General features: G+C 39.3%; 3 protein-coding genes and 1 long non-coding RNA gene across 7 annotated transcripts; 2 read left to right on the top strand and 2 right to left on the bottom strand.

Moving 5' to 3' along the window:
- The first annotated feature begins 24249 nt into the window (after positions 1-24249).
- Positions 24250-89226, top strand: LOC149829309 (serine/threonine-protein kinase EDR1-like). 4 transcript variants are annotated; one of them, XM_090018031.1, is made up of 16 exons: positions 24251-24681; positions 53414-53848; positions 55482-55585; positions 68520-68803; positions 68891-69370; positions 69479-69808; positions 70513-70553; positions 73684-73752; positions 73868-73968; positions 76219-76297; positions 76382-76480; positions 76877-76945; positions 77056-77105; positions 78065-78241; positions 79948-80059; positions 86184-89226. In XM_090018031.1, exons 1-16 carry the CDS (start codon positions 24256-24258, stop codon positions 86319-86321), a joined length of 2994 nt encoding a protein of 997 aa, XP_089874157.1. In that variant the 5' UTR covers positions 24251-24255; the 3' UTR covers positions 86322-89226. The 4 variants fall into 4 exon arrangements, 3 of the variants coding, with proteins under 3 accessions (XP_089874158.1, XP_089874157.1, XP_089874159.1); XM_090018032.1 differs by lacking the exon at positions 86184-89226 and having other exon boundaries at positions 24250-24681; positions 79948-80313; XR_016434438.1 differs by lacking the exon at positions 86184-89226 and having other exon boundaries at positions 77060-77105; positions 79948-80313.
- LOC149829308 (uncharacterized) lies at positions 81228-90976 on the bottom strand. Its single transcript, XM_090018034.1, has 5 exons — positions 90875-90976; positions 84483-84527; positions 82355-82463; positions 82005-82269; positions 81228-81557 (listed from the first exon to the last, which is right to left on the bottom strand). The coding sequence occupies exons 3-5, from the start codon at positions 82375-82377 to the stop codon at positions 81375-81377; spliced, it is 471 nt and encodes a 156-aa protein (XP_089874160.1). The 5' UTR covers positions 82378-82463; positions 84483-84527; positions 90875-90976; the 3' UTR covers positions 81228-81374.
- Positions 90977-116256: 25280 nt separating this feature from the next.
- On the top strand, positions 116257-119944 carry LOC149829307 (uncharacterized). Its single transcript, XR_016434436.1, has 3 exons — positions 116257-116767; positions 117316-119487; positions 119598-119944. It is a non-coding gene; the product is annotated as an uncharacterized LOC149829307 (long non-coding RNA).
- A 19310-nt stretch (positions 119945-139254) lies between these two features.
- Positions 139255-139647, bottom strand: LOC149829306 (uncharacterized). Its single transcript, XM_090017248.1, has one exon. It carries the CDS (start codon positions 139645-139647, stop codon positions 139255-139257), a length of 393 nt encoding a protein of 130 aa, XP_089873374.1.
- Between the last annotated feature and the right edge of the window lie 4532 nt (positions 139648-144179).

Raw genomic sequence — 144179 nt, 5'->3', positions numbered from 1 at the left:
ATAACCATGTTACATGACAGGAAGCATGCTTACGTATGACAACAGCACAAGTACGCATGCATAAGTGCATGTACATGGCCAGTACAAGACAGACAAAGCTTGGTGATGTGTGACTGTCATGCATCACAACATCACCATAAGCTCCTTATTTGATTGGTAGAGTAGCATGGCATAGAGCACCATGCATTTTATTCATTGCTAAGGCATGAGGCCATGCATCACCTCAGCTGCAATACTCAGGCCCAGAACCACAATAGCCAAAGCGACTGCAGCATGGGAGGCCAATGGAGCTGCAGTTCACCTTGTTCCCGCCCAGAGGGCCGCAGCAGGGCCCGGACGTGCAAGGGCCTTGAGCATCCGCGCCCTGCGGCATCACTGCGATCATCACCAGCACTATCATGGCAATCACCACCAGCACTGCTCTTGCCTTCTTTCCCTCCATGGCTAATAATTAATGGCTTGCTTTAGTTTTCTAGCTTTCTCTCTCTCTCGCTTGTGGTACTCCTCCCGATGGTTCACCCATATTTATAGGCATAAGTCAATGTTGCATCACGGGAGACTCATGTGGCTTGCCTTAGTTTGCATGTGGATCCAATCACAATGTCCATTATGACCAGTTGGATCAGGAACCGGATCCCTAATCGGCTTCCTCATGCAAGTTCTACTTTCCTTTTCTTTAAAAAAATATAAATAAATAAAACTAGTTGTTTTGGATAACGGGTGCATCGGAACCCACTAGGCCCAGCTTGTTTGGGTACTGAAATTACCACTTTTCATGGCCTTCATTGCCACCTTTCTTCCCATAACGATGACATAAGCACCTTTGATAAGCGATCCCCATGTTTGCACAACGAATGGTGTTGATAAAGATCACATGATTTCAATTAAAACACATGATAAGTGTGCATTTTGGCGTTGATTCGACCCCCTTAGCACGGATTTTGGTTCAGATGATATTGAAAATCACCATTGATGATGATTTTCAATTGTTTTGCACACCAAATCTGTATAAGGATCAGGTGCAGTGTAACCAAAGTGTGGGACTGCACCTGGCTGCCCTCCATCTCATTGTTGGGCCCCATAGCTCACAGTATGTATGGCAGTCAGGTGGAGTGGTTCTGGTGTGCAATGAGATTGCACCTGATCTGACCTCACACCAAATCGAATTTGGATCAGTCGGTGCACCCACATTGGTGCAATGGGACCCCCGACAGCTGAGGAAGCAGATCAGGTCATGCTGAACATGAGCGTTTTTGCTCATGCCGACATCATGGCCGTCTGTTTGCATTTTGGATGAATGCCACGTGGTTTTGTTGACTTTTGAGGTTTTTAAAATGCAAATCGGATGGCCACGGTGTCAGCATGAGCAAAAACGCTCATGTTCAGCATGACCTGATCCGCTTCCGACAGCTGATGGGTTGTGCTCAGGTGCAACATGTAATTGGTGCAATGTGATTGCAGCCTCCCTCACCCTAATTTTTCTTTTTTGAACGAGGGGTTTGGCATCTTGCCCTTGATCGATCAGGATGGGGGGTTACGTAGACCAGGTGGCCAGCCGGAGGCAGATGTCGACTGGTACTCCATCCTCAAATCCGGTGAGACTTGGGGAGAAATGGCGGATCTGATTGCCAGGTTTCTCGAGGTCAACGGTCCATGATTCACGGGTTCGTTCCACATATTAATGCAAATGAACCCCATAAACTTTGGATTTCCTGTTAGTTCCTTTGACCACTCATATTGGAACCTGACTATCTGAATCCATGAAAAAAAGTGATGATGTATAAGAGCTTCCAGATCTTTGGTTCATACCGAGTCCATGACTGGTACACTGCATAGGTCGAGTACAACAAAAACAGATAACCCTTGGCTTTTTACTGCTTTGTCCAGTAACAGTTATCAGATCGGTTGGATATCCTCCGGCAGTGGGGGATCCATTAACATTAAATGATCAGTATGGTACGACCCAAAACTTTACCTACTGGAGTGTTCACCACATGGTATCTATTTTGTTTTGTGTTCAGCCTAACCTGGACCTGGATCTGGATCAACTTGAATCCATTCTGCCTCATGTAGAACTTCGCCAATTTCTAACTGCTAACCTGACCTAGCTAGAACCCTCTAACAACCCAGTTGGGAAAAAAAGTAAAAAAGAAAAAAAAAACAAGTTGGCACTACTCTGATATCATGCACCTAGGAATTTGTTTATTAATTTCCCTGATAAAAACTGATCTGTCCCACTAGAACCCAAGTGTGTCATTGTAAGTGTCATTTTCCTTCCTTTGATTTTATGATGTGCTCAGCTTTCATTTATGCAGTCCTATATTCCAATGCTAAGTTATGTCACAAAGACATGAGTATAACCTCACACCTGACTTGTAAAACACACACAAAAAAATATATATATTTAGATTCGGGTCGGATCCGGACCCGGACCCGACCCAAACCCTTTGGACAACGAGGCAAAGGACGTGAGGTTCTTGAGACCGACTCCCTCTCCTCTGTGTTGTCGAGCACCACCACCGACGACCCCCCTCCTTTCATCGAGCTCCCCTCCGGCAAGCTCCTTCCGACAACCCCAGGTATGCATCCACCACCCCACTTTTTCTCCTTTTCCCCTCTCGCTTCTCTTTCTCACTCACTTCTCCGTTGGGCAAGGAGAGGGCCGAGCCGCCTCCCTGCTGCCCTAGATCGCAGGGGAGGGGCAAAGCCCCCTCCTTACGACTCCTTTTAGCGAGGGAGGGGCTGAGCCCCTCCCTGTGCTGTGTTTGGTAAGGGAGGGGCTGAGCCCCTCCCGGTGCCCTCTGGTTGCAAGGGAGGGGTCCAGCCCATCCCTGCACCCAGGTCGAGCCCCTCCCTGCTTTCTGTTACGGCAGGGGAGGGGCTGAGACCCCTCCATGGTCCCTGTTACGACAGGAGAGGGGGTCGAGCCCCCTCCCTGCTTCTTGTTACAGCAGAGGAGGGGCTGAGCCCCCTCTCTGCTCCTTGTTACGACAGGGGAGGGGATCAATACCCCTCCCTGCTTCTTGTTACGACAGGGAAGGGGTCGATCTCCCCTCCCTGCTCCATGCACCACCTTTAGCCGGGGAGGGGCCCAACCCCTCCATGTTTCTTTTTCGGTAAAGGAGGGGGTCAAGCTCTCCTCCGTGCCCCTTGCTCTCTGTTACGGCAGGGGAGGGGGTCTAGCCCCTCCCTGCACCCCTTTTTCGACGGGGAGGGGTCGAGCCCCCTTCCTGTGCTTCTTCTCTCTTTAGGCAAGGGCATCACCCCTGCCTCTGTTGTTTTTCGGCAGGCAGGGGCAAGCCCCCTGCCACTCTTCTACTTTGACAGACAGGGGCACAGCCCTGCTTGCCCTCGCTTTCTGAGGGCAGGAGTGCAACCTCCTGCCTCCTCGTAAATTTTTGATAGCAGGTCAGCAGGGGCTCGCAATCCTTGCTTCTTGCACTGATAGCAGGTGCGCAAGGGCTCGATGCCCCTGCCTCTGCTTCCTTCACGTCAGGACGACAGCAATGTTCCTAACATTCTATTTTTGGTGTTAGCCTGCTAAGACGTCACTTTTTCAGCTCGTACGACGGATCCCGCTCGTGCTCTGTGGCCCGAGCCATCAATTGTTTACACTCACTGGTACCAACAAGCTTGCAACTCCCCAAGGTAGGGGAAGATTGCACGAAGGACTTGGACAATTGAATCAAGTTCAATTAACTAAAAAGGATAATTAATTAAATATATATACAAATATATATTTATAGGAGTATGCATTTAACTCAAGGACGCGGTTTCGCGATCCTTGTCTTTTACTTTTGTCATATCTTTCCTTTGTCGTCGCGCTTTGTGCTCAGGCTCTTGCTTTTGCAAATATGTTGTTACTGCCTTGCCATTGCAGATGATGCTGAGGTTTTCGCTCTTTACATGTGCTATAAAGGCATCCTCGTGGAGGATGCAAAGAGAATTTACCACTCTCCCTCTTGCGACAAGAGTTGAGTCGGGAGCTAGTGATATATCCTTATCTAAGGAGAGAGATACCTCGCAAGGATCCTGGCTCTTCGAGTACGCAATTACTGCATAGTAGACTTGAGATTTAGAGAGCTACGCAAAAGCATCAAACTGCCCCAAATTGAAGTATTTGAAAGGATGTGATTGGCTGGTTCTGTTCGTATATTTGACATATCTCAGGTAACCCCGAATTGGGCCTCGAGCGAACTTCTTAGTGGGGGTTCTGTTGAGAAACCCGTATCTCGTCTATCGAGGTCGATATCGTGTCATGCGAGGCATGTAAATACCCTGATAGCAGATGAGATTCTAGAAAATCGCATGTCGAATGTTGGCACAAGCTGCTGGCTGTTTCAAAAGATAAAGAATGTTAAAAGTAAAGTTTAAGAAACATTACATCTTTGTAAAACACTTCTGTTGAGGCTTCTATTGAGGTGTTATACCACTTTCATTCTAGAGTACTTGTAGTCGTGCACTACATGCTAGTACTGCGATGTTCGGATGAGATGGTCGTGCGGCCTCGAATAGTTCTAAATGTACAATGTTGTAATCACATAATATGGTGATTGATCGCCTTCACAGGCTAGATGCTCGAGTGGTTGAAAGACCACAACATAGAATGGGTCGTTATTTAAGCAACACCTAACGCACTCATTCGCTTCTTGTTGCCTGTTAAGGAAGAGGACGAAACGGTACAAAACTTCAATGGAGTTAGGAGAAGGGACTGCCAGACATTATCCTAAGTGGTAGATCCCATGGACTTATGCAGAAGTTGGATGCATCCGTTGCCACTTACCTGCCTTTGGAGAATCCTCTCTCGACAAAAGCCGTCCCGTTAGGAGCGGACTCAGTTAGCCATTCGGGTTATTAAAAATACATAGAATAACAAACATTCGAACTAGTCGCAGTTGTTTCTACGTTTTGTCTGCGCGTACCTGTAGACCAGTAATATCAAAACATAAAGTCTATTCACACTGGTTGATGGGTCATGAGACTTGCTTATCACGTAGTAGTTCACAACTTACGATCAAATGAATCGTCATGTTGTGTTTGACAGTTGTACTACTTACTTGCTTGACGGCTTACCTGTGTTGCACTACTTACTTGCTTGAACTACTTACCTGTTTTGCACGGCTACATGTTTAACTGCATATCTGCTTTAAACTACTTAGCATACTAAATTAAATGCTCTTAATTCAGTTTCATGTATTATCTCTTGTGCACCTACTAGTTTTTTGCGAAACTAACTCATTCTATGGGTACTGGTGATGATTAGGTACACCACGGGTGATGGTGTGATTGCAAGATGACTTCAAGATTTTCTCTTCCTACTCTTAGCTCGCGTCCCAGACATTTTGAGTTTTCTAACGGATTTTCTTTGGGATATCCAAATTTTGTACTATTTGAGGAACTTCTTAAATGAAAGTGGTTTTTTCAAGTATTTTGCAAGTAGCATGGATTATGCGTTTTGGTTCCTTTAGCTAATGTGCCCAAGGTTGTCAGCTTACCTTTTTGAATTTAATAAAAGAATAGTCTTTCGTTGATTTCATAAACAAACTCTGAAGGAAAAAGATTTTTCTAGTCTCTAGCCTATTTTTTGAAAGGTTCGACAGTTTGAAATTTTGGGGCGTTACATGACTCGAGTTCGACACGCATGTTTGATTTTTTTTTTTTGAAAATAAAATATGGCAACACATATTGTTTGAATATTTTAATCAATAAAAACTATTTTTTGATGCTTTAAGATATAAAAATATATTTTTTACTGAAATCTTATTAAAAATAATCAAATAATCATTTAAAATATTAAATTAATATTTGTACGTGTCAAGATTGTGTCAGTGTGTCCTATTGTATCAGAATCATGTCACCCATGACATGACCCTAGATGGCGTGTGATTGTGACAGATGCTAGAGACCCCCCCCAAGTCCATCATAATCTTTTATTCTTTTTGCAAGGAATGGTCTCCCTTATGACTTAAACGTGTTCCCTTGAGCAATGCACTTTTTTCTTTACAAATTTACAAAGAAAAAACCCCCTCAGATCAGAGACCTACCTAGCCGCGTTGGCTCTGCTTCTTATTATAATTGATAATGGGTTAGAATTGATTATGAATTCTGATGAGACCGACGAAGTGTTTATTTGCTCTATTTGAATTTCTGAATGGGGAGTTGGAGTTATCACCTGTTATGTCATAATCTTTTCTTGTGCTTACAAAGATTTCTTGTTTGTCCATATTTGAAGAGGATGAACTATTTGGAAGTCTTGATCGTGTAAATTGTAATGCACTTTTCCACACGAAGTCTATTTCCCATGAATCTAAACATGAGAACTCATGGGAATCTGCTCTCGTTTATTATTACACATGAAAAATTAGAGATGCAGGCATTTTCAATCCGATTTAGATGTCAGTATTAACATATCTGAACTAACCAATAATATTGAATCTGCACATGGAGATCCTTACAAGATCTGGGATTTAACTTACTATTTTTTAACCTCCTGTCATGCAAACCATTTTTAAATAATTTTTATGGTTCTTCTAATGTTAGACCTTTTTATTTTAATGTTAGCGGCACTCAACTAATTGAAACGATGAAAGTACTCTTGAAAGAACAATATGTTTTAAAATAACAATTATTTTGTAGATAAGTGAGTGGTTGTTTTCTTTAAAGAGAAACTAAATGTTGAGTATATTCTCAAAAGTGACAAGGCGCATCTTAGCAATTTCAATTTGAAAAATGAAAGTGATTTTTTTGTCCAAAAAATAATAATTTTTTATTGACCTTCTTTTAAAGGTGCTTTAGTCATTTCAACCAATGGAAAGGTTCAATGTAAGATAAATCTCTTACATGTACTTGAACATTAGGTGTTTGGTGGGTTTTTCTTTTCTTCAGATGCTTTTTTCGTTAGGCATGGTTGATTTACGAGGAATCCACACATGGATCATGTATTTTCAATGAAAAAATGCTATTTAGAGCCTTTAAAATTTACAAAAAAAATGGACCATTGTTTTTTCGAACCTTATAAAAACCCATTCACCTCTGTCAGACAATAGCTTCAGAATTTAAAAAAAAAAAAAAAAAAATCCTGAAAAACTCATTAAGCACTTATCACAAGCACCTACGCTCTACTATATATATATATATATATATATATATATATATATATATATATACGAGGTAACCGATGCATGAACGACACCAAGAGTGATGTGTTTGTCTTCAATACTAATCCAGTGCTCACGGCTGCCGCCTCCCACCTCTTTGGGTACCAGGTGGGAAAACTATTAGTTTCATACTTTGACCTACCGTTGGATGACAAAATGGTTTTCGGTCCACTGTGGTCGCTGGTCTTGGATTGTATGCAGGCCTGACTGCAGTTTTTGTGAGGTAAGTGTTTGTCCCGAGCGGGTTGGCTCACTCTGATCAAATCAGTTGTGTTGCCATCCCTTCTCAAATCAGTTGTGTTGTCATCCTTTCCCAATTCATGACAAGATAGTGTGACTCTCGCAACCATTCCATAGTGGCTCATCAGTATCTTTAAGTAAGTTATAAAATCTACTAGTTGCATTGTTTGATATTTTTTTCTCTACCTCAGTTGATATATCACTAGGTCCCATAACAGAACCCATTTCTAGTCCTGCAACATCAAATATCAAATTCACATATGGATTATCATGCATCACATCCACCCGTGCATCAAAATTATTCTAAAATTCTTCACCATGAAGTGTGCAATTTTGATAACCACTAATAAACCCCTTCTTGTATAGGGGATGTATAACGTCATGAGGTTCTATAAATTGATTGTTTTTACACATCGTACAAGGGCATCTGATCCGACTGGTGGGATCCACTGTACTGACACTTGTCGTTGCGAATTCAATAAAATTATTAACACCATCCATATATTCATGTGACACCTCATTATCAACTATCCTACATTACATTCATTCATGGTTTGCAGCCATTTTATCCTATAACGTTACAAATATTATTATCACCAGTTAAAAGAGAATCATAATAATGCAATTCCATGAACTATTATGCATGCATTGATAATTCAATATTTTCGTGTGTAACACCATCACATCATATTTATACACATCACGATGATATTTAGAAATATGAAATCGCATTTCATAAAATGATACATTCATTTGAAACATGTTTTCATGATACAATTTCACATGGAAGGAATAATCAAATAGAAAATTACTTCATGCAATCATGGATACAGATACATGCCTAGCATGAAATCCAAACTCCAAAAATAAGAACACTTCTATTTTTATACATTAAAATCATGCAAAGCATGATCTACAAACTCTATTAAAGTAGTCCAAGATATCCACAACTAAGTGAGTGTGTGAACAAGAAAGTTTTGCATCAAATAAATTAAATAACATGTGATGCGCTTGCATCACTTACTCACCACGAGTATTTACCTGATTTGCATTGCTTTTGCCTTTGCATTTTTTTCTTATTTCTTTTTGCATTACATTTTTAGCCGCATGCGATGCTTAGCACTAAGCATCGCGTAATTAACTCAGCAATGTACTTGTAAAGCACAAATATACAAAACAAAACAGGAATAAGGCTCGACCCCTCCATGGCGAAAAAAGAAACAGTGAGGGGTCGGAGTCCTTCCCTCGCATCCCGTAAGACAGAGAGGGGGCTCGGCCCCTCCCGGGCGAAAAAAAAAATAGGGAGGGGGCTAGGCCCCTCCCTCTCATTCCATAAGACAGGGAGACAGAGAGGGAGTTCGGCCCCTCTCTAACGAAAAAAAAACAGGGAGGGGCCGAGCCCCCTCCCTGGTGAAAAAAATAGGGGAGGAGGCTGAGCCCCTCCCTCGCATCCAATAAGATAGGGAGATAGGGAGGGGGCTCGACCCCTCCCTGACGAAAAAAAAAACAAGGAAGGGGGTCGAGCTCCCGTGCATCCCGTAAGATAGGGAGACAGGGAGGGGGCTCGGCCCCTCCCTGGCGAAAAAGCATAGGGAGGGGGTGGAGCCCCTCCCTCGCATCCCGTAAGACAGGGAGACAGGGAGGCTCGACCCCTCCCTGGCGAAAAAGGAAATGGTCGACGAAAAAGGAAAGAGAGAGGGGGGAGTCGGGGGTTACCTGAGCCGAAGGGGGAGGTCGGCAGGCGTCAGGCGGCAGGTGGTGGGCGGTGAGCGATGGGCGACAGAGACAAAACAGAAAGAGAAAGAAAGGGACTCGAATTAGAGATTTATGGAGAAATTAGTGATGGATTAGCGACGAAAAAATTCTGTCGCTACTCTGTCACCAAGTAGCGACGAAAAATTTCTGCCACTGATCTGTCGTTAAGTTGCGACGAATCGTGAGATGAAATAAATTTCATCGCTAATATGTTGTTAATTAGCGACGGATTATTGACAAAAAAATTTTTGTTGTTAATTTCGCAAATAAGTAAAATTTTAGCGACAAATAGCTTTCTCTCGCTAATCTGTTGTAAATTTTCGACAGAAAAAATTTATCACAAATTTTCGTTTCTAATTAGCATTTTTCTTGTATTATAATTGCCCATAAAAAAATTGAGCTCCTCATGCTAAATTTCTTGTGATCCGGGGACAATGAATGATCTAACATTGCTTTGGTTGTGAGGTAAGTGTTTACTGTTTCCTTAAAAAAAAACGGATGAGGGTAACGTTGGGGACGTGCCTAGCACGTCCATAATTACTTTTTTCAGTGTATTAGACCTTTAGCGACGGGGTGAAAAAAAAGATGTTTCTACCATTGATCTTGCAGGAGCAGTGGTGAAAAAATGTCTGAGTGTTTGATGATACATTTGTGTGTGTGTGTATATATATATATATATATATATAGAGAGAGAGAGAGAGAGAGAGAGAGGTGTAACATCAAAGACCAGTTGTGACAGGCTAAAGGTCTTTCTTCCGCGCCTTTGATTTTTTGTTTGATGAAAGGGGGTTCAATGATACTCCCTTCTGTGTGTGTGTACACACCGACACACAATCCTAAACTGCATCAACTTAGTTTAAATAATTAGATCTCAAATGGCCTTATGAGATCCAAGTATGCTCCCAAATGTGAATCTGAACGGGATCCAATGAAGTAGAACTAAACTTGTATCCGAGCTTTACATGCTAATATTGTATCCTGCAAAAAAAAAGTTTAAAACATTGTATTTTCCTTCCAATATGATCAATCAGATTGGATTTAATAAAATTCAAAGAAAATAACAATATTTAATATGAGATTATATCTGAAAAGAGCATAATCATAGTATTCCAAATCTGAAAATTGGCCCCCACATTTGGGTTGCCATTGTGTGACCTGTGAAAATACACAAGGTATCATGCATTTCCATGTCCAGCAAACACACAATTAAAGAGTTTTTGAATTATTTTTTAGCATATCCTGAGATGATATCTAGTTTTTGTGCCTCAAAAGACGGAAGCAGATCAGGTCATGCTGAACATGAGTGTTTTTGCTCATGCCGACATCGTGGCCGTCCGATTTGTATTTTAAAAGGCTAAAATGTCAACAAAACCACGTGGCATTCATCCAAAATGCAAACAGACGGCCACGATGTCGGCATGAGCCAAAACGCTCATGTTCAGCATGACCTGATCTGCTTCCGCAAAAGACCGACCTGCTTTGGTGCAGTAGAGAAGCTACAAAAGTGTTCCTTTGGTCACCTTTCACCTCAAATAAAGTTGGTGCATGATTTGGCCCATGTTATGAACAATTGCTTACTTTTATTGACTAGTAAATCAATAATCTCCTGTTTGTTTCTCCTCAAATTTTCACGGCTGATTTATGTTGGAAACTTCCAAGAATTTGTGTTTAGTGTTGCATGAAATGGGTGGAATCGAATGATATAACTAGATGATTAGGTCGCACAATCATAATTGAGGGGTATCAGATTCTTCCCCCTATGCCCCTGACTTACCATCCATTCATGTGTAGTGATAGATCGAGACCAATGTCACAAATATCGTTCTAAAAAAAATCTCGTGATATTTTGATTTTTTTTTAAATATTGAGAAAATATAGGCATTTATAAAAATATGAAAAAGTATAAAAGTATAAATAAAACATATAAGCACCAACTGGGGCTCCGGTAGGAGCAGTTAGTGCACATCACCTTGTGTTGGGACTTTGCAAGTTCAAATCCCAAGGATAAGGTTGTATGACCGGTGGGGGTCTGCCTAACCCCAGCTTGCCTATCTAAAAATAATAATAAATAGAACATCATGCAATTTTAGTGATGTTTTCAAATTTTGCAATATTTTGAAAATATTGTATTTTTTGGAATGATATTGAACTTTGGAAACGTGGACATTTTCAAAATATCAGCAATGTTTGAGACATAAATCTGGACTTGAAGAATGAAACCAAAAATTGTTACATCGGTTTGTAACATGTTTAGTTGGTGTCGTTGGAAGTTCATCGCATAGAATTAGAAAGTTTAAATTATTTTTTTTATAAAAAGAAGTATGTTTTCAACATTTTAAATTATTGGTACTCTCTCTCTCTCTCTCTCTCTATATATATATATATATATATATATATATATAGAGAGAGAGAGAGAGAGAGAGAGAGAGACGAACTATAACCATCAACATTACGAAACGAAAACAGGTTCAACCAACATTGAACCTACCGGGAAACCAAACACGGGCCCAAGACATGCCAAGGAGCCCCAAAAAAGGGAAAAAAAAAGAAAAGGAGAGATGCAAGGAGAAAAGGAAGAAAGAAACAAGAAGCCAATACAGTTAGGCGACGAGCATCACCCAGGATCATGAATGGTCCCTGGAGGCAGATGGTGTTGCAGATCAGGGATGTTGATGCGGAGAATGGCGTATACGTCCGCCAAAATAAGGTTCACCATTTTGTTGAACACTGCCGGAATATGCCGAAAAATAGCGTTGTTGCGAGTCATCCATACGGCCCGCCATGACGAGAGAAGTCAAGTTCGCCAAATAATACGCCATTTATTGCAATAACGAACTGGTTGAGGACCCCACAACAAATCATTGGCGAACGATTCCTGACGCACGCTGACCCCCGGCTTATTCCAAGTCACCTTAAAGATGTTTTGAAAAACAAAGCACTCCCAAAAAAGGTGAAAGGCAGATTCTTCAGTCGCCTCACACAACACACATTTACTCGGCAGATGAAAACCGATGGATTTGAGGAAGTTGTCAGTCTGCACCCGATTGTGTAAGATTAGCCAAGCCAGGAAACATGATCTCAGAGTGGGACCCTTGCCTCATATCAGGTTCGTCGGAAACCGGTCCACCCTCGATGGAAGGAGAGCGAGGTAGCCTTCTTTAGAGCGGAAAGATCCGTTCGGAGCAAGGTTACGACCAAAGAACAGAGACTGCGATTCAACATTGCCATTATGAGATAGAACTGCAGACCATGCTTGGATCCATGATCGACGAAGCTTTGACATAGATCGCTGACGCACGCTTGTGGCCCCCACCAATGATTCTACACCACCGTATTTAGCTAGAAGCACGCTTGCACACGGAGACCCAGGTTGGTGTGCAAGCTAGCTCTGCTTCACGACAAGAATCATACTCCTCAGCCGGGGGTCTTTGATTCCCAAACCCCCCCTATTTTGGGGTAGTCGAAGAGTGTCCCACCCTATTAGGTGGCGCTTGTTTTCGTGACCACGCCCAGACCACAAGAAGTGTGTCATTACCTGAGCTATCTTCTTACTAACCCCCATGGGCATCAGGAACATAGACATAAAAAATTCTGGCATAGCAGAAAGAACGTGCTTGATGAGAGTTAGTCTACCTGCGATAGAAAGGTAGGACGCTTGCCAGCCCAAAATTTTTTTCTGAACCCTTTGGATAGTGGTGCTCCAGGCTGCTGTTGATACACGACTGATTTGGAGCGGCAGACCCAGATAAGAGAAAGAGTTAACCGAAACCGAGCATCCGAATATCCGTTGGCCCAAGTCCAACATAGAAGCTGGGGCGTTGACCATGGAAAGACAACACTTCTCGTAGTTCAAGGATAGACCTGACATCGATTGAAAAAAAAGAAGGACAAGCTTGAATCTTAACATTTGTTGGATGGAGGCCCTTCCGAAGATAATTATGTCATCAGCGTATGTCAGGATCTGACTACGACACTCTTGAATACCGAGAGATTCAATTAGATCACCCTCCACTGCCCTCTTAACCAAGACCACCAGGCCTTCAAAGACGACGTTAAAGAGTAACGGAGACAAAGGACATCCTTGTCGAAGACCACGACCAAGTTTGAATTGTTTTCCCTTGACCCCATTGATCTGAATCTGTGATTGGGCATTGGTTACCAGCTCATGCACCCAGCTAGAGAAACGCCTACCGAAACCCAAGTTTGCCAACATGTTGAAGAGGAACGGCCAATGAACCGAGTCGTAGGCTTTATGAAAGTCAAGCTTCAGAGTGAAAAAGGCCCCCCCGCTGATCTTGAGAGAGTGCAACACTTCTGTGGCCAAAATGAAGGAATGTTGAAGTCTTCTGTTAGGAATGAAGGCGAACTGAGCCTCTGAGAAAATCCTAGGAGCAATTGAACGCATCCTGTTAGCTAAGACCTTGGCGATAATGCGATATAAACTCCCTAACACTGATATAGGTCTAAACCGCGAGATATCCGATGCGGCTTCCTCCTTAGGAATAAGCGACACAATTGCTAGGTGAGAATGAACCGGCAATCGGCCATTTCGATGAAACTCGGCGAAGACACTAAGAATGTCACTCTTAACGCATTGCCAGAATATGCGAAAGAAATCCACAGGATAGCCATCAAATCCTGGAGCTTTCCACCCAGACGACTCCCGCACCGCCGAGACGATTTCTTCTTCGGTGAACAACCCCTGAATCGAGTTGGCTAGGGCTCGATTCATGGAAAAAAATAAAGTTGAACCCATATTGCCACCTACAGCTTGGTTGCAGGAATACAGGTTAGAAAAATAGTTGGAGACAACATTGAGTACCTGATCGCCCGAAAAGGAGACACCATTGATATACAGAGTGTGAATCACATGTCTTCGATGCCTGTGAGATGCTAACGAATGAAAGAACCTTGTATTCCCGTCACCCGCTTTAAGCCAATTCACCCTTGACCGCTGCTTCCAACAAATTTCATCCTTTAGACGCCACGATTGCACTAGAAGAGTCAGCTTGGCCGATCTAGCATTGAGACATTCAATATCTGATGCATTCATATAGGACGTATCCAAGAGAGACTGATTGATAGAAGCCAGCTCTCGCTCCCAATCCCCCAGATTTTGGAATTTACTTATTCTATTGGAGATAAGCCAAGATTTGATATCGCGAGATAGACGAAAAAGCTTAACCATGCATCTTGTAGCCACCCGGACTGCAAAGCAAGGTCTACTCCAAGATTGATGGACTAACGACTCGAAGCCCGCCTCCTTAAGCCACCATTGCTCAAATCTAAAGGATCTATCTCCGGTGAAGCCTTGACCCCATCGGATAACAATCTGACTATGGTCTGAGACAGATGGTGGCAGAAGACAACAAGAGATGTCATTAATAGAACTCAGCAGCTCTGACGAAACAAGCACCCTGTCTAGCAGACGGAAGCATGGAGTAGATTGTCGATTGGACCACGAGAAAGTTTCACCAACATGGGGAACGTGGTACAACCGGTTCATCTGAATAAAATTTTAGAAGCCCCTCATTGAAGCCGAGAAATTAACCGGAAAGCTAGAATCGATAGGAGACATAAGGCAGTTGAAATCTCCCATGATAATATGTTGATCCCCGAATGAAGCAATTACCCTATTTAAGTCCAACCAAAACTCCTCCCGACGGCTTTGACGGTGGGGACCATACACCATAGTGACCACAGCTGAAATAGTCTGAGTAGGTAAGGGAAGAGTGATGGATATGGAAAATGTACCTTCGTCCACCTGTTGTAAGGCTAGAGAATGCTTCCCAAGGATGAGGATGCCTCCCGCATATTGAGTCGCAGGCTTGAAGAAGGAATCTGCACCACGCCAGATTTCGGAGACGACCGAGCTCGAGATATCTGCCATCTTCGTTTCACAAAGAGCAATAAGATCGGGCTTTTCTTGACGGATCCAACTCGCCAGGAAAAGACGTTTGGTGGGGCAATTCAGTCCCTGAATATTCCAACACAAGATCTTCATAACTGAAAGTCCGAAAATACCCGAGGAGTGCGGATCCTCACAGACCGCCTAGGAGAGACCCCAGACTCGCCGGATGGAGATAGCGAAGGTCGACGACGTCTCCTAATAGGGAGACCATCCCACCCAGGAGGAGATAACCCCTCGACCGAAGGAGAAGTGGTGTTGATGAACGAGATACGCCCAGCATCCGCGACCAAGGTCGGTAAACGATCTGCGATCGCGGCCAAGGACTCACGCATAACAGAATCAACGTTGAGGAGCTGGGCTTGGGAAAGTGCAAGCTTGAGCCGCCGAGCTGCATCGTCCACAGACAGACCCAAAAAGGATGAGAGTTGACCACTCAAAGATGACGAACCCGCAATTGACGGATAGACCAAGTTTGGGGAGCCCTCCAGGTCTGCGAAGTCGCCCTCCCGGATGAAAGAGGAGGAGTTCAATGCCAACGGAGCCCTGCAAAACACGGCTAACAGATGGGCACTTACCAAGCTGATGGAGACCAGGCGAATCGGACATACGATGCACTTTGTTGAGAAAGACGAAACCAAGACTGAAAGGCCATCAACCAGCTTGAAGAAGAAACACTGTCGGATCGGGACTCCGATAATAGGCGACCTGTGGGCCCGAGCAAGGAGAGAGTCCTCCGAGAGATGAGACCTGTTACGCGAGAAAGACCCAAACTCATATGCCCCATAGGTCGAAGCAAACGAAATATAGGATGATGCAGCTGCCGAGTGGCAGAGAGAATCCTTAGACGCCAAGGCGACACCTGACGGTACCCGATCCCCATCAAGCTCGAAGAAAGGATCCACCAAAATGATCCACAACAACATAGCCCAAGACTCAGACCACCCGGGAAGCCACGACAGCCAACATCTTCCTGACCGAGGCCAAGATGCCTCGTCACACCCGCCATACCACCTGAAAGCCCGCCCCGCTTCGAACAACGAGCACAGAAAGGAAGATACTACAGATGATGATGATGATGATGCGAGCAGATTCGCACCCCGAGGCTGCAAAACGCCCCCTGCCGACACAGAGACACAAACACCGCCAGGGAGCCACGGTAGCCCGAACCCCAATGCCCCCGAAGGAGAGCAAGATGACGACAGCGGACAAAGAGAATCCCTGCTCACCCAAGAAGACCTCGCCACATCGCTAACGGGACCCACGGTATCCACCGATCTCCATACGGCTTGAAAACCGAGTGGCCAACACGACCACCAAGACAAGGAGAGGCGAGATCTCGATAATTGAATCGGGGAGAGCCTGCTTGCCTTACCTCTGGCCATAACAACTCCTCGCACATCAAAAGGAGCGAAAGAAGAGAAAAAGTACCTTCGTCGACCAGAAAAAGGAGAATAAATCGAAGGCACCCCCGAGCACGCGACCTGCATCCCCGATCTACGCCGAGGAGAAAAGGACGGATAAAACGCAGGCATCCCCGAGCAAGCCACCTGCACCCCCGAGCATGTCGCAAGCACTCCCTGGCTGCAGAAGTCACCAGACGCGGAACCCTCAGAGACAGAGGCAGCACAAAGGACAGGCGGGCCCGACACAGCAGAGCCGAAACTATCCCGACCCAAGATGGTAGGCGAGCCACAGGTACGGTCACGACAAAGATGGTTAAGATTGAAACGCTTCCCTGCGAAAGACATCGGAGCAGTCGTAGACGGTCGCATCGGCACCCAAACAGAGCCGATCTTGAATCCCAAAAATGACGACGAAGGATCTTCCAAGATACTGATCTGGACCCAAGGCGCGAAAGAGGCTTTGCAAGGGCGGTGCATACCTCGCGAAGAGGCTCGTCCGAGGGAGGGAGGAGGGACTACCGCCCACGAGTGCCTCAACACTGGGTGCCGCCGAGACCTGAACAACGAGGCGCAATGGAGGCAAGCACGACGCCTGCGAAAGTTGAGTGAAAGGCAACTCGCGCACCACCAGTCACCTGGCTTCGCCTGAGAAAGATGAGAGCGAGAAAGCTTTTTGGAGAAAGACCGCTGCCAGGTAGCTTTTACCTCCTGCCAGCCCCGACCGTCGATCGAGCTGGGCGGCCTATGAAAGAAAAATGGAGCCCGAAGAGAGGCGCCAACAGAGCATGCCTGAAGGGATTCCACCCTGACAGCTCTAAGAAATCGCCCGACATCACGAGCCGGCAGTGAACCGGCGGCGAGACAGGACGCGAAGGCCTCCGATAGAGAGAAAAACACACGAAAAGATAAGCGGAAAGGGAGAGCAACAACAGCACCTTGGCGGCGAAAGGCGAAAGCGAGTCCCCAATCATTCAAAGCCTCTAGGATAGAGCATGTTGGTTGGCTTGCAGGGAGTTGGAAGCTCCTAAGCCCCAGAAGAAGAGGGATGAGGGAGGCAAGCGTCCCACCGTAGGATTGACGATGGAGGTCGGAATCCTTGACGCCGATGGCCGAAACCCCTTACACTCGGGAGACTTGGAGCTTGGCGGAGGACTGCTTCTAGATGCCGAGGACAAAGGTGTCGGTGCCGCGGACGCCCACCGCCGTGATTCCCTACCGAACGGCCTCCAGCACGAACTCCACCTCCCATCGTGCATCGCTGAGCGAAAGAGACCAAGTAACCTCCCTCAATCGCTCCTTCACGCTGCTTTGAGACAACTGGAAACCCAATCACCGATGCAGAGGAGGAAGGGGGCTGAACCACCCAAAAAAGGTGGCAGAGGGGTCGTGAGACGCAGAGGGTCGGAGGAGGATGGACAACAAGATAGAGGTCAGTGAGAGTCACTGTTGCTGGAAACTCAAATGCTGATGCGGAGGCCGAAAGGGGATGGACCACTGAAAAAATGGTGGCAGAAGGGGATGGACAACAAGAGAGAGGTCGGTGAGATGCAAGATTTGAGAGAGGGAAAGAGGGTCGGGTAACCTCCTTCACGCTTAGAGACTGTTGTTGGAAACCCAATCGCCGATGCGGAAGCCGAAGGGGAATGGACCACCGAAAAATGGTGGCAGAGGAGTCATGAGATGTTGAGGGCCCTATCGACGGGCGCACACAACAGAGGGCATCAAAGAGCATCCGACGGAGGGCATCCGACAGTGATTGCACTGACTGGAAATGAAAAGAAGAAGGGATTTGGGGTTTTGAGGATTTGGGGTTTTGAGGATTTGGGGTTTGAGGGAGAGAGAGAGAGAGGACCGTATGCTCTGAGACGGAGGTGGCTCTGCAATGGGAGTGAGTGAGAGAGGTGAGAGTGCTGTGATGGTGGTGGCTCTGAGACAGTGGAAAATCGCCGATGGTGGTGGCTCATAGAGAGAGAGCGATTGTGAGAGAGAGGAAAGAGGAAAGGACTGCCATCTGGTGGGAAGGCGGGGCTGCCATCTGGTGGGGGCGGCAATGGTGGAGGTGGAAGAAGAAGGAAGGGTCGGTGGAGGTGGAACAGAGAGGGAGAGAGGGAGAGAGAGAGAGAGAGAGTTTAGCTCAGTCCGATCAGGTATTTCTCCAGCTTATTGGCGCTGATGGGGAGAGGCGGAGTGCCTTTCACGATAGTGGATCGTCCTTTGCAGTAGCGAGATGCAGATTTTCTGGAGCAGTGCATTCCCGGCAGCCATGTTCTTGACATGGTAACCAACAATTCGGCTTGCGTTCAAGAGAGAGAGAGAGAGAGAGAGAGAGAGAGGTGCTTAATGAAAACTCACCTACACTGAGCTTCCATCGCACATGCGATGGGTTAGCAGCAATGTGTAATATTATCACAGAAGAGAGTAATCCGAGAGAGAGAGAGAGAGAGTCACTAGAATATGAGAACTAATCCGTGAACCAAGATTTTCATGGATTTTTTTATTATTTTCTCTTGAATCTAACCATACAAATGTGATCTACATGTCTGGTTTTATAAGAACCCACTTTTGAATCATCAGATTTTGATGCATAAATGAGATGTTTTAAGGTTTTAAAATCAATGGATCATGGATCATAATCTTCACAATTATTCACGCATTCAAAAATCAATATTTTCATTGAAAATATACGATCCAACAGTTGTCTCCTAGCAAATTCACCATGCCATGCACAATCTAATTTGCAAAAAAAAAAAGTGTTGGAAATGCTCATATTTTCAGTTCTCATATTCCAGTGACTATATATATATATATATATATATATATATATATATATATATATATATATATATATATATATATATATATATATAAAAGAAGGGTATGATCCTTTTAGTAAATGGTCTGCTCACCTGTTCTCACATTTGAAAATCATATTTAAAGATGTTTTTCGACAAATCTAACTGTATGTTTGCAAAAAAAAGTGTTGAAAATGCCCATATTTCTAGTTCTCATGTTCCCATGACTATATATATACAAGGGGATGATCCTTCTAGTAAATGGTCTGCTCACCTGTTCTCACATTTGAAACTCATATTTAAAGATGTTTTTTGACAAATGTAACTGTATGAATATAATCTCCAGGGTTGAAAGCCTACAAATAGACGCTTGAGGATCTAAACCTTAAATAAATTTAAAAATTTAAAACCTTTTACGTTAAAAAATCTTACCTACATACCAAAAAGACTGGATTAAGGTGTCTGCAGGGTGTGGACTAGGAAGATCAAGCTCTAAACTTAGGTTTGTGAAAAAAAATATCTCTAAATAATAAATATGAATTTTGAAGGTGAGGACAGGTGGATACACCATTTGACGATTTAGTAGGATGACCATCTTTCTATATATATTTATAGAGAGAGAGAGATGGGCGTAATGTCGAATGACCCATCATCGGGCAAGAGGTTGGGCGAATGTCCGCCACTTATCGTAAGTGCTATCAACGGCAGAAAAAAAAGGTCTTTAACGTTGCAACTGCCGTTAAAGGTATTTTTAGCGCAAAAAAAATGTGCCGAGTGAGCAATGAAGATAGACTTTGGTCAAACTTTTTGGGTGTCCGACGATACACCTTCTCTCTCTATATATATAAGAATTGACATGCTTAGCAGCCATGACTCGTTTGGGGGCTTGGCATTCCATTTCTTCAACCTGACATGACTCGAAACCGAACTCAAACCAAAGTGATTATTATTTAGGGTCATTTGGGTACACCCTAATGGGTTGGATACCTGACCCATTCCCATGATTTTTGCAGCAAGAAAAAAATCGTGATAAATTAAAATTATTGTTTTTTAAGATTAGAAATATAAGATTATAGGACTCTAAAAAGGTGTAGGATAATATATAAAAACATAACTTCTTTTGTGACTTTCAAAAATATGTTACAATTTGAAAATTATCGTGCCTTTATCAAGTTCCCGTTGTTTTTAGTTACATCCACTTTAAAATCGACTGCCTTTTGTGACCATGCAGATCCTTTTTCCCATTGAAGAGAGTTCTCGTCGTTTGAATTTATCAATGGGGATATTTTGGTCATTTTATCATTTCTTTTTTTCCTTCAATGTCTTTAACACAGATGGTGGTGGGGTCCTCCGAGCTGTATATGGATAAAGCGTCGATCATGGATTGCCCAATCATGATCGTCAAAATTGACACGCGTGACCAATCAACGATCCAGAAATATGTGGAGCCCACAAAGTGGTGCCCGAGTTTGCTTCTCGATTTGCGCACCCTCCCGCACCAACTTTTCCTCCATCCGGAACCGATTTCAAACACTCTGCTTCCAGGAGGTTGCGATTGGGTTTCACCGTCTAAAAAAACCCTTGTGTCTCTCTATAATTACTAATTGCCACTGGCTAGATTGAACATTACAGGAGACAGGCGTTTTTACTATTTGGCCCCTTCACTGACACGGTCTTGCTTTGATCATGCAAAAAAATTTGTGGGATAATTTTTTTTTTAAAGGCCAGCTGGAGTTAGGCAGACTCCTACCAGTTACACAACCATACCATTGAGATTTGAACTTGCAACTTCCCAACACAAGGTGACGTGCACTAGCTGCTCCTACCAGACAAGTAAATGTGGGGATAATTGGATGACAAAATAATTATACTAAAAGCTACTTAGCAATTATGATACGGTAAGATCACTAGAATTCTCATGAGTTTCCTTTAAAAGCTTGGTGTGTTGAACATCCAGAATCAGAAATATCTAGGAATATCTTAGAATAAGTGGTTTTGCTCTGATAGACTTGTTTCTCCATATACATGGAGAGGTTAAATAAAAAAAAAACAATTGCACTTGCTTTCCTTGTTAGTTTCCTACCTCCATGGCTGAAATATCTAAATATCTAAGAATATCTTGAATAACTTGGTCTTTTATATCTTATTTAAGATTAAGTATGAAGTAATTCTGTTTTAACAAGCTTACCCCCAGTTCCGCTTGTCTGGCAGGAGCAGTTAGTCCACGTCACCTTGTGTTGGGACGTTGCAAGTTCGAATGGTATGGTTGTGTAACTGGTAGGGGTCTGCCTAACCCTAGCTTTCTCTGTCGAAAAAAAAAACTAGCTTGTTTGTACAAGTAAGGTGGTCAACAAAAGAAATTGTAGCATTTGCAATGATATACAACAAGGTCAAGTTAGAAATGCAGATGACACTGCTTTCCTTGTTTGTTATAGCTCCATGGCTAGCAGTGTATAGAATATCTAGAAATACCACAAAATAACTTAATCCTTTAGATCTTATTGCATAGCATTAAACTTCTTATCTTTGTTAATTAGCTCCATGGTTAGGAATGTCTAGAAGGTCTCGAAATTAAGACCTTCATAAGTTTAATTTCCTTGTTTGTTATGTTGGTCTATAGCAATATTTACGATATAAAGGAATATCAGAAAATAACTAAATCTTTTAACTCTCATTACAAAAAATTTAACATGAAATATGGTTTTGCTTTGACAAACTTGCTTTTTCGTATGGAAAGACTAATTAATACAATTACAACATTTGCCTTGATCTCAAGTAACAAGCTAAAATTTAATTATAAAGGAGTCTGCTTCCCAATCTCTGGTAATTGTATCTTTGAGGAATGATAAGATCATCTAGAAATATTACAAGGTAAATTAAAAGATTGATTTACCTATAAACATGTTATGTGATTTTGCTTTTACATGAACTTTTATTTTTTTTTAGAAAATGCTAACAAATGAAATTGTAGCAATTTTTTATTATCTAACACAACAAAATAAAATTAAAGCCTCGACGAGTCTGCCACTTTTGCTTTTTTGTAGTTTCGTTTAGTGATCTCCACTTAGGAGCTTAATAAACATAGCCAGGGAAAACCTTTTTTTTCCTGGCGGTGTAAAGTTGTGCCAGCAAATGCATTAACGATGATACCTTTCCTATGGTTTTCCTTGTAGTGGCAGTGTAATGTGCCACAATCATTTGCAAAGTGTTAGAAAGTTTAACCTTGGTGAGTCTGCTCTCCTTGTTTCATTTTCTGTACCTCTGCTTTCCATAGATGTTTCTTCTGCAAATGGAAGTCTTAAAAAATAAAGTTGTGGCATTTGCCATTGCTTTATACAGTAAAATGCAAAAAAAAAAAAAAAACACTTGATTTTTTGGCATGCAAAATAATGTTTCACTGGCGAAGAGATTTACATTGCCAAGAAAGACAAAGGTTTCTAGTTTTCTTTCAACAAGTGGTATTGAAAAAAAAAAAGAGAGAGATACCTCATAGCATTTTCCAACATTTCAACTTTCATCTATCCGGATACAAAATTTTTACCATATTACTTATGACATTAATAATTCTCATAGAAATAAATATTGGTGCTTCTATAGCTAAATACTTACTAAATGTAGATATTTTTTTTTTAGAGAAACTAAATGAACACAATCAACACAAGATTTTTTCTTCATAATGTTAAGCAATGTTAACTATAAATCATAAAATCTACCAGGCTTTTGAATTAATTAGAATTATGTCATGCCTTACATAATGGCATTACATGCCCGTACTATATTTAAACAAAATATCATTTCATAATTAAGCACACATTAAATCTGTTGCATTCAACCCCAACTTTGATATAGTTAATTTAAACTTAGATCCCATCTTGCACTCTAATCAAATCATTTTTTTCTTTGCAAAATACTGCAACCTAATCAATTTAAGCTATAATATCTTAAGTATTAAGGTAACTTTCTCAAATCCATGTAAACCTGACCTCTTCACATCCATAAAGCATCTTGTGCAGTGTAACTACCGCCCAATCTAAATCTAGTAGTAAGTGCCATAGAGTTAAGACCTATTCATGTATTTGTGTGGAATCTCTTTTTTTTTTGTATTTGGTAAGTTTTTATGTCAATAGAGTTTTATTCATACAACTAGACTAGCAAAGTAAGTAGTAAATTTCCTTTGGAATATCTTTTTTCTTTTTTTTTTTGTATTTTGTAAGTTTTTATGCCAATAGAGTTTTATTCATACAACTAGACTAGCAAAGTAAGTAGTAAATTTCGTTTGTACAATACTATTCTCTTTTATTTTTCACATTTGCTTCAATTGCTCACCATTTTAGTTCCACCAATTCAAACTTTATGCAAAAAGGTTAGGATCTTCTGGCTTATGAGTTTCAAGTCATGGATCTCTAGGCCTACATTCAGTGTTTCCCAGCAAAACTACCCAAGTTTAACAAGTGATATTTACATTAAAGTTTTTATGAGAAAAAAATGAATAACGGCATTAAATAAAGCACACAAACTATACATTATTTTTTTTATTGAGTTTTACTCGGAGAAACCGCCCCAGGCGCAAAGACCTAGCTGCGTTGGCTCAGCCTGCCGTACTATGGTTTCTATCCATGTTAGCGTAAAACTTCTAAGCCTCGACCCCAGAGCGTCGCCAAGCTTCAGCTTAAACAGAGGGATGATGCCTATGGGATTTGAACCTAGATTGCCCAACTAACAGTCTAGACCCCATTCCACTACGCCAAACCCCTTGGGTCCACAAACTATACATTAATTATAACAGTAACTCTCCAAACTTTATGCAAAGAAGCTTAGGGTCATGAAACTGTACTCTCTCTCTCTCTCTCTCTCTCTCTGGTACATCCATGCTTTCCAAAGTAAAACTCTTCAGTCTTTATTGCATTTGAAAGGGTAATTTTGTCATTCACTAGAAGATTGCAAAGAGCTATAAACAGAGGGTCGCGGTCTTCGCGGTCCCTCCCGCGATGCCGAGGATGAAGCACATTTTCAGGAAGCTGCACATCGGCGGCAGCCATGAGGCGCCCCGATCGAACGACTCCGCCGCGGCCACGTCCTCTCAATCGTGCGGCTCCGATAATCGCACGTCCCCCTCCTGGACCTCCGGTGCCGTCCCCGCGAGCCCCTCGCCTTCGTCCTCCGCCCCTTCTCCGGCCGCCGGCGCTGCCTTAGCCACCATCGGTGGCGACAGGAGGGCCGCCCCGGCGGCGGCGGACTTCTACTCGTTGGAGGAGGAATTCCAGTATCAGTTGGCCCTCGCGATCTCGGCGTCGAACAACGATCTTCGGGACGACCCCGACAAGGACCAGATCCACACGGCCACCCTCATGAGCCTCGGCCACTTGCCTGCGGCGTCGGGGCGGGCCGAGGACGCCGCGGAAGCTCAGTCCGGGCGGTACTGGGTATGGATTTCTAGGGTTCTCCGTTTCTTTTCGGCGGTTCTTGTTTGCTCAGATTTTGATCTTCTGTCTGTCTTTCTGGAGTAGAGTTTTTAATTATTTCGTGGTTCATGATGATTGATTTTATCGTATTTTCAGTGAATTATAGCGCAAACTGTGAACTTTAGTTTCGGGAAGTTAGGGTTATGCATTGTTTTGACTGGTAGTAATCGTTCCGTGTTTAGGGTTTCTAAATAGTAGGTTGTTTATTGGAAGGATTGGTTGAACGATTCGTGTTTCAGTGGTCAATAGATAGTTGGGGATCATGTTTCTGTATGTATCGCGATGCATGATAATCAGAATTTATCGTTAGGCTTCGTAATATTGGTTTAATCATTCGCTCGACTTCAGGAGAGGAATGTAAACAAAACTGTAGCATGTGAAACCCCGCAGATAAAATGAAGTGTGGTGTGGACTACCGTAGCAACACCGGATTCACTTAGAGTGCATGGAAGAAGAGTAGGGTGTTGAAAGAAATGCCGCATGATGGATCCCATTGCATTCCATGGGAGCTGTGCTGGAGAATGAACTTTTCACTTCTATGATGGAAACACGGGTTTATAGAGAAGTAGCCTACTTTATGAGAGGGAAAGGCTATGACTAGATTATGTATGCATTTAAGTTTAACTCTTTGTGTTTAAGCTTAACTCCATCTTGCCATGCAACGAGGATCAGGGAACAGAGCGTCGAACGCACTTTCCATATGAGGGCTACATGGCAACAATGCGGTTTTAGGATGCACCGTGAGAAGATACAGTTTTTTTTGTGAGAACTGGGGGCTGTGCAACGACATTTACGTTAGCATTGGGAAGTCGAGATTCAATCCATGGGAAGCTCATTATAGACGCAAAACAATTAAATAAAAGGACCTCCCCTAGTTGTAGTGCAATTCTCATGTAAGGCTTACCATTTTAAGAGATAGCAATTATATAAAGTATCTACTGTATTCACATCAGTGATGGAAGTTAGGAGGGATAAAGGGAAGTGGGACTTCATCTGATCTACCTGTCCTTGCAACAAAAGTTTGTCATGGGGCAGTTGGCCCATTGCAAACCAGGTTTTCCTAGAGGCACTTTCAAAGTGGGCTAATTTTCAGTCCTAAAACAGCCTTGTCCAAAGATCTTTGAAGACTTTAAACTGCTAGTTGAGTCATTAATCCTGTGTTGAGGAGATTGCCTGACTTTAATCAAATTCCAGTGACAGATTGGTGGAGGTTGCCGAGTCTATGCTTTATAGAGGTAATAAATATGTGGATGGAAGACTGGAAAATCTTTATTTTAAGCTTAGATTTTTCTGAGCTTTTTGGATGATGTTGGATACGGGAGCATTGAATTTTTCTGCTCTACAAAAGATATGCTCGAGATGACCATGTATATGCAATCAGGCATGTTTAGTTCCAAAAGGTAAGGCATGGGCCTGGCATTTGGCTCCATGATGGGTTTGATCCTTTGTATTTTCAGCATAGATGAGGCTGGAGAGTAAAATATTTTAGTTTTGATGGTATCATTCTTGCTTTTGCAATTTTTGGGATATGTCACGATATGTTACTAAATCATAATATCTTCGTGGTTACGAGCAAAATTTCTTGTTACTGGATGAGTGCCTTTTTGTGCAGGATTCATGAACCTCTTTGAATAAACTTTGATTTAACCGGTAAATTAAGATAACCTGTTCCCTTATATCCTTTAGGTACCTTATCATCATTATCATAGTCACCTGTTTCTCATCACCTTCTGCTTCATGGTCATCATCATCTCTAGCGAATCTGATCAGATATTAGAACCTGTCATCATAATCTTGCAACTAAAACACAATGAGAATATGAGTATGCTGTAAGTTTTTTTGCATTTAATCTGATAGTTTCATTGGTAATTGGGTTTGGAGTCTTAGAGGGTAGTCGTTCTCTGTCATGGCTCTCAAAGATAAAAAAGAGTTTGTACCGAATGTTGAGTGTCATTACTAGTTGTTTGGTCTTCCATATCATATGGTTGTGTCATATTATAGTTTGGTAAGGATCCATGTTTGGAGCAGAAGCGTCCAAACTTCTATTTGAAGATTATTTGTCACTTTATGAAAGAGTTCCTGTTTTCAGTTAATTCTTTAATTGATATCATAGTCGCAAATAACATTCCTGGGAATTTCTTGGCAAGAGAAAATCTCGGGAGATTGTAAAATTCTTTTTTTTTCTTGGGAAATTCTCGGGAAAATATTGGTTATTAAAAACACCATCAATAAATATGTAATAAAGATTGCATTAGTGATACGTAGTATGAAACTATGAATGGTAATTTACACTCTTACATGTATGCATGGTATATTAGACCTTTAATATGAGTAAGATATTACAAAAAAAAATGATAAACATTTATAAATAAATACATAATATGTGTATAGTTAAGAAATTTACATATATTCATACAGGTAATATTCATGTAATGTGTAACACTTTTAAATGTCAAAAAGGACAAACTGATAGTCCCATATCTCTCAGGAGGGTGGAAGACTGCTCTCTCGTTTCTATTTAAGGAGTTCCATGTTCTTTTCCATCCTGAAAAAAAGGGCGCTTAATGCAGTGGAGGTGCCGGATTTATGCAATGCTTGGGGACCGGCTCCAAGGAAGCCACGAGCTCGGCGTGGGTAACGAACTGGAGTTGAGGCAGAGTACAGGCCACCGGCTCGGTGGTGTAAACTGAAACCTTTGTCTTTATTTTTATTTCAATGAGAATCAACTTAACAATGAACTCAACTTAATGAAAAAGTAAAACAAACAATTTAAACCTTAACCTAACAAGGAAAACCACTGAGCTGAAATGAATAACAGGGAACGTAATAAGAAACAGGAAAAAAAAAGAAACTGCGGCTGCACTTTCTGAATGTTCTCTATATCCCCGCACGCAACCCTAAGTTGGGTTATTTAAAAAGGTTTGGCTGGATCCGGGTCTTGGGTCTGGACCCAAACTCAAAAACATGGTTGTGTGCTGTTGGGTATGGGACGTGCTCTGCATCAGCGCTTCACGTGGGATTATCATAAATTTTTAATAAAAAATTCAAAAAAATTCAAAAAAAATTAAAAAATCAAGAAAAATCAAGAAAAAATCAGAAAAAATCAGTAAAAATTCTAAAAAAACCATGACATAAAATAATGATGAGTTACACAAACTCCATACATAAAATCACGTTATGAAGCATTTATGTCTCTATTACATGCTACAAAAGTCATACTTTCATATTACATAAAAAAACATCTCATAAGAATAAGTTTTTTTAATAAAACATAAATACATGATACATCAATATTCAATAATCATAATCATCTTCGTTATCTTCTTTTTTTTCTCCTTCTTTGACATCCACATCGTTCCCAAGATAAGTGGGGTCTTCATCATCTACATCTTGTGCTCTTTCCATGTTAATCCATTCAATGTTCTCTTCATTCAAAAGAGCCTCCGCTTCTTCTTCAACCCATGCATTCAATTCATCAAAATGTTTCAAACTGATAGGATCAAATTGCTCTTTATCTATGTGACATGGGTGTAGGTGCGGGTACGGGGATGCGGCACTTTGAAAAACTTGGGTGCGCGGGTGCGAGGTTGCTGGAAGGAAAAAATATAAAAAATTGTATATATATATATATATATATCATGCTTGTCAATTAAGGAAGCGGGAGAGGGAAGCAAGGCACTTTCAAAATTTTAGGAAGCGGGAAGCGTGAGACCACTTAGGAGCGAATCGGGAATCGTCTCAGAAGCGACCTAGGAAGCGTGGGGGAAGCAAAAAAAAAAAATTAAAAATAAAAAAATAAAAAAAAAATAAAAAAATTAAATAAAATGGGGGAAGCGTGATGGGAAGCACGCTTCACATTAAAGGGAAGCATGCTTCCCATTAAAAAATGGCGCTTCCCTGCGCGTTTCGGAAGTGCAACGTTTCGTGCTTCCAAAGCGCGCTTCCCCACTTACCTAGGTGCTTCCGGTAACTCTGATATATATATATATATATATATAATTTTTGAGTTTTAATAGTTAACAACAATAACACTAATGAAATAAAAAATAATTATCATAATATCATCAAATCAATTCATCATCATGCATTCAATAAATCAAATTAACAATCTACAATTCTATTATATATCATAAAAACTAACACCACAATTAAATCAACTTAAATATATTATAGAAACAATCAAATAAGTAAAGCAAAAAAAAATTAAATTATAAGTATACTAACAAAAGAAGCAAAAGATGCATAATTACATACCAAAAGTATATCCTACACAATGTATATGACGATGAGGTAATGAATTATAATAATTTTCTGCTTCATCATCAAATGCATCATAAGAAGGAAGACTGAGCTCAGATAAATCCATGTTTGTAATGTTGAAATCATGCTCTTCCTCTAAGTCACACTCTTCTGGTTTTACATCTCAAAATTTGGATGATCCTTGTCTGCATTATTAAAAATTTAAAACAATTTAAAAATGTTAAATACAAGTATATTTAAATGAAAAAACTAAAAAATAATCAAATAACTAAGAGAATAAATTAGTACCTGTATTCATCATTGGTTCATGAAAGTAGTCAAATATTTGAATGAACATATACTAAATACTCTACACGCTTGCTGGTGAGTTTGTTTCTCTTCATGTTGTGGATTTGAGAATATGTGCTTCAATTTCTTTTACAATAAGATGAACTAGCAGGCTGAGATGACAATCTCAATGCAAGACATTGGAGAAGAGGTGTTTCTGATTCAAATGTTGACCACCATGTGATATGATCTATATTATCGTCCTCTCTCGTGAGTAATGCATGTCCATATAATCTCGAAGAAGCAAATTTTTCAATCTCTTGTTTAACTTGATTTAGAATATATGATTCTAGATAAAGTCTTATCATACACATATTTTTATGTCTTGATAACTTTGAGTCTAAATTTGGAGGAACACAACTAATACCACCTTTTGCCACTTTTTTGCATAATATTTTTTATTACGAGAATGTGCCATGCAATGCAAAGGAGTGTTGCTCTTATCCCATCTTCTGACTAAAATTGAATGAATATGATTAAAATATTATGAATCATCCTATGCAGGATTTTTTCCTTCATGAATGAAAACTACATCTCGTATTTTTTCAATCATATTATCCGACATTTCATAAACTTTGTGAAGCATGGAGTCATTCTTATAAACTTCTTTCAACATTTTCCAAATAGGTTGCGTAAATTGAAGGAAATATACGAATCTGTCCCAAAACTCATCATCAATAATGAATTTCTTAATTTCTTGAGCCTTGATATCATCATCAACATGATAGAATATCCAATTCTCATCAGTCACCATGCTAACAAAAATATTCTTCACTTCTTTAATCCTCTTCACCATCACAGTGATGAACACAAAACGTGTTTCAGCGACCTTCAACAATTTCAGGTCAGAATGCCTATTAAATATAGCATTAGCATGATGGTGGTTCACAGCAAAATTCTTAATGCTTTTGACATTTCTTTTATTTCTCAATTCATAAACATAGAGCATATGATGGTGAATTTTCTTCTTCTTTGGGATTGCAAATGCTCTTGAGGGTCAGATTTAAGCTGTGTGCTACATAGGGAGTCCAAAAAATATGAGGATACTCACTCTCCTAACTCAATGATGTATTTTTACAAACTGGAGCATTGTCTGTGATGATTTGTACTACTTTCTAATCTCCCACTTCTTTTATTACTTTTATAAATAACCCATTCAAATACTCAACATTTTTATATTCCTCAGATGCATCAACTATTTTAAGAATATTGGGTCACTAAGCGAAGAGACAATGAAATTGATTAGTGGACGCCTTTGAATATCTATTCGCCCATCAGAAACAATGGAAACTCTATTTTGCTCCTATGAGTATTTTTTAATTTCTAGTAATCTCTCAACATTTGCCCTCTCTTTTGCAAGAAGTGTGGTTCATAGTTTTTTTGAGCTTGAAGGTACATGACACTTAAATTACAATTTGCCAAATAAGTAACTAAATCCTTTCAATAAGGATTTCTAGCCCCATTAAATGGTAGTGAACTGGAATAAAAATACCTCTATACTTTTTTATCCGTCTCCTCCCTTCTATATGTATTGAATGATGCTTGTATTGTTCATATTCTTCTATATCCTACATTCACTTTTTTTTTTTGATCATCTACTTGGTGGCTTAAAAATGACACACTAATTGCACAAGAATCACTCATTGTCTTCCTCTTCTCATATTCTTCTTGTATTTTCTTGTATTGTCTTCGGATTGCCTCATCAACTTTTCTGCATCCTGAAATGCCATGTCCTGGTATCTTCAACAAATGAGCCTTAACTCTTGTGTAAGACCCAACAAAATCTCTTTCACAGAGTCTGTATTGAAATCTCTTATTTTCACCACCTCTTTCAGTTTTTGCAAGCTTATCTACATGTACTCATAGTGACCCCCATCATCAATTCCACTACAATTATCACCAACACTAGCAGCAGAACTCACATGTGGGGATGAGGATGACACAAGTTCTTTCCGTTTATCCATCATTTTTGTCCTGAAAACATAAAAAAATTATATTAAAATCAATTATGCACACATTCAAGATTGATAATATTGAGTGCAAGGTCAATGACATGCAATAAGTTCTAAAAAATATAGTAGTAGTACGTATAAATAAATACCGAAAGGTACGAGAAAAATATATAACAATAACATTAATGCAAGGTGAACACTCCTAAGCATGGGATTATAAAATATATATAAGTGTAGAGTCCACTTTGCAGACATATTTTTTCACTAAACATGCATTAAATTAGGTATCTTTAGTTTTATGCTTAAATGGGTTTCTAAAGAGATCCAATTAAAATTAACAGGCTGTATTGTAGCAAAATTTTGTGATAAAAAATCAAAGGTTTTGGTTGAATTAATTCGATATCAAAGCATATTTTCTAGCAACAAGCCATGATAAATGTATCTACAATACATGCATGTTCGGATTTAGGAAAAACACCAACAACTATGCTTTCTATTTTAATTGGTGTGTGTGCGTCTATGTCACATGGGTGCGGGTACGGGTGCAGCACAATTTCAAAATTTTTGGACATGGGAACACGACGATATATATATATATATAACAATAATAAGATTATAAATTTTAAAGCAAAAATAAAAAGTAATTCTATTGAAGTAACAACACAAACTTACCAAAATAAATGGATAAAAATAGACTTGGTCAAAGTTGTCCGAGTCCAAAATGTGGACAGACTCGGCCCCAATGCGTTGACCGAGTCCAACACTTAGTTGTCCGTGTCCACCCCGTGTTTGAAGCTGCACCCATGTCGGGTACGGGCGATGCGAGTGTGTCGACCTTTTAGCTGAGTCTGTGTGACTTAGGTGTGCGTGTCACAAATATCACCCACATTTTGAAAATATTGCGATAAATTAGTGATATTTTTAAATGAAAATTTTAAAAAAATACTATTTATTATTTTTAGAATATTATCTATTTCTTGTTAAATTAATTCAGTCCAAAGCATGTTGCATAGTGAGTAAGCAATTATAAACATATCTACAGGTTTGGATTAAGCATTAAACACATCACAAATAAGAGTTTTAAAGGAATCTGATGTATGCGTGTGTGTATATATATATATATATATATATATATATATATATATATATATATATATATATATATATATATATATATGAGAACTGCACATATTAGGCCTCATTTCTCATTTTGCTCCATTTTGCCCTATAGTTTTGAAGTGTCTTATGATAGATCTAAACCATTAGATGTGTTTAAAATGCTCGATTTAGTGAGAATCGACTCTTGGATCATGATTTTTTGATGAAAAAATATTTCTATGTGAAAAAAAACTGATATCTTTAGCCATTGATTTTGATTCTTGAATCACCAGAAAAACTTGTATACATGACAAATTCTGGTGATCCAAAATACGTACCGGAAGCTCGAGGGGATTGAAACAGTTACAAAGAGAGTGATTGAGAGACGAGGGGAGAGAGAGATTAAGAGAAAAAGAGAGATTGAAGGAGAGAATGAGAGAGACAATATGTACCGGAAGCTCGAGGTCGCCGTTGTCGTCGGGAGACGGGTCGTAGCGTCGGCTTCAGGAGGAGAGGTCGTCGTCGTCGGCGTCGGCGTCAGCTTCAGGAGGAGAAGTTGGGAGGATTAGGGCAAAAAAAATTTGCCCTAATCCTCTTCTCCTAAGCCCATTTCATTGGGTGTTTTTTTTAAAGTCCAAATGTTGGACATAAATGACCTTGGGTGCGTTGATCGCACCCAGGGTCAGGTTGACCACAGCAGGTGTCGCACCTGCACGCACACCTACGTCGCGTCGCGTCAACGCGAGTGCGGCACCGATTGGTCGAATCCCTGTGACATAGCTCTTTATGCATCTTTGTTGATAACTTTTTGATTTGCCTAAAAAGATGACATGAAAAAATTAAAATTAGTTGAGTTTTGTATGAAAATGACATAAACTTTACAATTTTATATATCTCTACCTCAGTCGTAAGTTGTAGCAAACGTAAATGAGGTCATTGAGCCTTTTGTGCTCCAATCTGTTTCTTCTTTTGGTATGAATTTGCTCAAAGACACTCTAATTTTTATCGCATCCACTTGCACTACATGTTTGGCTTAAAATGCGAATGACAAAAGCTCTCGGATTTGGAACATCACTTTCAAACTTACCCCCCTCCCCCACAAGTCTTAAATAAAACAAGAAAATGAGAAATCGATTATAAGACAATAAAAAATATACAATCATACAAAACATCATAACTAAATAACAATTTGAAATATAAAATTGAAATAAAAAATAAATTACCTAGATGCATTGTGACAGGGTTTTCATTTCCTTATGAATTTGATCTTGAATGCTATAATCAGGGCTCAGCCTTTCGATGCAATCCAAAAGCTTCTTATTGACTTATTCATTCTAAAAGTACGAGAATATCTAAATACATGATTTAAATAGTATGCTGCAACATGAAGAGGTTGATGAAGTTGCTCAATCCACCTATGATTAGTGACATTCCATATAAGTATGTAAATTTTTTTCTTCCTTTCAAATTATCTTTAATGACCTTTTTAGTCTTATCCATTGTCTCACAAAGATGACCCATAGCTGGTCTGTTTTCACTGTCAACCAATTGAAACACCTTCACCAAAGGTATAGTTATTCTTAATAACTTCATGCATGAATCCCATAATTCACTTATGAATACAGTATCTACAATTTCCATGGGCTTTCTTTTGTGTGCATGGGGATATGCATTCCACTCATAAGATGATTTTTTTAGTGCAACTTTATTCTTTACTAAATTATGCGCAATAAAAAAATTTGTAGCAAATCTAGTAACTGTAATACGAATCAACTCAGCACTACTAGGATACTTTCTCATTTGGCTCAAAACTCATGCATGATTATAAATAAATTTAGTAATTTCTTAGCAACATTCAACTGCCTAATGTACCCTATTCATGCTGCCAATGTCCTCATGCATGAGGTCTAAGCAATGGGCAGCACACGGGATCCAAAGAATGACCCAAAATTTTCTTTCAGTTCTTTACTTGCTGTCCTATAATTTGCTGTATTATCATTAATGAATTGAACAATATTTTGTGGTTCAATCTTTACAACAACTTGATAAAAAATTGTAAGCAATATATCTGATGTCTTGGGCATATCATACATATAATTGATTTCAAAAACATGGTTTCTTTGGGGTAATAGACGAGAAAATTTATTAAGGTCTTCGACTTTCTATCTATCCGCCCATCTGTGATGCTGCTACACCTAGTCTCTCTTCATGATTGCCTCATCTCATTATAATATGCAATTTTTCTCTTAAATAATGATATGAAGGCATCTTGGTCTTTTTTATTTTGGGTTTAAAAGCCCTCTTAAGGGCCGATTTTTATACATGAGTAGCGGTTAGAAGGGAACCCATGCACCCTAGGTTCCGTAAGATCAGTTTTGGGGTCGATTGGTGCGCAAGAGAGAGGGTTTTCTCAAATAAGAGTGCATTTCCACCCATTTTTCCACCCAAGGAAGTGGGTTAAGGTAAAAAATTCCTATTCTTTGCTTGTTATTGAGTGTTTTGGGGGAAGATGACATCAAAAGATCTGACATGGCAATGTTGTACTCAAATAACAAGTGAAAACTGATTGAGAATCAAATGCAACTATTGAAAAAATAGTTTTTTGGGTGGTATTTCTCAGTTGAAGCATCATTTAGTTGGGACACATTATAATGTGCAAGCATGCACGTCAAGCAAATTGTCAGATGTCGTAAAATGACAATGCCAGTAATTACTTGATGATTTGAGATAAAAAAGACAAGAAAAAGAGAGGAATGAGACATAAATAGGGTATGGGATGCCATGAGAGGATGTGTATTACGAATATGAGCTTCCTACTTATGATCTTACAACCCATTACATAGGATCAAAAGTAGGAAGTTCTGCAGCGAAGGGGAAAGGTGTGGTCGGTGCCAATAGTAGTGTCGCGGCTACCGCCGCGTGTACAACCATAAGAGAACGAAAAAGAAGAGTAGGAGGGAGTTCTTCTAGAGAAGGATCAAGAGGTAGAGCTAGAGGCTCTATTAGGAGTTTTTTCCCTCCTAGGACTGCCCTTGGGGCACACCTCGACATTCATACTTCTATGACCCCTCAACATTTAGTCGAGCAAGCAAATGTCATGATTGGGAGATGGTTTTATAATGACTGCATTCTCTTCAATACGGCAAATTCTTTTCATGTTCAGGCCATAACCAATATCAGGCTTGAATACAAGATGCCTTCATATCATTCTTTAAGAGGAAAGATTTTAGATGCTAATGTGAAAGAAGTGAAGGCATATTGTGATGGGATGAGACAATCATTGAGAGAAATTGGGTGTAGCATCATGGCAGATGGGTGGACAGATAGAAAGTCAAGGACCTTGATAAATTTCTTTGTCTATTGCTCCAAAGGAACCATGTTTTTGAAATCAATTGATCTATCCGATACACCCAAGGCATCAAATGTATTGCTTGGAGTTTTTGATCGGGTTGTTATAGATGTTGAACCTCAAAATATTGTGTAATTTATTATTGATAATACAACAAATTATAGGGCAACATGTAAAAAATTGACATAAAATTTTGGGTCATTCTTTTAAACCCCGTGTGCGGGCCCATTGCTTAGACCTCATACTTGAGGACATTGTCAACATGGATGAGGTACATCAGACAATTGAAGTTGAATGCTGTCAATAAATTACTAAATTTATTTATAATCATGCATAAGTTTTGAGCCTAATGAGAAAGTACATTATTGGTGCTAAGTTAATTTGTAGTGCAATTACTAGATTTGCTACATTTTTTTTGATTTTGCAAAGTTTAGTAAAGAATAAAGCTGTACTAAAAAAATTGTTTTCATCTTATGAGTAAAATACATATCTCTATGCATACAAAAAAAATGTTAGAAAAATTATAAATATTGTATTAAGAAGTGAATTCTGGGATTTATGCGTGAAGTTATTGAGAATAAGTATACCTTTGGTGAATGTGCTTTAATTGGTTGACAGTGAAGATAGACCAACTATGGGTTATCTCTATAAGGCCATGGATAAAGCAAAATAGGCCATTAAAGATAATTTGAAGGGAAGAAAAAATTCTACATATCTATATGGAACATCATTAATCATAGGTGAACTATGCAACTTCATCTATCTTTTCATGCTACAACATACTATTTAAATCATGCATTTAAATACTCTCCTACTTTTAAAATGAACAGAGAAGTCAAAAAGGGACTTTTGGATTGCATCAAAATTCTGAACCCGAATTATAGCATTCAAGCTTAAATTCATAAGGAAATGAAAACTTATGATAATACATTGTATGATATGGGGAGACCTGCAGCAATGCGAAACCGTGCCACAATGCGTCCAGGTAATTTATTTTGTCTATTTCAATTTGAATTTCAAATTTTTATTTAGTTATGATGTTTTGTATGATTGTATATCTGTTATTATTTTATAATTGATTTCTTGTTTTGTTATTTTTTTTTCAGACTTGTGGTGGGCCAAGTTTAAAAGTGATGTTCTAAATTTGCGGGCTTTTGTCATTCACATTCTAAGCCAAACATGTGCAAGTAGATGCAAGAGAAACTGGAGAATCTTCGAGCAAATTTATATCAAAAGAAAAAATAGATCGGAGTACAAAAGACTCAATGACCTTGTATACGTTCACTACAACTTACGACTGAGGCAAAGGTATATAAAATTGTAAAGTTTATTTGTCATTTTCATTGAAAACTCAACTAATTTTAATCTTTTCATGTCATCTTTTTAGGCAAATCGATCCTATCAATTTGAAACATTTTGATGAATTGGATGCATGGGTTAAAGGAAAAGCAAATGCGCTTTTGAACGAATAGAACATTGAATGAATTAACATGGAAGGAGCACAAGAGGTACATGATGAAGACCCCACGTATCTTGGGGACGATGTGGATATTGAAGAAAGAAAAAAAGATAATGATGATGATTATGATTATTGATGTATGTATATTTTATTAAAAAACTTGGTCTTGTGAGATGCTTTTTTTATGTAATATGAAAGTATGACTCTTGTGGTATGTAATAGACATAAATGTTTCATAATGTGATTTTATTTACGTAGTTTGTGCAATTCATCATTATTTTATGTCATATGATTTTTTAGAATTTTTACTGTTTTTTTTGGATTTTTTAGATTTTTTATTAAAAATGTATGATACGATTGTTATATATATATATATAAACCTATATTATAATGGATTGCCCCGATAGGGGCATTTTTATCTTTTTACATCTATAATAATAGTTGTTTATTAAAAACAACTATTTTGCCTCTTTTATTTTTGTCTTTTCTTTTTTTATTTTCCTGTTTATTTGCATTGGGGCCCCCACTCTATAGAATCGTTGGGGGCCCCAACGACTGTACGAAAGGGAGCTCCCAATGGTCTCCCCCTCTTCTTTTGTATATAAATAGGGGAGTAATCCCCACGTGTCTGGACATTGTTTTCCTCCTCACTTTTCAGTAATATTCACTTTTTATTAGCTATTGACACTGTCCCTTAGCGGACTTTTGTTTGTGCACTTTAGTGCTTGTCTATCTTCTTTGTAATTGTCCATTATTGGACTTGTATGTACTTTGCACTTTTGTTATTTGTAATTTCACATACTTCACTACATGGTATCAGAGCCCATTGGGTTGTCTTGATCTTGGAAGTATTTCTTGTGGTAATTGAAGATCGTGACAAAGGTGCTATCACTTTCTTCATCTTTATCTTTTCATCATGGAGCATGAATCAAGAGTGAAGTTCTCCTTCAAACTTGATGGATTCAAGTACTTGATGTGGACATCCGCCATGAAAAATCATCTAGAGGGAAGAAACTTTGGGGCTTTGTGATGAGAACTTCTCTTGAACCATCGTTAAAGCTCACCAAGATTTAAGGAGGTGTTGAGAAAGCTCTCGTTGGAGATGATCGTCTTAAAGCCATCAATGAACATCAAATAAAGGTAGAGGATTGGGAACAATGTTGTGAAAAGCGTTAAGGCGTAGTGAGGCACTCCACCAAAATCTGAGGCGAGGCGTAAGCCTCGAGGCATAAAGCGTAAGCCTCAATTTTTTTTAAAAACTTAAACAACAACAACAACAACAACTACGCCTTCATCCCAAAACAATTGGGGTCGGCGATATGAACCAAAAAAGAAAATCATTCTGAGTCTTCCACATGAATCCTTCTCCTCCAATCATTTCTATCCAATGCCATGTCCTCGGTGAGGTTCAAAGCATTCATATCCTTTCCTATCATCTCCATCCAAGTCTTCTTAGGCCTACCCCGACCTGTTTTAACTAATATATTTTCCCATTTCTCCATCCTTCTAACTGGAGCATCATTAGGCTCTGAGAGATATACTAAATCAGTTTTTTTGAAATTGGAAAGAACGATAGAGAATGAATCTGGAAATTTCAAAGTTGAATTGAACTTTGAAATTTGATTTTGAATATTGAATCGAATTTGAAATTGAATTTTGATCCTGAAAATGAATTTGGAATTTCAGAGTTGAATTGAACTCTGAAATTTGATTTGAGTTGGAAATTGAATTTTTCAATTTAGAGATGAATTCGGAATTTCAAAGTTAAATTGAACTTTGAAATTAGAATATTGAATTTTTGAATTTTGAAGTAAAAATATAATTGAGAATAGGAAGATGAATTTGAATTTATGAATAAGAATTGAAGATTGATTTGAGAAATGAAGAAGATATTTGAAGAATTGTCTCAAAATCACTTGATTTTTGAAGAAAATTTGAAATAATTTGAAAATATGATGTAATTCTATCTTAAATGATGAAATGAATTAAAAAGAATGTGAAATTGGGTTTTTGAAAAGCACATTTCATTCTTTAAATGAATTAAAATAAGATTGAAGATATAATACATTTCTGACTATGGTCAGAAATGTATTATATAATAATCATATATAAATTCAGATGAAGAATAAAACACATTTTAGTGCCTTTATAGAGTTTAAAATGAAATTAACTCTCAATATATCCTGACTATGGTCATTGATATATATTTTGAGTTAATTTTAAGTTAAACTCTGATAAAAGAAGAAAATATTTAAAAATATGATGATTTTTTTTTTAAAAGAGATCTAGTGTGGATCCAATGTTATTCCATAAAAGATAAGAATCCTTAGCATTGCCCACATTTTGATTATGACCATCAATGTGGGTCATTTGCTTAAGATTAATTACCTCTTATTAGAATGGTGCACGTGCCATTTGTGTTTCCATTCGTGAATTTTTGAAATAAAAGAGGAAAATGATATGAAACAAACGATTTGATGCTCATACATTCTAATCTAAAACTGGAAAGGAAAAATTCTCGTTGATATCTAGCTATTACAAAATTGAAATTGAAATGATAAAGTCTTAAGCTAGAAAGGAGATCAGCCTTTCTCACATATTTCCTGCAAAAATAGAGTCAGCACAAGATAATAGGCAAAATATAGAAGGAGAATTAAAAAAAATGCTATATTAAAACTAAAGACATACCTGAAAATGTGCATTCCAATGGAGAATGAATATACTAAATGCAAAGCTTAAACTAAAAAAAAATATGTATATGGTATACCCTATGCTTAATGAGGAAGTTCATATGATATAATACAATGAAATGGAAAATATATATGGGATGCTGAACTGGAGACATATGTATATATGCTATATAGGAATACATTGTGAGGGGTGAATGCAATATACAGCAACACAAATGAAGGTGCTTGCTGTGATGGGGTGCATAGGTAGTAATGATGTTGTGGTATAAGTGTTGGCAGCAAATGCATAGGTAGCAGGGTACACATACTTAATGAATGCATATGAATATACAGGTATTTGCAACAATTTCTGTATAATGCAGGAAATAAAGTAGTGTAGCGTGTGTGGAAATACAAAGAAGTAAGTGTAGGGAATGAGGTATTGTTATTGATAGGGGAAATGATGCTGGTCATGAAGATGCAGTGTTGTAGGTAGCAATGATGACAGTAAAGGCCAATGAAGATGTGGGGTTATTGCAACTGTGGTAGCAATCACAATAAGTGATGTGCTGTAGGTAAGTAGGAGGAGAGGGTGTTGGGTGTTACAACAAATGCATTGCTGTAAGTAGGTGATAGTGATAATGCTGGAAGGTGGCTATATGCCGGATGATGGATGTGTGTGTGCTGCTATAGGTGCAAGCACAAGATGGGTGCATGCTGTCTTGAGTAGCAGCTGGGAAGACAGTAAGTGATACTAAATGGTGTATAGTAGGTCGCTGGTAAGGATATGGTGATGTGAAGATAGTAGACACAGCCACTAGAGGATAATAAGGGGTGACCATATTGCTGCAGTTGCAGCAATGTTGCTGTGAGAAGGTGGGATATGAAGATAATTGGAAGGGTGCAGGGGAGCTTGGAGATCCTATGTGCTGGAATATGATTTAAGATGGGAGGCGGCTAGGAAATGGTGTGAAGGATGGGCAATTGCTGGGGTGATCACACAAACAGAGAGACTGACCCACCCTGGTCGTTCAATCCCAGCCATTTCTCAAATACCAGAGCCATGAGAAATAAGGGCATACACTAATGGGTAATGACTTGCCCAAGTAAAAGTAAAAAAAAAAAGAATGAAACCTAGAAAAGAAAATACACAATCTAAGGAAAAATTTGGCATAGATCCTTATGAACATTTTGATTTAAGCAACATCAAGCAAATGTAAAGCATGAAATGATATTTACAGAGTTACAGAAAATATCAATAGATTAAATTCAATGTGCAGAGTAAGAAATCAGAGTAAATCATACGGAGGTGGCATGAATGATATGCTGAAATCGATGCCATATGATGCTGAATGCTTGTGAGATATAATAGGGGAGTAAAGAACATCGTGAAGCATGGATGGGGATGATGCAAATTGATGCTGAGCTATTTGGTGGACTAAGTGCAAGGAGTAGACACAGGTGGTGAAACAGTGTGTTTAGCAGGTGGTGCATGGTACGAGGTGGGTGGTGAGAATAATGGATTAGTGTAACTGTGTGAGGGATTGGAAGTTGCTGTAGGTGGCACAGCAGGGGTTTTTCACAGTAAACCAGATTTTCTACTCAAACTTATTCTCACAGCAGATCAAATCTATTATTCAGACCTGTTTTTCATGACTTAAATCCATTATTCAAATTTATTTTACAGCAAACCAGATTTACTATTATAACAGATCAGATGCACTATTAAAATTAGATCTACTATGGCAATTAAATCCAATTGGGTTATCCGATCAGTATGTTGCATATGAATCAGAAAGCTAATTCAAATAAAATGCTAATGTTATGTTTACGAAGCATGAATGCAGAAAATGGATGAACAAGAATTGGTGTAATGAATATGATGAACATGGATGATATGTTAAAACACGAATGGAATAACATGAATCGATGCCTTTGAATTAGCTGAGTGTAAGTGAGGAGCGATGCGAAAATCAGACGTCAAATAAAAATAAAAATGAATGGATTACCTTATTTGCAGGTTATGTGAACTGGAATTCGAGGATCTTGGAGACTGATATAGGGGCAAATACGAAATCCAGACGAACCATTTGATTGAGCTGTTACAGATAACTTCGAAATGTAGTCAAGTTGATCAGTGATCTCTTGAAGCTCAAACAGGACAAACATTGGAATCAAGACCCTCTGATCACTGACTTGGATTCCAGCCATATGTGGCTTAAATCTGCGGATTCTAAAACCCATGCTAGTAAAATAAGCTAGCAGAAGATTTCTGAACTGCTAAGTAAACAAATTTCTCTGGGGTATGATCAATGATAGACAAACCCAATTCAACAAGCTCAATAACAACGTGACACACAAAAGATGAATATAACTGGTCCCAGAAGATTGAGACAGATGATCAACCTTTCTAAATGGGTTACTGTACATCTAATTACCAAATTTAATGCTATTTACTGATCTTCCCCTTTGAACAACAACACATAGAACTCTTGAAATTCTAGCAGAGATGTACGATGGTTGCAGTTCATTTTCACACTACTGATGGGATGCAGGGATGCTGGATACATAAAAGTGACTAATGAAAGTGATAAGAACGTGAGATGCAATGGAGCCATCAATGTATTATAAGATCAAATAATAGCTAATGATGCAGGAAACATCTGGGACTAGTGATGCTAGATAATACTTACAGGACTGACCTAACAGGTACGAGAATCTGGTTTAGATAAAGAAAGAAAAATGTGGTGAAAATACATCTGGTAGGGATGAGGGGGAACGATAAAGTTTGGAGATAGCATTTTCAATTCACGACTTGCAGCAATATGAAATCACAAAAAAAAATGGTGACATTGCCCCCATCACAGGTTGCAGAAACATAATCTCATGAGATAAAAATGGCCAGGATAAGTAACATCTTCAAATTACAAATGGTAGAAATGCAGTATTAGGCAATGCAAATCGCTAAGACCAGTCAGCAATTTCAAATTGCCATTTACAAAAGAATAAAGAGTGTAACAGGGGATTAAGACATGAACAAGTAAAGTAAAAAAATTGAAAATAAGGAATCAAACCTCACGAGAGAAAGATTCAAAATATAAGCAGGAGATCGATACTAGGAAAAGAAATTAAGCTACAAACAGGAAAAAAAAGGAAATCAAAACTAATAATAACAATAATAATAAAAAAAAGGATTAAAATAAACTCAAAAACCCAAAATCCGGGTGAATCGGTGATGGTATTGCGAAGCATCATCGACTCCCAGTATGTTAGAAAAATGTATAAAATAGAACCGAAGGTCTAATATAAAGTGGAAATCAAAATGCGCGTAGGAAATTAAAATGCAAATAAAGAAATGAAAACAGAGACAAAAAATTGAATATAAGCAACCATTCAGAATGTGCAAAAAAAAAAGAAATTCATAGAGGAACTGCAAAAGAAAGGAAAAAGGAAAAGAAAGAAAGAAAAAAAATGTAGGAATATATTTATCCCGTTGATATCACAATATGCAGGTCGATCTTGCTATATGCAGATCGACCCTGCAAATCATGCATTTAATGAGTAAAAAATGGAAATGAAAGGAAGATAATGAATAGAAAAGAAAGCTTGGAATGGCGATTTTTTAGAGGATCTGATGAGAAAAGGTGGAGCTCTTACCTTGGATCAACGGAGGTGGAAACCCAGGGAATGAATCTTCTATACGTGCTGCTGGAGGGTGGTTCCTTCAGTCGATGGGAGAAAAATGATCGAAAGGAGGAGAGAGGGGGAAGAAAATGATCGTGAAGAGCACATGGGGTGCGGGGGTGAAAAGCGGTCGATCTTCAGTTCTTAATCGCAGGAACTCTCCAGATTTGTTGTTGCAGGGGCTGAAATCTCTCTCGATTCAGCAAAAATGGAGTAAATGAGAAGAAGGGAAGGATGGGGAAAGAGAGGATGATCGTGAAGAAGCAGAGGGGTGCGGGAGTGAAGGCGATCGCTTGGAGGACTGATCGATCTTGGCTCTGACTCCAATAGAGAGGAAGAGGGCGCTTCCTTTGAATACTGAGTGGATCAGGCTCCTTCAGAAAAAAGAAAAGAAGAACAGGGGAAAGGGAGAAGAAGATCAGAAAGAAAGCGTGAAGATGGTGGGGTGAAAAGCGGTGAAGGAGAGGAGGCTTGGATGCCTCTTCTTATAGGCAGAAAGAGAAAGATCGGGAGAGCTCGAGGGAGAGAGAGAGAGGGAGCGGGAGGTTTCTGCGGCTTCTCTCGCAACGGAAGGCCGTTGGGATTTTCAACTTGGGTCCTCCAAGTTTTAAAATTTTCGACAAGAGGGTTTGTTTATAAGGTTTTCTTAAAAGAGGTTTAGTTACGAAAAATTTTCAGAAAGAAGGTCTATCTACAATTTCTAAAAAACGGTGTAGGAAGCTATATCTTCCGAAAAATTTTCTTTTTATATTCTTTTTGATAAAAATTCTAAAGATATGAGGAAAATACAGGGGTTTTTAAAAAATGGGATCCAAAACGAGGTTTTTGAAAGATTTTTATAAGATATTGGTTTTGAAATTGCAATTTTTTCTAAAATGGGGTTTTTGTGAAAATTACATGATATATTTCAGAAAATGACCCCCGAAATGGATTTTGGTACCAAGATTTTGAGAAAATATGGATTTTGGATCCCTAATTGAGATTGGATTTAGATAAAATACCCGATGAAGTACCATAAATTGATTTTTTTTTATTTTTTGAACAATAAGAGATCCAGGATCAGAATTAGATCCGGATATCCAACTTGGATGAGAAATTAGGTCAGAAAGAAAATTGAGTTTGGATTCCAGCGAATCCGAGAAATGAATGGAAATTTGATTAAAAATTGATCGATTATTCAGAAGATAGAACTAGGGTCAAAAAATATTTTTTTTGGATTTTTTGGAAAATTTGGGGTGTTCACAACCATGAGGGTGCTGAAATTTAGCACAAAACGGCGGTAGAAAGTGCTTTAACTCCATCGGATGACACAATAAAACCTAAGAACACGACACTGGACGTCATAAACTCACACTTTTTGGCATTGATGTACAACTTTTCGCTCCTTAAAATCTCTAGGACCTGACGCAGGTGACTCAAATGGTCAAACAAAGATGAGCTATAAATCAAGATATCATCAAAATACACAACGACAAACTTTCCTATACAGGGACGCAACACTTGGGTCATCATATTCATGAAAGTACTTGGGGCATTAGATAACCCAAATGACATGACTAACCACTCATACAATCCATCACGTGTCTTGAATGCCGTCTTCCACTCATCCCCCTCCCAGATACGAATCTGGTGATACCCGCTTTTAAAATCTATTTTGGAAAAAATGGAAGCACCAGACAACATATCAAACATATCGTCCAAACAGGGGATGAGAAAACGGTATTTGACAGTGATGCGATTGATCGCTCGACTATCGACACACATGCGCATGGACCCGTCTTTCTTTAGAGTGAGCAGGGCAGGCACTATACAAGAGCTCACACTCTCACGAATAAAGCCCTTTCGGAGCAACTTCTGAACCTGCCTTAACAACTTGGCATGCTCGGATGAGTTCATGCGATATGCGGGGAGATTGGGGAGACTCGACCCTGGCACAGAATCAATAGCATGCTGCACAATTCGCGTGGAAGGAAGGCCATCTGGGAGGTCTTCTGGCATAATGTCGCAAAACTCATCAATAAGGACCGCGACATCCGCGGGAACGGGCAAGGGCGTACTTGTCGACGGCTTGGCCACAAGGGCATAACAATAACTATCCTCCCGACAATGGTCCTAGAAAGACCGGTAGGATAGGCCTGCAAGTCGGGGAACTCGCTCAGGCTTGTCCACCGTGGGAAACCCGGTCTCCTTGACGGGAAGGACTATCTTATGACCCTTAAATATGAACGAGTACGTGTTCCTACGACCATCATGAATGGTCTTGTGGTCAAACTGCCAGGGACGTCCCAAAAGGATGTGGCATGCGTGCATAGGGGCTACATCACACTGCACCTCATCGTGGTAGTGTTCCTCCATGGAAAACCAGACTAAACAACGCTGGGTGATGGGGACCTTGTTTCCCTTTTTGAACCAAACCATCTTATAGGGTTGTGACAGTTTCTCGGTTTTTAGGTTCAAGGTAGACACTACACTCGGACACCATATTCTCGCATGCCCCGGTATCAATGATAACGTCACACGCATGACCCTCACAGTTGCACCGGGTTCTAAAAGTATTATTCCTCAACCATTTTGATGGGGCCGACTCCCAGGGTGCGGTCAACACATGACAGATAGACAACCAATTTTCAACGTTATTGTCGAACTCTACAACTTTCCTCTCGTCATCCTCCTCAATAAACGACTCACCCTTACTCTCACTATCGGACACCGACTCGACAATACCCTTTACGAAGTGTATATTCTTGCTCATGGTAGGGCACTTGGATGCAACATGATCTAACTCCTGACACCTAAAACAACGAATAGTAGACTCATTAGACTTGACTTTGGATCTAGTGTGGTAAGCGGGTCCAGACTGGTCGGGTTTGCTAAGGTCAACTCTAGGGGTGGACTTTGAGTCTTCCTTCCTAGGGGAGCTTGCTCTTCTGGTAGGGAAACTCGACTTGGGTCGACTGGACTGGTCACTACGGGAGACTCTGTAATCCTGCCTCCTTTTCAACTTCTCCTCGATGTTCATGGCATAGCTGCTGGCCTAATCTAAGGACTCGACTGTGATACAATTGAAGTCATCGGAAATAGCAGGACGGAGACTAGAGACATACCTCGTGACTTGCTGGTGGACGGTCTCCTCAATCTGCACTCGCAGAGAAAGACGATGGAACTTAGCAGTGTATTCCGCCACAGTTCGGGTGCCTTGACGCAAGGTGAGATACTCTTTGTAGGCTCGCTCGGCGTGGTCTGACGTCACGAACTTGGACTGCATCAACCTCTGCATCTCTTCCCACGATTGCACGCGCTCTAGTCCCTGCCGCTCTCGTGACCTCTGCAGCTCAACCCACCACGTCTGTGCTAGGCCTCTCAACCGAGTGGAGGCTAGGGAGACACGACGGTGCTCAACTACATCGTGGTAGTCAAAGAAGAACTGGACAACATTAGACCAGTCGAAGAATTGCTCCGCATCGAGCCGACCTGCGAACTCTGGAAGCTCCAGCTTCACCCCGTACGTGGAGGGGCGTTCAGGTGCTCTCTACTGTCGGTCCTCCACTAGTCCTGCAGGATGCTCGTTCCAGAAAGTGTCATCATCCCACACTACTTCATCTCCGCGGTCCTGTTCGCCTGGCTGCGGGTGTTGGCGTACTCCAACGATGGGTGGTCGACGCTCAAGTAGCGTCGGTCCTTGCTGAATCTGTCTTGGTCTGGCTTGTCCGTGGAGGGGAGCCATTTGTGGTCGGTGTTGTGGCACCGACATGACAGGAGACCCAAGGTAAGGTGGATAGGTTTGTCGGGTCTCGGGCACTAGGTGGGTAGGAATGGGGTAATATGGGTCTGGATTAGGGGTTGGATTGGGGTAGGGGTAGTGAATTGGGTTTGTTATTGGGTTTTGGATCGGGATTGGGTTAAAGGCTTGGGTCTGGTGAGGTTACCGGGTTTGGGTAGTGTAGTATTGTGATGAATCACCCGATTGGATCTGGATCGGGTCTAGTCCTAAATTACGCGTTGGACCCAGATTTGGATAGGTCGGATTGGGGACCGAGTTGTGGGGATAAAATGCCCGGTTTGAACTCGATCCACGATCCAGATGAGTATGGGTCTGGTTCTGACCCGGCTCAAATCCAAACTGGAGCTCCGTTCGGGTTGATATGGGTTTGGGTCGGTATGGAATCCATTTTGAGGTTCAAAATTAATAGGTTGGGTCAGATTCGGGGTGAACCGCGAACCAAACCCAACGGGGTAAGTCGGGTCGGGTGTGTCCGCTCCCGGGGACCCAAAGGGTGGTCCCCGAAACCCGAGCCCGGGTCCTGTTTTCACGAACTCGGGTCTGGACCCTCTCGGGTCCGGGCCCGGCCAATGGTTGGCTACCTTCTTGCTTCCATGCACAGTCATGGTAAAAAGTCTCCTTCCCGGGTCGGGCCGACACACCTGGGTCTGCAGCAAGGCCCAACGTGATGCTGGGGCCCTGCTGGCACGACCCACTCGGTGGTGCCGTCCCAGTGGCTCGCGGCCACGAGCCCGGACCCTTGGCAGGACCCAGCGTGACGCTGGGGTCCTGCAGAGCAGGTCCGGCCTGCTGTGCGGCCGCAGGGACCAACTACAATGATGGTGGTACACCCGAGTGATGGGGCGTACCTGCTGTGATTCCCTGATTTGACTGGAGTGGAGGATTCAAATCAGAATAGGGAGGGAGAACCGAAGGCAGGGCAGTGAATCGGGCAGGTTGAAGGTGCATCGACTGACCCATTTTCGCAACGATAGGGTTCCCATGGGTCGCTGCGCTGTCGACTAGATCTGCCCCCAGCGTTGGGGTTGAAGCCGCGTGTCTCTCCACCGGTGTTTCAAGGGCGACCAGTCGATCTTCAATTCCGTCTAGCCGCTTCGATATCCCGACTATCTCTCTGTTCATTCACGACATGTTTTCCTCCATTTTGGTCATCATCTCCATCATACGCAACATTGGACCCTCGCTGTCGGCATCCTCCTGCTCGTTTCCATTCGCCGGATCGCTCCTCGCCTCTTGAACCATATTGCTGACGAAGGAGGAGACGCTGGGCTCTGATACCACTTTGATGCAGTCAAGGTGCCAATTTTCTCGAGTGCTTAGATGTTGAGCAAAGGGGCACGATTCCCACACTGTGCAATGGGCAGGGAATGGAACCAGAGAAAGGCCACCGAACTCGGTGGCGTAACTTCTTTATTCTTTCTTTTATTTCAACAAGAACCAATTGAACAATAGAATCAAACTAAATGGAAATGAAACAAACGATTAACCAATGACCTAATAAAAAAAACAAAGGGGAGCGGCTGACAGGAAGGAAATTAGAAAACCAGAAAAATAAACTGCTGCAGTCTTTAATCTTTTTGCATGTACGAAACCCTAGGCACGGGTTTGTAAAGGTGTCTGATGGACTCGGGTCTCGGGTCCAATCATGGACCCTAGTCTTCCTCCTACAGGACCTCAGGTGTTCGGATTTGTGCTCGTCTGGAGTAGGTACGCGTCACATCCCTACATCGGGTCACCTTACTTGAGATCAGATCCAACTCCTGGGTCCGATCGTTCAGTATCTGACCCAATCGGGTCCTGCCCTGCATCAAGGTCACTTTTCTTAAAAATGAAAATGGGTTTGATAGCACAAAATCTAAATAAGAAATTGATTACTCATTTCTATTAGATCTATTACCAAGACATGATGAGTCTAACTCTATTGAGGTATTTAAATCTTTTGACAATGACTCTAGTATTGAATATCCGATTATTGATAAGGTTAGTGATCAACATGAAAATTTGAAAATGTATCAAATGATACACATGTGTATACAAGATGGGGTAAAGGTAATCATCCATGTGCCCTTGACAAGTTCTCTCAAAACCTACCTTTAGAAGAATCCAACCTAGGAAATCAAATCGTATATCTAGTGCTTCAAGTAGATTTGTATCATATGTCTCATTTTCTCCAAACTTTAGAGCATGTTTAAAAACTCTTCAATCTTATTATGAATCATCCCATTATAATGATACCAAACAATACCCTCGTTGGAATAAAACAATGGAATTTGAACTTAATGCTATTAAAAAAGCCAACACATGGGATATAGTTGATCCCCCTTAGGTAAGAAACCTATAAGATGTAGCTGGGTGTTTAAAGTCAAAACCAAAAGTGACAGATCAATAGAAAGATATAAAGCAATATTAGTTGTCAAAGGGTATGCTCAAGAATATGGAATATATTATGAGGAAACCTTTGCTCCAGTAGCAAAAATGACTAGTGTTCGAGCTCTCATTGCTATTGTCTTTATTAAAAAATGACCTTTTTTTCAATTAGATGTTACAAATGCATTTTTAAATGAAGAACTTGGTGAGGAAGTTTAAATGGAACCTCCTCAAGGGGTTAATTTAAATAAAATAATTTTAAAACATAAAAAAGCCTTGCATGGTCTTAAACAAGCTCCTAAGGCTTGGTATGATAAATTTAGTAATGTTTTGATTAATTTAGGATTTATCTCTTGTTATATTGACACTGCTTTATTTGTCAAGAAAACATGTACTACAATTGTGATTCTTCTATATGTTGATGATATGATCATCGCAAAAAATGACGAAGAAGGTGTTATTAAAATTAAATTAATCTTAAAAAAAACGTAATTTTTGATATGTCTGACTTAGGTTTCTTGAGATTTTTCTTAGGAATTGAGGTTGCCTACTCCCTTAGAGGATTTATTCTCTCTCAAATGAAATTAGCTGCTGACATATGTGCTAAGTCAGGAGTTTCAGATGAAAAGAAGGTGAAGACCCAATAAGTCATAAATGCTAAATTAAGACTTGAAGATAGTGTATTGCTTGAAGATCTTACTTTATATCATTAATTAATTGGATCTCTCACTTACCTCTCCATCACCCGACCTGATATCGGTAATGTTGTTCATGCAACGGGTCAGTTTCAACATGCCCCTATTAGAGTGCATATGACAACAATTATGAAGATTGTGTGATACATTAAAAATGTCATTTCGAAAAGACTTTTCTTATCCTCTTCATCGTTTTTTGATTTAACTGTTTATACTGATGTTGACCGGGGTGGTAACCCAAATGATAGAATCTCAACTATTGGTTTTTGTATTTTTTTAATGAGATTCGTTGATTTCTTGGAGGTATAAGAAACAACAAAAAGTATCTTTATCCTTAACTGAAGCCGAATGTCGTGTGGTTTAAAAGTCTTCTCAGTGATATGAGTATCATCATCTCAACACCATCGAAGATGTGCTGTGACAATAAGAGTGCAATTTATATTTGCAAGCAATCACACCTTCTATGAGCGCACCAAACATATTGAGATGAATTGCTACTATGTTCGTGATGAATATCTGTGTATTATAATAGATTGCTTGATAGAGGCATTTTTATTTTTTTACATGTGTAATAATAGTTGTTTATTAAAAACAACTATTTTGTCTTTTTTTATTTGCATTGGGGCCCCCACTCCATAGAGTCATTGGGGCCCCAACGGTCATAAATATGACCGTTGGGAGCTCCCAATGGTCTCCCCCTCTTCTTTTGTATATAAATAGGGGAGTAATCCCCACATGTTGTACATTGCTTTCCTCCTCATTTTTCAATAATATTCACTTTTTATTAGCTATTGGCATTGTCCCTTAGTGGACTTTTGTTTGTGCACTTGAGTGCTTGCCTATCTTCTTTGTAATTGTCCATTATCAGACTTGTATGTGCTTTGCACTTTTGTTATTTGTAATTCTGCATACTTCATTACAACAATATGGTGTTACTATTGGGTCGATCGATACGAGTAACGATACACTATTACAACCTTGGGTTTTTCCTTGTGCTTTCTGAAAACTATGCCTCATATCCTGGTGTCATGAACACAATTGCTAAATATTCCGCATACACACATTGGTAAGTATTTTATTACACTTAACATACTTTTTGAAAAGCTATTTAATGATAGTCATGCTCAAGATCTTGGAGACTTCTCCATTCCTTTTCATGAGATAAATCGTGACTTTATGCGCAAGATTCAAAAGAAAGAAATTGCAGAGGCTTTGAAGAAAATGAAATCAAGAAGGGCAGTTGGCCCAGATGGTATACCTATCGAGGCTTGGAAATGCTTGGGAGAGAAAGGTTTAGAATGGTTGACAAATCTTTTTAACTTGATTTGGCGAACAAATAAGATGCCTAATGAGTGGAGGAAGAGTACTTTGGTGCCTTTATATAAGAATAAGGGTGATATACAAGATTGCACAAACTATCGTGGTATAAAACTCATGAGTCATACTATGAAACTTTGGGAGAGGGTGATTGAGTCTAGGTTGAGGAAGGTTGTCATGATATCGGAGAATCAATTTGGTTTTATGCCTGGAAGATCAACTATGGAAGCTATACATCTTCTTAGACAACTTATTGAAAGATATAGAGAGAGGAACAAAGATTTGCATATGGTTTTTATTGATTTAGAGAAGGCATACGATAGAGTACCTAGGGACGTTCTCTGGTGGACAATGATGAAGAAAGGTGTTTCTCTCAAGTACATTAGTATAATTAAAGATATGTATGAAGGAGTAGTAACCAATGTCCGCACTTGTGGAGGGGTGACAACCAATTTTCCGATAACGGTTGGGTTACATCAAGGATCTGCTTTAAGCCCTTTCCTATTTGCGATAGTGATGGATGAACTTACGAGATCAATTCAAGAAAATGTACCGTGGTGTATGTTGTTTGCTGATGATATTGTTTTGATTGATGAGTCTAGAGCTGGGGTTAATGCTAAGTTAGAATTATGGAGACAGACATTGGAAGCTAGAGGTTTTAAGTTGAGTAAGAGTAAGACTGAATATATGGAATGTCGGTTTAGTAAGCAACGAAGTAGTGATGGGAGTGTAGTGAAACTTGGTGAGCAAGATATACCTGTGAATGATTATTTCAAATATTTGGGATCCATCATTCAAAAGTATGGAGAAATTGATGGAGATGTAAATCATAGGATAAAGGTTGGGTGGATGAAATGGAAAAGTGCTACTGGAGTGCTGTGCGATCGTAGAATGCCATTGCGGTTGAAGGGAAAGTTTTATAGGACGACTATTAGACCCGCTTTACTATATGGTACGGAATGTTGGGCTGCCAAGAGACATCATATTCAAAAAATGAGTGTAGCTGAGATGCGGATGCTTAGATGGATGTGTGGAAATACAATAAAAGATAAGATTCGGAACGAAGAGATACGTAAGAAGGTAGGTGTTGCACCCATTGAAAATAAGATGCGAGAGAATCGTTTACGGTGGTTTGGACATATTCGGCGAAGGCCTAATGATGCTCCAGTTAGAAGGTTGGAGAAATGGGAAAATATATTAGTTAAAAGAGGTCGGGGTAGGCCTAGGAAGACTTGGATGGAGATGATAGGAAAGGATATGAATGCTTTGAACCTCACCGAGGACATGGCGTTGGATAGAAATGATTGGAGGAAAAGGATTCATGTGGAAGACCCAAAATGAATTTCTTTTTTGGTTCATATCGCTGACCCCAATTGTTTTGGGATGAAGGCGTTGTTGTTGTTGTTGTATACTTTTTGAAAATGCCAAGTATTTCACTAGGAGTAAATAGCCTAGTGTTTGCATGTGGGTGGGTGGGTGTATGTGCATGTGCATGTGCATGTATGCATGTGCATGCGTAACGAACCATGAATATAGGCATGAGAAAGCTGCATAATCGTTTTTACCACTAAGGTGATGATCATGTTTTTCCAACTTCTCGATTAGAAGGGATGCCAGCCCCCAATATATACTACTTGGATATTATGCAGCTTGTCATACATTGATATTATTATATTCCTTTTATGTCTGCATATTTTTGGTTGGTGTTCTTAACTTGCTATGGTATGATTACCAGGACTATGATGTGCTTGATTATGAGGAGAAAGTGTTGGATGGATTCTATGACATACTTGGGATGTCGGCAGATCCTGCAGGCAAAAGGAAAATGCCTTCTCTTGTTGACCTACAAGCTACTGTTGGAAATGTAGGATTTGAAATTGTTATTGTTAATCGAGCCATTGATCCTGCTTTGGAGGAGTTGGAACAAATTTCACGGTGCATTGCCATGGACTGCCATGCTGTTGAAGGTGGAGTTGTAAAGAGCAGGTTGGTGCAACGAATTGCTGACCTTATCGTTGAACATATGGGTGGCCCAGTTAGAGATACAAATGATATAATAGCCAGGTGGATTGAGAATAGTAGTAGGCTTCAGTCTTCTCTGAAAACAAGCTTCTTGCCTATTGGATGCTTGAAAGTTGGCCTATCTCGTCACAGGGCTCTATTATTTAAGGTCAGGTTTCATCTAATTACAATCCTGCCTTTAGTTTGTTTATTTTCAAATTTGCGAAGTTGACTGTTGACCTAATAAGCATCTCATTTTGATTGTTTTGTTATGCTTACAAGGGACATTGTTATTGCAATAATTGCATGGAAAATTGTGCCTTATACAATTTGACACCAGGGGCAAAATTATCTGGACATGGTTTCTTTATCCTCGCAAAACTATGGTTATGAAATGCAAAAATTCTAAATTAAAGTACTGTCTGCCTTCTGCCTTTAAATGATTCTAAGACTAACATTGACTTAATTTTAAATAGTTTTTTGAGAAAGGACTTAAATTTTAAAGATTTGACATTACTTTATTGGGCAAGGGAGATTCATCTGCTTGTGACTGCAGCTGCAGCCAAATTTGAGTAGCTACTGCACTTTTATCGATGATGTAGCTATTACCAAAATTCTACTGCTATAGTGGATTAGCTTGCAACTTTTTATTTTATTGTTATTGTCTTATATGATAATGATCAAATCATACTGCTACCTTTCTATTCAATCATATTCTGAACCCACATGCATCTAGAAGCATATTAAGGTAGGAACTAATGTCCTAAATTTGGGTTTTCAGGTTCATGTCTTAATTTCGAATGTCCTAAATTTGGGTACTTTGAGATTAGCTTCTAGTGTCAAAATAAGGAATCGTGAGCATTTGGCTTCTCCGTTTCAACTCTCTGGATGTCTGAGAAAAAGGAAAAGGAACAGAACCTCCTAAGATTGACATAAAATGCTATTAATCGTAAATGCCAGATTCCCAACGTTTTTGGAAATCCTTTCAGGTATAAAAACAGAGTTAATGAACACTAAAGACAGGTAGGTACAATCAAGGTGGCACTGGCTACTGGTGATAAGCAAATAGCTGAACTGCTAAGCAACTCATTGGTTCAGGTAGATATGAGAAGATATAGTTCAGGTGGCTGAACTATTCAGCATTGCACCTAAAACTTTTCATATAACCTGATATTTTCTTTTTTTCAGCAAATACAAGGCCACAGATGCATCACAGCGTGATTTGTAGGTTTATGGAATCTGTTTTTCTTTGTAAGAAGGATTCTTTTGACTCAGGAGAGTATCACATGATTGACCGTTCCTTGAGGGCCTGAGGCCATTAGTTTTTCAACATTTTCTTGAGCATTATGATACCATATGATTGTCATGATCAGCGCCTTCATGTTCAGATTCAACTGAAAATATGCATGCAATGATGGAACAGGAGTGTCTTTTTGCTAGTTGATCTAGAACAAGTATACAAGAAAGGTAAAACTTTGCAGTGTTACACATTGGTTTTATTAAAAACTAAGACATTGATTGATAAGATATATTCTGGTTCTAAGGTTGAATTGACTTGTGGATAACCTTCTTCAATTTCATCAGGGACGTAGTGTTCAATCTTTTGTGATCTGAGATTGGATTCTCTTACCCAAAAGCTGTTGGTTGCAGAGGCTTATTAATATAAAAGTTTCCTCTATTTTATGTATTTGATGAATTAGATGTATATAAAATATTTTCTTTTACCTCCTTTTGGATATGAACAATCCTCCTAGTGCAGAAATAGATGTTTTTGAAAAGGTTTTTGTCTCTTATTGATGCAGGTTATAGCAGACTCTGTTGGTATACCTTGCCGATTGGTTAAAGGCAGCCATTATATTGGTGTTGATGATGGAGCAGTTAACATAATTAAAACAGAAGATGAAAGGTCTTCTTCCTTGCTCCACATTTAGTGCTTGCTTCACATTATGTTGTCAATTGCAGTTCTAGGAAAAATTTAGTTTCTTAAAGGGTCTACGTGATAGGATTTCTATTCTGTTTATTCTGTTATTTTTAGTTTTATGTGATGATTGCAACTCCATCTGCACTATTTAATAAGTTAGCTCTGCGCCTTGTTCCTTGCATGAAGTCAAGGCCTTAATGGCAAAAGCTGTCCGCTTGCATTTATCAATGACTAATAAATCTTATATCCTGTTTTTTTATCATTGAGTGCTTCACAGATAAATATGTTCACAATAACATCAAACAATGAAAGCATGGTGACCAATGGTGACAAGATTTTGCTTGCTTAAAAGCTAGAATAATAGAAACACTCTGTTAACTCGCTAATGTTATCTTGTTTGCAAGGTCTCTAGGTACATTCTTTACCAAATGTGAATGGAAGTTGAAAATAAATCACTCATAGTGGCTATCAAAGCAAAAAAAGAGGAAATAGAGTGGGAGAGCATAGAGAGGAAAGCACAAAGAAACTTCGTTAAGATACAAAATGAATGGTTACAACAGTATATGAGGGTCTATCCCTCTATGGCACTACAGGACAAACATGGTTGACTCTACAGCCTACAACTGAGGCAAAAATACAATAGTACCCTTATAAATAATGACATGTACGTAAGAAGGGGTAGTACATATTACATAAGTGTAAAAGTCATATTACACCTCAACAATAGCCATATTTTTTGAGCAAATTGTCTTCTGGACTGGCAAGATTTATATTCTGAAGTTCCATAACAAAGTAACTGAAAAAGTGTATTCTGGATAGTAAGACCCGGGTCCGGGTCCATTGTATGTACAGTCTTTATGTTTTATTTATTTTGGGTCTTTCGGGTCTGGACATTACACCAGACCCGGACCCATACTGATTCATTTACACTTATTAATAGAATGTTTAGGTCACGATTTCATTGATTGAAATCGTGACAGCCGCACCCTATGTTCTCCTTTTTCTTCTTTTCACAGGTGCCTCTCGAACTTTCATGGTATCAGAGCCGAGATCCAAGATCGAAGATCGAAGGGGCTTCAAAGAAGGGTTCAACCAGAACTAGAGGTTTGAGGTTTTATCTCTCTCGTGTTCTTCATTTCTCGTATTTTTCTCCTCTCTGTGGATTCACGCTTCACGTGAAATCCCTAATTTCATCACGGTAACGCGAACCGTGTTTCTCTCCTTTATCTCCTCTATGTGGATTCACGTTTTACGTGAAATCCCTAATTTCATCACGGTAACGTGAAATTTTGGAACATCCAAAAGGATCAGTTCCCTCATCCCTCGTTTCTCTCCCTGATTTTCTAGTGGACTCACGTTTCACGTGAGTCCCTAAAGTCGATCTGTTTTGGTCTGATCGTTTGTACTTGGAAATATCTCAAATATTCAGCTCTCCTCCTTTTTTCGTCTGATATATCCAGATCTGATCGCATCTTTACAGCATATCTGAGGCATTTTTCATTCCTAACCAGCGTCTCTATCTTTTCTATTCTCGCTGTCTCATTTGGTATTCAGAAAACAGTCGGCTATTTGTTCATTTTTTTATTACTTAAACATAAGCCTTATAAAAGGAGGAAAGAAATTTTTTTTTGATCTGATAGACTCAGATCGTCAATCTCTTGAAAAGTGACAGCCGAGCAAAAAAAAAAAGGTGACCAGTACCCTTCTTGGCAACAAATTGAGCATTTCACTTCGTGATTATTATTGCTAATTTTCTCCTCCCTCCTTTCTCTTCATGGATTCTCATTCCTCTCAATCGAGCATCTCTTCGAGTTTTCTAAATCAGCTTGTCTCCGAAAAGCTAAACACCTCAAACTTCTTGATCTGGAAGAGACAAATCATCCCTTTTATAAGGAGCCAAGGACTCTTAGGCCATCTGGATGGAACCACTCCAGTACCACTAGAGTTTGTTACGAGAGAAGAGAAAGATGACAAAGGGGTAAGTTCAATTGTGTATGTTAAAAATATGGAGTATCTCAACTGGGAAAAGAAAGATCAGTCAGTAGTTGCATATATCACTTCTACACTGTCCCAAGAGGTTCTTGTTGCCATTCCCGACAATTGTACATCCCTGCAACTCTGGGAAAGATTGGTTCAGACGTATTCACAGGTTTCACAGGCGAGGATGGTTTTTCTCAAGAGAGAATTTCAGTTGCTAAAAAAAGATTCCATGACCATCATGGAATATCTGAACAAGATGAAGACTATCACAGACCAACTTGCAGTTATAGGATGTGCCGTAAGTGACAGTGATATGGTGCAACAAACTCTAAGTGGATTGGGATTTGACTACCATATGATCGTTACTTCACTATTGTGTCTACCTGCCCTTCCTACCTTTGATGAGTTACGAGCTAAATTAATTCAGTACGAAATGGCTTTGAAGGGTTTTTCTGAAGAAACTCATGTTCATACAAATTCCCAAGAAATTCTTGCCACAGGGGTGACTTACGGTCGAGGAAGAGGACGAGGGGGCAAGGGCGAAGTGGACACGGAGGACGTGGTTTGCTCCCCACTCCGAACATGATGACTCATGCATAGGGACAGATCCATCCCCACTTGCTTTGTAACAAAAGGGGGCATATCAAGGCGAATTGTTGGCACAATCCAAAAAATAAAGGAAAGGCTTCACAGACAGAACCCAAAAGAAATTTCACCAATATCAGAGACAGTGGAGAGATTAAAGATCTGTTGATATCCGCCTTGTCAAAATTGAAATTGAAGCAGAATGATCAAGGTGCTTGGTTTGTTGACTCAGTGACAGCAACTCACGTGACTGGTGATGCAGGTAAACTCTCCAACCCTATTCCTTATTTTGGCAAAAGTAAAATTGTCACTGGCGATGGATTCCACCATCCTGTTTCTCATGTTGGAAAAACTGTCTTTCCCATGTCACATTCCACCCTTGAACTTTCTGATGTTCTTCATGCTCCCAACATCAAGAAAAATATTGTTTCTGTTTCCAAACTTATTGATGATAATCATGCTTCAGTTGAATTCACTCCCTTCTCTGTGCAGGTCAAGGACATTCGCACGAGGGAAACATTCGCTGAAGGAAAGAGATGAGGCAATATGTATGTCTTTGAAGAAGCTCCATGTCATTCCGTCTCCCCTGCTCATCTGGATTCAAAGTCTTCATTAGAGTTGTGTTCTTCCTCTTCTGCAAATGTTTTTAGTATTTCTAAATGTAATAAGCCTTTCTTATGGCATAGTCGATTAGGACATTGTGGGAGTCATTTTATTGAGAAACTTGTCTCGAATAATCTCATCCCAAAAGAAAGTCTCAATGGGGATGAGAACAGTCAGAAGTGTTCCAGTTGTCTTTTATGCAAAAGTCATGTATTGCCTTTTCATTCCATTAATAAGAGAGCTTCAAAACCTTTTGAGATAATTTGTTCTGATGTATGGGGACCTGCCCCAGTTGCCTCTAGATCTGGAAGCAGATACTACCTAATCTTTGTTGACAGCTATTCTCGATACACCTGGATATATTTCATAAAAAATAAGTCGGAAGTTTTCTTTTTGTTTCGAAATTTTCTTTCCTTAGTAAAAATTCAATTCTCTGAGTCTATCCAATTTTTCCAATGTGATGGAGGTGGGGAGTGAAATGAAATGGGGATCTTCGAAACACGAGCTTTGATTAACAAGAGCAAGTGTCAAGAATGACACTAAAGCATAACCCTTAAAAAGGGTATAACTGGAAACAAAATAAAAATAAAAATGTATTCTTTATTGATATGAAAAACCAATTGCTTAAGAAGCATTGGAGTAAAATACAAGAGGGGCTGCACCCCTTTATATACACAGCTGAAAGATGACTCAATAGAGCTGTTGGGCACAGTCCAACAGCTCTATTTAGAGCTGTTGGAATGTGTCAGTCCAACAGCTCTATTACTAGTCAAGTCTGGACAAGACTTGATTAGCAACAGTCATTCTAGTTCAAACTGAACTAGATGACATAAAGACAAAAAATAAAAATAAAGGAAAAAAAATACAGAAAAGAAGGAAATGAAAAATGTATTTATATATATATATATAATATAATATTATTATATATACATATATGTACAGTTTTACATTTTAACACTCCCCCTCAAACTTACGGTACAATGAGCGAAAGTTTGTCTAAGAGAAAGTGAAATCGGGGAGCAGCGAGAGGCTTTGTAAAGAAGTCTGCTAACTGATATTCTGAAGTGACATGGCAGATCAATTATCCCGTGTAGATATTCCTCTCTGACGTAGTGACAATCCATTTCGATATGTTTGGTGCGTTCGTGGAATGTTTTGTTACTGGCAATGTAGATCACACTTTTGTTGTCACAACACATTTGTGAAGCCTTTGTTGCTTCAACTCCCATGTCAGCAAGCAGTCGTCGGAGCCAAACTACTTCCATGGTCGTGGTTGCCATGGCTCTGTATTCAGCTTCGGTGGATGAGAGAGATACCTTCTGCTGCTTTTTACACCTCCACGAGATTAATGATTCCCCTAAAAAGACACAAAAGCCAGTGGTTGAGTGTCTGTTATTGGGATCACCTCCCCAATCAACATCAGTATATGCAATTAAATCAAGAGAAGAGGAGGAAGATAAGAAAAGTCCTCGTGAAAGAGAGGACTTGATGTATCTGATAATACGCATGACTGCTCCCATATGAACAGAAGTAGGAGCATGTTGAAATTGACTTGTTGTATGAACAACATGTGCTATATCTGGTCTGGTAATGGATAGATAGGAAAGTGCCCCGACAAGCTGTCTGTAAGGAGTAGGGTCTGCAAGAAGTTCTCCATCATCAATCTTCATTTTAACATTAACAACTTCTGGAGTGTCAACTTTCTTATCATCAGTAATACCAGACCTGAAAACAATATCAAAAGCAAATTTAGTCTGAGATAATAAATATCCTCTAGGAGAATAAGCAACTTCAATGCTTAAAAAATATCTCAACAAGCCCAAATCAGTCATTTCAAAATGAGATTTAAGAAGTGTTTTGATTGTTTCAACTCCCTGTTTATCGCTTCCGGTGATGATCATATCATCCACATAGAGAAGAAGCACAATGATCCCTACATCAGAATTCTTAATAAACAAAGCAGTGTCAGTTAAACAGAATTGAAAACCAATATCAATCATAACACGACTAAACCTATCATACCAAGCTTTTGGTGCTTGTTTAAGTCCATAAAGAGCTTTTTCTAAGCGAAGGACTTTACCCTTAGGAATACTTAGACCAGGAGGGGGTTCCATATATACTTCTTCAACTAACTTTCCATTTAAAAAAGCATTTTTGACATCCATTTGAAAAATAGACCATTTTTGATAGAAGCTAAGGCAATTAAGGTTCGGACAATAGTCATACGAGCCACCAGAGCAAAGGTTTCTTCATAATCAATCCCATATTCTTGGGCATAACCTTTGGCTACTAAACGCGCTTTATATCTTTCAAGAGTACCATCACTCTTGGTTTTAATTTTATAAACCCATCGACATCCTATAGTTTTCTTCCCTGGAGGAAGATCTTGAATATTCCATGTAGAAGCCTTTTCAACTGCATCTAATTCAGCTTTCATGGCTTCTATCCATTTGATATCATTTTTTGCTTGAAAATATGTGGATGGTTCTTGATATGAGTGAATTAATGCAATAACTGCCCTATATGTGGGTGAGAAAGACTCGTATGATACAAACTTTTCTGGAGGCCTCGAGATTTGGGATGATTGTCTAGTTGGAATGTTAGAATATTTCTCAAGTGCACATGGAGTATTAGACTCTTGTCGCCTGGAATATTGAATACTAGTATCTCTATGAATTTCTTCATTTTCAACATTAAGATCAATAATTCTTTGATCATCATCAAAGTTACAGTCAAGGTCATATTCATCAGATGTTGATGTTAGATCTAGCAAAAAGGAGTACTCAGTGACGTCTTTTAATTTTCTAAAATCAAAGAAGCTCTCCTTTTCAAGAAAGGAAACATTTCTAGACACATATAGTTTATTATTTTTGAAGTCAAAACATCTATAACCTTTCTGGTTTTCAGCATATCCTAAAAAGGCACAGTGAATCGCACGAGGGGAAAGTTTATCATTTTTGTCAGTAAATATGAAACATTTGCACCCAAATATTCTTAATCTAGAGTAGTCTGGAGAAATGTTCATAAGTTTTTCAATGGGAGTGATATTTTGTAACGAAGAAGATGGCATCCTATTAATGAGATAGGTGGCAGTTAAGGCAGCTTCTGCCCAAAAGTCTCTAGGGACTTGATTTGCTATTAATAAAGTCCTAGTGGTTTCTATAATATGACGATGTTTTCGTTCTGCCAGTCCATTTTGTTGAGGTGTATAAGGACAAGATCTTTGATGTGTGATGCCATGCAATTTAAGATAATTTTGAAAATCTGTGGATAAAAACTCTCCCCCTGAATTTGTGCAAAAAATAGTAATATCATTTTGAAACTTGTTTTTAACCATATTATGAAAAGTTTGAAAGTATGAAAATACTTCAGACTTATGTTTGAGAAAGTACATCCACGTATGTTGGGAGAAATCATCAACAAAAATAACATAGTAAACAAATCCTCCTTTAGAAATTACTGGTGCAGGACCCCAAACATCCGAGTGTATTAATTCAAGTGGTCTTGAAGAGAAAAAGGTTCTGTTCTGAAATGGTAATCTTTTCATTTTGCTGAGAATACAATCTTTACAATCAAATGATTCAGAGTTACAAAATTTCCCTAGATTTGGAAAATGTTGGATTTTGGCTATATGTGGGTGACCAAGTCTCTTATGCCACAGTTCTAACTCTATTTTTTGAATATTATAACAAAAAGCTTTCTTCGGCATTTCCAAAAAATCCATGTAATAGAGTCCTCCTTCTCTATGGCCTTCCCCAATCAGCTTGCCTGACTGGCGATCCTGTACCCAACAACCATGAGAAGAAAAAGAAATATTACACCCATAATCAGAAATTTGAGATACAGATAAAAGATTTAAATTTAATTTGGGAACATGTCTAATTTCTGGAATAATTTTTTTTTTTTTTTTATAAATTTTTTCAAAATTTCCTATTCCTTCTATTTCAAGAGAAGTCCCATCAGCAGTAAAGACCTTTGACACACTTGTTTTATTTTTAACACATTTGGATAGACTTTGATTATTTGGAGTCATATGAAAAGATGCACCAGAGTCAAGAAGCCAAGAAATTTTACCTAAATCAGAAAAAGATGAGGCTGCTGCGCCGGTTGAAGCTTCAGATGAGGAAGAGGCACCTTTGATGAGAGGCTGAAGAATCTCCATTAGTTGGGCCAGGGAAACTGGTGCATCCTGATCTTTAGGCTCCGATCCAGCAATTGCAGCTCTTTTTTCTCTCAGCTCCTTAAGTTTGGGACATTGTGGCCTGTAGTGTCCCGGTTCATGACAGTGATGACAAGTAACTTTCTTCTTATCATAGTCACCATTTTGTCGGTTAAAGTGAGGAGGCCTATATGATCGAACATGATTCCCTGGTCTAGACACGGCTAAAACGGAATCATCTTCAATTTTTAAAGAACCTTTCCGAAGACGATTTTCTTCCATTGTTAACTCTTCAATAGTTTCAACAATAGAAGGAATTTTTCCCCGGTGAAGTAGGGCCGATTTAGTGGTTTCAAATTCCGGCCTTAATCCAGTGATAAACTGGTAAAAATGTTCAGCATCGAGTTGTTTCTGACGAAGCTCGATGTCTTCGGCACAATGCCACTTTGGTTCTAAAAGGGAAAGTTCTTCCCAAAGTTTGGACAACCCATTGTAATATTCACGAATAGTTTTGTTTCCTTGTGTCATCATTCAAACTTTTTCTTGAAGGTTGCACACGTGTGCAATATCTTTAAGGGAATACATATTCTTAAGGTATTCCCATGCCTTATCGGCATGATCAAATTTGGCAAGACTTGAGCATTTTTTAATGTCAACGCTATTGATAAGCCATGACATTATCTTCGCATGAGATATTCTCCATTCTTTCCATTTCTTCTCGTATGAGGCAATAGCCTTGATTTTCTCCTCTTCCGATAGAGGGACCTCTTTATCTCCCTCCTTTTTAGTAAGAGATAGCTTAGGTTCCGAATCGGAACCATCCACAATCCCCCATAAGCCTTTTCCCCATATATGGTGCTTCATGATTGAAGCCCATGTTACATAGTTCGTATCGCTTAGTTTCATAGGCATGATGGTGACTTTATCATTGTCATCCATCGATTACAAGGAGAGAAAGAATAGGGATAGAAGAGAAACAAGAAGGAAAATGAAAAAGAAAGAAAAAAAAACAATACAATAAGATGTGAAATCTTCTCCAATGAAGTGATAAAACACTTCTCTTCAAGTGGCGAACACTTTTGCAAACGGACACGGAAACCGAGGCAGCTTTTCCTCAAGATTTAGTACTTCCGCGGCTCTGATACCATGAAATGAAATGGGGGGATCTTCGAAACACGAGCTTAGATTAACAAGGGCAAGTGTCAAGAATAACACTAAAGCATAACCCTTAAAAAGGGTATAACTGGAAACAAAATAAAAATAAAAATATATTCTTTATTGATATGAAAAACCAATTGCTTAAGAAGCATTGGAGTAAAATACAAGAGGGGCTGCACCCCTTTATATACACAGCTGAAAGAGGACTCAATAGAGCTGTTGGGCACAGTCCAACAACTCTATTTAGAGCTGTTGGAATGTGTCAGTCCAACAGCTCTATTAAGAGCTGTTGGACTGTGTCAGTCCAACAGCTCTATTACTAGTCAAGTCTGGACAAGACTTGACTAGCAACAGTCATTCTAGTTCAAACTGAACTAGATGACATAAAGACAAAAAATAAAAATAAAAAAAAAATACAGAAAAGAAGGAAATGAAAAATGTATTTATATATATATAATAATATAATATTATTATATATACATATATGTACAGTTTTACATTTTAACAGGGAGTTCACCTCTAATGACTTTATTTCCTTTCTTCAAAATAATGAGATAGGAAGACGGGTGTCCTGTCCACACACCCCTCAACAAAATGGGATTGCTGAGCGAAAACATAGACATATCGTTGAAAGTGCCATGAGTGTGCTTCATGACAATAATCTTCCCATTAATCTATGGACAAAATCTTTTCATTCTGCAATACATGTGATAAATAGACTGCCTATGGTTCTGGAAAATAAGTCCCCTTATTACTATCTTTTTGGAGCTCATCCTAATTATCATGATTTGCGTGCCTTCGGATGTGTTTGTTATGTGCACATTGATCGGTCCTTGAGAAATAAATTTCAGGACAAGGCTCAAAAGTGTAGATTTGTGGGATACGCAGACGACTACAAAGGATATAGGTGTTATGATCCAACCAACAGGCGCATCAGAATCTCGAGGAATGTCATCTTTGATGAGCAAAATTTTGATCACAGAGTCAACACAACGGACATGTCCCCTAACGCAACTGAAGTTTATTATCCTTGGCTGAATTCAGAACTTTTTACTAGCTTCAATGAAGTCTGTCTTCCAGATTGTGTGCAGCAAGAAGAAGAAGTGTTTGAAACCACCGGGACATCGAGATCACAGAATGAGAAAGAAGTATCATCATCCGTACCAGGCAGATACACGGGCATTTCCTATTCTAGACAGAGAACGAGAACATCAAGTTATCTAAATCCCGTCTCAGCAATCGACCCTACTCCCTCTCATACCCTTGAAGTTAGGAGATCAAATCACATACGACATCCTATTGATAGGTGGGTAAGCTACAACAACTTTTCCTTGGATTTTCAGCTGTTTTTAACAGCCCTCAATAAGGAAGATGAACCTATTATGTACTGTCAGGCAGCTACTTCTACCAAATGGGTCGAAGCCATGAATGATGAAATGCAATCATTACATGAATGTGGAACCTGGGAAATTGTTCTCAGACCACCTGACAAAAATGTTGTCGGATGCAAATGGGTCTACAAAATAAAGTATAAACCAGATGGAACCATTGAACGATACAAGGCAAGACTGGTAGCAAAAGGGTTCACCTAAGAAGCAGGGCAAGATTATGATGAGACCTTCAGTCCAGTGGTGAGAATGAGAACGATTCAAATCATTCTTTCCCTGACAGTTGAACATGGATGAAAGCTGAGTCAACTTGATGTAAAAAATGTGTTTTTGCATGGGGATTTGAAGGAGGAAGTCTATATGGAACAACCTCCTGGATATCAAGAACAAAACTGCAAAACCCATGTGTGCAGGCTAAAGAGAGCTATTTATGGTCTAAAACAAGCATTTCGTTCTTGGTTTGACATCTTCTCGCTTGAGATTCAAAAACATGGATTTTCACGTTCTCTACTAGACCACTCATTATTCATTTTTAGAAGTCAGAATATGACCACCCTTCTGTTAATCTATGTTGACGATATTGTCATCACAGGAAACTCTGAAGCTCACATCAAAGAAGTAAAAAACTTGCTAGGCCAGAGGTTCAAAATGAAAGATCTTGGTGTCTTGCGTTACTTTCTTGGTGTAGAAGTTGACAACCAGGCTCATGGTTTGACTCTCACTCAACACATGTATACAGTAGATGTTCTCAGTAAGGCAGGTATGAAAGACTGCAAGCCTCTAGGAACTCCAAGTGTGCTTCACCAAAAACTTAGCATTCATGATGGAGACCTGTATGAGGACCCTACCAGATATCGCAGTCTAATAGGGATGTTACAATATCTCACATTCACTCGTCCTGATATTGTTTATTCAGTCAATTAAGTGTCTCAGTTTATGCATGCACCACGTACTGGACATATGGAAGCGGTTAAGAGGATCCTTCGATATCTGAAAGGAACCATTAAGGACAGATTGATATATTCACCACATTCATCTGGCAGCAAGGATGAGCATGAACTTACTGTATATTGTGATGCAAACTGGGCAGGAGACCCTGATGAACGAAGATCTACATCAGGATATTGCATCTTCATTGGTAGAAATTTAGTCTCTTGGAGTAGTAGAAAACAAAAGGCCGTCGCTAGATCAAGCACTGAGGCTGAGTATAGATCCATGGCTGCCGCTACTGCCGAAGCCACATGGATCAAGTATCTACTAACTGAAGTGGGAGAAAAGATATCTCACTCTACCTTGCTGTGTGACAATCAAAGCGCTCTCAACATGTCATTCAATCCTGTACATCACAGTCGTGCTAAGCATATTGAGATCGACCAACATTTTGTGAGACAAAAGGTTGAAGAAAAAAAGATCGAGCTTGAGTTCGTCAATACTGAAAGACAAGTTGCAGACATATTTACAAAGGGTTTGACAAAAGATCGTTTTTGGATGCTTAAAGGCAAGTTGTTCATGGTCCAAAACCATGATCAACTTGAGGGGGGGTGAAAAAGTGTATTCTGGATAGTAAGACCCGGGTCCGGGTCCATTGTATGTACAGTCTGTATGTTTTATTTATTTTGGGTCTTTCGGGTTTGGACATTACACCAGACCTGGACCCATACTGATTCATTTACACTTATTAATAGAATGTTTAGGTCACGATTTCATTGATTGAAATCGTGACAGCCACACCCTTTGTTCTCCTTTTTCTTCTTTTCACAGGTGCCTCTCGAACTTTCAGTAACATCTTATGTATAGATTCTCTTTCGGATGGTTAAGAATTTAAACATTGCAGCTTCCTAGAAATAAATTTTGTTAAAATTTAGCTCATCTGAAGCAGTGTCATCGATATCCCTGATATTTTAAAAATACCGCGATATTATCAGCAATTTCAGGTTCACAACATTTTGTTATTTATTTGAAAATTTTCTTGTTTTTATATATTTTCAGCCTATTTTTTTGTAATTTTTGTCTTTTTTATTTTAAAACTTTTAAAACTTATTTGCTTATACTTTTACAAGGAAAATGATACAAAACATATTATTTTCTTATCTTTCTTATTTTCTATATTTTATTTTATTTTAAAACTGCCCATATTTTCCCGAGAAAACCACATATTGAAAATCTCTCTGGGAAAAGCCCTTTCCAATTCCCTTGAACGATACAGGTGACTATGATCTGAAGACAGAAGGGCCATGATGAATGTTCTGTAAAACTATCTTTCAGAAAAATGAAAACTCTGTGTGGCAATCAGTTCGGTTGCTTTGCATATTTAAAGGCAATCAGTTCTGTTGTTATCCATAGTTACAAATATTCTTTATGTTGTTTTCTGCAGTTAGAAATAGGGTGAATAGATTTGATTCAATCAGACTTTTAGCAGGATGTGGCATGTTTTTTTTTTAAATCTTATCAGATCTTGTCCAACCAGTTGATTTTGGTTGAATATGTCCAGTTTTTTGAATCATTTGGACTTAATCTTGTCAGGCCTGGTTCTGGACCTGATGCACCTTTAGTTATATGTGTATATGATGAGAATGATGGTGATGATTCTATTGCTGATGTTAATAAAAAAAGGGGTTTAAAACACATTCAATTTGGATTCAAATGTAGATGCACCTCATCTGGGTTGACCTGGATCCAATCCACTATGTTAGATCATGTTGATTTCTATCTGACGTGCTGCCCCTATTGAGAAGTAGCACATAGCTGCTGAACAACTGGGATAAAGAATGGCACTTCAGACTAGTCTTTTACACGTTTGAGTACCAGAGTTCACAATATGGAGGAAGGAAAAATCTTACCTTTCTAAATGTCAGGTCTGCATTGTTAAGCTAGAATATCAGCCATCTGTTTAATGCTTTAATATAAAAAGTTGTTCACAGTTGCTGCTATGTTATCTCAAATGCAGTTGTTGTCATTGTATGCATTTTTTCTTGTGTGAAGGCAGTTCTATCACTTTTTCCTTCTTTTTTTTTTTGTTTTCAATTTATTTCTTTTATTGCTACAGGGAGTTTTTGGTTGATCTCATGGGAGCCCCAGGAACTTTAATTCCAGCTGATATTTTCAGTACAAAAGATCCTGCTGCAGGCATGGATGATCATCAATTGCTAAAAACTCCACTTCTGAAGACCACCCAATCCTCTTGTCTTGATATAGCCAAAGTAGTGCCGTCAGGTAAGGACTACAAGGCAACTAATGGAAAATGCAACACAAAGAACAGTACGACTTCAGATTGGAACAGGGCTTCTGAAAAGTTGGTATCAGTAACTCCAGACTCCACTACAAGCAGTGGTATTATCTCTATCAGTTCTGGTTAAAAGTCTGATCACTTTTTGAATGGTTTGCCAAACCAGCCATATGAGACCTCATTGTTTTCAGCTGCAGCTTCATCTTCCAAGCAAACATGGAATGGAGAAACTTCCCTTGTTCATAATGAAATGAAAGAGAAGCTAAACATAACACCATATCCTCAAGAGCCTGTGGACTCCAAACAACTCTTTGCAGATCTAAATCCTTTTCAAATTTTTGGCACTGGTAAAATGTCTGCACAGAATAAAGTCAACGAGAACAAGGTCAATGAATTTCAGTGGCGTAGAGAAAACATTGCTGCTAGTCCTGGAAGACCACCTGTGCCAGCAGCGTGGAAACAACGTTCTAATGAGGTTCCTAGGACAAAACAGCAAGAGTTTGTTGAAGGCCTTTTCCCAAGAAAAAATTTAGCTGTCAAAGGTTTTAATGCACCTTCACCAACCCTGTCCAATTCCTCCACTGAGAACATGCTGGAGTTTCTGAACATTAATGTACCCAAGGTTTCTGGTGCTTCAAGTGTGAAGGCAAATGAAACAAATGATGTGACAGGTAACACTGTCTGATATTGATGTGTTTTTTGAGTAGACTACATCTCTTTAATTCTTATGTGGTGGTCGAATTGATGAGGTGGGTTACCCATTTTTTACTCTCCCGCAGGAATAGGGAAACTTTCTAGTCCAATTGATGGTTTTCAGGATCAACTTGGAAGAATTGAAAATCATGATAATGTGGCTTGTGGGAGGGAGGCCCCACAAAATACTGAAGTTCATGAATATAAAGGTTTTACTAAAAATGTCAGTGCAGAGAATGGTCAAAGGAGGTGCACCAATGATGGATCCCTTGGCCCCAAGATGTCTTTGAAGGAACAAGAGTCTTTAAACCGGACAGTCCATGCTAGTGCAAGTAGGTTAGATCCAATGTTGGATGATGTAGCTGAATGTGAAATTCCATGGGAGGACCTGGTTATTGGTGAACGGATTGGTTTAGGTACTACTCTTCTTTTTCTTTCCCTTCTGACATTTGAAGAATTACTATTGAATAACATTGGGATTATTTTGGCTATGCATATTGAGTTAGTAGTTGAACTCTAAAGATCTTTCAGAATCTAGTCTTCCATGTCTCAACTGTCATGTATTTCTTCTCCAGTTCCTATCAAAAGAAAAAGTGAAAATTTTATGATCTGATAATCTGGGGCTCCACACATTCATTTTGAATTTTGTAGGTTTGCCTTTTCCTGTTTCCTTTTGGAGCAGTTTACGTATGGCATGTAATCTTTGGAGTCAACCAAAAGTCAACTTTCGTACATTTGATATTATCATTTGAACCAGTGTAAAAGGATGATGAACTTTAGGATGAACTAACATATGGTATATGTTTATCTTCTGGTCAATTCAGGCTTTTTGAGCCTGCTGTTATCCAACTCAAATGTTGATATTTTGATGAGAACTATGTTGGCATCAATATTCTGTTGGATGAAATTATGTAGAAAATTCTATTCAAGTGTTGAACATTGTACATAATGCTTATCTTGGGAAGTTCAACATTTCAGCCATTTGAGTGGCCTATGACCTTTAAGGACAAAGTATTATTGGTTGAATTATCCATGGGTTTGAACCTTCTTTCTCAAGATCTTTTTCTTCTTTTCCCGTTTAGAGATTCAGAATATATGATGCATTATTTTCTCTGTGTAGGTTCATATGGAGAAGTTTATCATGCTGATTGGAATGGCACAGTAAGTTCATCATTTCTATTTGATGTTCTTTTTCCTTTTTATTCATAAGTGCAGGTTCATATGGTTCATGTGAAGAAATGAACTTCATTTGGCCTACTTCAAATCTCCATTTTTCTTTTCTTCTTTTTCGTGATTAGCCAAATCTCGTGGCATATTGTGCCCTGGATCTGATTTGTTCATTCATTATTAACACCAAACAAGTGATCACATCCACATCACAAACAAACCAATATATAAGACATAAAAGTCATCACAAGAACCAGTTGATGATCTAATGGATCCAATATAATAGATAAAGTCACGACAAGAACCGGTAGATTAGCTAATGGATCCAATTAACAAGTCATCACCTCTCTCTCTCTCTCTCGGTTTCTCACTCTCTCTCTCTGTTTGCTCTCTTCATCCCTCTCTCGGTTTTCTTCTTCTCTCCCCCTCCCCCCCTTTTGTTTTTCTTTTTTCCTTTTTATTTCTTCTTCTTCCTGCTTTTCCTTTTTTTTTCTTTTTCTTCCTGTTTTTCCTTTTTTCTATAGTTTATGTTTTTCAGTTATATATATATATATAACTGATAATCTTGTGTTTCAGTTATATATTATATATTCTGTATTTCAGTTATTATAATATGTATATTATATATATTCTGTGTTTGTGTGTTTCATATATATATCATGTATGTATATTTGACCATTTGTTCTCTGTATCTTTTCTCACACACACACAGATGCTGATGCACACATGTATATCTGTTTTCTGTGTGTGTATATATATATATATATATATATATATATTAACATACTGTAAGCATATATTATATATGACTATATGTAATTATGTATATGTATATATTGTATAGTTTTTGTGTACTGTTTCTGCTTTGTATTTCTGTTTGTCTCAATTATTATCTGTTTTCTTATCTTTCACACACACACTATATCTGTTTTCTGTCCTAATTCTTGGCTCATATAGTTTAGTTTTAGGATCTTTATAGTTTAGAGATGAAAATTATTAGCATATGAGGCGTTTAGTTATCATGAACTATCAATAGTTCAGTTATGACTTTGATTTCAATTTAATATTAAGGCTTTAATTGTGTTTAAATTATTTAGTTGTCTTTTATTTACATTGTCAGTTGCATAGTTTGTTTATTCACATTGTTAGTTGTATGGTTTGTTTATTCAATTGTTCATTTATTCTTAAGTTTTTTACCAGGTTATTTAATATAATTGCTTTATAGTGTTCGGCGACGTGTTTTGTCTATTGCATATTGTTGATTGATTTCATATTGTATACATGTTATTAATTTTAGCATTTTGTTTACATTTTTTTTTAATTGGGGTACCGACTAGTCTACCTAGTCCCACCTAGTCCCCGACTAGTCTTTTTAGGGGCTCACCACCTAGTCACTGCCTACCGCCTTTGACAACTAAGGGTACAAGTACAACCATTTTTATGAAATTTTGAATATAACTTGTATATAAAGGGATATGGAACAATAGTCAAAATAGACTAATAGAGTGACTGTGTGACATAGCTTGTTGGATAGTTATGTAGGTTGTAGTATAGCAATCTTTTATGGTTCTTTTTGCTTTTTGATCACTATCTTGCTTAGGTGTTGATTTTGTCTTTAGGAAACCGAAATCCAGAATGCCTCTCTTCTTAATTACCTCTGATAATCAGATAATATGCTATGTTATTCTTCAACAGTGATTGCCATGAGACTGGCTATGGATTGCCAGAGATTGTAAGCTTCATAGCTGAAAATATGGCTATGGATTTGCAATTATTTTTTAATATATCTTCATAGCTGAAGATATAGAGGGTGTATCATAGAAAAAAATCTATTGCTAGGGTCTTTAGTTTTTATCATTATCTTAGACAGGTGCTCCTTTCCCTATCATGAAATTAGGCCTCTACTTATTTATGTTGACCATGTGCAATGGATACTAAATTGGCTTATTGTGAAGAACAGAAAGTCTTGGACTTTCTGGGTGCTTTTCTATCAACTGGATAGGTAATTATTATGCATCTCCACCATGGAGCTTTGACCTTGATCCACATGTTGAACACCTGTTGGACAAGCAACCAAAGTAGTATCATTGAGTGAGACCTGAAGTTCAACCTCATCAAATAAAGTGGATACGTTTCACATCAACTGATTGGTGATGATGTTGGTGGTGACCCTTAGTTAATTGTGCATATCAATGTGCTGCTTTATGAGGGGCTTGAAGAAAATTGTATTGTAGAGCTATGTCACGTGGACTCTCCATTTTGGCCTCTGACATGGTTGTAGAGTTGCGATCAGGAAATGTGAGGTTTTGCTTTAGAGTAGGCTTGTGCCATATTTTGTGAGGTTATGGACTTAGCTTTTATTCATTCCTTTCAATTTATATCAGAAACAGTATTTATCATGGTAGTCTCTTTCATTTTAATTTCTTTTTTTCTTCTAGTGTTCTTTATGAGGTTTGTGGGATATGGAACTGAACATTTGGATTTTCTTTGATACCCAATGATGCCAGTAGAAGAGCAAACTTATCACTAATGCTTGAGGACTGTCAAATGCTGTCTGTCACAACTTTCTAATGTATTCTCTTGAAATTTGTGTAGAAAATTTTTCTGAAATGTATGATAGTTTTTCCAGATATCCTTGTTTGTTTCACAGTTTTCTTGTGTATTTTCATGAATTTATGTTAAAATTTTTTCCGAGACATATGATAGCTTTTCCAGAGCTCCTTAGTTTTTGGGTTTTTTTTCTTTGGAATCCAGGTATCCTTTTTTGTTTCACTTTTTGGTTAAATTTAACATGATGCCTATTAGTTAAATTCAATATGATTATGATCAGCACTTTTTTTTGTTTTTACCTCGGAGAAACTGCCCCAGGCGCAGAGTCCTAGCCGCACTGGCTCAGCCTGCCGTACTTACGGTCGCTGTCCTGTCAGCGTAAAACACTGAGGGCTTACCCCTTGACAACCAGGGAGTTACCAAGCTTTGGCTTGTGCAGGGGGTGATGCCCATGGGATTTGAACCTAGACCGCCTGTCAAACGCTCTAGGTCCCATCCCACTACGCCAAACCCCTTGGTTCTATGATCAGCACTTATTTTGAGTGTTTTATGGTGGTTTGATTTTGAATGCCAGGAAGTAGCTGTAAAAAAGTTCTTAGATCAGGAATTCTCTGGGGATGCACTGCAGGAATTCAAGACTGAAGTAAGTTCAATGTTTCCTGTTTTGTAAGCAATTTGCAGGGTTCTGACTATATTTTGCAAAAGTGCTCAAGTTTGCTTCTACTGAGAGTATAAAGGGACTGTATTTCTTATGTCAGGTCAAAATCATGCGCAGGCTGCGCCATCCAAATGTTGTTCTTTTTATGGGTGCTGTAACTCGTCCTCCTAACCTTTCTATTGTCACCGAGTTTCTTCCTAGGTAAATTCAGTGGCTTTTTATTAAATCTATTTTACCTTCCTGGGTAAATTCAATGGCATTTCTAAGCTTTTATGAAGATACCTAAATGCTCTTCCGTGAAATGTAATGTTCTTTAAGCACCAATACCATGTAAAATGCCACTCAATCATTATCAATGATACATTGCTGCTATACGCAAGTCCCTACTGATGGTGAACATTCAAATTCCAAATCAACACAATTGAACAGAAAAGAGTAAAATGGAAAATACTCCGGGTGGCCAAGTCTATTATGTCATGAAAATGCTGATTTGAGGATGATCATCAATGTGTTTGAGCTTTAATTTGATTTGCGTCAACTGTTTGAGTTATGGCAGCGTCTCATGGTTAGTGGAAACAAATTGAGCCCCCATTGAAAAGGGTGATGTTACAAAGAAACCTCATGTATGTTGCACTCCAACTTATCTCTGTCATCCTTTATTAGATGCTAAATTGATGGGGTAGATGTGCTCTTAAGAAAGGCATGACATTGCTTTGATTTGTAAAAGCATGATGCAGGCTTTTATTTCCTGCCAACGATGTAACGTGGGTGCTTCAAAGTGGGTTCTAGACCCATCTTGACAATGGTACTTCATTGGGTATGGGTGAGGGCACTTTGGGTCTAATCCACTGCCTCTTTTCATCCATTTTAAGGTGCATAAAGGGTATATATATATGCATACCCTTACCATACTTTTAGAGATTTCGGTGTCTTACCCCAGGTACCCCACATCACACCCATGCCTGTACCTATGTGACATAACCTGCTGATGAGATGAAGTAGAACATCTTATACTATAGTTACATTTTTTGGTGCTTCCAACATCCAAAAGCATCTATAGCCACTAGTCCTCGACTAGTCGAGTTACAACACCCATAAAAAGAACAAAATTTGGATATAAAAAAAGTACACAAAATATACATAAAAGTATGTTTAATTCTTTTACTAATAAGATGATTTCATTACACAAGTACAAAATTACACATGCTTTCACAAAATATATTAATATACATAGCCAGAATATACATATATATATTCAATTATTCATAACATATTCAGTATAATCAACAAAATATGCTTTCAACCTTTCGCAGAAGCACAATAACACATACATATTTAAATAACACATTACATAATTCATAATGTTAAACATGCTTTCAGGCTTTATAGAAAAATTCATCAGAAATAAAGTGACACACACATATATAAAAAACATAATCAATTAAAATTAATTGTGCATGCTTTTAATGTTTCACAGAAAAAATCCTAAAAGCAAAGTAGCACACACACACATATAAATATAATAATTAATCATGTTTTCATGATTTCATAGAACAAATCACATAAACACATGCACATACATATAATTATATATATACAAAAAAAAGACTATATATATATATGTATATATATATATATATATATATGAATGATAAATAACTAAACTGTCCTCATGCCTAGGCTGAGGCAGCTTAGTCACTGACTAGGCGCCTTAGTCGGTGCCCAGTCGGCAAAATTGGTACCTTTTAAGGTACCCACCTAGGAATTGCAAAGCCTAGGCGTTTTACTTAGCCTAGACCGACTAGGCAGACTAGTCAGGGCTTTTGACTAGTCCCACCTAGTCCTCGACTATTCGTTTTAGGGGTCTACCGACTAGGCACCCCTAGCGCTTTTGACTACATAGCCACTAATATCCATTAGTGCTTTCAAAAAGCATTTTTTTGGTGATGGATATTTTAGTTCATGAGGAAGAGGTTTACGTTTCCCAAGGGGGATCCCATCTTAAACCATATCATTCATTAAACGGAGAGTTTGGGCAAAAGTTAAAGTTGATCCCTGTAATATGGAAAGAAACTTGACATATGGTTCCTACCCTTTTGGGAAAGAAACTTGACATATGGTTCCTACCCTTTTGGGAAAGAAACTTGACATAAGATTATTGCCCTTTCCTTTTCTAGCATTATTATGGGTAATTGATTGTTCATAACTTCAGAATTGTCAAAGATCATGTTGTTGATGTGATGTTGCCATTATCCTGGACCATGCCTTGTAGTGATGCAACTTGCAAGCATGCAGGATTTGATATTAATGTTATTCCTGAGAATGATCTTTGAAAGTATTTTTCCTTCCCAGCTCTCCTACTGTTGACTTCTGAGGAAGTTGGATGACTATTTTTCATAGGATGGTATGGCATATACTTTATTGGCTTGGCATGTTTTCTTGTTTTTCCAGAGGGAGCTTGTACAAGATTCTTCATCGTCTTAATTGTCAGATAGATGAGAAAAGCCGAATCAAAATGGCTCTTGATGTGGTATTGGCCTATGACTCGCCTGTTTTGTGTGCGAAAGTTCACAAGTTCCCAGTTGCCTGATGTGAAAATTTTTCTATTCAACAGGCAAAAGGGATGAATTGCTTGCATACTAGTGTACCAACAATAGTTCACCGTGACCTGAAGTCACCAAATTTGCTCGTTGACAAGAATTGGAATGTTAAGGTACTAATGGCAACAGATTTTAATAGGTCCTATGTGAAATTATTCGTTTTCATAATTCTTTTACCACATTTTAGTTTGATGTTTTTTATTCATTTATTATGTCTGTAATACCATATGAAAAGCAGTGGAGTACACTAGTATGATTCAAACATTGGTGCTGTTTACTGATGAATATTGCCGATACAAGATCTGGCTATAAGCTACTTGCTGAATCATTCTTGTGCAGAATATCCTGTCAAGCAGATGTAGTAGGACGTTCATCTTGAGTGTAACTTGCACTCAGATCTCAACAAGTTTTTTTATTCTTGTCATATTTTATCAAAGCCTTAAATCATATCATTGCAGTGTTTCAGTATCGCTTAATTCATTGAAATGTCCATGCTTACTGTCTTGCAGGTTTGTGATTTTGGGCTTTCACGTATGAAGCATCACACATTTTTATCTTCCAAATCTACTGCTGGAACTGTAAGAACTAGAACACATAAGCCATGGATTGTTAAGTTGCCTGCCAAAATTATGAATATGCATGATGTGGGGAAGAATGTCTTATCTGATATCATTTTGTGTTGTTTCAGCCAGAGTGGATGGCGCCTGAGGTTTTGCGCAATGAACCATCCAATGAAAAGTGAGTTTGAAATTAGTAATGCCTTCCTGAACTATACATATTGATGGTATTTAGTTGATTTTAGTTTGTGTTATTTATTATGAATCTTATAAAAGATCTGAGTTTTCATTGGAATTATTCTGGTAAATAAGGAAAAAAGTATTAAATACAATTAAAGGTATCACAGGTGGACCTCCTGCACATTAAGGTCATGTTTGCAATGCCCTGTGATTGTAAATCACAATCACCATACTTCCTCATGGTTAGTGGAACATGAAAAAGTAGTAGTTTTGAGTGTGATTGCTTTTGTCCCTTTGTGCCTTGAAACTTGTGAAAGTAGATAACAAGATTGACCTTGTGATCTAGGCATGTTTGCAATGCTTGTGGTTTTGTAAGTTGTACAGGTTTCTTGTGATTTTGAATCACACTTTAGAACTTTCACAGGGGCATTGCAAACACACAAATGACAAAACTGTAACCCATGAATGTGATTCCATAAGTGAATGTTGAAGTCTCAAAACTTGTTAAAGTTTTACACAAGTCTAACCCTGTGAATAATTTTCACACGCATTAGATGCTTAACTGTGAATATGATAAAGCAGTGACATGACATTACATGACACATTCTCACATGATGGATTTTCACACAAGTCAAATTCAAAACCTAAAAGCAAACATGAGAAAGTTCATGCCTGAGAATGTGAATCACATAAATCACTTTCTCAGAGACAAAACATTAATAGATCAATAACCTGTGATCAAAACAAGCATGCCCCTACTTTATCTGCCTCTACTTTCTCAAGCTTTTACTTTCTCACCTGTGACCAAAACAAACATGCCCTAAATAATAAGTCCATGGACAATGTAGCACGGAAGGAGTGGACTCTTTTACTATATGACTCAATAGTTTTGCTGCCTCAAGAATATGACTAGGAATTGTACTGTTATTTGTGACCACTAATTTACTAGATTTTAAACAGGTGTGATGTTTATAGCTTTGGTGTCATACTGTGGGAGCTTGCAACTTTGAGAATGCCATGGAGTGGCATGAACCCGATGCAAGTGGTTGGTGCTGTTGGATTCCAGAATCGTCGTCTTGAAATTTCCAAGGAAGTGGATCCCTTGGTTGCGAGGATAATCTGGGAATGTTGGCAAACGTATGTATCTTGTCCTTGATTTAGTTCATTGAATCAAATTTGAATACCCATTGGATTGAGAAAATTGTCTTTTATGATAGTCTTGTTAGTATTAGGATGTAAATATTTCAGATTTTAGTGAGATCTTGCTGGAATAGAATCTGACCTGATCAAATAGCATTGTTGGATTCAGGATTAAACAGTCACAGGCTCAGAGGCCTCTTTAACTGATGTGGATCTGATTAGCTTCTTACTGTTACAGGGCCTACATTTACAAATCAATAATCTAGTTGGGCTTTATTGACCACAAAGCCAATGCAGACTTCTTTTAGTATTATATATTTGGAAACTTCCATTTAGGGTCCAACCTTTTGCCCCTAATCCCAAAAAAGGGCTTCACTATTTCCTGATATGGACCTCTGTCTTTCTGAAAACTGTCAAACAGAGTCCTGTACTCTTACCATTAATCATTAACTCAGGTTACATCTCAGTTAAATTGAGTCAAGTGACAGTAATATCCTCAAATGACTAAAATACCTACCTTTTCTTTTTATGAGGGTAAATAACCCCAAAGGGAAATATAAAAACTCAAAAGAATCATGTTTTCAAAGATGTTGGAGGTTCACCTGAGGTCTCTATTTGACAATGTTCAGAAAAGGTCCGGACCATTTTTGGAATTAAGGGCAAAAGGTTGGCCCCTAAATGGAATTTTCCCCATATATATATATATCTTTTAGCATAAAAAAATTGTCGTCCATCGTGCGTTGACCACGGATGGCAGGGAGAGCTGTTGGCAGCCAACCCTGGCCAACACTTCAGCGCCGTTCATCGTGGGCGATGGACGGTGCTAAAGCATCCCCGCGTGCGTTGAGTGTGCAAAATCACCCTTTAGCGGCGGGCGCTATCCACCGCTAATGGGTCCTTTTAGCACAAAAAAAATTGCGTTGTCTATCACGTGTGCGTTGATCACGGTTGGCAGCTACTCACTCCCTATAGACGCCTTATTTTCCCTTTTTTTGTCTGACTAAAAGAGGAGGCTTTGCTTCTAGGAATTCTTATATGATTAGGAACCAGATTCAGAATGTTCATATGATCGAGTCTGAACTGGAGGTACTGAATTGCTGCTTAGGTTGAATATGGGGTTTGATTGGAACATGGATCCTGCCTATGGTGTTACTTTAGCTATCTATTCAGCACAGGACTACAGCCAGTTTTAGGATGTGATGGAAATGTTTTGCTGTTTAAATACCCTGAACCCAGTAGTTACCAAAATTGCCTTACAGTACTTATTATAATTATCAAGCAGGTGCTTCTTTTACTCAAATCAACGGACTATGATCTATAGATTGCCAATGCTGAGCAGAAATTTGATATTATTTCCGGCTAAGGTTTTAAAAAATACTTGCCTTTCTGATAACAAATTTGTTGCCCCTTGTTTATAGATTTTATCTGCTTAAGTAGTTCCTTCTCCTGAATGAGAAATATAAGCTTAAAAATGGGTTCCTCTATCGTGGCCCACCAACCATGGGCCCAAGCTGCACTTGGTTGGCAGAGTCTGGTAAGCCTTGCCTTGGCCCAAACTGTCACAGACCATTCTTTGATTACAAGTTTTGCTGTCAACTATTTGAGAAGAGAATATAATGCATGGACACAATGCTCCTAGGTCTTGATGATTCTTGTATTGTATTGATTTATCATTTTGTTGATTACTTTCACTTTCAATGCAGTGATCCAAATCTGCGCCCTTCATTTGCTCAGCTCACAATGGTGCTTAAGCCCTTGCAACAACTTGTCGTGCCGAATCATCAAGACTCACAGAGCTCACATCTGCTGCAGGAGGTCTCTGTAAATTCTACTCCATAAGTCTGTGAAAGAACAAAAGATTTCGGATAATTTTTGTAGAGTCAAAGTTAATGTATTCATGTAGCTCGTGTTGGTGTGTGTGCATAAGGAATTCTTGTGGCGCATCATAGCGGCAAAGAAGGAAGCTGCTGTGGTCTTATACAGGGGATAGTGTTGTTCAGGGGGAGTATTTGTAAATTGTATATGAAATTACAAAGTAAATAATAAACATGCTCCTTTGCCCCCCCCCCCCCCCCCCAATCAATCCGTGTTCATTTCTGATTTGTAAGCTCTTCGAGATAAAACTATATATAAATCTGTTTCCAACTCTGCCCAATAGAAAAAAGGGAGAAAATTTCTAAATGCAGGTGCAGAATGCTCTAACGAAACCTTTCTGTATTAGCAAAAAGCTGCAATCTTACCCGGGGCTCCACTTGTCTGGTAGGAGCAGCTAGTGCACGTCACCTTGTGTTGGGACGTTGCAGGTTCAAAACCCTATGGTATAGTTGTATAGCTGGTAGAGGTCTGCCTAACAGGTTCAAAACCCAATGGTATAGTTGTATAGCTGGTAAGGGGTCTGCCTAACCCCAGCTTGCCTTTAAAAGAAAAGATGCAATCTGCTTGCTGCATGATACTACAACCAATTCATGCAGGAAACTGCTCAAGCAAGCATTACATAAGATCGACATTTTAACTGAAGCAAACGGTCAATCATTGCAATGGGAAACATAGCTAGTTGCATTTCCCCACTGATTTGAATTTACATTTTGATCCTCCTAAAGTGACACATGGCTACACTTTAGAGTACCGTACTCTAGCTAAAACTCATACGTGCAAGTTTTATTTCATCAATTTACCCCCAAGATATCTGTTCAGGGAATGCACTTTTGATCGAGTAGTTTCGACAAAAACTCTCAACCGTGACATTTGTACACATTGTAGTTCATTGAATTTAAAGCCTTAAAAAAATGCTTATACATGCAAACGGATGATCTAAAACTGTTTTTGACTAAACAAACCATATAAATAATATATACAAGGGTGATCCACAAAAAACTCAAGATGGTACCAAACGGGCTATTCACTAAATGGTATGGTATGCTCGAGGGTAGCCAATATTTTCCCATATATACATATACATAATCATACTTGCAGTGCACTTCTGTCTTTTAAATGCAAACTAAAGCTTTAGGAGATCATATTTTGCAGGAGAAATCTGTCAAAAAATTAGGAAACTCAACATTCCAATTTTCCCCAACAAAGCGAGCAATTTTCACACAAATTTATGGATGAATAATTTTCTATTGAATTTTTACTCTACAATTTCAGCTCTTAATGATATATTTTGAGCAAGATGATTCTTCCGGTGAAGTCTTCTGTGAGCCCGACTGTGTCTTTTAGGTGAAATGCTAACAGTTTCAGAGCCCCTCTCCTCAGAAACTGAATGCCCCAAAATGCAGTCTAGAGGGTTTGCAACAAAATCCTCCTCGGTTTTCTGGTACACAAACAATTTATATTCAGAACCACAGTAGTCCTTAGAGCTCGATGAACTAATAAGCACTGTTTTTAGATTTAAGAGCATGTTTGAAACCATGGCAGTTGGAGAAGTAGCAAAGCCATTTTCCCAGGTGAGAGTTTTCACATAAGGCTTGTGAACATGTGATTTATTTTATCATGGAAAAATGATCTGAAAGTTTCATAGATAAGAAAAATTTTCTGTGCATGTTTTCCAACTCTCCTAGGAAAAAAAATTTGAGCAAAAATTTCAGGGGCAGCGGTCTGCTTTACAGTGATGGTTGAAATCATAGTTTTCAAGTCAAATGGAAAATCCATTCAAAAGCAAGTATTTACTTTCCGTGGACAAAAAAGGCGAAAGACTTGTTGGCCGTTTTCAAATTGAAATTGTGATCATATAGCAATTAGTGTGCTCAGTTATGCTTACAGGGATCTCCTTTGGTATGTAAATGAACTTTTCGTTTAAGCTTTCTGGCTCACTGCTGCCATCATGTTTAGAGCTGGTTTTCTCATGAACTTTCTCTTGTTCGTCCTCACGAGGTTGCGGAGCAGTGTTGTCTCCATAGAAATGGCGCTGGCGCCATCTTGACAATGGTTTTTCAGGACAGGTGTCATTGAATACTTTCTCAGAATAGAAATGCTTCTTAACAAGCTGCATTCTCCATGGATCATTCTGATACTTGGTCAATATTCTGCAACAAGTTACAGTGACATGATTCAGAAAGTATAACAATCTCTCTCTCTCTCTCTCTCTCTCTCTCTCTACAGATGACATACATCTTTGCAAGCTCTCGCTGCATGCGACTTCCCTCTAGTGCAAGAATTTGATCTAGGCATGAATTATGACATCTGTCAAATCTCCACAAACCAAAAAGAAGAGCAGCACCTACAGTCAGCAGAAAATAGGAACTATGTAAATTAATATCTTTACGTTGTAATCTCTTTCTCTCTGAAATGGTAAATTCAAGCACGACTCCTAAAATCTAAACAGGACATGCAAGAAAAGATAAAAGGTAAAAAAGGCATTTAAAAAAAAAATCAAAGATGTGCCAGGGTCATCCGATGATTACAACATGTCACATGATCATGCTGCACTTGATGCCTTTTCAGCTACAAGCACAAAAACATTTTCAACCTAGAGACACTCCACTGCATCTTGACAATAATAGAAAGATCACAGACAATAGACTATATAGAAAAAGTGGGGCCAAATAGGGGTCTAAGCAAACAAATAACGGGAGGGAGGAATCATGCCTTTATGTTGCTTTGGGAGTTCCCTTTAGAACTTTAGCAGGTTTATGATTACCACGTAGAACAGAAAACTGAAGCAGCCATTTGCATTATGACTTTTCTTTTAAGATGGTGGATGTGGGGTTAATGTAACAGATAGTGCCATAAGATACAACTCAAGCTGGATCATGTCAGACTAAGACCACTCTAATTTGCAAGTAGTTCATTTGGTTAAGCATATAAACTAGTGATATGCAAATGTCTGTCCAAAGTGGATGACTATGATCAACTTTTGCTGGATCCAGAAAAATGGCTGGCTTAGCTAATTCCTTAGAATCAGTTCAACCTGTTAAACTTGGTTAATATTGGTCCTACTTTCTGATGATACTCCACCTATCTTAATCAGTATTCAATGGAGAGAATTAATCTTCATTGTAGGGGTTAGCCTGAAGAGAGCCCCTACTCTTGGGAAAAGAGAACTCTGTTCAAATTTTCAAGCTCACGCCATTTGACAGAGGGGAAGGATTAGTGTGTTTGCTCACTGAAGCAGGTCTTATGTGAACTGAAAGGATTTGCAGGCCAAATGCACCAACTTTGCCAATATCGACTTGGATGCTTATTAATATTCAGCATGATGAGTTGACTAAAAATCATGATTTTAAGAGGAATCATCTTCTTATGCATGCAGTTTTACTCGTTCATGGAGAAGAACATAGCTCTCCCATGTAACCTCCCTGTAACCACATTACAACATCCTATCAAGATTGCCTTATAAAGCTTGACACGGTGAAGATTGGAGGAAGAAGATTGATAATTGCAACCAATAACGACAAAAACCTGATGCTGCAAGCTTGGAAATGCAGGTGCACAACTCATGATAGAATTGGGAGCTGCCAGGCCACTTCGAGTTATCTTGCTTTATTATTTTCTGGCTTCACAGTTAGACATGCACACGACATAGACATCCATCCACCCGCACATGCATATACTCTTTAAAATGTAACAGAGAAGAAAAACTCTTCAGGTAGAAGGGGCCCATCAAAGATGAGAAAGAACTGCATGTTACAAAGGCTCTGTCACAAGACATGGATGAGACCACTGAAAGCAAGGATATCTACATTCTCATATAAAAATACATGTATGTCTAGCCACCAATAATGGAAAAGAATAAAATATCCCAAAGACACAATATAACTAATGTTCCCAAAAGAGGTAAAAGGAAATGAAACCTAAGTGATAAGAACATGAGAGAGAAAGGCATAATATTAGATTCTATTGCATCAAGGTGCACAATATCACCCTAAAGAACAAAATGAATACAATTTCATACTTCTGAAGACATGATCCTTAAGCAAAGATGAGAGTAATTCAATATGATGGATCTCATGCAGGCTGCACAACATGGCGCACTACCTTTTCCTTTTTCATTTTTTCACCAAATGATTCTTGTACCATGTTATCGGAATGAGCAGTTAGATATCTTGCTAGAAAGATTTTCAGTTTTCACACGTAACCCACAGTTGAAATGGCAATGATGAGGTAAGCACTATCCTTGAAAGTTTGCCATTCAAACAAACAAATTCAATAAAATTAAATCATCGACCATCACGCACAGCCAAGCAGCAGCTCGAAATAACATGATTAGAGTGAACTATGCTAAGGGATAACCAATTACCTCCAGATAAATTGATTCGATACCTATAGGCAAGCCCCTGTGTTGCTGTCAAATTGAAATTACACTTCTTTAACAAACTACAAAAAATAGTGCATTAAATCAAGGCAGACAAGCAGTCAAAGTTCATCTATCTAGAACACTATAAACTATAAACAAAAGATGTGCCAGAGCGAAGAGCAAAGCATAGTGAAAACACCAGAGCAAAAAATAGTGAAACAATATACAATGGGAACAAACTACAATGATGGAGTGCACTAAAACCAGGAAGCTATGAACTTAAAGAATCAACCCTTCTATATACAGAGGACTTGCCAGCATCAAGACCCAAACATGATGAGAACACCATACAAGGGCTAAATAGGTGGTGATGACAAGGCCAAGGCCCTTCTGAGTGCCATGAGTGTCCGGAGGGACAAGAATATGTGCATGGATAATGCATCGGTGCGTGCACACACATGCAAAAATAGATGCATGTATGCATGCACATGCACTACAGGGAAAGAATTTGGCAAGAGAGAAGTTATTGTATGTTGTGTATTACATTAGGAGACGCGTTACTTCTAGTTATGAGTATTACAAGGATGGTAATACCAATGAGAAGAAAGAAGTATGTATACCTACAATTGAAATACTAGGAATATGACCCTAGAGGTATCTTGTTACATAGACATCTTGTTACAAGAACATGTTTGGGTGTTGACCCATGGTATCAAGAGGGTACATTGAGAGGTTATGTGATGTATAAGAAACTTTAATTAAAAACAGGATACACTATATGTTGTCACGAATGGTGACATGAGCTCGCAGGTGTTTGTGGCTTGAGCGGGCTTGCCAGATGTGAACATGCATATACCAACATCGTAGGAGAATTTTTGCGACAGTTGAGTGAGCTCATGTCATTTGGATCTAAGGGATTTGTCCTCCTCCACGGGGCTTAGCGGACTCCGATACTCGAGGCGAAGGTGGAGCAGTTGCAGTATGCCTAGTAGTGCACTATGTCGACTACAGGGAGAGGGATAAGGTCCAGGACTTTAGTCCCAGTGAGAGGGATGCCTTGACGAAGAGTCCTGGACTCTGGTACAAGCATCACAATAACTATCAAGAATTTTATAAATGAAATGGATGAATAAACACCTCTTGAATAGACTGGTGATGCCCATAGTACCGAAGGAGTGGTGCCCTCCTGGTTGTAAACGAGATCATAACAATAAATATATATGGTGCATAACATGTAATGCAATAACAATTAAATAAAAAGATTTAATAAAATATTCATGCATGTAGGTAGACACAACATGAGTTTGTGAGTTCAATGCATGGCATACCTGAGGGTCGACTCCTGAGTTGGGAGAGTCGACTACTCTTCGGTTTTGGTTTGATGCTTTGCTCTGAGAGTCGACCCCTGAGTTGGGTGAGTCGACTCCTCCTTATTTATGTTTGGTGTTACGTTTTATGTTGAGGGTCAACCTATGGTTCAACAAGGTCGACTCCTCACGAGTCTCTTTTTCAGTGTGAGTTCTCCTAAAGATCGACACCTAATGAGTTGAGAGTCTACTCTTCCTACTTGGGAAATGAATTTTTGGTAAAGTGACCTTTCAAAGTGACTTAATCTCGTGTTATTACCTTGTGACACTCGTGTTGAGTAGTTGGATCACACTAAGACGTATGTTATCTCACCCCTTCAATTGTTACTATTTTCAGGTGCCCAACGGTAGGCGAATATGGCAGTGGAAGACACATGGACAGCTCGTGGACATTCAAGGATATGGACCCGAGACTGCTTCTATAATTTTGGAAACTTTGTACATAGATGTACATAATGATAAACATTTTGTATAAGATACATTTTGTGAAATGAATGACCCTTATGTTTTGCACAAGTGTGCAAATTGTCCGGTGAATTTTGGATCCTGGTTTGGAAACCTGCGTTCAAAAAGTAGTTTTAAAGTAAGAACAATCTTCCGCTGTGTTTTTGAAAAAGAGAAATTAAGGAAAAATAAAATAGTGAATTTTATGTTAAATATTTCAAATATCGCCCTCGGGGTTTACACCATATCTAGCAATTTGATTTCAAAAACAGTTTTGAGTATCAATATTTTGGTGCAATCTAAACACTTTCGGTCCCTTTCTAAAAATATGCTTTAATATTTAGATGTATTGATCCAAATCATGTTCTATGACAAATGAACCATGATAAATCCATTTATATAGTTTATATGCTTAAAAGTGCATGAACTGTCTCTTAGAATACATATTCACGCCAATTGTACTCATTACCAAACTCTTGGTGTACACATCCACACCAAAGACTTATCTAATAAGTGTGTACATGGTGATTGAAAAGAAAAAATTTACATCATGAAAGTTGCATCTGTTATCTGTTATATGTATAGGGTTAAAAGTTGCTGCAATCGTTTGTATGTTCGATCGACTTAGCAACTTCCTTTTTTTAATTTTTTTGTTCCAAGTGACCCCGTGGATGTGATCTACATGTTTTTAGTGGGAACCAGCTTTAAATTCGCTGGAATCCGACCTGTGTACAGGCTTTTCCGGTGTTGCAAAAATCAACGATTGTAAATGCACCGATTATTCTAGACTCAAAAAAACATATTTTTTAATCGAAAAAGCATGATCCAAGGGTTGTTTCCCACTAAATCAAGCATGCTGAACACATCAACGAGTTTAGATTGAGTAAAAACAACTTGCATTGTGAGATTCCAACTATATTAAATATAAAACCATATATATAATTATATATAAGCTATTTCTCCCGATATTATAGGTTTGGTGATAAATCTCAAAAAGAACTCGGGGCTTAAAAAAATAAAAAAATATATAAAAATAAAAAAATAGGTAAGAAAATATCATGTTTGGATAATGAAATACATATATAATAAAAAATAAGTAAAAATGCAAAAATAAAGAAGAAAAACACATTTAAGATGAAAAAATAAATAAAACAGTAACAATAATTGATAATATTGCAATATTATCAATTTGGTGATATTTTCAAAATATTGTTTGTTGAAAATTCAATGATAATATCGCGATATTATAAAAATATTGCCAATGTCTATGACAATGATATATATATATAGGGAAGGGGGACCATCCGGCGCACCAAGACCGTCCAATTGTACCAAATCGAATGGTGTTGGGCTGTGTTGTACGTATCTTACCGTATCGTACGATACAATAAGATAGGTATCATTACTATGAGGAATATTGACATGATACATACACAAAAATTAGAGATTTATATCAAGGTAGTGTCAGAAATTGATGTGACGCCACAGATCTATTCAGCAAGAGAACATGAGAAAGGAGAGAAAGAAAAATAGGAACTTCACGGCAGCCACACATGGGTTTGGCGTGCCCTAAACATCTTATATTAATTTATGTTACAAAAGACATAAAAGCCCTTTGGCAAAAAGGCTGAATTACAAACATATCCTATACCTACACAGTACATAAGTTTACACATAAACATGGATCTGGATCTATTTCAGACCCGATCCAATACAAGAATAAATCACGTGTTTTCAGGTAGATATCAGGCTCCGCACTCCTCTAACAAATATGAAATCAGATGATCCAGCATGGCAATGGAGCACTCAAGTAATGAGTGAAAACTGATTGAAAATCGAGTGCAACTATTGCGATCCGATAATATTTTTGTTTATGTAATATGATAGTACAAGTCGTGTGGCATGTTTTTAATTGCAAGATATTCAATATCTTGCATTGTTCATGTGAGATAGTTCATGTTTGATGATGTCTTATACAACTCATAGAGACACAAATGTTTCATAAGTGATTTTGTGCAATTCATTATTGTTTCATGTGCTATGATTTTTTTCAAATTTTTGCTAGTTTTTTTTTTCATTAATTTTTTTATTTTTTTAAAATTTTATTAAAAAAACATGATTTTTTACAATACAATATGTATCTTATTTTGGGCCTGACTGATATGGGTAACAATACGATACTTACAACTCTCTCTCTCTCTCTCTCTCTCCAACCAGCAGTGTGACCCCATCTCCACTTCCCCGCTCTCCACTTCCCTACTATGTGCCCCACAACTCTCTCGCTTTCCACTGCCCTCTAGGCCACTATTCGGCTGACGGATGAATGGCAGATGCCTTCCCCTTCTCGGCTGTGTAAGTGCCCCACCACCCACTACCCTTGTGCCTGACCTCTTTCTTTCACCCATTGAAGTCCACCCCCACCCTTGTTTCCTCTCAGGCGGCAAACTGGACGACCACCGGCCTATCATCCATGTCACATGGGTACATGGTGCGGGTTTCAAGATACGACACAACAAATCAAATTCAGAAAATGTGGGTATAGGGGTACCTCTCTCTCTCTCTCTTGATATATATATATATATATATATATATATATATATATATATATATATATATATAAACATCTTTTAAGGTAACTAAAAGCAAAAAAAATGAAATAAAACATAGAAGTAAATCAACTATATGCAAACAGTAAAAATGATTAGGAATGCAAATATAAAATACAATCAAATGAAAATATAAAATCTAGCAATGATACATACAATAAATGAAATGAAGGAAACAACAAAAAAAGAAGAAGAAAAAAACAACCATAACTTAAAAAAAAGTTTTGGGTTGGGTCAGGACCCAACCGACCCACCTTGCACTTGGTGCGTGGGGCAGTACTAGCGGCACCTGCCGCATCCGACAGGTGAGCCAAGCCCCATGATGTACCCATGTGATATAGCCTACCATCAATAGCCATAGGAAAGCTCTCTCTCTCTCTCTCTCTCTCTCTCTCTCTCTCTTACTCTCTCTCTCTCTCTCCTTGCTGATGGAGATTGGCTCACCGGCTGGCTGCTAGTTGGATGACGGCAGGGGGGGAGTGGCGCTCAGGAGCATCCGATCTGGTGGAGTCAAACAGTTCTAGGTGCACTGGATGTTTTGGATAATCCATACACTGGATGGTCCCATATATATATATATATATATATATATATATATATATATATATATATATATATATATATATATATATATATATATATATATATATATATAAAGGGTGTCAGCGGACCTGGTTTACCCAGACCAAACCCTATAGGGTCCGGGGTATTGTGACAAATAAGAAAACCCGATTAAAATACGGCTCCGATTAATACATGGGCCTGACCTGAGTTCTGACTAAGACCCACAAATTTTCAATGTAAAAATGATAAAAAATATTATTTTACCGGGTATGGCCTGGGTGTGGTTCATGTAGTTCTTATCGGGTCCGGGTATGGTTTATCTTATAGTAGACCCGGGTCCGAACCCGATACCATACCCAAAAATAGGGAACAAGTCTGGTTCCACCAGGGTCCGAACCAAACCTGACCCATTGACACCCTTTATATATGTATACACATAGAGAGAGAGAGAGAGAAGCGGGACCGTCTAAGTCAAGGAAAGTCCAAACCTTCCAAACCACTTTCAAGAATCAATTCTAGATGTGTGTTTTTGCAAGTCTAAGTGCACGAACGTGATCTATATGGTCAAAAACCTAAGAACCAACACTTGGATAAAGTTTTTTTATTGCATAAATATGACTTTTATAGTCCAAAAAAAATTCAATTTTTTTTATTTTTAGTGCATTATAAAATCCTATTTACACATCAAAAGAACTTGATCTAGGTGCCGGTTCTTAGGTTTTTGACCATGTAGATCACATTTGTGCAGTTAGATTTGCAAAAGAATACATCTGAAATTGATTTTTGAAAGTGGTTTGGAAGGTTTGGACCTTTCCTTGGTTTGGACGGTCCCTCTTCTCACTATATACATATATATATATATATATATATATATATATATATATATATATATATATATATATATATATATATATATATATATATATATATATATATATATATATATATGTGTGTGTGTGTGTGTGTGTGTGTGTGTGTGTGTGTGTGTGTGTTGTCAGGCCTTATTAGCTTTTTAATATTTTATTGCATGTCTATACTCTATAGATCAGAAAAATAAAATGTAAAAAAAAAGAGAAGAAAGAGAATCACATTTAAACTATGTACATATATAACTAAAAAGGTAGTACCAAAATGCCATGATAATATCAACATTTTTAAAATGTGATATTTTGAAATATCACAATAATTTATCTCCGAATCATTCTTCTAATGTACTGTTATAATATCAGTGTATTTTCAAATATTACCTGTATTTGTCACCATAATACATGCATGTGTAGAGACATATGTGCACACACACATACGCAACACACACACACACAGGCCCAATAACATAAGAATTTTCACTACACACATTACAATCCTATACAATGTGAAAATTTTGAGTGCATAAACAGTAATCTATTTTAGCTACCTGTCCAAGCAATCCCAGATGCAAAACCAGCACCAAAAGTAAAGTCTCTCACTGCCTTTGCCTTACAAGTTTGAAGCACATGCTCCTCTTCTTGTGTCAATTTATCCTAAGAATCCAACAATAACACCAATAACACTGCAAATCCGTTACAATGGTCAAGGAATCTATCAGTTAAATTTCGAACAACTCACACAGCATTTCTCAGAACCAAAAGCAGAGAAGCAGAGAAGCAGAATGTTCAATATCATCTATCACAATACACATCCCACAAGACATTGTTTATGCGTCAGTAACGTTAACAATTACACATTCGGCAGCTCAATGACTAGCCACTAAAAACTGAAGACTCAAAGCACAAAATAATCAGATAGTGCTGCTAAACATGACAATGGCAGTGCAGTAAACGTTAAAACATTAGAAGTTAATTAAAGTTCTAATCCTCTCCTTATCTTTCTCGAAACGAATGAGACGCAATCAATCCATTGAAATATTAATTGGGCGGTCCCCGTATCAAAATAAATCCCTTTAAAAGATATTATTGCGCATGAGTTCCTACCAGTAAAAACAAAACTTTCTCTGTTGAACCAAAAAAGAAAACATTAGAAACTTGAAACCCGTAGATCCAAAATCCAAAGTCGCATACTAAATACCAAGATATTTCCACAAAATCAATATATTTCGATCCGAATCCGAGACAAAAAGATCAACATAAGCAACAAGGGAGCTCCTAAGAACCAAGTTTGAATACTAAAAACGGAGAAGAAATTGAAGAAGGGAAAGTAGGGTTTGCTTCACATCTTCTTTTTCAGGATATGATTATTAGAAAACGGAGTGTAATCACAGGGATGCCAGCAGAATAAAATTCAGTGATTTATCAGAAATGTGAATATCAACATTTCCGAAAAAATGTATAATTATCCTTCTTGACCGTATCGGAGCCAACTTCTTCCTTTTGATCCCAATCCAACGCGAAAGGAGAGAGAGAGAGAGAGAGAGAGAGAGAGAGAGAGAGAGAGAGAGAGAGAGAGAGAGAGAGAGAGAGAGAGAGAGAGAGAGAGAGAGAGAACCCTAACCTTGCTCGATCTCAGAATATGCTCGAGCTCCAACATCGCCTCTCCCATTGTTCGCTCGGTCGAACCAGAGAGAGAGAGAGAGAGAGAGAGAGAGAGAGAGAGGCTTTTGGGTAGAACGTTTATATTTATACAGCAGCATGGTGACACAAATATAAAAACGGAAAAATAACGGCAGCCAATTTCACCTGAGGAATTGATTTTTTTTTTGGTTTTCTCGTATTTTTATTGACAAGATATCAGAAAGAAATTTAAAGATCAGGAAAACATGTAACCATGAATAAAAATTCTAAAAATATAAAAACTGGTATTTTGTAAATTATCTTGAATATATCAACCATTTCTCATCTTGTTTAAATGAGGATATCGAGATATTTTGGTTGCTTAAAAAGGGCGACAAAAAGGTCGGTTTGTTTCCGATATTTTCACAATATCACCTATGTTTGTCAACATGTGTGTGGAGTTGGTAAATGGGCTGGAATCGAGCTTGGCTCATGCTCGTGTAGGGAAGGCAGTGGACTGAGGCGGGGTGGGCGCCCCTTTTCAAAATCTGAACCTTCATCCCCGCCTCCATCCCCGCATGAGGATGAATTTTAATCTCCGCCCCGCCTCCATCCTCGTTTCATGTCCTCCATCTCCGGTTCAAACGGGGGTGAGACAGGGCGGGCCCCGTTTCCACTCGATCTATAGTCTTTCCTTAAAGGATTGGGGACAGGGCGGGAAAAGGCGGGGATTGAGATAGACAAGGCGGGGCAGGGGAAAGCATAAGTTCATCCCCGCCTCCATCCCCGCACGAGGATAGATTTTAACCTTCATCCCCGCCTCCATCCTTGTTTCATGCCCTTCATCCCCGATCCAAACAGGAAAAGGCAGGGTCCCGTTGTCCCCTGGTCCACTGCCATCGCTATACTCGTGGCGGGTTGAGCCAAGCTCGGGTGCAAGCTCATGAGTCATGACAAGCCCTTGTGGGCTCCCTCTTCCAAGTTTGTCACTTGACATAAAAACACCATGGCTTCAAACTTATCTAGGGCTGGTAAGTGGTAAACGAACTGAGCAGCTCGTGGCATGGCTTGGTTTAGCTCGCCTAAGGCGAGCTCGTGATCATCAAGTTGGCTTGGCAAGACAAGCCATGAGTTGCTCATAAAGTGTAAAACCCAGAAAAAAAAACTTGGATTCGGGTCAGATCCGGACCCAACGGAGGCACCACCTCCCTCGTGTCTTCTAAAGACAGCGAGGCAGGGGAGGGGTTTCAAATAGAAACCCCATTTTCCCTCTCTCTTCCCTCGACCCACCCTCTCCTCGCGTCTGTTGAGTAGCGGCAACCGGCGACCCCCTTCCTCCGGCAGGCTCCTTTTCGGCGAGTTTCTTTCGACAACCCCCAGGTACACTCCCCTCGTTCTTCTTCTCCTTTTCCTTCTGTCTCTCTCAACTCACTTCTCTGTTTGCGCAGGGAGGGGCTGAGCCACCTCCCTGCCTCCCTCAATCGTAAGGGAGGGGAAAAGCCCCCTCCCTGTGATGTGTTTTGCGAGGGAGGGGCCCAGCCCCCTCCCGATGCCTCTGTTTGCAGGGGAGGGGTTGATCCCCTCCCCGCGTGCCGTATTTGGCAGGGGAGGGGCCGAGCCCTCCCTGTGCTCCCTGTGGCCAAGGGAGGGGTCGAACCCCCTCCCTGCACCATCTTTAGCAGGGGAGGGGGTCAGCCACCTCCCTGCTCCCTTTTACAACAGGGGAGGGGTCGAGCACCCTCCCTGCTCCTTGTTACGACAGTGGAGGGGGTCAAGCCCCTCCTTGTTTCGTTTTACATCAAGGGAGAGGTCAAGCACCCTCCTTGCTCCCTGTTACGGCAGGGGAGGGGGTCGAGCCCCTCCCTGCTCCCTGTTATGGCAGGGGAGGGGGTCGACGCGTGTTCGACAGGTAGGGACCAAGTTCCTGCCTCTTTGCATATTCGACAGTTAGGGGCCAAGTTCCTGCCTCTTTGCATATTCGACGGGTAGGGGCAAAGCCTCCTGCCTCCCCCTTTGTGTCTAGCGGGCAAGGGACTCGCTCCTGCCTCTTTGCTCTTCCGGCAGGTAGGGTGAAGCTCCGACCTCCCTCGTTGCCTTCATCAGGCAGGGGTGCAACCCTCTGCCTCTACGTGGTTGCTGACAGCAGGTCAGTAGGGACTCGCAACTCCTGCCTCTGCTTCTTTCGCGTTCAGCAGGTTTGCAGGGGCACACTGCCCCTGCCTCTGCTTCTTTCACGACAGGGCACCGACAACGATTCTGTCGTCTCTACCTTTTTTATTGAGATAGCATGTTGACGTCTTATTTTTGCAGCTCGTACGATGGATCCCGCATGCGCTCCGCGACCCGTTAATCGCTTACACCCGCAGATGCCAACAAGCTCGCAACTCCCCAAGGTAGGGGAAGATTGCATAGAGGACTTGGATAATTGAATTGAGTTCAATTAACTAAAAAGGATAATTAAATAATTATATATGTATATATATTTATATGAGTACGCATTTAACTCAAGGATGCAGTTTCACGATCCTTGTCTTTTACTTTCTATCATGACTTTACTTTGCCATCGCGCTTTGCGCCCATGCTTCTGCTTTTGCAAATGTTTCGTTATTGCCTTGCCATTGCAGATGACACTCAAGTTTTTACGTATAAGGAGAGGGATCCCTAGCAGGGATCTTAGCTTTTCAAGTGAGCAGTCCTGAAAGGTAGACTTGAGAATTTAGGGAGCTACGTAAAAGCATCAAAGACTGCTCAAATCGAAGTATTTGAAAGGATGTGATTGTCTGGTTCTGTTCAACTATTCGACATATCTCGGGTAACCCCGAATTGGGGCTTGAGCGAACTTCTTAGTTGGGGTTCTGTTGAGAAATTCATATCCCATTTATTGAGGTCAATATCGAGTCATGCGAGGCATATAGATACCACGATAGCGGATGAGATTCTTGAAATTCGCATGCCAAATATTGGCACAAGTTGTTGGTTGTTTCAAAGGATAAAGAATATTAAAAGTAAAGTTTGAGAAATATTACATCTTTACAAAACACTTTTGTTGAGACTCTTATTGAGGAACTATACCCCTTTCATCCTAGAGTACTTGTAGTCGTGCACTACACGCTAGTACTGCGATGATCAGATGAGACGATTGTGCGACCTCGAATAGTGCTAAATGCACAATGTTGTAAACACATAAAAATGAGATCGCCTTCACAAGTAAGATGCTCATTTGGTCAAAAGACTAGAGCATATAGAATGAGTCATCGATTAACTTACCGCTGACGCACTCATTCGCTTCTTGTAGTTTGTCAAGAGAGAGGACAGAGCGATACACACTCCAATGGACATATTGTTAACAACCACCCCATGGGCAAAGATTCGGCCTCTCCAGTCATTGGAGTTAGGGGAAGAGATTACCAAACATTATCCTAGGTGGTAGATCCCATGGACTTCTGCAGAAGTTGGATGCATTCGTTGCCAAGTATCTGCCTTTGGGGAACCCTCTCTCAGCTAAAGTCGTACCCTTAGGAACGGACTCATCTAGCTATTCGGGTAATTAAAAATATATAGAATAACAGACGCCCGAACTAGTCTCAGTTGTTTCTACGATTTGTCTATGCCTACCCCCAGACTAGTAATATCGAAACATAAAGTCTGTTCACACTGGTTGATGGGTCATGGGACTTGCTTGTTGCATGATAGTCACAATTTACGATCAAATGAATCATCATGCTGCGTTTTGATAGTTGCACTGCTTACTTGCTTTAAACTGCTTAGCTGTTTTGAACTGTTTACCTGTTTGGAACGAGTTACCTGTTTAACTGCATATCTGCTTTAAACTGCTTAGCATGCTGAATTAAATACTCTTAATTCAGTTTCCTATAGTCTCTCTTGTGTATCTACTAGTTTTTTCGCAAAACTAACCCATTCTATGGGTACATGTGATAATTAAGTACACTACGGGCGATGTCGTGATTGCAAGATGACTTCAAGACATTTTTTTTCCTGCGCTTAGCTTGCATCCTGAATGTTTTTGGTTTTTGTAACGGATTTTTCTTAGGATATCTGAATTTTATACTATTTGAGAACATCTTTTAATGAAAGTGGCTTTTTCAAGTGTTTTGTAAGTAACATGGCTTCTGAGTTTTAGTTCTTTTAGCTAACAGACCCAAAGTTGTCAGCTTGACTTTCTGAATTTGACAAAAGAATAGTCTTCCGCTGATTTTATAAACAAACTCTGAAAGGAAATAGATTTCTTCTACTCTCTTGCCTATTTTCTGAAAGATTCACAAGTTTGAAATTTTGGGACATTACAGATTAGTATCAAAGCTAAGAGAAGCAAAGATTCTTGACCATTGAGCATCTGCATCGCACTGTGAGTATACAATTCCTCTTGTTTTGTAGCTGTATTTTGCATTGTTAAGCTAAGTGACTTGACATGTTCTGCTTATGTACCAGCATTGCTGGGTTTTTATAAACTACTCATGTTACACATGAATAATACATATGTTTTTGGCTTCTATCTCAAGCTTCTTGAAATTTCTAATCTTTGCTATCCCTTGTTTACTTAAAGAATGGTAAAGAACTCGAACAAAGATTCTGCTGACGAATGGTCAGAACAACGGGGATTCATAATGGATTCCCTAAGTACCTTGGCAGAGGCTATGCGAGACTAGATTCATTCCCAAAGGGATCAAGCGCCCTTTCTTGAACCGAGCCAGCATACCACAGTGACCTATGAGAAATTTTTGAAGCTTGACCTCCCGACCTTCACCGATAGGCCCAACCCAGATATGGCCGAGAACTAGGTGAAAGAGGTGAAACGTGTGTTTAAGGTCTTGTCAGTCCCTGACGATAAGAAGACATTATACGGGACCTTCAGGCTGAAGGACAATGCCCACAACTGGTGGGATATGGCCCGGGGTGTGCAGTTTTCGAAAATTTCACCAATTCCTTGAGAAGCTTTCAGAAAGGCTTTCTTGGTGAACTACTTCCCTCCTCATGCGAGAGAGAAGAAGGTGGAGTTCTTGAAAATCAACCAAGGCAATTCGAGTTTGACGGATTATATCACCAAATTCTAGAGTTTAGAACCCTAATGCCCCAACCTGATCGTGAATGATCGCGAGCGAGCAGAAAAGTTTATTCGGGGGCTGAAGGAGGGGCTTATGTACCGGGTCCTAACTAGTATGTCCTCGACCTTCTCCGCACCAGTTGTTGTCGCCACCCTCCTGAGCGAAGCCTGAGAGCACTCTAAGAGTGCACAGAGCAGGAAGCCACCCACTGCGAGTGGTGAGCCGAAGACACCATCCGGCGGCCCAGTCACACAGTCATTCTTTCCCATAAAGATCGAAGCAGGAAAGAAACAATTTCCTCCTTCGAAGCGTCAGCGGCCTCAGGGCAACCCTCCACCCAGGCAGCAAGCTGACAATGTATGCCCCAGATGCCGACAATCTCACATTAGGTAGGCATGCCAGCTCGAGACAGGCGAATGCCTGTATAATGGCAAGATGGGCCACTACTTCTGTGAATGTCGCAAAAAGGTGGTTGATGACCTCAGGCAGAACATCAGAGCACCTCTACTCCCTCGGCCACCGCAGCAGCAGCATCAGTCGCCACAACCGTAGTTGAGTGGTCAGAAGAAGGTGTCGAGACGCGTTTACACCGCCACGGTCGAGCAGTTGACCAAGGGCCACCTAGTACAAGTTACCTTTTTTGTCGCTAACCAAGCGACCTTTGTGCTTTTTTATTATGGTGCCACACACTCTTTTATTTCGGTAAATTTTGCTGAGTTTTTGCACATACCTGTAAAACCCTTGCATAATACCCTTGAAGTGTATAACCCGATTGGAAAAAATATAATTTGTATGATCTACGTACCAGAGTTGGACGTAGTCTTGGCAGATCGACATTCATCGGCTTGTGCTATCCTGTTAGATATGATGGAATTTGACATCATCCTAGACATAGATTGACTACACAAGTATCATGCCAAGATCTTCTACCAAGATAGCAGTATTGTCTTATCTCCACCAGGAATGCTCAAGGTGGAATTCAAGATCGTGAAACCCGTTCAGGCGAACAATTTGATTTCGTCGCTAAAGGCGCAGAACTACCTGAGGAAGGGATGCACTGCCTTTTTGGTCAGTGTCATCCAGTCTGAGCTGAAACGAGTCTCAATCGGAGACTTGGAGGTGGTTTGAGATTTTTCAGACGTCTTCTCAGAGGAGCTACCAGGACTTCCTCCGCCTCATGAGGTGCAATTCAGTATCGAGTTGCTACCGGGTACTGCACCAATTTCAAAGGCTCCATATTGGATGGCGCCAGCAGAGCTCAATGAGCTCAAGAAGCAGTTGCAGGAGTTAATGGATCAGGGATTCATTCGCCCCAGCGTCTCGCCCTAGGGAGCTCTTGTCTTGTTCGTGAAAAAGAAGGACGAATCATTGCAGTTGTGCATCGACTATCAGATGCTCAACCAGAAAATAATAAAGAATAAGTACCCATTGCCACGCATCGAGGATCTGTTCGACCAGTTGCAAAGGGCCAAGATCTTTTCAAAGATTGACCTTAGATCTGGGTACCATCAACTCAAAATTAAGGGAAATGATATCTCCAAGACGGCCTTTCAGACCAGATACAAGCATTATGAATTTACGGTCATGCATTTCGAACTCACTAACGCTCCAACAGTCTTCATGGACCTCATGAATAGTGTGTTCAAACCCGTTTTGGACACCTTCATGATCGTGCTCATCGACGACATCCTGGTGTATTTAGACAGTTGGGATCAACATCATGAGCACTTGAGAGTTATTCTCGAAACCTTGCAAAAGGAGCGTCTGTTTGCTAAATACTCCAAGTGCGAGTTTTAGCTCGAGGAGATCATGCTTTTAGGACATGTCATATCTAAGGAAGGTATGTCCGTAGATCCAGCGAAGGTGGAGGTTGTACTGAGTTGGCATCAGTTGAGGAATGTTCGTGACATCAAGAGTTTTCTTGGATTAGCTGGGTATTATTGAAGATTTATCCAGAACTTTTCTAAGATCTCTCTACCCATGACAAAGCTTCTAAAGAAAGAAGCTAAGTTCATGTGGAACGACAAGTGCGAAAGCAATTTTCAGATATTGAAGGAACGTCTTACGACTGCTCCTATTTTGACCTTACCTTCGAGTCAAGGTGGCTTCATGATCTACACCGACGCTTCCGGGATAGGTTTGGGTTGTGTTCTAATGCAGAATGATAGAGTGATCACCTATGGGTCGTGCCAACTTAAAATTCATAAGAAGAATTATCAGACTCATGATTTGGAGTTAGCAGCGATGGTCTTCACATTGAAGATATGACGACACTATTTGTACGGGAAGCGGTTCAAGGCTTTTATAGATCACAAAAGCCTAAAATACTTGTTCTTGCAGAAGGAGCTAAATATAAGGCAACGACGTTGGCTGGAATTCCTCAAAGATTATGACTTTACCCTGTCCTACGACCCAGGAAAGGCGAACATCATGGCCAACGCTTTAAACCGCAAGTCTCCCAGCGTTTTTATTAACTTGTTATTTGCTGGGTGGAAGCTGATCGAGGATCTAGTATCATGAAAACTGTTTGCGGTTATTCAAAATTCGATCAGTCTTTCCAGCATGGTAGCTCAACCTGAGCTATTGGCTAAGATCTTTGTCAGACAGAAGATCGATGCACAATACAAAAAGTTGAAGGCTCTAGCGCAGCAGACCGATATCCCCTTTCGTCTGAGTGAGGAAGGAAGTGTATAGCATAACGATCGTCTCTGGGTTTCATAAGATCCTATTTTGAGAGATGAGATTCTCGCAGAAGCCCACAAGTCCAAGTACATGATTCACCTTGGTGGCACGAAGATGTTCAAGGATTTGCAACACAGATATTGGTAGAGCAGAATGAAGCAAGACATAGCCGAGTACGTCTCAAAGTGTTTGACTTGCCAACAGATTAAGATTGAGCACCAGCGATCATGCAGAGTGATGCAGTAGATGAAGATTCCACAATGGAAGTGAGAGGACATCATAATGGACATCATCGTCGGTTTGCTGAGGATGCAGAAAAAACTTGATGCAATTTGGGTGATCGTGTATCGACTCATTAAATCAGTGCATTTCCTCTCTATCCACCTCACTCAGTCACTGGATAACTTGGCAGACCTCTATGTTCGGGAGATTGTGAGATTGCACGATGTTCCTGTGTCAATCATCTCTGATCATGACCCAAGGTTCACCTTCAGGTTTTGAGGGCAGTTGCAGTTGGCCTTGGGCATGAAACTGAAATTCAGCACGACCTTCCACCCTCAGACCGACGGACAATCTGAGCGTACGATTCAAACTTTGGAGGATATGCGACGAGCTTGTATGATGGACTAGAAGGGAGAATGAGACTCTCATAACGAATTGACAGAATTCACGTACAATAACAGTTATCATGCGAGCATCGAAATGGCTCTGTACGAAGCCTTGTATGGGAAGCCTTGTCGATCACCTGTTTACTGGGACGAGGTTGGTGAACAGACGCAGGATTCACCAATAGTGCTACAATACTATACTCAACAAGTGCAGATGATTAGGGAATGTCTGTGTTTTGCGCAAAGTTGGCAGAAGTGTTACGCGGATCATTGACGTCGAGAGCTAATGTTCTTAACGAGAGATATGGTTTTTGTTAAGGTATCTCCTACAAAGAGCGTTTTTCAGTTCGGAAAGAAGGGAAAGCTGAGTTTCCGATTCGTCAGACCATTTGAGATCCTGGATCCGATCGGTGAGGTGACTTACCGTGTTGCGTTGCCTCTTCAGTACGCTCAAATCCATAATATCTTCCACGTATCTATGTTGAGAAGATACGTTCACAATCCATTGCATATCATTCATTACGATGATGTGGGCATCAAAAAAGACTTGACGTTCGAGGAAAGACCTGTGGCAATCGTTGATCATCGAGACCAAGTGCTCAGATAAAAAATGATTTCTCTTGTAAAAGTACATTGGCAACACCATGGAATAAATGAATATACATGGGAGCCTGAGTCAGATATCAAGGAAAAATACCCTGACTTGTATTTTGACCAATGAATGCAATAAAAATTTCATGGACGAAATTATTTTAAGGAGGGTAGGATGTAAAACCCAAAAAAAAAACTTGGATTCGGGTCAGATCCGGACCCGGACCCAGACCCGTCCCTGACCCAACAGAGGCACCGCCTCCCCTCGCGCCTTCTAAAGACAACGAGGCACGTGAGGGGTTTCAAATAGAAGCCCCCTTTCCCCTCTCGCTCTCTCATCTCTCTCTCTCTCTTCCCCTGACCCCCCCTTTCCTCGTGTCTGCCAAGTAGCGGCCACCGACGACCTCCCTTCGATAGGCTCCTTTCCGGTGAGTTTCTTTCGGCAACCCCCAAGTATGCTCTCCTCGTTCTTCTTCTCATTTTCCTTCCATCTCTCTCTCCCTCACTTTTTTGTTTGCGCAGAGAGGGGCTGAGCCACCTCTCAGCCTCTCCCTGCCTCCCTCAATCGCAAGGGACAGGCAAAGCTCCCTCCCTGCGATGTGTTTTATGAGGAAGGGGCCCAACCCCCTCCAGATGCCTCTGTTTGTAGGGGAGGGGTCGAGCCCCTCCTTGCATGCTGTATTTGGTGGGGAAGGGGTCGAGCCCCCTCCCTACATCTCCTTTTGGCAGGAGAGGGGTCGAGCCCTCTCTGTGCTCCCTGCAACCAAGTGAGGGGTCGAACCCCCTCCCTGCGCCATCTTTAGCAGGGGAGGGGCTCATCCTCCTCCCTGCTCCCTTTTACAGCAGAGGAGGGGTCAAGCGCCCTCCTTGCTCTCTGTTACGGCAGGGGAGGGGGTCAAGCCCCTCCCTGCTTCCTTTTACAGTAGGGGAGGGGTCGAGCACCCTCCCTGCTCGTTGTTACGGCAGGGGAGCAGGTCAAGCCCCTCCCTGCTTCCTATTACAGCAGGGAGGGAGTCGAGCCCCTCCCTGCTCCCTGTTATGGCAGGGGAGGGGGTCGAACCCCTCCCTGCTCCTTTTTTTTTTCGACAGGGGAGGGGTCGAGCCCCCCTCCCTGCACCGCCGTTGTTCAAGGGAGGAGTCAAGCTCCCTCCCTGCTCCCTCTTCGCTGGGGTCAGGCAGAGGCTTCACCCTCTGCCTGTTTGCATGTTCGATAGGCAGGGGCCAAGCTCCTACCTCTTTGCATATTCAGTAGGCAATGTCGTAGCCTCCTACCTCTCCCTTTATGTCTAGCGGGCAAGGGCCTCGCTTCTGCCTCTTTGCTCTTCCGTCAGGTAGGGCGAAGCCCCGACCTCCCTCGTTGCCTTCATCAGGCAAGGGTGCAGCCCCCTACCTCCCCGTGGTTGCTGACAGCAGGTCAGCAGGAGCTCACAACACCTGCCTCTGCTTCTTTCGCGTTCAGCTGGTTCGCAGGGGCACGTTGCCCCTACTTCTTTCACGACAGAGCAACAACAACGTCCCTATCATCTCTACCTTTCTAATTGAGATAACATGTTGATGTCTTACTTTTGCAGCTCATACAATGGATCTCGCTCATGCCCCGTGACCCGACCAGTTAATCGCTTACACCCACAGATGCCAACAAGCTCGCAACTCTCCAAAGTAGGGAAAGATTGCACAGAGGACTTGGACAATTGAATTGAGTTCAATTAACTAAAAATAAAAAATAAATAAATAAATAAATAAATATATTTATATGAGTACACATTTAACTCAAGGACGTGGTTTTGCGATCCTTGTCATTTACTTTATGTCATGGCTTTACTTTGTCATTGCGCTTTTCGCCCATGCTCCTACGTTTGCAAATGTTTTATTATTGCCTTGCCATTGCAGATGACACACAAGTTTTTGCTCATTACATATTCTATTAAAGGCATCCTCGTGGAGGATGAAAGAGGCATTTACCACTATTCCTTTTGCGACAAGAGTTGAGTCAGGAGCTTAACGGTACATCATCGTCTAAGGAGAGCGATCCCTTGCAGGGATCTTGACTTTTCGAGTAAGTAGTCCTGCAAGGTAGACTTGAGAATTTAGGGAGCTGCGCAAAAGCATCAAAGACTGCCCAAATCAAAGTATTTGGAAGGATGTGATTGACTGGTTCTATTCGTCTATTTGACTTATCTTGGGTAACCCTGAATTGAGGCTTGAGCAAACTTCTTAGAGAAGGTTTTGTTGAGAAACCCACATCGCATTTATCGAGGCCAGTATCGAGTCATGCGAGGCATATAAATACCATGATAGCGGATGGGATTCTTGAAAATCGCATGCCAAATATTGGCACAAGTTGTTGGTTGTTTCAAAGGATAAAGAATGTTAAAAGTAAAGTTTAAGAAACATTTCATCTTTGCGAAACACTTTTGTTGAGGCTCCTATTGAGGATCTATACCTGTTTCATCTTAGAGTACTTGTAGTCGTGCACACACGCTAGTACTGAGATGATCGAATGAGACAGTCACGCGACCTCAAATAATGCTAAATGCACAATGGTGTAAACATATAAAAATGGGATCGCCTTCACAGGTAAGATGCTCATTTGGTCAAAAGACCAAAGCACATAGAATGAGTCATCAATTAACTTACCCCTAACGCACTCATTCGCTTCTTATAGTTTGTTAAGGGAGTGGACAGAACAATACACACTCCAATGGACAGGTTGTTAACAACCACCCCACGGGCAAAGATCCGGCCTCCTCAGTCATTGGAGTTAGGAGAAGGGACTACCAAACATTATCATAGGTGGTAGATCCCATGAACTTCTGCAAAAGTTGGATGCATCGGTTGCCAAGTACCTGCCTTTGAGGAATCTTCTCTCGGCTAAAGCCGTCCCCTTAGGAGCAGACTTAACTAGCTGTTTGGGTTATTGAAAATACATAGAATAACAAACGCTCGAACTAGTCTCAGTTGTTTCTACGATTTGTCTGTGCGTACCCGCATGCCAGTAATATCGAAACATAAAGTTTGTTCACACTGGTTGATGGGTCATGAGACTTGCTTGTTGCGCGGTAGTTCACAACTTACGATCAAATGAATCGTCATGCTGTGTTTTGACAGTTGCACTGCTTATTTGCTTTGAACTAATTACCTGCTTGGAACGGCTCACCTGTTTAACTGCATATTTGCTTTAAACTGCTTAGCATGCTGAATTAAATGCTCTTAATTCAGTTTCCTATAGTCTCTCTTGTGCACCTACTAGTTTTTCGCGAAACTAACCCATTCTATGGGTACAAGTGATGATTAGGCACACTACGAGCGATGCCACGATTGCAAGATGGCTTCAAGACTTTATTTTTCTGATCTTAGCTCGCGTCCTGGATGTTTTTGGGTTTTGTAACGGATTTTTCTTGGGATATCTGAATTTTGTACTATTTGAGATCTTCTTTTAATGAAAGTGGCATTTTCAAGTGTTTTGCAAGTAACATAGATTGTAAGTTTTGGTTCTTTTAGCTAACAGGCCCAAAGTTGTTAGCTTGCCTTTCTGAATTTGACAAAAGAATAGTGTTCCATTGATTTTTATAAACAAACTCTAAAAGGAAAAAGATTTCTTCTACTCTCTTGCCTGTTTTCTGAAAGGTTTGCAAGTTTGAAATTTTGGGGCGTTACATATAGTGTAACCGAGCTAAGCATGAACAATGGGTGTTTGTCTCGGCTTGGCTCGTTTAGGCTTATTTAGATGAGTTTTATACAAGATTTATGTGTGATACAAGTTAAAAAACTTATGGAAGCTCAATCGATTTAGTTGGGTATGTAGGCAATCAAGAGTTAGGGTTTCATTTTCACTATGAACCCTATAAAAAATGTTTTTTTATTTAACAAGCTAGTTCATGAATCGGCTTGGCTCACTCGGACTCATAAGAGCTCAAACTCGGCTTGAACAAGCCAGACAAAATGAGCTAAGCAATGGCTTGTTGTAAATGAGCCAAGACTGAACATCCCATGTTAAGTTCGTTTGGCTCGTTACCAGTCCTAAACTTGACCTCAACATCCGTTGTTGCAAGGCCAAAACCGATTGCACTTCGAGGTGGACAAAGAGGAACCTTAAGGGCTTGTTTGATGGCTTGTCGAGGTTTGGACAAAATGAAAAAAAAATGAGAGAGAACATTAGTATTGTTTGTTCTCTAACAATTAAACCAAGTTCAACATTTGTTTGGACTGTACTCGGATGCTATGTTTCAATTATCAGTTGTTTGTTGATTGACGATGTGCAAACAACTTGGACAAACATGGATAATGGGTTAGATTACTTAGTTTTGGATCGTATGGTCTGATTCACGGACTATTTTGCATGTTTTAACAAGTTCATTATGATTTTTTGGCCCGGATATGGATCCAAATACCAAAACATAAAAAAAAATAACACATGCAACATCTCTCACCATGTCAATTCCTTAGAATCGATATGGCATGTAGTGAGTTTGGAATAATCCAAAATTAATATTACAGATGGGTTCTTCACCCAACATCCTATTAACAGTATAAAATTAACCCCAAGTAAGGACTAAACAAATATAAAAAACTTGAGTTTCTAAAATTTTAGCATCTCCACGCCAAAACGTCTGAATAAAAAAGCTTGAACTGAAGACCATGGTGAAGGGTGTTCTTAATGTAACGCAAGATGAGTTTAACAAGCTAATGCATAAACTAACATACCTTGTTGATGGCAAATGCAATGTTGGGTCCGGTGATGGTGAGATATTGTAAACCGCCAATAATGTTGCGATACAAAGACATATCATGAAATAACGGAGAGTCATCACACGATAACTTAGTGTTAGAACTCAAAGGAATGAAAATGGGCTTTGCATAATCCATTGATGCTTTGCGAAGAAGACTTAGAGCATATGTATGTTGACATAGGTGAAGACATATGGAAGGATAGCTTACTTTGAACCCAAGAAAATAATTAAGTTGCCCAAGATCGTTGAACGAAAGTTTTGAACCAAGGCGTATAGTCAAATTTTGAATTGCCACAAAGGAGCTGCCCATAATTATAATATCATCAACATAAACCAATAAATATAAAAGAAGTTCATGTTTGTGAAAAATAAATAAAGATGCATCTGACTGAGTGACAAAAAATCCATGAGTAAATACGAGTTTATACACTCATACCATGCTCGAGGAGTCGGCTTAGCCCATAGATGGCATGATCCACTTTACACACATGGTGGGGATAATTCGAATCCTTAAAACCTTGTGGTTGGCACATATATTCATCTTCAGAAAGAAAACCATTTAAGAATGCATTGTTGAAATTAAATTGACAAATAGGGCACTGTAGAGAGACAGTAAGAGCAAGAATAACTCAAAAGATGGTGGGTTTAATAATCAGACTGAAAGTCTCAAAGAAATCAATATCCACTTTTTTATGAAAGCATTTGGCGACAAGACGAGTCTTATAGTGAGCTATTTAGCCGTCAACATGACGTCAATTTGATAAACCCATTTAGAACCAATAGCATTGTAGTGACCCCGAGGAGGTACAAGATGCCATATATGATTAATTTGAAGAGTTCAAGACTCATCTTTCATTGTTGCTCACCGCTTGGGATTTAGGGTGGACTGTTTAAAGGTGGAGAGTTCCAGTTTCAGTAAGGCAACACTAAAACAAGCAAGAGAAATAGGATAAAGATTGCTAAGGAATGTCTTATGTTTAAGGGAACCAGTCATGGAGAGAGTGACCATGGGATAAACATGGTCAAGAGGATGATTAAGTGAGGCAGGGGCGATAGACGATGGTGAAGGGGACATAGTGGGTGGTGAGTGATATAGAGTTTGGTGATGTTGGTAAGTATGCATGTGCACTATGGGGTGAGGTTGGCTCGGGTGCGGCAGAGGAACCTAGCATAGCCAGACCATCTGGTTCAATAGGGAGAGAGGAAAGTATGATAGGTGGAGTCAAGCTCCATTGAGAAAGGTCAAGATTGGAAGGAAAGATCGATGCCGTTCCTAGGGAGAAAGTTGTTTCATCAAAGTACACATGACGAGAAATATAGGTTCAATGGGTTTTGGGATCGAAGCAAATGTATCCCTTATGACGAGATGCATAACTAAGAAATAGACATGGTTTGGTTTTGGGTTAAAACTTGGAGATATTATATGGAGTCATAAGCATGTAGCATAAGGCACCAAAAACTCAAAGATGCTGGAATACAGAAGCAAGTTTAAAAAGTAGCTCATAAGGCATTTTTCTTTCAAGAATTAAAGTTGGTAGCCTATTAATGACAAACACAACTATCTGAAAAGCATTAACCCAAAACTCATATGCAAGAGATGCAATACTTGACATGCTCAATCTGGTTTCAATTATGTGATAATGTTTACACTCAACTAGGTCATTCTGTTATTGCATGTGTGGGCACAAATATCTGTGGATGATGTCATTATTTAGCAAAAAAAATTCAAAATCATGACTAATGAATTCACCGTCATCAAATTGAAAAGATTTGATAAAAATTGAAATTTATTCTCCATTATCTATTTAAAATTCTTGAAATACTAAAAAACTTGAGATTTGACATGCATAGAAAAAAACTACAAGAACCAAGTGAAGTCATCCACTATGAGAAGATAGTACCAAAAACCTTCATGAAAGTGCACTGGAGTAGGTCCCCAAACGTCGACATGAAGTAGTTCAAGTATACATGAGGTGTGGGAGAGATAACGAACAAACAAAATCTTGTGAGCTTTTTTAATCAAGCAACTCTCACATACTTTTATTTGTTTGTCCTTACTACAAGAAATTACATGTTTAGGATTTAAAAATAAAACCATTTTCTTATTGGTGTGCTCTAGACGTTGATGCCAAAGATCGAATGAAGCCTTCTTTCCTGCATAAGCCGCTATCTTAAGATTCCCATCTATCTTAATTGGATAGAGGCGCCTGCTAGTTTTCAAGCCTTTGAGATGAATCTTGCCTATATGTCGATCATTGACAAAGAATTCAGAATGTGTAAATTAAAAAATACAATCATTATCTTCTGTAAATTGCCTCACGGATAAAAGATTCTTAGCTATATCGGAAACATATAAAACATTTTTCAAGTCAAAGCTAGATCCATTTGTTGATAAAATATGATTACCAATGTGTGAGATGGGAAGCATCTTATCATTACCATTCATGATCAATTCACTACCTTGATATTGAGATTTATATGATAATTGTTGATTGTATATGGTAAAGTAATTTGTTGCACTAATGTCGGGATACCAATAGTCACCCGTGAATTGCTGAAGAAACATGGTTGAAAAGGCTTTGTGAATATCCTAACAATTTTTTACAATATGACCATATTTTCCTAGTAGGTTTTGAGAGTTTTGCATACCTTGATTTGCATTGGGATGGTTTTGATTTGAGTTCCTTTCTTGACCCCTACCTTGACCTCTATAGAAGCCATGCCCACGGCCTCTAAAAGAGGTAAACGCAGTGTGAGATATCTCTTGCATCTCGAATGATTTAGGATAATGCATTAGAACTCATTTTTCTTGATTAATGAGCAGATCATGTAGATCTGCAAATGAGTAAGATACTGCACCAATGGTGGTCTAAGTGACAAAGCTTTCAATGCTCTTATTAAAATTTATGTATTTATGATTTTTTTTTCAATTAACACTTGTTAATAATGAAATCATTTCACCAAGTATGTGTCAAGTAAAAAGGGGAATGTGCACCTCTGGTGGCAAGCTGCAACTCTTGGGCATTCAAAAAATACCCTTAAAAGAGATAAAAGTTTTATCCTTCCTTTTTTTATACCCTTAGCTCATAGGGGTATTGCAAAAATGTCATTTAACTATATTAAATGTCATTTATTACATATAAAAATGATAGGTACGTCCCTGGCCTATATAGATCCAATTTGGATCCAACTTCAATCCAAATGCGCTTTGGTCCAAAAATTAAATTGGCAACACTTGTGCACATAAATTCCTCATTATTTAAATATTTGGAAATTTGTAGGAGTACAAAATCTTGGGGTTGTTAGAGGTTTGGTTCGGACCAGGTAGAACCAAACTCAGATCTGATTTGAGATGATGGTATTGGGTCTTTGCCTAGGTCTAATCACACCCACCATAAGAGAAACCATACTCGGATCCTAAGGATTACATGAACCAAACTCGAACCAGGTAAAATATTTTTTTTTAATCATTTTTACCTTGAAAATTTGCGGATCTTAGTCGGAACTCGGGTCCGGCCTGAGTCTAGTATGAAATTTCACAAACCATACCCCGCTCCATATATTAATTAGACCCTTTGGGTGGGTCCGACCCAAATACTAATAGGACCTTCTTATTTATCACAAACCCTGACCTTATAGGGTTAAGATCACCACCCAATTTGCATCTATAAGAAGATAGTTCTCCAATTTTGTGAATTTAGTGCCTCTATATTCCACTTGTGAAAGCTTGAAAAATAGGTAGGGATGAGGATGAACTATCATGAGTTTGGCAACCCAAATTTGTCACAATTTGGTATCTCAAGGGCTTAGATCTTTTTTTTTTGTGTGATATTTACATGGAGAAACCGCCCTCAAGATCAGAAACCTAGCCATGACTCTGCCTGTCGTAGTTATGATTGCCGTCCTAGCAGCGTGAAACATCATGGCCTTACCTCTTGCCTTTAGGGAGTCGCCACACTTCGGCTTATGCAAAGGGTGATGCCGATGGGATTTGAGCCTAGACCGCTTGTCTAGCAGCCTAAGCCCCATCCCACTAAGCCAAACCCCTTTATGGCAAGGTTCTTCATTATCATCATCTAAAGAAAGAAAACATGCACCACCCCCGAATAGTGGGCTTGGAAAGCTGAATGCAAAAGGGTGAATCTTGGATACCAAAAAAAGGTTAACTTGGTGGAATTGGGGTTAGAAGAAAAGAATGAGATTCTTGAGGCTGTGTCCTCATCCAGATTCAAGGACGAGAATGGGTCAAACTGGGAGTTCAGATCTAAGTATTACTGAATCTGACTAAATCAGATCTAGTCTAATCGGCTTTAGAGTGTGATGGAAACAAAATATAACAGCAGATTCGAGTCCAATTAGCCAATTGGATATATTTTACATGCAATGAAGTCATATTATCCACCGGATTCAGATTAAAATGCAAAGTTGCATATCAAATCCGAACATTAGACAGATTATATTTGCCTAAGTGAATTCCACTAATTTGACTCAGATTCAATTAGATAATCAACCTGAGTATGAACCATTTACATTTATACCTAGAATGTTGTTTGGTTGGTCCTAGCTTTTTTTCTGCATTCAAAATCGCTCAATGATCAGAGACCTAACCGCATTGGCTATGCCTGCTGTACTTACAGTCGCTGTCCTGACAGTGTAAAACTCCAAGGCCTTACCAATTGAAAAATGAAGAAGTTAAATATAGAAACAAAGAGTTGCAGAAAATCGAGTCGATTGAGAGCTAGAAGGTTAAGTCACTCTATCATGAACATGGGGCCTTGGGTTCGAAACCCATGTGGGTTATCTCCTACTAGCAGCGATTAATCCAAACCAATTTTTACCAACAAGGGTCTCCGCTTGTCTGGCAGGAGCAGTCAGTGCATGCCACCTTGTGTTGGGACATTGCAAGTTCAAATCCCAATGGTATAGTTGTATAACGGTATGGGTCTGCCCTAAACCCAACTTTCTCTGCCGAAAAGAATCCAAACCAATTTTTGAATAAGTAGGTAAATAGTAGTAAACACTAACAATTTTTTTGGACAGAGAAAGCTGGGGTTAGGGAGACCCCTACCAGCAATACAACTATACCATAGGGATTCAAACTTGTGACGTCCCAACACAAGGTGACATGCACCAACTGCTCCTGCCACACAAGATGAGCCCCCATTGGTTGTAAACCCTAACATTTGCAAAATTTGAAATATAATATAGTTAAAATCAGCCGTAAGGAGGTGTTTGATTTGTGGACAGCCCTGGATAAAGACTTTTTTGGGTTCTTTTCAAGCGTCTAGGGTGTCCTGTCCTCCTCTGTTCCAAAGGGGAGGGCGGAACTCCCCCGAACGCGAAAAAGCATCCCAAAGGAACCCTTTTTCAAAACTGCCCTGCCTGTCTGCACATAATCAAACGCCCCCTAAGGATCCATTTGAGACAAGGGGACAAAATGAGCCAGTGGCAAGTCGGAACAACCCACAATAAGGACTGCTTTGCTCCACGTTTCAAACACGCCCTAAGGTTGGTCTGGTTGGGCCATGTACATGGTCTTGGGTTCACATCAAACTACTATCCTTGATCTGGTCCAAACCTATCATGAAATGGTATCTTTAGGAATTTCAGGCAGTGGCAGCCCCTCACAGACATGGTCCCCTTCTATTAAGAAGAAAGATTGATTGTTGGCAGACGCACAGGACGCTCCAAAGGCCAAGTTGTAACAAATATCAGGAAAAAAATTACTAAGGTGGTTCCATTGAAGCTCATTTTGACAGTGGTGACAACAAAGTGAATTTGCAAGGATTACTCATTCCAGGTAACATTTAATTGCCTACAGACCATAACGTAAGGCTTAAAACGGGTCAGACATTGGTAGGTTGAGAGATCCACATCCACGCCATTTAATTGGAAAAGGATATGCACATGGGTCAGTTATTGTTTTGTGTTCATTTGGATGGATCTGCATCCAAGTCCATATCTAAGGGCTTAAGCAGGATGAATTTGGCTTGGATGTAGGCAAGACTGACACGGACATAATGGAATGTGGGCTAATTGGATTTGGAGTCAGATTCAGATGCGAACGGGAAAGGTTGTTGTCAAATCTGGATCGAATGACATTAAACTAATTGGATACACTTTCACATGTGTTCAGCTTTGGATGTTAAAGTGGATTCTGATTCAAATTAAGATATGAAGTTCTAAACCTAAACCTATTTAGTTAATTGGATCTGGAATGGTTGATTGAATACAACTAAGTGGCAAGACAGTCAGATCCAGATTTCATTTGGGTCGGGTTGATTGATACATAATCCGTATCCAGTCAGGTAGCAAACAGCACAACTCTACATCCAACCCGCTTTATAACAAAGGATTATTATTGTTAAAGCCCTTGTGATGATTATGACCCTTTATTCTTGAAAGAACAAAAATGATTAGTTTCAACCAGGGATGCACACGAGCTGGGTTTGAGCCGAGCTTGGGATTGATCGGCTTGACTCGACTCGGCTCGTGAAGGAAAACATGTTGAACAACGAGGTTCGGGATTGGCTCGAGCTGAAAATCTTTAATTTAAAAATGTTTTTAATTTTTTTTAAAACTTGTATAAAATGCTATTTTGAAAGAGTTGAAAACAGTGGGAATTTCAAAGATGACTAATGAGTTGTCCACTAAGCAAAGACGCATTTTTTGGGTTCAAGCTCGTCTCATTTATGTATTTAGAGCCTGAAGCCTTGTTCAAACTCGGCTCATTTATTTTTCAATATGTGTTACATAGACGTCTATGTAGGATAACGAAATATCCATTTTCTGTCAATAGTACTAGTTGACTTGTCTGTCCCAGATAATCGTAGACACGAGGATATGTGATGTGAGTTCGACTTGTAAGTTCAAATTAAAAAATAATTAGAACACGAGGGCATGGATTTTTTTTTAAATTTTAATCAATTTAAAACTATTTAATGATATTGTAATAATTAAAATGCATGTTTTATTGAACAAATATAAAAAATCTAAATATAATTAAAAATTATTAAAATAATGTCATACTTGCCGGTGTCTGTGTCAACATGTCCCCTCGTGTTATCAGGGACACCCCCCCAAAATGGCGTGTCCTTATGGCATATGAAATCGCGGCACTCGGACGGGCGTTTATGCATTTGGGATGGGAAATGAAGCCCTTTGGCGTTTGTATTTACATTGAATCATGATTTAGCAGCTGTCACTTCTTCAAATAAAAAACAAAACCATGTTTTTCCTCCAAAACAGATTCTCTTGAATTTTAATAAGGGCTTGTTTTGAAATTTGTAGTTGGCTTTTATGGAGTTTATGCATTTAAAGAAATGACAGTTTCCAAATCCATGATTCCAAACAGAACCACTAAGGTAGTTTGACCAAGATTTTACCTCGAGACCACCAAATCCACAAACGCACATTCCAACACCGAGATTCCAAAGAAGCCTTAATTTGATTTTTCCCTTCTTTCAAAACCTTTCAAGTGCATCCTTCCACGCACAACCTTAAGTATAAGAAAGAGAAAGAACCATGCTTTTATGGTTTCTACTTCTTCCTAAGGGTGTCAACGGGTCGGATTTTCAACCGAAACCTAACTCTATAGGTTTCGGGTATGGTATAAATAATAAGACCCAATTAAGACTCAGGTTCAAACACGAATATCCAATTAATACATGAACGAGAGTCTAGTTTGTGAAATTTTATACCATACCTCAACTCGACTCGAGTTTTGATTAAGATTTTTACTTTTTTTAATATAAAAATGATAAAAATATGGTTTTACTCGGTATGATTCAGGTCTGGGTTACGTAGTTCTTATCGGGTCTGGGTATAATTTTTACTATAGTGAACTGGAGTCTAAACTCGATATCATCCCCAAAAATTGGGTCTAATTCTAATTTCACCTAGGTCTGAACCAAACCCGACCTATTGACACCTTTACCTGTATACAAACAGTGCAAGACTGAACTTGAGTTGAAAACCTTTGATTTATAATGTTCTTAAATTTTTAAAAATTATGTAAAATATATATTTTTTAAAAGAAATGGAAACAATGGGATTTGCACTTAGAACTATCATAATCATGAAAAAAAATACATAAATTTATAAATTTAATTTTTTATATAACTTTGTGAACCGAGCCTAATGAAGCTTACGGAGCTTATTCAAACAGGACTGCCCGTTAAAGCTAGGCTCGTTTATTTTTCAAACCAATTCGAACCAGAGCTAGCTCGGCTCTGTGTATCCCTAAGGTAGTATACGGTTGTACGGAAACCGATAAATCGTCTCTATCGAAAATATAACTCAATAAGGGTACTTTTGTCATTATAGTAAGAGCACACGTACAAACAATCATGCACCACGACGCCAGTCCCAAGAACCACCAACCCACTCTCTCTCACCACCGGAGAAACCGCCGATTTCCGGTCGCCAACTGCCACAACCCGCACGCGACCGACTTGCCTCCACCGGTTCCTCATCACCACGTGTCGGTGGCACGTGAAGGCTCCCTAAGATATTTAGAACCATTTCACTTTGGTTACCGTTCCGGAGAAATCATTCTGGATTTAGTCAGTTATTTGAATCCGCTATGGATGAGAAGATTACGATTTTGCCCTTAAACGCGAGTGCGATGCACTCGCCCTCCGTTGAACGGAATAACATTTAAATTGACAAAAATATCCCTACAGGCAGAGGACGAAATAAAAAAAGGCATCTCCCCTATTTTGTACGGTTTGCTTTTCCATAAATAAAGCAACTCCACCGCAGAAAAAAACCAACCGGCCAAAGCAAAATGATGCAATACTAATTTTTTTTCAAATGACAGAAAGGCCCTCAGCCCTCGTCTCTCGTGGTCAACGATAATATGACTCATCTAATTTAAATTTATACTTAAAGGATGGCGTTAGGAACCTCCTTCCATCTTCACTCCGTCTCAAAATAGTGACCTCCATCCCTGGGAAGCGGATCAGGTCATGCTGAACATAAATTGAGCTACCAAACAAGGTTTCTAAGGAATATATAGTAGTTATATATAATTTTATTAAATAACTAAGAGTATTTGAGTCATTTTATTAACGGAGATCGATGATACCAACAAAGAAAATCATTCTGGGTCTTCCACATGAATCCTTCTCCTCCATTCATTTCTATCCAATGCCATATAACGGAGATCGATGATGGAGTAAAAAAAAAAAATAAGTCCATCTTCAAACGTATTTTTATTTTCACCTTCGTCCCCGGTTCACTTCTAGTTTCATGTCCTCCATCCCTGCCCCAAACATAGTGAGTTGGGACGGATCCTGGCTTCTCCCCGACCCACTGCCATTCCTATTTATAGTCCAAAAAATCAAGGAACTAATAATAACATGGCAATACATATTCTTAGGATTCATCAATCCTGCGAAAGCCAAATGGTCCTTTTCCTAGGATTCATATTCATAAAATGTGGTCAAGATAATCACTGCCCACTCGCTGGTGCCAACCTCCTCTTTTCTGTAGGTTTGAGTAAGACGCATAGTAACAGTATCGCATATATAATGTTCTGAAAATCGGTCTAAATCAGATGGAATCAACCCTTAGCCGATTCGAAACAAGGGTCGATTGACCCCCCTCCAAAAATCGATTGATTTTGGCTTGAATCGTTTGAATTGACAAAAATCGGTCAATTTGAAGTAGAATCGGTCAAATTCTTCGTTTTCTTTTTTTTTTTCCTTCTGTTTTTTAATAAAAAATCTTCTGATTTGAAAACGATTCCACTTGATTCTCTGTTTTTTTTTTTCAAAGATACCGATTAACCTAAGTGAACCATTTTAACCACATTGGCTTATATATAGGAAAAAAAACTGGATATATAATAGACAGCTAAAAACCTACCCGATACAAAATATACCAGTAAAAAAATTTGTAATGATATTTAAAGTTAAACCCCAACTTATTTTTACAAATATTTTATCCATTAGAGTTTTTTTTTTTATAGTTTATATAAATTGAGCTACCAAACAAGGTTTCTAAGGATTTTAATTGATAATTGATTAATTTAGATTTAGATATTAGATTGAATTTATAACTTAATGGGCTTTTTCTAGATTTCGATTATGATCTAAATAGATGCAGGTCTAAACCTTAGTATGAAACCATCTATTTTTTTTTATATTTACACTGGACCTAACCGCACCCAAACAACATAGACCTAGTCGCGTGGTCACTGTCCTAGTAGAGTAAAACTCCGTGAGCTTATGGAAGTGATTTATGTGTTTTAGAAACATTCTAATTCATCATTTATGCAAATCTTTAATTGGCATTTTAGACTGATCATGGTCAATAATTTCTTCCCAATTAATGGAAGAAACTAGATAATAATACACCTTAAAAGTTTTTAGAATTAGGAGAATTACAAACTATTCGAATTATCTGCCTTTGAATTTTAACTTAAAGACGGCTCTTCGCAAAAATGCGCATACTTTAAGCAAATGGAAATAGATTCTCCGTATGAGGGCATTTTAGTCATACAGGTAAATGAACGGGCAAATTTCCCGTGAGTGATGATAGGGGTGTTATAGTAATTAGCCACCAAACGGAGAGCATTTTCTGGGGCACACTTTTTCATTCTTTGAAGGGAGGCAGCTGATGGGGCGGCTCCGATACAGAGTGTCCCGTTCGATATTTAAATCCGGTTTTGTGCTCATTTCAAGTCCGTGTGTTTCTGGTTCTTCTTCTTCCTCTCTCTCTCTCTCTCTCTCTCCACGGCGGTATATAGAAGCGAAATCCGTCGGAAATAACGAGAGTTCCATCCTAGAGTCGCTAGGATATCTCCGGAAACTCCATTTCTTCTAAAGTTTTGCGTTACTCCGGTGGTTTTCTCTTGGAATTTGGGGATCTCGTTGTTTTTCTCCGTGAAAAGAGGCGTCGAGTAGATTTTCTTCTCCTTTTGTGTTTTCTCAGAGCATTCTCGGCTTGGATCTAGGAAATTACCGGTAGATTTTGGGTTTCTGGTGTTTGGATGCGTGAATCTGGAGGAACGGAGTTGAATCAGATGATCTGTGGTTTTTTTTTTGGTGGATTAGGGTTTGATTGTGAAGATCTAGAAGAAGAGAGACTCGGAAAATTGGAATATTTCTCTTAGATAGGATCTGGAAGTTTTCGGGCTGAAGGTTAGTGTTTACTCTCGAGTGGTGAAGATATTGGAAGATCTTATCTTTTCAGTTTTCTTATGGTTGATTTTTTGGTGTTTGTAGTGAATTTATTCTTTTTTTCTTGTGAGAAATTTCTGGATTTTCTTTTGTAATTAGATTTCGACATTTTGATGTATTTCTTGGCATATGATCCGAGGGATGTTTGGGTTTGAGGAATTTTGTGTGTGAAAAATGTAGTTCTCGTGGTTCATTCGTTATGGCATTCATTTACCAAGATTTCTTAGGCTTGTGCTTTGATTTCGGCCCCCACTCTCTTTCATGCCTTCTTCGTTAAGGGAAAACAAATTTTAGCGTTTGGAGTTAAAGACAGTCTCGTGAATAATGTATATCTATTTTTTTTTAACTGCAAATGCTAGATTTTCTTTTTAAATCTTTTGAAGAAGCATATTATGTTAATGAATACCTTGTCGTCATTTTATGTTCAATTTTGTGGTGAAAGGCTTTGATCTATGTTAATCTTCTCCTGCTCTCTCTCTCTCGTTTGTCATCAGTTTTTCTTTTTGCAGTCACAAAGAGGGAAGCGACTCTGGTTTGATCTTGCATATTGCTGAAGAAAACATATCGAGTTGAACAAGCTTTTTTCTTAAAGATTACGGGGCTCATTTAGAGGAGCTTCTTCAAAGTGGAAAAGCGGTTCTGGTTGATGAAATTTTACTTCTGGTTCAGTAGGCACAGATTAAAAAGTCGAAGGAATCAGTTGGGCTCAGGATATTCAGAAATATAGTACAGTTTTATGGTAAAGGTTTGGTGGAATTGGTTTTGATTTATGAGGACAGGTGAATCTGTTTCTGATCCATATTTTCGTTCTGGTTGCTTGAATGGTCCATTTCTATTTTGTCTTTGACTACAATACGGGAATGCCTGGACTCGGATATCTGGTGTAAGATAGCTTTGCTTCCAGAACATCCGGATATATAATTTCGCAGGTGTTGTTTGTGTATTCACTTGCACCGACCGTGTGCACTTTGTGGAGATTTTGAGAATCTTGAAGCTTTTCCCTTTTCAATGGAAACCCTTGTTCTTTTTGTTCATCAACGACATGTCCGTCAACAGGAGATTCAGAACCAGAATCCTGTAAATTGCCGAAGTTCTCAGTCAGGAACAGGCATCCTTTCTTATCCATTTGTATTCAGCAGTGGTTCTTCTGGTTCAGAACATGACAGATATGGTGTAATGGAACCACCATGCTCATATACACCAACACGTGAAACTGATAGATCGTCCAAGAATAGAAGAGTCAAGAGCAGCCGACGCAGCAGTCCAATTCCAATTCCAATTCCAATTGGATCTAAATGCAGGCATGAAGATGATGGACTCTCATCTGCACTTGCTGAAACTGAGTTTTTTCCTGCTTCACCAAGTTCAGAGCGCTGGGCTGGGCCAGCGTACTCCAACTCTCCACCACCAAGTTCACTGCCCATGCCAAAATTTTCTCTGCGGCAGAAACGGAGCGTCTCGCTTGAGTTGCCAGGTCTAAAGTATGAAATTCAAAAGACACATGTTGTGAAATCTGCCCCTCCATCTCCGACTAGGGATCCTCATTCTTCTTTGTCTGGGAGTGATTTTTTTCTGGATACTGCTTCTGCAACGAAAGATTTGAGGCGCATTCTCCATCTTGATCTTCATGATGATCAAATCATCGAGTGAACTCCATTAACTCTGTAAATAGTCCCCTCTTGGTCTTAGGAGTAGATTTCTCCGTTGGTTAGTTTTGGTCTTTACTCTTTAGGATGTATATATGTGGGAATAATGATCATCTACTAGCTTTACTTGGGTTACCTGGTTGTGGACCGAGATATAGTGCTAGCATTTCCTGTTTGCCAATTTAGCCATGAATTATTGAAACCATTAGGTAGGTAGTTGCAGCATATAATAGTTACTATCAGTTCATGCGTTAGTAGATTCTATCTCTCGAGTTATATTCTTGCTAATTTTACTGTGTAGGAGTTCTGTTGTCAAGTAGATGACCGAAGTTTCTGTATGCTTCATAGCTTTTCTGGTTTTGATTAATTCCCTTCTTCTTCTTCTTTTTTCCTGTTTGCCAATTTAGCCATGGATTGTTGAAACCATTAGGTAGTTAGGTTCATCACATAGTAGTTAGTATCAGTTCATGCGTTAGTAGATTTTATCTCTCGAGTTATATTCTTGCTAATTTTACTGTGTAGGAGTTCTGTGGTCAAGTAGATGACCGAAGTTTCTGCACGTTTCATAGTTTTTCTGGTTTTGATTAGTTCCCTTCTTCTTTTTTCCCCACTACTTTGTAATCGTACTTGCTAAATGTACTCCCTTTTCTCCTTTCATCCCTTCACCACTTTCCAAGCTTCAACCATTTACGCGATGGGTGTTCTTAACCGTGCTTTCCTTTTCTCTTTTCTTTTCTCAGCCTTCTGCTAATCTCCAACTCTTTTGGATGTTTCGAAGAGCATCAACGGGTCACAGGTCTTTCCCCCCTCTTTTCCGCTTTTTTGAAAGGGAAAGCTGGGAAGGATTCTGCCTGACATGTTCTTCAACACTACTACCTTTGCTTCTTTCCCTCACCACTTAGCTCATCACGATTTGGTTCTCTGTTTGGGTGTAGTGGCTTGTCAATAGCTCATCATTTTAGGATTCAGGTTGGTTATGATGGTTAGATGCCGCGTGCTGCAGCCTTTGAGGACTTCATTTTACTGCTAAACAAGGTGATTGCTTCATCCGTTTCTTGTCCTTTTCCTTTTGTTTGTTGTTTCTTCCTGTTGCCCTGAACAAGCTGTTGGTAACTTGTACTTCATTGTTGTTTTCTATGAAACAGATTGTGAATTTGGAAATGGATGTCTACGTGGAACGGTGTTCCTCTTCAGCGCTTCTGAAGAATGCTTAGCAGAGTTTGTGTTCCTTTGCAATGAAATCTAGCACTTGCTTTAATTTCTGTAACTAAGTAGGATTGTAGGATCAATAGTGCCTTTAGCTGTATATCAGAAAAGGAAAAAAAATGTAGGACTATGGTTGATCTTGTTCTTGGTTTGTAGTTTGGTGGAATCTTTGAAGAAGGCATGTTGGGCGCTTATTTTAAATAGACTAGTGGTTTCATCTGCTTTTGTTGTTTGTGTTTTTGTGACTTTTGAGGTTGAATTTAAAATTCGAAAATTTTTATGTTTCTGAGCCTCCTGTTGTCTTATTTTTTCTGTTTGAATCTAGACGTCCTGTCATTATAGAAATAAAAAAAAGCCAAAGGGAAAAAATAAACGATTGTTTGAGAGGTTGGGTGATCCACCAGGTACATGGTTGCGAGACCGCCCATGGATACATAGGATGGATTCTTGTCAACCATGGTCTTTGTATTGGACCCGAATTTGAAGAACGTGGCGACTCCGCGTTAAGAAAGCGACTAACAAATTAGATATTTTTTTTGTTTTTCAAATGAGTTGGTGGCATTGGACCGGGTCCAATTTGAGTCGATGAAAGCCATTTTTCTTTCATTTTCTTTTAGATATTTTATATCTAGTGTTTTGGTTTGCTCGATCCAATCGGTAATTCTTCTTTGGTTTGGCTTCGTCGAAACTATGTTCCTGGGATCTGTGTGCTGGTTTGGTTGACTGATCCACTAATTGGGGTTGGGGTAATCAAACCTTGATAACAGCACTTGGTGTGTTTGTTACGGGACAATATATCTTTGTTTTGTACGTTCTTGCAGAAGGCGTTCTTTCTTGTTGGTAAAAGGTGCATGGTGAGCATAGGTTTGTTTGGTTTGGTGACTTTGGTCTGAGCCTCCAAGTTGGAGTGCTTGCGGCTCAACTCATTGAGTCCTGTTTGTGAGCCTGAAACGAATTTCATGCATGTTGAACTGATCTCAACGATCAGCTCGGTTTATTTCATAGCCCAAACTTAGAAGTGGTTCAGTCTAGTGAGGGGCCTATGCATTATTTTGGGATCAATTAAAAGAAAGTAAACAGAGGGTGCATTCGGTCTGCTTGGGCAATCTCAACCGCGCTTATTACAGAATGGACTTCCCCCCACTCGAGCTGGATTTTTTTAACTATAGGAGATCTCAATTCTACTGGGGGATATGAAACACAACATTTGCTTCACCTTGGACTTAGTATTCAAATATCCTGTGACCTGAGAGAGTTTGCATAGTGAAAGTGATACACCTAAGAGCCTTAGGTCAGTTCTGACCATAATTCTAGCAGCAAGGTCATGGGATCAGGTTACATTGTGCTCTTTCTGAGAGAGAGAGAGAGAGAGAGAGAGAGAGAGAGAGAGAGAGAGAGAAAGAGAGAGAGAGAGAGCCGAAAAGCGATCAACGTTACTTAAAAGTGAAACTCAACAAAGCGTTGGCACAAACACAACAGTATAACATGAGAACACCAATAACACAAAACAGAACACTCATTGAGGACCACAAACATCTATATGAGGATCGGTTTGTGGCAGAGGCAGGTCTTTGAGATATATGCGTAAGATAGCATACACATCAGCCAAGACCCTATGGGTCAACCGGTTAAGGTTGAACGGGACATCCCGAAAAGTAGCATCATTTCTGGCCATCCATATGAACCACCACCCTGTAAATAACCAAACTCTCCAAATAGTCCTCCACTTCATTTTGCGTCTAATTATAGCAGGGCCGAGGATAAGATCTAACGCAAAGCAACCCTCCCGCACAACAACTGATGGAGCCCTTAAGTTTTTGAAAACAATTCTTGAAACACTTCACACGACCAGAAGAGATGTTGTGTAGTTTCTTCGGCCTGTCGACAAAGCACACACCAACTGGGAAACTGAAAACCCATCCTCTTGATATTGTTATGGGTCTGTATCCGGTCATGAAGAATCAACCAAGCCAATACCTTGGTCCTCGGAGATGGTCCCTTCGCCCATAAAGCATTGTTGAAGATCCAACCCTGACCTGGAGGCAAAAGAGAACGGTAGACCTTGTGGACTTGGAAAACTCCCGCATTCGAGACTGCCCATTGAAGCCAAGATCCGTCTACCCCACGTCCAAATCCCTGTCAAGAAACAAACGCAATGCCCTAAACCACATTTTCCTCAAATGCGATATGTATGGTCCACGAGCCCCCCGACGAACAGCAAGCGAATCGATTAGACCATATTTTAGCCGGAGGAAGTTTGCGCAAGCATCCTGTGACGTATGAGCCAACCAACACTGCTTCACAGTCAATGCCACACTCCTTTTACGCAAAGCAAAAATTCCTAAGCCAGCCATATTCCTTGGCATAACGATGGAGTCCCATCCCACCAAGTGCCTCTTATAAGGTCCATTTACACCACGCCACAAAAACCTTGACAAGACGCTCTTAAGTTGATGCTCAACATTGACAGGCATGACACAGACCGACATGAAAAATTCTGGAATTGCTGATAAAACATGCCTGATTAAAGTAATTCTGCCCGCAAGAGACAAATATCTTGCACGCCAAGACTGGAGCTTAAGACACACCTTGTCAACCACGAGTGCCCATGATGTTTTAGAGGTTGACTTGACTTGTAGGGGGAGGCCCAAGTACTTGATCGGCCATGGCCCTATAGCGCAGTTGAAATTTTTTTCCGCCGCATTTTGACTGGTCGGATCGCCATTCAGAAGCGTGATCGAACACTTATTTTCATTTAGCTTCAGCCCAGACAACGCTGCAAAAAACATGAGAATAAGCCTAACGCGAAGCATCTGCTGTATTGAAGCCCTTCCAAAAACTAGCATATCGTCTGCATATTGTATAATATGACCAGAAAGCCTCGGATATCCAATGACTGTAGGAAGCCCCTTGTCTGCGCTCGTCTAAGAATCACCGCAAGTCCTTCTGCCACTGTATTAAACAACAGCGAAGATAGCGAACATCCCTGCCGTAAGCCACGCCGCAAAGAAAATTGCTCACCCTTTACCCCATTAATGGACACCATGGCTTGTGCATTGGTAATAAGCTCTGACACCCATCTGGAAAAACGGCTGCCGAATCCCATGTGATTCACCACTTGCGACAAAAAAGGCCCGTACACAGAATCATATGCTTTATTAAAATCAAGCTTCAACACGAAGTAAGGAGTACGACTCGCGTGCATGGAGTGAATGACCTCTGAAGCCGAAATATATGCTTGTTGAACTCTTCTATTAGGAATAAAAGCAAACTGAAAAGCAGAAAAAAGATTAGACGCGCGCGAGAGAGAGAGAGTATCATGGTCCTAATTTGATATTGGAAGGCACCATTGTTGGATGCTATGTCATGGCCTAATTTTCTATCGCATGCACCGTGATGGGAATATAGACTGCCTTATAGGTGACATGTTTGTGAGCATTTTAACGAAGAACCATTAATAAAATTAGTCATCCGGATAGTAAGTGCATCATACCAAGTTGCAACTTGCAAGATCTCATGGATTATGTTGGGGCAATTGATCTCCTGATAGTGCCATTGGTAGGAAAATTTGTTGGGTGAGAAGAAATGGTCATCATAAGCGTGGAGATTCCATCAGCCAAGATGGGAAATCTGAATATGTTTCAGGCCAGACACAGACGCTCCCAAAGAAGCTGCAATGCTTTTTCATCAATAACAAGTTTTCGAATGAGGAAATTATTGCATGGTAATTAACACTTTGGTATTAAACCTATAGCCACCAAAGTTACGTAGTGATTAACATTTTGATTAAAATGATATTTCTCAAAAATCACGCACCATCTATTGATTTCAGTTTTTTACGGCAAACATCCAATAGTCTCAAACAGTGGGCGATATATTGATGTTCTAAACATGAATATAAAAGGCATAGCCACCAAAGTTACCTAGTGATTAACACTTTGATTAAGATGGTATTTCTCAAAATCAGGCACCTTCTATTGATCTTAGTTTTTTTAGCAAACATGCAACTCTCTCAAATAGTAGGCGATATTGGTGTTCTTAACATGAACATAAAAAACATACCAAATTATGAAAACAAAGCGAGAACCTAAGATTCAAATAAAAATGAATTAAATAAAAAAAAATATTAAACATGCAAAGATAACTTGAGAACCATGCAATTCTTTCACAAATTAACTGATTCATGCTAATGTTCAGTTAAAATAACTAATCATGCCATTTTTTTAAATAACTGATTCAGCTGTTAAAGATATGCTTATCGAAATATCTCATCGTTGATCAAAAAGTTGTTGATGAAGTATTGCCATGTGACGGATAGCAAGCAATAACACCAAAGAATTTTGCTGAAAAACAGTCATCGAAAAATTTTGCTAGAAGAAACTCCGTGAGGCAAAAGGAGTTGGGGACCATAAAAAACTCTAGTTTATGTGAAAAAAACCCTAAAATGTGAACAATAACTTTAAAAAAAATGAAATACCATATTTAATGCTCATATGAAGATTCACAAAAACATGAAAGGATTCACATTTAAGTTTTCAAAAAATTTATGAATCTCATGTCCAATGTGCGTATATTTGAAAAGTTCTTAAATGAATCACAAGATCCACATATACAGAAGATGTTCACGAAATCATCTTGCAAATATCATGAGTGCATCCACAAATGAGTGGGGATATTTGCAACAAGTATTTGCAAATATCAATAGACATTTGCAGACCTCATAAAAAAGTATTTAGTTAAAGATTCACAAGTTTTCTTCATGAATATTTGTATCATCATCATCATGCCATATCTACTTCAGTCAAGGATCTTACATCACTTATCATCACCTCACAAGTATTCAATACTTTTCTTTTTTCCTAATTCATTGTATTTGTGTTGTGTTTAACCTTTTTGAATAGTATTTTTTTATGTTGCATTAAACAATTCTTATCTTACAACACATTTTATGTAGTGTTGCAGATTTCAGGTTGGGTCTAACCTTGAGTGACCAGTTACCTAAATGTGACACATTCAATATGGCATGTGAAGGGTTCACCTACATTAATGTCATGTATGTAACCCCCCACTCTCCTCTCATTATAAATTGAGGTATGGTTGCTTTTGATGAGTACAACCAAAGTGTTTTCTTTCTCTCATTGGGTTAAGAGTCCTGCTCACCATCGACTTGAAGGCCTAGGCTCACCATGGGCGTCGATAGGTTGAAGAGAACACCGAGCACCTGCGTCAATGCTCCCTTCGCTCGCTTTCGTCCATGGCAACTATTGGTATGTAGTTTTGGTTTTTACATTCCGGTTTAAGCCAACATTGGGTTATGGACCCACACCTTGCATTCTACTGCACGTGTGGGTGTACTGGCGTTCTTGCGACGCTCGCCAATATCCAAATTTTTTTTTTTGCCATAATTCTATGCTACCTTCATGCCTTGAAGCAACAAGTGCTTCAAGTCTTGGAGAGTAGATTAAGGGCAACATGTGATTTATAGTTTCAATTGATTTTTGGAGGCTGCATCTTCCAACAATTTTTATGTCAAGTTCATGGTTTCATGTTAGATTCGCAAATTTCACGTGCTTTGTTCACAATCTTTGTATGATATGCCCTATGGAGTGAATGGATTGTCTCGTAGGATGTAGGATTGAACAGCGTATTGACCCGATACAAGCTAAATGGATTACTGTGGCATAGGAGATGTGATCCAACAATCAGACCGAATAACTTGCAAGGTAGTCAACACAAAATGCAACACATCCCTCCATCCCCAATATGTTATTTTTTAATGACATCTTTAAAAAAAAAAATCTGCCTAGCTGTTCAATGCTTCTTGTACACACAAACATTATTAGATAAAAATCATTAAGGGCTCATTTGTTTCTTGCAACTTTCATGGGAAAGTCGAGAGCTGACAATCATTTTCTTTTCCTTTTCTATCATGAATGAAACAAACATCATATCATGATGGTGAGAAAGTGTCATACTGATACAAGTGAGCCTGAGTTTTTTCACCCCCCTATCACTTTTTTTTTGTGTGTAAATACTTACATATATACCTCACCACCTTCTTTCTCACGAGAAGGTTGAGCTGACAAGACTTTTTAGAAAATTTGTGCCCCTTCTCATGAAAGGCCTTGACCTTTCATTGGAATGAAACAAATGGCCTCTAAGGGCTCGTTCACGAAACAAACAAGACCTAAATGAAAAGATAATTTTTTATTGTACTAAGCATAATATTAATTTTCTTCCAAAATCTGTTGTATATTTGAAAAAAATTGCTGAGTAGGAGAGTGATTATTAAAAACTATTATCAATCCATTTAACCATTTTTGTAGAAGATGCCATTAAAAAATGAGATGGGATCTGGTCAGTGTGTGCGCTGACACCATAGGAGCTCCTTTGGATGCCGTTGATCTCAAGATGAACGGCATCCAAACCTGTACGAATTAGATACCCATTGATGCTTTTTGTGCTTTGGTTGGACGGGGTCTAGATGGTTTAAAATGAACTGTTCACAATGCATCTTTTCCACTGTTGGTGTTACCGTCAGAGCTGCCTCTGACCTGATCCTCTCTAAAAAACATGAGGTATGGTGAGGGTGGAGGGTGCATCAGTGCCTTGAATTAGATCATATGTTTTTGCCTGGGACATGATATGTTACATACAGTACATGTTTGATAGGAATTGTCAAGTGGCTTTCGTAAAAAGTTTATTTTATAAAAAATAGTATTAAACAACAAAACAGAGTTTAGGGGATGGGGAAGGACGTGTGTTGCATTTTGAGAGGCTGAGTACTTTGAAAGAAACTTAACATGATTACCAGCTCTCTCTCTTGCCATATGTGACATATAGTAACACACTGTTTGACAGAAATTGTCAAGCAATTTTCACAAGTTGTTTAGCAGGAAAACGATTATTAAAAAATGAAAAATAATTTATGGGCATGTTCGGTTCCATCCTTTATAATCACTCTGGAAGCTTGAAATCTCATATTCAACCAAACATGAGATTTAAGGCAGCAGTGTTTTTTTGAATCGAATTGAAATCAAGGCAACCCGTGAGATTTTGCCTTGGGTTTTCTATGTAATGATTTTTGTGAAAGACTCCATTAACAGAAAAAACATGAGGTGTTGAGAGGACTTTGTGCTTCAATTTGGGTGGCTAAGTACCTTGAAAGGTACTCTTGTCATAGGACATGGTTTTTTGAATCATCTGCATGGGTGACATGATATGTGACACACAATAACACATGTTTGACAGAAATTGTAAAGCGATTTTCACAAAAAAATTCTGAGCAGGAAAGCGATTATCAAAAAATGAAAAATCATCAACAATATGGGTCATGATTTTGTTAAAAGATGCTATTAACAAAATAAAGAAAAGAATAAAAGGGGTGTGATAATGTGTGAAAGGGAGGATCAGTGCAATGTGATTGTATACTTTTAGTGTGCTGCTGCTGGAGCCGTCGGAGGGCCAACAGCAGATGATGAGTAATCAATTACAGAAGCACACTTAAAGTGTGCAATCACATTTCCACTCTCTTGTCACAGGTCATATGCTTTTGACTCGGGTCATGGTGACATGACATGTGACAGCAACCCGTTGTACACACACACATATATATATATATATATATATATATATATATATATATATATATATATATATATATATATATATATATATATATATAGGAAAAGGAGATCGTCCAACCAAAAGAAGATCTAAAATCTACAATCAACAGCTATCGGATGGCTTTCCTTATCCAATGTTTGAGCATCTCATCGACTGAACCTCATATATTTATTCTTTATAATTTATTAAGAAATATGCTTTATACAAAGACTTTACAATGTATAAACATGTTTTTCGAAATGTGAAAATCAATGGCTCACAATACATTAAATTTAAAACTTTACAAAACAAAGTATTGTGGGTTGTAGATTTTTAGCTCTTTAAACAAAACATCTAAACATCGAAAATTCATAATCCAACACATGTCGCTCACTAAATGAATGATAAAAAACCAAAATGTAAAGTCGGATCGATGAAAAACTCGATCATTATAGAAGTAACACTACCATCGGTTGTAGATTTTAGACTTTCCTTTGGTTGGATGATTCTCTCTCTCTCTCTCTCTATATATATATATATATATATACAACAAACAAACAACAACAACTACGCCTTCATCCCAAAACAATTGGGGTCAGCGATATGAACCAAAAAAGAAATTCATTTTGGGTCTTCCACATGAATCCTTTTCCTCCAATCATTTCTATCCAACGCCATGTCCTCGGTGAGGTTCAAAGCATTCATATCCTTTCCTATCATCTCCATCCAAGTCTTCCTAGGCCTACCCCGACCTCTTTTAACTAATATATTTTCCCATTTCTCCAACCTTCTAACTGGAGCATCATTAGGCCTTCGCCGAATATGTCCAAACCACCGTAAACGATTCTCTCGCATCTTATTTTCAATGGGTGCAACACCTACCTTCTTACGTATCTCTTCGTTCCGAATCTTATCTTTTATTGTATTTCCACACATCCATCTAAGCATCCGCATCTCAGCTACACTCATTTTTTGAATATGATGTCTCTTGGCAGCCCAACATTCCGTACCATATAGTAAAGCGGGTCTAATAGTCGTCCTATAAAACTTTCCCTTCAACCGCAATGGCATTCTACGATCGCACAGCACTCCAGTAGCACTTTTCCATTTCATCCACCCAACCTTTATCCTATGATTTACATCTCCATCAATTTCTCCATACTTTTGAATGATGGATCCCAAATATTTGAAATAATCATTCACCGATATATCTTGCTCACCAAGTTTCACTACACTCCCATCACTACTTCGTTGCTTACTAAACCGACATTCCATATATTCAGTCTTACTCTTACTCAACTTAAAACCTCTAGCTTCCAATGTCTGTCTCCATAATTCTAACTTAGCATTAACCCCAGCTCTAGACTCATCAATCAAAACAATATCATCAGCAAACAACATACACCACGGTACATTTTCTTGAATTGATCTCGTAAGCTCATCCATCACTATTGCAAATAGGAAAGGGCTTAAAGCAGATCCTTGATGTAACCCAACCGTTATCGGGAAATTGGTTGTCACCCCTCCACAAGTGCGGACATTGGTTACTACTCCTTCATACATATCTTTAATTATACTAATGTACTTGAGAGAAACACCTTTCTTCATCATTGTCCACCAGAGAACGTCCCTAGGTACTCTATCGTATGCCTTCTCTAAATCAATAAAAACCATATGCAAATCTTTGTTCCTCTCTCTATATCTTTCAATAAGTTGTCTAAGAAGATGTATAGCTTCCATAGTTGATCTTCCAGGCATAAAACCAAATTGATTCTCCGATATCATGACAACCTTCCTCAACCTAGACTCAATCACCCTCTCCCAAAGTTTCATAGTATGACTCATGAGTTTTATACCACGATAGTTTGTGCAATCTTGTATATCACCCTTATTCTTATATAAAGGCACCAAAGTACTCTTCCTCCACTCATTAGGCATCTTATTTGTTCGCCAAATCAAGTTAAAAAGATTTGTCAACCATTCTAAACCTTTCTCTCCCAAGCATTTCCAAGCCTCGATAGGTATACCATCTGGGCCAACTGCCCTTCTTGATTTCATTTTCTTCAAAGCCTCTGCAATTTCTTTCTTTTGAATCTTGCGCATGAAGTCACGATTTATCTCATGAAAAGGAATGGAGAAGTCTCCAAGATCTTGAGCATGACTATCATTAAATAGCTTATCAAAATAATCTTTCCATCTCTCCTTAATCTCCTCATCTTTGACTAAAACCCTTTGCGTTTCATCTTTGATACATCTAACCATACCAAAATCCTTCGATTTCCTATCTCTCATCTTTGCAAGCCTATAAATATCCTTCTCGCCTTCTTTGGTATCCAACTTGTCATAAACCTCCTTATATACCTTAGCCCTCGCGTTTCGAACAACTTTTTTAGCTTCCTTCTTTGCTATCATATACTTCTCCAAATTCTCATTATCACGACTCTTACTTAGATTTCTATAACACTCTCTTTTAACCTTAATAGCTAATTTGACATCCTCGTTCCACCATGATGTATCCTTACCTAGTGGTGCACCGCCTTTAGACTCACCCAATACCTCCTTAGCTACTTTTCTCATACCACCCGCTATCTTATTCCACATTGATTCTGAATCCTCCTCGAGACACCAATCAACTTCCTTAACTACCTGCTCTACAAACATTCCTTGTTTAGCTCCTTTCAGTGCCCACCACTTAATTCTAGGATCTATCCTATGTCTATCCCTTTTGCGGCATTGTCTAATTCTAAGATCTAAAATTAAGACTCTATGTTGTGTAGCTACACTTTCTCCTGGTCTCTCTCTCTCTCTCTCTCTCTCTCTATATATATATATATATATATATATATATATATATATATATATATATATATGAGCAATTAGTGCACATCACCTCGTGTTGGGATGTTGCAAGTTCGAATCCCAATGGCATAGAGTTGTATAATTGTAGGGTTCTGCCAAACCCTAGCTTTCTCTGTCGAAGAAGGAAAAATAAATAAATATATATAAACTAAATGTTTAAATATTTATATATCCTTGTTTTGAAATTTTCATAAAAACCATGTGTAAGCATCGTCTCTCCGCACCTACTCACGTCCATGTCTATGTGATATAGGTGGACTGTGGAGTCATAGCTTGCAATAACGGAGGTTAGGTTGTAGACAAGGCCAATGTATGTCAGGATAGCCGGCTGGATGGTTAGGTTGCACTATCATAACCTAAGGATCTTGGTTTTGAATCTCACAGGGGTTAAATCTTAATTAGCTTGCCTGTCAAAAAACTGGTTCTCCATTGTATCAAATGGAAGACATTTGCTTCACTCTGGCTGCTTGTATGCACCACTTATCCAAAAAAGTGGGATATAAGCTGCTTTACTTTGTGCTCCATGATGCAATGTCCCAATTAATTCACATCTCTGGATGAATGTATTAGAGGATCTGGACACCACCTCTACCACATTTCTTGACAATTGTAGAGAAACCAATACAAGTTTAAAGATGTAATGTGTCGAACTCGCGTCAGATATAGTCAGATGTAAGATGATCAGATTCGGTCTCTGATGGATCCAATTATAGTACATATCCTAATAAATCCGACATTTTCATATAATTGGATGGGGTCTTGTTGGACTTTCTCGAACTTGGATGTGAGAATGCTACAACTGAATCTGACTAAATGGATATCTAATCTGTACTCTGTCTGTTTACACCCATAGTTAAAGTTGCTGTTCTTCAGCAATGAAGTTAAATATGATGTCAGCACTTGTGAAGTGGTCATGAATCCATGATAGTGATGCATCTTAATGATTCATTCATGTCATTAAACAGTGTATGCATGCCCTTGTGGTTTATATACATGATAGCATGTTTCATCCACCACACAGGCAATACACAAAATACCATTTTTCTTTTCCTTTTCCTTGAAGGAAACCTGTTCAGGGTGTCAGATTATTAACTGAACAAAAAACTTGCAGATAGAAAACTGCGATTGCACTCTAATCAAGATATTAACCCAAGCCCTTATTAGCTGTCAATGAAATTTCCTAGAACTCTGGTTTTCCTAGTGGTAAGAAAGTTTTATTCAGGGAATTCTAGAAGTTTAGTAGCGTGCAAACAACCCTCGTAACATTTAATGATATATCAAGAGTCCATGGGGCACATTGCTTTTTTCTGCTTAGATGTAAAACCTGTTTCTAGATTCGAAAAAATTGGATAAAACGTGTGATTGTGCTATTAGTTATTTTTTATGACGAGGAACTTTATTGAAGCGAGGAAAATCCCCGTGGGGCCCTACGATCACCCTGCCTTACGTGGCCCACCTTTGAAAGCTACGGACACACCCGTGCAGGTGCAGCAGTCAGGTTTAATCCAGTGCCTTCATCTCAGCACCCTCAGTCACAACCACCCCACTGGCCATGCAGGCTACCCGCGGCGGTGATTGTGCTGACGGTTATCGATATAGTTAAGTTGAAGAGACATGTATGGCTTGACTGAACATGTGCAAAGATCGTCACACTTGACCATTTGAGAGGAAAGTTATACTCATTAGAGCTCTATCCAATAACAACTTTGTATCCATGCTTGTGGACTTCTCACGTCTTTAACAGTGTACTAACTAGTGACATGGTGACTGTTTTTTGTCAGCCGCAATGGATTCTTCTTCAAATAAATTTCTTTGCCTTTTCCTTTTGCCACTAAAGATAGACTTTGAGTGCACTCAAAAGAGGAGCACCCAAAAAGAGTTGTTTGGTAGTTGGTTTCAAAACGAAGAAAATGTCATTTCTTTTTGTATGATTTTGTTGCTAAAAAACTATAAATGGGGAAGATTAAAAGCAAGAATAATAAAAATAAAAATAAAAAGCAACTGAACATCTTTTAATTCTTTGACAACCATTGTTTGAAACCAATAACTTGTCTCTTTTTCTTGAAGACATTCACTGTACTTTTCTTTCATTCATTGTTCTGTTTTGACTTGAATCCAGCTTTCACATTAGGGAGGTAAATAATATTTGGTCTTTCATATATATATATATATATATATATATATGTCATTTTTGTTTATTTTGATAAATGCTGAATGTATTGAAGAAACAACAAAACCACACAAGAAACTATTTACGTGGTTCGGTTCTGGAATAGAACCTACGTCCACGGTGGAACACGTTTACCCTTTCTCTATTGAACACACAGAAACTTTGTACATGGGAATATGCATTTGATAGCATATTTATATACAATGAGGCAGGATATCTTTCTATGTATATCCTTTTTCAAATCTCTTATCGTTATCCACATCGACAGATATGGATGATTTGTTGGGATTAGGATGTATATCCTGTTTGTGATGATCCTGAGCCGTAAGAGGCAACTGTGCTGGCGTAAAATCTTTAACAGAAAGCTGATCTTTGCACTTTGGATCTGGATCTTCAATAGCCCCCTCAAACATGGCCGCCGAAGGAGACCAAGTTTGTTGCGAAGAATGGCAAAGTGATCCTTAGAAAGGGGTTTTGTAAAAATATCAGCGAGCTAGAGCCTGGAAGGGACATAACGTGTTTCCAAGTTGTTGTTGGCGACTTGTTCCGGCCCTCACATAATGATAGTCAATCTGAATGTGTTTGGTTTTGTTGTGGAAGACTGGATTGATGGTAAGATGTAATGCACTAATGTTGTCGCAGTACAAAATGGGTCGCTGGGGCGAACTAAAACCAAGATCACGAAGAACATAAGTCAACCAAGTGAGCTCTGCAGCAGTAGATGCCATAGCCCTGTATTCTGCTTCGGTGCTAGAGCGGGCTACCGTGCGCTGCTTCTTAGCACTCCATGAGACACAATTATTGCCAAAGAAAGTACAATAACCAGTGGTAGATCGACGAGTGATGGGGCAGCCTGCCCAGTCTGCATCAGAGAAGGCATACAGTTGAGGTTGGCCGAAATTATAAAGCGTAAGCCCAAGGTCAATTGTTCCTTTCACGTAGCGGAGTATGTGTTTGACAAGTTGAAAATGTCCCATAGTGGGGGCATGCATGAATTGGCTGACAAAATTCACACTGTAGGATAACTCAGGCCGAGTGATGGTCAAGTACTGAAGACCCCCAACGATGCTTCTATAAAGGGTAACGTCTTGGAATGGCACAAAGTTAGCTTCGGCAACAGATAACTTTCGTGGTATAGGTGTGTTCACCGGCTTGGAGTCGGCCATGTGCGAGCGGCTCAAAAGGTCAAAAGCATACTTATGTTGGCTTAAGAACATGCTCTTGGAATCACGGACAACTTGAACCCCAAGGAAGTAGTGAAGAGGTCCCATATCTTTAATGGCAAATTGTGTCCCAAGAGAAGAAATAAAAGATTGAAGTAATGAAGAATCACTTCCTGTCAAGATTAGATCATCAACATAGATGAGAAGGACCATAGTATGCTTATTATGATGCCAAATGAACATGGATGGATCAGAGGTGCTGCAAAAAAAACCGGTGGAAAGCAAAAAGGAACTGAGTTGATCAAACCATGTCCGAGAGGCTTGACGAAGACCATATAGAGCTTTCTTAAGACGACAGACCTTATGTGGGAAGTCCAAATGCTTGTAGCCAGGAGGTTGAGTCATAAAAACTTCCTCATGAAGAATCCCATGAAGAAAAGCATTCTTAACGTCAAGCTGGCGTATATCCCATTTAGCCATAAGAGCAACACTAAGGACTAGACGGATAGTGGAAGGCCTAATTACTGGAGAAAAAGTTTCATGGAAATCTTCTCCTTCGATTTGAGTAAATCCCCGAGCAACGAGTCGTGCCTTGAGACGTTCGAGAGAGCCATCTGCATGTAGCTTGGTTTTAAAAACCCATTTCGAACTTACAATATTGACTTCTGGAGGTTTATCAACAAGATCCCAAGTATCATTTTTGGATAAGGCTGCAATTTCTTCATCCATAGCAGCTTTCCAACCAGAATGCGAAAGAGTTGCTTTCACGTTATGTGGCTCTGTAGGAATGGTGGGATCAACCATATGTAAGAGAGCATATTTAGGGTTAGGTTTATGAATACCATGCATGCTTCTGGTGACCATAGATCTTGTAGAATGCGATGAACCAGAGTAAGCTGTAGATGACGGTGAGTGATGAGTTCCATCATCATGTGGAGAAGGAGATTCATGAGTGGCTTCATGAGAGACATCATGTTGTTGAAGAGACGGCTCAAGAAGTGTTGACGGTCCCGGAAGACTGTTGGCTAAAGTGGGAGAACTAAATGAAGACAACTCAATAGATGTTTCATTGAGAGAACTAGTGAGCTGCGAGGAAGGAGAAGGTGAAACAATTTTGGGGAAACTCTGTTCATTCTCCAGTGAGAAAGTAGCAGCATCTTCTTCTATCATGGTGTGTTGAAATAAGGATCCTGGTTTAGCAAAAGGGAAAAAATCTTCATCAAACACAACATGACGTGAGACATAAATTTTGCCAGTTGGAGGGTAGAAACATTTATAGCCTTTATGTTCCATGTCATACCCTATAAAAACACACGGTAAGGATTTGGCATCAAACTTGTTCTTAGTGTGGTGTCGAAGAAAAGGATAACATCGGCACCCTATGATTCTCAGACTTGAATAATCAGGGTTCTTTTGATACAGCTGAAAATACGGCGTAGCCATTCCCAAACTTGATGAGGGTAATCTGTTAATAAGAAATACAGCAGCCGAAAAAATGTCAACCCATAAATTTTTTGGAATATGGGCATGATATATCATGGTAAGACCTAATTCAGTGATGTTGCGATGTTTTCGTTCAGAAACCCTATTCTGTTCAGGAGTATGTGGGCATGAAACTTGACGCTTGATTCCATGTTCATTTAAGTATCGCAAAAATATAGTACTAGAATATTCACCCCCGCCATCACTCTGAAAAATTTTAATGGATTTTTCAAACTGACATTGGACCATTTTGTGAAAATGTTGAAAAACTTCCAAAAAATCACTCTTTCTCTTTAGAGGATAGAACCAAGTGAATCGACTATAATCATCAGTGAATATCACATAAAATCTATAATGGTCTTTTGAAATAACAGGGGCTGGTCCCCAGAGATCAGAGTGGATTTTCATAAAAGCTTCCTTGCTTCGTTCATTATTGGTCTCAAAAGGTAAGCGACATGCCTTCCCGTACTGACAACTTGAACAAATATGAGACTTATTTTTATTCCCAATAACCGAAATAAGACTTCTATTGTGCAGAAAAGAAACCGTCTTGAGTTGAGGATGTCCAAGGCGCGCATGCCACTGTTCCAAGGTGGTCTGACGAAATCTGTTGGCGAAGAAGGCCACTGGTCCATCCTATATGGAGTATAAACTCCCTTTTTTATTTCCCATCGCTACTATTTGCCCGGTTCTCTGATCCTTAATATGACAACCAGAAGATGAGAAAACGAATTCATAGGGAAAGTCAGATATAAGTTTACTAATAGAGAGCAAATCAGCCTTCATATCTGGAACATATAAAACATCCTTGAGCTGTAGGGAAAGAGGGTGAGTTAAAAGTTCAGTGTCTTCTGTATGAGAAATACGTAATCGTTCTCCATTCCCAATTATAACAGAATCATGACCATTATATGGAGTTAATTTAGACAACTTACCAGCGTCGCCTGTCATATGTGATGAAGCACCCGAATCTGCAAACCATTCATTGTCTTGAGAATCAGCTAAGGATAGAGCTGCAAGGGCTTTAGGCGCATCATCCATTTGATAAGAATGATTAAATCGATGATAGCAATTAAGGGCAGAATGATTCCTTTTTCCACATATCTGACATTGCATTCCGAAAAATTTGTTCTTATTCTGACTGGTATTTTGAGGAGTGTTGGCTGAAGTTTTGGACTCATTGGCAGCACTTTTATTGAAACTGTTTTGTCCTTGATGAAAACCTCTACCTTTACTATTGAACTTGAAATTGTTTTTTCGTTTATTGGACTGACCTTGATTTGCATAATACGCAGCTTGTGGTGCAACATCATACAAGGTAGTTCTTGTTTCATGACTTTGCAGCAGAGGCAAGATTTCACGATATGAAGGAACCGATGGCTTGAGCATGCTGGTGACGAAATTTTCGTATCCTGGCCCTAAGCCTTGCAGGAGCCAAAAAACTTTGACCTTATCTTCTACAGGTTTGCCTATAGTGGCCAGATCATCACATATCGTTTTAAAACGACTAATGTAATATGTGAGAGAGTCTATCCCTTTCTTAACAATGGATAGTTGTTGTATTAAACAGAACTCCCTCACTTGTGAATCTTGAGCAAAGGAGGTGATCAGCATTTCCCACAATTCTTTTGAAGTTTCAAGACCTACGACAAGGCCAAGAACTGACTCAGATAAAGTGGCAGTGATCCAACCTTTAAGTAATCGGTCAGATTTCTTCCAAAGCACATAAGAAGGATTAACGATAGCCTGTTTTTCAGGCCCTTCTATGACAAGATTTGGTGACGGCAACTCTCCATTGATGAATCCTTGCATGTCTTGGCTTTCGATCAACGCAAGGATCTGGGTGCGCCACAGCAGAAAATTTGAATGGTTAAGCCTCAATGAGACAAAGTTGGAGATGTTCAGAGCAGCAGGATATGGATATGATGAAGCTGGAGGAAGCTGAGCCATCGCGCAAGCCTGAGATGACACACAAAACAGAGGTGTCTCAAGAAGAACGATTCTAGGATCTGGAATGAACAGTGAAAAAAAATCACTGTTGTAGCTTTGATACCATGAAGAAACAACAAAACCACACAAGAAACTATTTATGTGGTTCGGTTTTGGAATAGAACCTACGTCCACGGTGGAACACGTTTACCCTTTCTCTATTGAACACACAGAAACTTTGTACATGGGAATATGCATTTGATAGCATATTTATATACAATGAGGCAGGATATCTTTCTATGTATATCCTTTTTCAAATCTCTTATCGTTATCCACATCGACAGATATGGATGATTTGTTGGGATTAGGATGTATATCCTGTTTGTGATGATCCTGAGCCGTAAGAGGCAACTGTGCTGGCGTAAAATCTTTAACAGAAAGCTGATCTTTGCACTTTGGATCTGGATCTTCAATATGTATAACCATTTAATCTCATTTATCACCTAAATCATCTTTATTCCTAAGGTTATTAAAACCCTTCATTTTCCATCATTAAAATTCTTTGATTATCAAACTTTTATTATTTTTTTTATCTTCTTTAGCTCTCCTTTGACTTGTAAGTTCGCCTGTGGGAGAGATTATCTGATGTTGTAAAGTAATGACACTCTTAAGATTCAAATCTAATTGTATCTTAAGAATTCAACATGAACAAACCCAGTTTGCATCTTTGAAAATCCATAAGTGGGGCAATTGAAGTTCTAAAATAGCTATCTTACAATGTGATTGCACCAAAATATGTGCCACTCCATCTTTTTAAATGACACCTGTCTGACTAGTGGGGCTGACTTTAAACTGAACAAGTGTCGTTCGACATTTTTTCTAATCTACGGTGGTCACAAGAGGAAAAGAGAAGAAAGAGACATTTAATAAACGTCTTAGGAATTAATGGGAAACAACTCCCATGATTATCGTCCATTGTAGGACCTTTTGATTAAAGTAGGTGTTTCAAAGAATAAGATAAAGGTGATAAATGTGCTGGGGTGCATTTATCTGGAGGGATGTCTTTTCTCACATATGAGTAGGTAGAACCATGTGAACGGATGATAAAAAGTTGGTTAACGGATGCTAACAAAAAGTTCGTCAACGGATGCTAGTGTCAATCACATTTTGATCTTAAGCACATAATGTGAAGAGAGAGAGAGACCCATGTGACATGGCTAGGGCGAAAAGGTTGGCCTTTGGATGCTAGTGCTTTAAATCTTAAATTGATATGTATCACGAACAAAATACGAAAGTTGCTACCTGGCATCCTGTCATGCATCCGTTGGGAGATATTATTCGCTAATACTTTGTATATAGCCATTAGTCATGGAAATGAGAGAGCCGAAAAAAGATCAACATTACCACCACTCAACAAAATGTTGAACCCACGAACCAAATAGGTTAGAAAACAGAAATAAAAATATAAAAAAATAAGAAGTTAAAGAAAAAAAACTATAGACAAATAGCAACAGAGAACAAGGCCAAGCTCAATCAAGATCCGCTGGACTAAAAGGAACCATCGATGAGTGAACATTGATCGGAGGAAAGAAGAGGTCTCTAAGATGCAGACGTAGAATCACATATACATCAAACATGATTTTATGGACAAGATTATTAAGGACGATCAAAATTTGATGAAAAATAGCATCATTGCGCGCCATCCAAACAAACCACCCAGCAGTAAGCAACCCAAACATAACCCAGGAGTAGATCGAGTGCGAAAAACTTCTTTTTGACAATTACGTTCGAAGATCTCCACGTCCTATTAAAAAAAACCACAAAGGTTGGGCAGGACCAGAATAAATGAAAGGTCTTCAGCAGCTTGACAAACCATAACTGTGAGTTGCAAAATTAACCAAGCCAAGACTGAGATCTTAAGGAAGAGCCTTTAGCCCATAACACACACTCATGAAACCAACTGACCCCCTGTGAGAGAGAGAGCATATTAAAACCTAATCAATTAAATCTGTGGAGTGTTGGGATCAGGTGCAATCTCATTGCACCAATGCAATGTGCCGCTGCAACTGATCACCATCCATCAGCTGTTCGGCTTAAATCTTAAGATACAAGTTGTTTTATATTCCCAATCAAGTCTACTGTGTATGACTTTGGTTTCAATCATTTACCATAAGAGGAGAAGCAAATCTTCTTTTTTTCTCAATCTCAAAGATTTGAGTTTGAGCTCCAAATTGAACCAATCCCAATAGAAAACAGAAGACGACTCTGCAGATGCAGGACTCATTTGAAACCAAGAATCAAATTGGAAATTTCTATATACAAAATCTTATCAATGGGGATTTAAGGAAAACGGAGCAAGAGAAACAGAGAACACCACTATCTTCATCATCATCTAGCATAGCTAGAGCGGAAGCTTGTTGTACTTGAGAGTGCAGAAGAGGATGAACTTCTGTCTTGGTCCATCTGGGGTGCGGTGTCGGACCTCAGGAGCTTCTTGGATGAAGAAGACTCCCCTGATCTTCTTCTCAGCATTTGGCGCATGCCGTCGGCAACCCTCACAGCCGGATTCGACTTGAACTTCCTGCAGAAGGACATGTGTGCCTTGATTGCTTCTTCAACCCCAAATGTGGCCTTCCCTTTGATTAGTTCATCACTGACTGCCTCTGCGCACAGTCCACATAGCCATTTTCCACTGAATTTTGCCTTCACCTCTGTTATGTAGTCCTGGGTGCAGTCCTCTTTGAGCCCACAGCACTCACACTTCACTGATTCAATCTCCATTTGGGATCCTGACAAAAAGTTGTTTTCATAAGAATTTTTTTCTGACAAAGAACTGAGAGCACTAGAGGAAAGGTTTTTGTGCCTTGAAATGATGGAAGATAGTTTTCTCATTTGGAGTATTTGTCAAAGTGTGCATTTATTTGTAGTTAACAAGAAGAGGAAAACTGAAATGGGTCTGATTATTTGATAACTCTTCTAGTGAACTATTGAATCTATATATAAGCCACAAACATTCTTTCAAATCAAAGAAGCCATAAGTTACCAATGATTAATAAGACGAGACTTTTTTAACTTGGGTTTGCTTCTAGCTAGCACCCCTTATATAAATAAGATGGGTTGTTGGAATTGACATTGGTTCTGTGTTTTTGAAAGTCTTGGGTTTACACTTTAAAGATTGTAACATGTAGATACTCCTTCCAGAACAACAAATTAATTGAAACAGATAACTAGCCTTTCTAATGAATTATTTACTTTCATTAAAAAAAAATTGAAACAGATAACTAAGATACCCGAAAGATTGCAATTTAAAATTTTGAAATTTTCACTTGTCTATTTTTTTGGTTTTACTTTTTGAAATGGTCCTTTTGGATGACCGGAAATAAACTGCTTTCTCTGTAAGTCCAGAGTTTACAAGTGAAAAATAGGAGGAAGATGCACAATAAAAATATACAAGTGAAAATGAAAAAAAAACTGCTCACTTCATTCTATACAACCACCTATAATTGAAAAAGAAGTACCACAATAACAAGGTTTTGAGCGTTTACTTATTTCAGATGTCCGTTTTCTACTGAGATGGTTGCTCTGAATTTGCAAAGGCTGATCTCTGAGGCGGTGTAGAGTTGCTAGAGAAGGGTGAATGAACTTATATAGGAGAGAGAGAGCAAATGAAATGGAAATTTATAAATGGGAGGCCCCTTAATTTCCTCCCAGTTCTGCGCCACACAGGTTTACAAATTGAGGCAGAGATGTTGGAGAGTCCCAAGGTGGCTTTTTCCTGCATTTAAAACTGTTTGTTTGGGAATTTTGATTCCTGCATGGGTCCAAATCTGATGTCATCTCTGCTGTTATGACCTTGGTACTAGTTTTTTATCATTGAAGATTTGCTTTTAACTATTTTACTTTTGACAACAGGATTGACCTTTGTGTTTTCATCCCAAAATTACAGCAAATTACAGAGTAATCCAGAAGCACTGCAGAAAATCAGTACTAGTGTTTTTAGGCAAATTACAAAAGGAAACACCCACAGAATCACCAAAACCACCAAGTTTTACAAGATTGCACTTATTGGAGGTTTTATGAATGCCCAAAAGTGCCCCTTGAAACTCAATGATTGAGAAGGAAAAAAACCTGTTGCTGTGACTTTAATTTTCTTTTCCTTTCCTTTGACTGTAGTTAATGATAGTATAAAGCTGCTTCTTCCACTCCAAGTTGGAGTAAGCTATACAGAGAAATTATGCTCTGTTCTTTATCTACTGGAGAATTGTAACACTTATTCTTGAAAAGTAATATGGCACCAACATCACTCTGACTTCTTCTATGGTGATGCTAATAATGCGCCATTATGGGAGTTTTTCGATTGAGTTTACTGAAGATCTTACTTCTATTATACCCACTTTTAGTTCTGTTGCCTGCACCCTGGAGAAACAGATTCTTGGTTCAAGTGTTAATTCCTTTATGATTTATTTCACTAAATTCACTGGATGTTTGTCTGTAAAGCTTCCATGTGGTGTTTTAGATGCAAATTCAAATTACAAAGAAAATGATTGAAGTTCACTTCAAGTTCTAAATATTTTCACAATGGAACAATCACATTAGCCTCATATTTATCTCTAGTTCATGGTTTTAAGGGAGAACATCTCTGTGTGTCTGTGTGTGTGTGTACCCGCACACCTCCAATTTCAATAACCTTATGGAGATCGATAAAAAGAGATTTCCAATATCAAGAAACTTCATTTTCATATCAAGAGAAGCAAGCTTTCCTTTTCATCTTTTTTGAAGTGAGTTTCTCATAAAGCTTCCGAAGGATAAAAGAAGGGTGTAGGTTCACAGTTTGGAAGCGAACTTTTGTAGTTTTAAGAAGCTTCCAATAACTATGATCTAATCACTCAACTTTTGCATTTGTCCTTGTTAAAGAAGAGCCCCTTCCCTCATGCCCAAATTCTTAACCAAACCACATATGGTGTGCTTTACATCCCCCCTGTCCTAGACCAGTCTCCTCTTATCCCTCTCATCCATCTCTACATCACGTTTCCTGACTAGCACAAGGCAGGCATTTCAGGTTGTCACCATCCTATTGGCCATTCAACATCTGGCATGGCACCCGTCGCACATCATCAATGGATTAGAGTGGATGCACCAGCTCTGTGGGACAGATGGTGCTCCAAAGATCAGGCTTGATGTTTTTAGTTGAATGAACTCTATCTCAATGTTCACACCTATATTGGATGGGTATTAGATCCATTTAGTTTCACCCTAATGTTTACAATTTAACTGAATACATGCATAAATGCAGGGAGATGTGACTGGACCTGAATGCCCAAGGCCAAGGGTCTCATGAACTAGCCAATTAGGGATGTAAACTGTTCGGATTTGGGTCGGATCTAGGAATTACCAATTCCAACTTAATCGGGTTCGGATTAGAATGGAAAAAGATAAAACTAAACCCACATCTGACTAGCTTTAAACCCGGTATTCACACTTAATTGGGTAGGGATTTTAGTCAGATTCGGGTTTGAAAGCAAAACCTAATACCAAACCTGGATCCGATTATTAATCGGATCCATTTTGGCTACCAAACCTCCATAATGGACTCGGATTGGGGTTCTACCCGAACTGTTTACATCCCTATAGCCAATCCAATCAATGCAAGCTACCGGATTACCGCTTGGGATTGGGCCATATGGCAGCACATCAATCTGTCACAGACCCCACCATCTGATTCGGGGTTTGCATTTGTTAAATATCAAAAAAAGCAATCGGACCGGATCAACTTGCACAACCTAATCATGTAACAGCTGGGTTAGTATCAGTTGTCCGGATGCGACTTGGCCATTTGGGTCATGAATGCCGGAATAATGAGAGACCGGACCTTACTTGGGTCCCCAGTAAGGTCCATCATTTCAAAGTTAGGTTGCAATACGCAAAACATGCTCATCTCAGCTCACCAAGGGTCCAACCAAGCTGTTAGACCTCCATGTTATGGGTTCAAACCCATCACCACCCAGTTTTGTCTGTTAACTTACCTACCATCAGATAAAAACTGAAACAAAGGTACATAATTTTTTTTTCTATTTGTTAATGAGAAAACCATATCCACCCTTCAGGGCTCAATGATTTCCCACATGGGGATTGCTGGATTGCTTATCTTTAAGTGTGTATAAAAACCATTGAGTTGAGCAATGAGTGTTTCTTATATTAAATGGGATCACATGCACCCCACATGCATCTGTACTGCTCTCCACAACAATACTACTAAATCTTCCCTCTCTTCATCAAACTAATACTTCCTTAGATACCCATTTTGAAATCACACCCCAATCATTTGAAACATTGCTCCATAACTTCCACCATGCCAATGCCTGCAACAACCAGAGACTGAAAAAAATTGTGAACACAGTCTTAAAAATGGAGAAAGGAACAAATTCTAGATGATTTTCACGTATGCGAGAATAACCTAATGGAATTACAGCACTTCAAAAAGAAGTACCATGAATTAAGTACTAACCATACAAGATTATCTGCATCAAACTCTTGAGTAAAACAAAAGGGGAGAGCAGGATGGGCCCCTTTTTTAAGCAAGGAAAAGCTGGGGCCCAACATATGGATTGGAGTCATTAGTCAGCACACTAGGCCACCGATTCTGCAGGTCCCCACCATGTGATAGGCTCGTTTAGGCTGAAAGAGTGACAATTGATGACAAAAGGTCCCCTCCCTTTTCTCTACAAAGCCTGTCCTATAATATGAGACGCATAAAAAAAACCGAGCTATATTTTCCTCGTATTTACCAGAAGAAAACAAAGAACAAAAGAGTTGGTGATGATCCAATTGATTCCTTCCACGTGTAGTGCAGAAAAATGGTGTCTCCACGCTTGAATCTCTGCTAAACTTGTCGACAAACAGTGAAGGAATATTCTCCATGTGAGATCAGGATAGCATATGGGCTAGCAGTAAAAAGGAAAAGTGGGTAGAATGGTTAATCTACAAATGGAACAAACCAACCAGCACCAAAGATGTCAACCATTCCAAACGGTATTCTAGCAATCACCACAGTATGTGGAAAAAAAGAAAAAGAAAAATGTGTTACCCAATTGCAAGAACATGACATTGTGCATATTGACATAGCAGTCCACCATAAACTGTTCATGAAGTTGATAAAGTGATTCGGCATAACACACAATGACAGAGACATGGGAACAGGCAAGATGATCCACCTTGACTTGGGAGACTAGGGTGAGTCTATCATGGTTGGCATCATCAGAACTCGGTATCGTGTCAGTCACTCCTGACTCGGTGACTCAGGTGAGTCAACTCAT

Source organism: Nuphar pumila, chromosome 9, assembly GCF_984573655.1.
Source record: "Nuphar pumila chromosome 9, dmNupPumi1.hap1.1, whole genome shotgun sequence".
In the NCBI taxonomy this organism is placed as follows: domain Eukaryota; kingdom Viridiplantae; phylum Streptophyta; class Magnoliopsida; order Nymphaeales; family Nymphaeaceae; genus Nuphar; species Nuphar pumila.
The sequence above is the reverse complement of the archived record's forward strand: the minus strand, read 5'-3'. Positions and strand labels throughout refer to the sequence as shown.

What these genes read in the sequence shown, in the direction of transcription:
- LOC149829309 (XM_090018031.1), top strand. Translation starts at nt 24,256, where the DNA reads ATGAAGCACATTTTCAGGAAGCTGCACATCGGCGGCAGCCATGAGGCG. An exon ending in TGGTGAACGGATTGGTTTAG is followed by an intron (nt 69,809 to 70,512) that starts GTACTACTCTTC and finishes TTCTCTGTGTAG; the next exon opens with GTTCATATGGAGAAGTTTAT. An exon ending in ACAAGAATTGGAATGTTAAG is followed by an intron (nt 76,481 to 76,876) that starts GTACTAATGGCA and finishes ACTGTCTTGCAG; the next exon opens with GTTTGTGATTTTGGGCTTTC.
- LOC149829308 (XM_090018034.1), bottom strand. Translation starts at nt 82,377, where the DNA reads ATGCAGCGAGAGCTTGCAAAGAT. An exon ending in CAGCGAGAGCTTGCAAAGAT is followed by an intron (nt 82,270 to 82,354) that starts GTATGTCATCTG and finishes AACTTGTTGCAG; the next exon opens with AATATTGACCAAGTATCAGA. An exon ending in ACATACCAAAGGAGATCCCT is followed by an intron (nt 81,558 to 82,004) that starts GTAAGCATAACT and finishes TTTGTGTACCAG; the next exon opens with AAAACCGAGGAGGATTTTGT.
- LOC149829306 (XM_090017248.1), bottom strand. Translation starts at nt 139,647, where the DNA reads ATGGAGATTGAATCAGTGAAGTGTGAGTGCTGTGGGCTCAAAGAGGAC.